The 142,053-nt window shown below is 39.4% G+C and overlaps 11 protein-coding genes across 27 annotated transcripts; 5 read left to right on the top strand and 6 right to left on the bottom strand.

Moving 5' to 3' along the window:
* The first annotated feature begins 1,920 nt into the window (after positions 1–1,920).
* Positions 1,921–7,298, top strand: LOC103707367 (uncharacterized). The gene is made up of 2 exons (XM_008791820.6): positions 1,921–2,351; positions 6,975–7,298. Exons 1-2 carry the CDS (start codon positions 2,034–2,036, stop codon positions 7,092–7,094), a joined length of 438 nt encoding a protein of 145 aa, XP_008790042.3. The 5' UTR covers positions 1,921–2,033; the 3' UTR covers positions 7,095–7,298.
* A 6,313-nt stretch (positions 7,299–13,611) lies between these two features.
* Positions 13,612–16,339, bottom strand: LOC103707369 (uncharacterized). The gene is made up of 3 exons (XM_008791821.5): positions 15,558–16,339; positions 14,982–15,329; positions 13,612–14,855 (listed from the first exon to the last, which is right to left on the bottom strand). Exons 1-3 carry the CDS (start codon positions 16,056–16,058, stop codon positions 14,241–14,243), a joined length of 1,464 nt encoding a protein of 487 aa, XP_008790043.2. The 5' UTR covers positions 16,059–16,339; the 3' UTR covers positions 13,612–14,240.
* An 18,362-nt stretch (positions 16,340–34,701) lies between these two features.
* LOC148703618 (uncharacterized) lies at positions 34,702–39,431 on the bottom strand. Its single transcript, XM_089924108.1, has 4 exons — positions 38,234–39,431; positions 37,727–37,960; positions 35,569–37,636; positions 34,702–34,772 (listed from the first exon to the last, which is right to left on the bottom strand). Exons 1-4 carry the CDS (start codon positions 39,104–39,106, stop codon positions 34,702–34,704), a joined length of 3,246 nt encoding a protein of 1,081 aa, XP_089780234.1. The 5' UTR covers positions 39,107–39,431.
* A 3,784-nt stretch (positions 39,432–43,215) lies between these two features.
* Positions 43,216–45,807, bottom strand: LOC149753109 (uncharacterized). The gene has a single exon (XM_089924107.1). It carries the CDS (start codon positions 45,712–45,714, stop codon positions 43,216–43,218), a length of 2,499 nt encoding a protein of 832 aa, XP_089780233.1. The 5' UTR covers positions 45,715–45,807.
* A 9,240-nt stretch (positions 45,808–55,047) lies between these two features.
* Positions 55,048–75,143, top strand: LOC103705263 (transducin family protein / WD-40 repeat family protein). 4 transcript variants are annotated; one of them, XM_008788914.5, is made up of 9 exons: positions 55,048–55,500; positions 56,907–56,973; positions 64,305–64,561; positions 67,398–68,898; positions 69,093–69,539; positions 69,618–69,812; positions 70,689–70,745; positions 74,536–74,598; positions 74,702–75,143. In XM_008788914.5, exons 1-9 carry the CDS (start codon positions 55,469–55,471, stop codon positions 74,783–74,785), a joined length of 2,703 nt encoding a protein of 900 aa, XP_008787136.3. In that variant the 5' UTR covers positions 55,048–55,468; the 3' UTR covers positions 74,786–75,143. The 4 variants fall into 4 exon arrangements, with proteins under 4 accessions (XP_008787136.3, XP_088557180.1, XP_026659745.3 ...); XM_088701054.1 differs by having other exon boundaries at positions 55,242–55,500; positions 67,459–68,898; XM_026803944.3 differs by lacking the exon at positions 56,907–56,973 and having other exon boundaries at positions 55,284–55,500.
* Positions 75,144–78,145: 3,002 nt separating this feature from the next.
* Positions 78,146–79,067, top strand: LOC103705262 (peamaclein-like). Its single transcript, XM_008788913.4, has 2 exons — positions 78,146–78,309; positions 78,564–79,067. The coding sequence occupies exons 1-2, from the start codon at positions 78,222–78,224 to the stop codon at positions 78,752–78,754; spliced, it is 279 nt and encodes a 92-aa protein (XP_008787135.1). The 5' UTR covers positions 78,146–78,221; the 3' UTR covers positions 78,755–79,067.
* A 5,085-nt stretch (positions 79,068–84,152) lies between these two features.
* LOC103705329 (FRIGIDA-like protein 3) lies at positions 84,153–89,446 on the bottom strand. Of its 3 annotated transcripts, XM_088701050.2 has the most exons (5): positions 89,136–89,284; positions 86,242–86,672; positions 85,587–86,103; positions 85,198–85,364; positions 84,153–84,945 (listed from the first exon to the last, which is right to left on the bottom strand). In XM_088701050.2, the coding sequence occupies exons 2-5, from the start codon at positions 86,641–86,643 to the stop codon at positions 84,331–84,333; spliced, it is 1,701 nt and encodes a 566-aa protein (XP_088557176.1). In that variant the 5' UTR covers positions 86,644–86,672; positions 89,136–89,284; the 3' UTR covers positions 84,153–84,330. The 3 variants fall into 3 exon arrangements, with proteins under 3 accessions (XP_088557176.1, XP_038983412.2, XP_038983411.2); XM_039127484.3 differs by having other exon boundaries at positions 85,587–86,672; positions 89,136–89,446; XM_039127483.3 differs by having other exon boundaries at positions 84,153–84,942; positions 85,587–86,672; positions 89,136–89,431.
* A 4,461-nt stretch (positions 89,447–93,907) lies between these two features.
* On the bottom strand, positions 93,908–102,354 carry LOC103705260 (protein RBL-like). Of its 3 annotated transcripts, none has more exons than XM_088701051.1 (7): positions 101,939–102,302; positions 101,681–101,779; positions 95,221–96,311; positions 94,887–95,148; positions 94,556–94,758; positions 94,389–94,471; positions 93,908–94,270 (listed from the first exon to the last, which is right to left on the bottom strand). In XM_088701051.1, exons 1-6 carry the CDS (start codon positions 101,955–101,957, stop codon positions 94,421–94,423), a joined length of 1,725 nt encoding a protein of 574 aa, XP_088557177.1. In that variant the 5' UTR covers positions 101,958–102,302; the 3' UTR covers positions 93,908–94,270; positions 94,389–94,420. The 3 variants fall into 3 exon arrangements, with proteins under 3 accessions (XP_088557177.1, XP_088557178.1, XP_026659742.3); XM_088701052.1 differs by having other exon boundaries at positions 93,908–94,279; positions 101,939–102,296; XM_026803941.3 differs by lacking the exons at positions 93,908–94,270; positions 94,389–94,471 and having other exon boundaries at positions 94,504–94,758; positions 101,939–102,354.
* A 1,338-nt stretch (positions 102,355–103,692) lies between these two features.
* On the bottom strand, positions 103,693–109,016 carry LOC103705259 (metal transporter Nramp2). Its single transcript, XM_008788910.5, has 4 exons — positions 108,227–109,016; positions 107,135–107,271; positions 106,365–107,017; positions 103,693–104,341 (listed from the first exon to the last, which is right to left on the bottom strand). Exons 1-4 carry the CDS (start codon positions 108,781–108,783, stop codon positions 104,135–104,137), a joined length of 1,554 nt encoding a protein of 517 aa, XP_008787132.3. The 5' UTR covers positions 108,784–109,016; the 3' UTR covers positions 103,693–104,134.
* A 6,217-nt stretch (positions 109,017–115,233) lies between these two features.
* On the top strand, positions 115,234–129,807 carry LOC103705258 (signal peptide peptidase 1-like). Of its 10 annotated transcripts, none has more exons than XM_088701048.1 (14): positions 115,354–115,491; positions 115,592–115,746; positions 116,211–116,412; positions 116,952–117,067; positions 117,169–117,320; positions 117,438–117,523; positions 120,273–120,400; positions 121,437–121,487; positions 123,248–123,334; positions 123,443–123,512; positions 126,147–126,283; positions 126,396–126,473; positions 128,626–129,118; positions 129,297–129,807. In XM_088701048.1, exons 3-13 carry the CDS (start codon positions 116,373–116,375, stop codon positions 128,698–128,700), a joined length of 1,020 nt encoding a protein of 339 aa, XP_088557174.1. In that variant the 5' UTR covers positions 115,354–115,491; positions 115,592–115,746; positions 116,211–116,372; the 3' UTR covers positions 128,701–129,118; positions 129,297–129,807. The 10 variants fall into 10 exon arrangements, with proteins under 10 accessions (XP_038983414.2, XP_026659741.3, XP_088557173.1 ...); XM_039127489.2 differs by having other exon boundaries at positions 129,272–129,807; XM_088701049.1 differs by having other exon boundaries at positions 116,208–116,412.
* An 8,704-nt stretch (positions 129,808–138,511) lies between these two features.
* On the top strand, positions 138,512–141,190 carry LOC103705257 (cyclin-A3-1-like). Its single transcript, XM_008788908.6, has 8 exons — positions 138,512–139,245; positions 139,329–139,561; positions 139,658–139,733; positions 139,830–139,906; positions 140,130–140,163; positions 140,271–140,420; positions 140,506–140,640; positions 140,746–141,190. The coding sequence occupies exons 1-8, from the start codon at positions 138,892–138,894 to the stop codon at positions 140,815–140,817; spliced, it is 1,131 nt and encodes a 376-aa protein (XP_008787130.2). The 5' UTR covers positions 138,512–138,891; the 3' UTR covers positions 140,818–141,190.
* Positions 141,191–142,053: the final 863 nt, after the last annotated feature.

Genomic DNA, 142,053 nt, shown 5'->3' with positions numbered 1-142,053 from the left:
CTTTATCATGGATTTTAACAGCTTCCAATTTTAAATGAGTAAAAAAGTAGTTTTTTTTAATGTCCTCAAAATTTTTTCTTTTTTTTTAATGAAAGAAGAGATTTTTTTTTACTAACCAAAGGGTCCTAAGTAATTATAAACATGTACGAACTACTTGGATCTTGACTAGAGATGGGCATCGGGCCGCGCTGGGCCGGGCCCGGCCCAGGGGCCACTGGGCCACAGATCAAACGGGCCATGCCTGAACCGGCCTGTTACTAAACGGGTCGTACCTGGCACGGCCCACTTAACCTAAAGGCTAAGCCCGGCATGACCCTAGGCCCGTGGGGTGGCGGGCCATGCTGAGCCCGGCACGGGCCGTGCCTGGCATGAGACGGCTCGTCTATCCAAAAAAAATAACCGTTATGGGTGGCCCATAATGGCTATTTTTTTGGCCCATAACGGCTATTTATAGCTTTTTACCCATTTTGCTCCTCCCAACAGGCATAAAACGGCTAATTTGAGGGGTATTTTGGGGAAAAAAAGTGAAGTCCTATAAATACCCCTTTCCTCCCTCATTCTCACCACACCAAACCAACTCTTCCGGGCTGGCCCGCGGGCTGTGCCGTGCTTGGTCCATGAATCGTGCCAGCTCAGGCCCTTATGGGCCGTGCCGGACTCGGCCCGCGGGCTAAAAATCCTTAACCCAGCCCGACCTCCTTTTATGAGCCGTGCTTAGCACGGCCTGTTACTGTAGCAAGCGGGCCGTGCCTGGCACGACTCGGCACGAGGCACGGCCCGCTTCGTGCCAGGTCGTGCCGGGCCAGACCCAATGCCCACCTCTAGTCCCGACATGGGGCAGTAGTTTTGATGGGCCTCGTACATAACACTAAAGCTAGTGTAATTGGATGTTGGATCTTTGAAACCATAATCATGCATTAAAAGTAAGTATTGTTGTATTCACCAACCTCACAATGTGAAAGCTCCAGCTGACAAAATTGATAAAAGGGACAACAAAAGGGTCACGACTCACGACATACTTCAGAAGATGGGCCATCCTTACCGCCTCACCCTCACACGGCTGAGATGCGGTGAAGGAGAGCCCGACAAACCCCAAGCCAGCCCAAAAGAGCAGACGACATTGGAAGCCCACACGTGGGCCAGCCACAAGGCTCTGAGCCCAACCTTAATAGAATGGCTCATAGCCCAAACTTTAGCCCAACACGGCCACAGCCGTACTAGCGAGCAACCAAAACTAAAATTTTCCTGATCAAGCTTGCAATACTCTTCCGGACCAACCATGAGCACAGCCGCCGGAGAGGAGGGGTCCAAGACTATCACTGCATGCCGGACATACCAGTAACGCCTCTCGATGGGATCACTGGAAGCACATCAGCTCACTGCTTCTGGAGAAATTATTAGTTGGACCAGTTCGCCATAGACCGCTAATAAATTCATCTTAATACTTGTTGCTATTACACATAAAAAGAAAAATGATGAGGATAAAAGAATTATTATTGCACGTGTTGCTTTTCTGGTTGGACTGGTTCATGATAGACCTGTTTGAACTCGTAAATTTTTCTCAAGGAGGTATCACCATACTTAGTTTGATGTCTAAGATTGCAGCTCATCTTATAGATGAGGTGGAATGAGCCCCTCAACAAAATAATTGTTCAATACTTTTCTCATGCAATAAATAAACAAACAAATAAATAGATAATTGAATAAATAAATAAATATGTAAAAAAAAAGTCGCCGAGGCAGTCCAAAATCTAGCGATAATAACTCATGATTTCCTCTCCCTCCGCAGCTTCATGCACGATAATGGACGCACGTCAATCAAGACCGTCCAATTTCTTCGCTTCAATCGGCCAAAAAGTTTGCCTCATCGGACGGTCTATAATTATTTACGAGTTCATAATATGTTTAATAGGAGCAACGTCTGTATCCCTTATGATCGCGGCGGGGAGCATTTGAGGCGCCTCTTCCTTTCTCGGCCCCTCAAACACCAAACCCTCGATTCTCGCGCTCTCGTCGGCGGCGGAGCTCCGACCATGGCGGCCATAAGCTGCTTCTCCGCCTGCATCACCCGCGAGCCGGCGCCGGCCGTGCTCCCCCGCCCGGCTCTGCTGCCCTCCGGCGTGCTGCTGTCGAGGAGATGGCGGGCGGCGGTCGTGCTGCGCGCGGCGGCGGTCTCCAGGACCACGTCTGCGGAGGCAGAACCGGAGGCGGCGAAGAAGAGGCAGCCCAGGGGCATCACCAAGCCCCGGCCCGTCTCCCACGAGCTCCAGGTGCTGCTGGGCGTCAAGGAGATCCCTCGCACCCAAGCCCTCCAGCAGATATGGGCCTACATCAAAGAGAACAATCTCCAAGTACCTCTCTCTCTCCCTCTCCTACTTCCCTTCTCTCTTTTTAAGTTTGAATAATCTTTAATGGTGCAATCTGGTATTCAGAATTGGATAATATTTGCTTGCATATTACTTCTCGCGGATGCTTCTTATGCTTGTGTAGTTGACTGTTTGTTGCTGGATAATGGGTACAAGTGTTGGGAGAATGTAGTGAGAGGTTAAAGATTGAATTTTGAAGCAAAATTTGCTTTTGCTTGGGGTTTGGTTATTACATAAAACAAATTAAGGCCATTTGCTAGTGACACATGTGGTGCTGGTAATGTGCAAAATGTCATCAGGTTTTCTTGGAGAAATTTTATGCAAGTTAATTCCGGAGACAGCAGATTCGTAAATGTTTTCTGGCACTTCCTCTGTGCATACATTCAGTAAAATATTGTACTGTTGGCCTTAGAGTTCCTCCCCCGAGACATTTCCCAACAATGTTATCATTGTTGTAGCCCAAGTCTTTTCGCATAAACATGGGCCTCCAATGGAGAGTGAATTCAATTCAATAAGGCTCTACAGAGTCATTTAGCGGATTTTCATAGCCAGTTGTCAACCTGAACCAATCCTCTAAGTGAAATAGTTATCTGATATGCTTTGAGCCCCAGGCAAGCCAGCCATCGATTTAGAGGCTACTTGGTACCTAAAGGCCTTACTTTGGGTTATGTAGTTTGAATATATGGAGATCTAGTTATACTTATTCTTATTTGCTTGGACTCTTTTTGCTCAATGTTCTAGGGTTGCAGGCCTTTTGTATCATAAAATTGTCTTTAAGTTGTCAAGAATGCATTGGCCGTGCAGCATCAGAAAGGCTATTTTCACGTAATTCACTCATCTTTGTTTCTATTGGGTATGATGTTTTTCTTTTCTCTTTCATATAAAAATACAAGATATTGATATAATCATTCCGTTGTATTCTTTGCTCATCTTGTTTGGCACGTTTCTTCTAATTCAACTGTACTAAAACTACATTTGTATATTCTGGTAGTATTCTATTGAATTTTATGTCCTTGTTCCCCAGCAATTTTATGAATAATCCTAATTTAGTGCTAAACTTTTTTTAAGTCAATAAATTTAATTTTCCGTCTAATAATATATATGTGGTATATTATTTTGTTTATCAATAACAAGTTAATACTCAATGAATGTATAGAGATGTGAGCCCGATGAGTCTTGGCTGATATCTTCTCAAAGCTGCTTTTAAATTATTGTTACATGTTTTTGAAAATCTTAATGTACCGTTTATCCATGCCTTTCCTTCCTGATGCCCATTACACAAAGCAATCCCTCATAGAATCAAATGTTATCTTTAAATCAACTATGATAATTGGTTGCTCAATTTTTTATTAAGCCTAAGCACAAGAATAGATTCTGTTGTTAAACTTGTTAAACTCTAGGTTCTATCTAATAGTGAAGAAGCTTAAATTATTGTTGGGATGTAATAAATTATCAGGTGTCAAAACACATCATTCTTAAAAATTTAACAGTTCAAATTTGAAACAGATGGATTTTCGCTTTATTAGAGAGCTTAAAAATAATATGGTTTAGTGTTGATGCACTCCATAAATTGGATAGAGATTAGACAACCGTGGGTCATGATGGAGCATTAAGTACAAGATTTTTTGAGCAATAACTTTAAGAATCATAGGAACCCATAGAACATGATGAAGGACTTGAAAACCCATGTGTCCTAGTGAAGCAGCATTGCACTAATGTGGAAAGTCTTGGATGCCCATAGAACATGTAGATTTTAAGAGAGAATATTGGGGTAACACTTCATGTAAAGTGACTAGATTGAGTTGAGAGGTGCAGAAGAGCTTCCCTTTCTCGTGAGCTATTGGAATCTCCATGTCTACATGATCATCAGACTAGTCGGTACATTCTCAAGGTTTGCTCCTTCCACCTTGGTTTAACTATTGGCTAGTTACTAATGGTTCGCCGATTGTTGAAACAACTAAAGCATTCTTTGGCTAAAGGGTCTTAAAATGTTTTGGAAGCAAAGGAACAAGAATAGACAAGAGTGGTTCACCATACAAATTTATTGTTTTGATAGTCAAAAATCTCTATTTTTCCCCTTGGAGTAGACAAGAATGGATAAGAATGGAGCATGCTCAAAGATTGCATTTACCAATCCACTATGAAGGACTATAACATTTTATTTCCTTTCCAAATACAAGGATGCCTAGGGAAACACGATTGCATAAACATCTTAAGTGATATTCCTTTTTTAGGTTAAAACACATTTGCTTGGTACCAAAAAAAAAAAAAAAAGTAAAAAGTCAAGAATAGTGACCCATATGTGCCAGTTTTGGTTTTTTCGCCATGCTCTCACATAGATACATCATGACATGTGTGCCATGAGTGTGGCGTGCCAGCTACGCCACAAGGTTATAGTTCCCATGGATTGCCCTATGAAAAATAAGAAAGAAGTAAATTGAACCAACGGGGACATCCCAATCCCTATCTTGCCCAAGCAAAGGAAGGAAATTTACTTTTGGTTTTAAAGGTTGTTTGAAGAGATCACATTCGATGGTTCGAATCTTCATTTTGGAACTCCAATATTCAAATTTCATAAAACTGAATCTAGCCTCAAATTTGATCAATCTTGTTGTAGTCTCTTACTATATAAACACACAGGACATAGGCATACAGACACACACATATAGAGAGAGACTTGGCTACACTTAGTGGATCTCTACCTAGATCCGGTTAGGTCTAGATTGGATGATGGGGCTCCCATATTGATGATTCAAGCTGTTGGATGTGATTTAATGTCTCTAAATCACTTACGTACCAAAAATCTTATGATTTGGATACCTCTCGCCTATGCATCAAAAGTCAAAAAAAAAATCTACAGTGTAAATAACATTAAATTATATTTTAATCACTTGATGCATATGCTCGGGGTCTCCAAATCACATGATTTTTTTATATAAGCATTTTAGAAGTAATAGATCATATCTAACAGCTTGGATCATCAATGTCGAACCTCCATCATTCAATCTAGACCTGACAGAATCTAAGAAGAGATCCACTCATGTAGCCAAATTCAGCTCTCTCTCTCTCTCTCTCTATACATATACACACATATTTACATATACACACATATATAGATATGCACACATATTTACATATGCACACATACACATATACACACATGTATACATATATACACATATATATACATATATATAGTGTTTTTTTCTAGAAGCCATCTTAGGAGCGAGTCCAAAATCATTGAAATACAACATCTTTGTGAAACGTTATATCTTTACAAAAATCAGAAGAAAATCATCACTAGAGCACAGGTATAGCTTTCAGGCAGTTTTTTCCCCAAAAACCATTGGAATGCTATTAAGGAAAATGAGATATCAATTGTAAATCTCGTAGAGTTCTTTCCAAGAAGTCTAAGAAATTTGATATTTCTCTAAAAAGTAATGCTTTTTGAAAGATTGCTTGTCCATGTAGAGTATAGCTGACTTTAACTGTTTGATTTAGCAGATCTCCAAACTACAATTCTAATATGAATTATAATGTAGTTATAATTATATACCTTACAATTATGTGATAATTGTAATATAGTATAATGGAGTATCCAAGCCTATGTAATGCAATAATTATTTATCAAACATTTTTAGTTTCAAACTATAAATCTAACAAGACTATCTTATGTAATATGATTTTGATGAATTTTGATAATTAGGTAACAATTAGTTGTAACATTTTATTATATCTCCCCTCTTACATGTGCATTTTACACATGTACTTTTACTAGCATATGTACATATATACATTTATGGATATATTCATATACACATATATATAAATACGCATACATATAGAATCCATCCATTCTTCTAAATATTTTCCTTTTCATCTGCATTTATTAGCATTTTACCTAATGTTTTCAACATAAGCAAGGTAGCAACTTAACATTACTGACTGCCACACTAATGTCAGTACTTGTAAGATTCTTATAGATTATTCACGAGACAAGCTGATTTCATATAAGAGGAATCCATTGTTACCCCCCATCTCCCCTCCCCCGCCCCCCCCCCCCCCCCCCAAAAAAAAAAAAAAAAAAAACCCAACAAAAAAAAAAAAAACAAAAAAAAAAAAAAACAATTTTTAGAGGATCTTAAATGTTTCTTTTGTGGGTTGACTTGCCATATTTTGTCTTAATTCATTATCAGTGTTCTATTGATTGTCTCTGTCAGTGCTATAATATTTTTGTCCAAAAGGTATCAATTATCTCTCATTCAATATTAGTGTAAACTCAAAATATGCATGTATAATTATCCAAAAGCATAGCATGTTTATTTTGTAGAAATCGGAGGATCTGAATTCTCTTGCTTGTGTCTAACACTGAAACCAGTTGTTGCATCCAGATAAGATAGATTGTTTATATGAGTTATCATGCTATGTAAATTGCTTACTAACGTTCCTGTTACAGGCTCTGTAGCTTTGTTTTTCATATAGCATTTATTAATCTTTGTATGTCGTTCGTTCTAGATTACTATTTAGTTAATCTTTGTACTTCCATCAAATCCTATAATTCAGTGACATAGGTCATTGTGCATTTGTTTTTTGTGTTCTTTTTTACAGGATCCGGAGAACAAAAGGGTAATAGTTTGTGATGAGATGCTGAAAAAAATATTTGGAGGAAGAGATCGTGTTGGCTTCCTTGAAATCTCAGGATTGCTGAATCCTCACTTTTTGAAATGAAGAATCTTCTAAGGATTTGGTTTCTGTACATGAATAACTCCTGGTTTGTCACTATTAAAGCAGGATCCTCACTTTTTGAAATGAAAAATCTTCTGAGGATTTGGTTTCTGTACATGTACATGAATGACTCCTGGTTTCTCACTATTAAAGCAGGTGAAATACAACTATTGTCACACTGTGTAATCTAGTTTAGCGTATTTCTTACTCGTGGTTGGTAGTGGTTTAATATTTTGCCCTGTATCTGCTACAGACTCCAGATTTTGTGGTCCTGTCTACTTCTTTAACTGTTTGTTTCTCAGCATACCAATGCTATGAGTCGGCTGTGTATATGCGTGCAAGTGAACTTGATTACGTATCTATTCATGGATCCTCTGTGCTGAGCTCAGTCACTCGGGTACTCAGCTTTGTGAATTTTTCAGTCTTGGTCTCTTGGAAACTGAACTTCTTTTTAGTCTTTGCTGTCTGAGTTGCTTTTCTTCCAAGGATTCTTTTTTTCTGGCAGCACAGGCATTATGTTATTTCATAACCTTCTCGTTGTTGTAATGTGCAAAAGCAGATGTATATGTCGATGCTTCAAAACCAGACCATGTTTTATTCCTTTATTTTTTTTTTCATTTTTACAAAGTTGCTGATATCATTGTATTATCGAAGAATTATGGCTGTGAAGTCATTTTTAACCAACGGTAAGTTTCAGGCATGAGCTTGCTGAAATTCAGTGCAACAGGTAGTTCCTTGACAATGTCCACACAGGAGAGATCATTTTTTTTAAATTGCAATTAAGAATCCCAGCATTAAACAAGGGGAAAAAAGGAAAAAAAATGACAGGAGGCTACAACTTGATTCCGCTAGATGCACATGCAAATGACTTGTCAAAAGCTTCTTACTGAAATCATACTGTGGCAATCAGGCATTGATTGCTCTCCAATCTCTCTTCTGTAGAGTTATTGATAATGGTGTAACAGAATGGCTGGTTTCTTCAAACATTACTTCTTTTTTGTTTCTGTGCCCATTTGTTTACAACGCAAATGCATGAAGAAGGTCTCGACTATCGCTGGTTTTTGGAAACTCCTGCTAAGACCATGCCTGATAAATAAAAAACCTATAAAGAGCGGATTTGAAGTCATCTGATTTATCTATGCTGCTTGGTAATGTTGTTGCTCTTATAATGAAAAATGTAATTACTATTCCGAAAAAATCCTGTGTTTACAATAAGAGATGTGCTTTTCAGCCTATTGCTTCACTACAAAAATTTACACTAAACTTGCATAGGTGTATCTACCATATCTTGTTGATTGCATTCGATGCTTGCATATTCCATTACTGGTATTATAAATCATGATACAGCTTCTCCTTGCAGTTCACTCGATACAGATGCAAATCTTTTGTTTGTTAATATTAACTACCCCTTTCTAGATTTCTTCTTTCTTTCTGTGTCACACATCATTATGGAATACTCCTGTAAATGATCCAGGACTGTGAGCTTATAAGAATATAGTGCTCGAGTGAACTAATTAAATTTGACAGGATGGCCCTGGTCATATGTTATGGAAGTGAAACAAGGAGCCGGGCAGGGGGCTATAATTTGAAGGGGAATTTCATAAATTACCATTATGGTAGAGGCTTAATAGATAATATAAGATCAATCAAGATTCGAGGTTTTTTTTTTTTTTACCTCAACAGTGAAAAAGGGTAGATTGTGTTTTCAGCAAAGAAAAAAAAGAGAGGGTAGATTGTGTTATTGCACAAATGTTCATCAATGAAAAGGAATGATTTTGCTTGAAAAGGAATTATGATGATTATATTCTCATTTTCTTCAACTGAAAGAAAAGAGATGGAGTTCCCTCCTTTGGAGTGGATTGAGCAACAACGGAGCAGAATTAGGTCGGTCTTTATACCGTACGCTTGAATGATGCATTTACCTGCATCTCGTTACAGTAAATCTGGCACTGCCACAACCTTGTAGAGATCCAGGAATTGCCTCCTGTTAGGAATTTAACTCTTGGAACAATGAAGCGTTTTAGTAATTGCTTGTCCTCATAGAGCTATTGAATCTAATTATCTATTTTTTCCCTCTGTTCACTGAAGGATGAATTACCATACGGTCATAAAAGATAGAAACTTATATAGACTGTGTCCAGCACCTGATAACTACGCGCAGATATTGCAGACTAGGACTCTACCTTCCCTTTTCAGCAGAAGGCATTATGTATATGAGTGCAATTCTTTGTATTTAAGGACATCAAATTGTCTCAGCCAGAAAAAAGACATCAAATTTTCTCAGCCAAAAAAAAGACATCAAATTTTCTCAGCCAAAAAAAAAGACATCAAATTTACTCCAGCGAGAATATTTTGCTTGCTTGTACTAAAGCTTAAGCTTGTCCTCTTCTCACCAAAATAAAAAAGCAAAAAAAATTACCTTCTACCTTTCACTATCCCCTATGTGGAAAGTGAGTTATTTATTGTCAGCACTTAACTTTTGGAACAAGTGCATGATAAGGAAAATTTACTCCTGTTTCTACCCTTTCTGAGATGGAGAATTTGGCTGTCAGCACACTTGGCTACAGATAAGAATTTTTTAAATAAGCTGAGTGATTTGTTTTTCCACATTCATATACTAAGAAATACATGTGGAGGTTTACTTGCAAATGCTCCACCCATTTGCTTGCCTGACCTATATTATATCAAGTACACCCTTCTTATAATGCCAACATGATGAGAGAAAATGGGAGAAATTGGCAATGAGGAAGACTTATCGATCATCGGTTCATTTTCATAGCAAAAGTTGTAATTTATACGTAGTGGCACAATTATAACGATAGTGACTTCGATAATTCAGATATCCTCAACCGATGTGCGCCATTCATATTGCTAGGATAAGCTTGTGGGGTGAAGGACTAGAATTATGAATTTTTGAGCTCATCATTGATGATATTTATGTTGTCTTTGAGGCAGTCTTGTCTCCTAATCCTAATCTAGATCATGAAAACCCAATGATGGATAACTGTGTGATAACAAAGAACAAGTTCTGTAACTGGAAGGAGTTGTTTGTGGAGTACTAGAAGACATAATTGTGTTTCTGTTTCTGTTGGGGTGTCCCAGCATCATGAGAAACATTTCTGCATCATATCATGGGATTTGAGATGAGAGATGACAGAATTCAGTCATCTGTCTCCCGACCGGCTCTCTTTTCTTTCTGTCTCTCTTTTTTTCTTAAAAAAAAAGAAAAAATCTTCTTCTTTTTTTGTTCCACCCGAATGTTTAACTGAGTTCAATGAAACAAAACAGTGAATCCATTCCGGTAGTATCTTATGGGCTGGGGATGGAGAGCTGCCTTGAGAGCTCCGTAATATTCTGTTTTCTGATTTTATTGAATGTATTCGTATACGTATTGTATGAGTTACTTGCTTTAGCAACAAAAAAAAAAATAAAACAAAACAAAACAAAACAGTGACTTGTTTAGAGTAACTTCTTGTGATAGTGAAGTAACTGAATATGGGATTGTTCAATTTCTCGATTATTATATCTTGGGCATGTCCTTCGGGTAAATCCTGCATGAGATTAACCATGCAATTTTGACATTATATGACTAAGGTCTGATTTTTATAATTTGAATCTGCTATATAAGTTGACAAGCAGTCGTAAAAAGCGTGTCAAATTATGACAGATCCAAATTCGACTCTCATCAATAATAGGACTTTCTCTGTTGCCAATGAGGACTCATCAAGACAGTCTTATACGGAAGGATAAGACCGGATGGTTATGCTTACGGTCATGGTATCCTTCAAGTCGTCCTACAGATGATACTTTCTTTGCAACTGTACTTAATCTCTTTCAGGTCTTCTTTGTTGCCTCTGACATTATTAATGACTTTCTTTTATAAATAATTACTTGAGTTGGATCATTGAAGAAATGATCTTTAAGATGACCATCAGATATTGTTTGAGACTGCATTGCATGTTAAGACAACGGTGAGTATCTTTATCCAACTTATTGAGTTTGTTCATCAACATTTTCTATCCAAAAATTACATGAGTATAATCTATATCTTCGATCAATTTGTGGTTCATGCGGAGCCAGTTGTGATATTCTCCTAGTGCATTTGCTTAGCTCACTACTTACTGGTCAATAATCATCATTACGTGCAGTCTCCCCTGTAGAGTTTAGATTTGGAAAGAGCATGATATGTCCATGTAGACTATTTCATGTGGAGAACTCTCTGAGTTATGTTTGGACAGGGGTCTGGTGAGGTGTAAGTTATATTATGAAGCTGTGGCGGAGAATATGGCTAAGGGAGGACTCTTGTAAGGAATTGGAATATGGACCTGGTTTCATGATAGGAGATTGATCATATACAATTGATAATAAAATTCAGAAAGATATTCACAAGAGAAGTAATGTTATACCCTATTGTATTTTTAACTATAAAATTTCAAGACAAATTTTGCATGCATGTGAATAACTGTTTCCAAGAACTACTTTGAAAAGTTTTATGGTATTACAGTTGATATGCAATTGTTTTCAATTAATCGAGATAGGAGAAAGATACACTCACTACAAAGGTCTCTCAAGAACCACATCCAAAGAGAACAAAGTGCCAGACAACATTGGCCAGATGAAGCCCCCAGAGTACTCAAGCATGGTTTTATCCTAGTGCCAACCCCAGAGAGACTGGTTCAATCTTGTTGTTTTCGCTACATTAACTATATCAATATCAGATTCATTTAGGAAAGTCATACGAACTGCCTGTCGGTGCTTTCTGAATGCTTGAGCTAAGATTTTAACTTCATTATCTGACAATTTTTACTACCGGACAGGCTACATGAGGAAGCCACTTAAAGACTAAAGCCTAAAGGCTTAAAGTTCTAAATGCTAAGCTGCATAATAGTTGGTGGTTTATCTATTTTCTTCACATGCTTGGTTTCTCAAAGTTAAAGAGAAAGAAACCAAGTGCATGTGTTCATCAACTGAACCAAGGGCTGCTTCCTATGTGAAAAGTATGCCACTTCAGATAAAATTTGCCATAAACGAGGAATGTTTGGGAGGGAGGTAGCTTCATTGCCAAGGATATGTTGGAGATAAACATATTGAAAGAGGACTTCCTTAAGGGAACCTCATCTTTTGTGGGAGAGAGCAGTACAACCCCCTTTATGATCACAAGCTCATTGTGCTCCATTCCAGCTTGACAAATTGTGAAGGCCATTAAGTTTGCTAGTCCAGTCTAATGACAACGGAGAACTAACCAACGAATAAATGATTCGGGTTAGCTCAGGCTAGGTCAGATTTTGCGGTCCCGAGCCCGAGTCGATGCGACACTGTGGTGGGTCCATTTTCAGCATCAAGCTTATTAAAAAGCTGGGCATGGTTCAGGTGTAGTCCCTCCCTGCACTAGCCAATTTTAAGTCCTCATCTTTGGTCAAGGGACTGTTCATGTGAGCATGGCCAGAACTGCTGTTGGTCCAGGTCTTGGTTTTCATGCACCTCCAAACCAGAGCTGTCTGCCTAGCGAGAAATTAGAAGATGCAGTGGCTGTCAGCAATAAAACAAGCCTGCAGTTTGGAGGAATTAAAATGAGAGGCTAGCAATTAGATGAGACACTGTTCTTGGGTTGCTAGATGGATCGAGCAGCTTAGCACCCCAGTTCAAGTAAAGGACAAGGTGAGAGCTACCCCTCAACCAAAATTTACAGGAGTCTCACAGACCAAATAAAGAGCACTGGTCAAGCAGGTCCTCAATCAGTGAAACACAAAAGAATCAGTCACAGAACCCAATCTCCAAAGGAATTAGATCACTTGAGCCATTGCCCTCCATTCATTTGAGTTTTGCATCAGACCCCAAGTTGCAAATATACACTCAACTAGAGAAAAGGATGAGATGATACCCTCTGATACCACCTCCTTCAGGATGGTTGGAAGCTTTCGCAAAAGGGGACTTAAAACCATGGTGTTTATTTCTTTCATTAATGGCTCCTCCATTCCCCAAGGTAAACATCTCCCATCAAACAAATATATATTTCCCCCTTACAAGCACAGTATGGTAATCATGGAATTGACTTGGAGAGGCATCATGATGTGGAAGCTTCCCATTGCCTATAAACAAGTCGCCCCTCTAAGATAACAATGACTGTAAAAGCTGAGTGACAACATCACACTCATACAATATCTCAAATTAAAAAAAAAAAGAGAGAGAGAGAGACCCAGGCAATGAATGAGATGAGAAACCACATGGGGGCCTTCAAACCCCCCATGCCCTTTGGTGTCATGATTCTTTCACTCACCCTTCCCCAAGGCAATGCAGAGCCTTGGGCCCTTGGTCAATAAAGGTGAACCGAAGCCTGGACAGATGCCCACCACCCCCAATACATCCCCCTCCCCACCTGAAGATGAGCTGTGTACCTTCTTTCCCAGTAACCAACCATTGGATGCTGTCATGCAGCAAGAGAGAGGAAGAAAGATAAAGATGATCTCAGCATCCAAGAGGAAGAAAAGTTTGAATGTACAGTTCAACTAAGACTGTAAAGAGAGCAAGAGAGATAACATGTAAGCCTTCAATATCTGATGGAAGTTTGTTTTACATCGACTCCTCTCCCAATTAGGACTGACACATACATCCAGATACTAAAAGACACAAATTTGGTTACAGCTTAAGGCAGGGAGGAACGGGTAGCTACTTCCCAAAACTAGCTTCTCCTGCAACATGAACAAGAGTTTTGATAACAAAGAACAAACAAACACACATTACAACTTAATCTGAAAGGCCGTCGGAGCTGCGACGCGCCGGCCGGCCAGGCCAGTGAATTGCTGTCGCCGCCCGCAAGGCGAATTAGTACTAGCTCCAGATCACCAGCACAAACAAGATCCTTTGGGCATGGAAGGAAGAAATCCACTCCCCATCCCACAGGGAGGTGATACTTCTAACCAATCCATCTGCCAAGAATTCTGCATCCAGAGAATAAAGATTCACCCAGGCCCTGTGAGAAGTAAGACCTGTGAACAATTATGCTCCTATATACAGAGGACAGCCCCCATTTGGCGAAAACTCCAAATTATCTATCTCGAATCAGTGTCTACCAACCTACATTTCATGGTGAGTCAGTTAACTGGAATAACGTCTACTAGTATGAACAATGCAATACACTACTCCTAAGTATTAGACTTCGACCCTCCAAACGATCTTCTCGCCGGCATCCTGCGGCTTCTCCACCGCCGCCACCCTTGCCCGGTGGACCATGCTGGTCTTTGCCCTCTCGCCGCCGGGCAGCTCGCAGGTTTCGCTAATGGAGCCGCACCTTATATCGGCTGGAGGAATGAAGCAATCCGCGGAGAGGCCAGGGACATTGAAGGCCACCTCCTCGATGGTCCACGCCTCCTCCATCCTTGTCTTGGTGTGGCTCATGGCCATCTCGCCGAAGCGGAACAGGGTGACCACCGAACGGCCCGAGTGGGCTATCATGACGCCTTCAACCAGGCGGTAGTCATCGAGGAAGGAGTTGATGGTGGTCTCCCAGTAGACGGCATCGCCGCCGGCGTTGGATTGGATTCGGGTAAGGTGGGAGTCCTCCATGTGGAGGAGCAGCCCGGTTCGCTGGCTGAAGTAGCCGAAAAGGACATGTCTTATGATCTCGGCCGGGCCTTCGCTTCTAGCTTTCAGTGTCTGTGGATCAGCACAGAGCTTGAGAATGAAGCAATCCTCCCCGTTGACCTTCTTCTCTCCAATGCACCGGGCATTGGCAAACATGCTCGCCGTGGTCAACGGATCGAGTCCCTAATCGAACATTTAGCTCAGTTAGCTTCAGACAATGGAAAAGGTCGCGGCTTTGGCAAGGAATCCAGTAATTAAGAGGCAGTGTGGGGTGTTGGAGATTCGTTAATTTGTTGCCGTTTTCGATACCTGGAGGGCTCGGCGGAGGGGGCGGACGGGGCCTTTGGCGGCGTGGGCGCCGAGCCAGGGGGTGTGGCGCCACACGAGCTTGCCGTTGGAGCCGGCGTGGACCTTGCTGCCGCCGACGGCGAGCTCGACGTACCACATGTCGGGGGCCATCTGCCAGAGGACGAAGCCGCCGGACTCCACGGACCGCGACGAGCCGCGGTTCTTCATTACCTTGGTCGCCGTCTCGAACTCCGACGCCACCATCCTCACCTTCCCCATGGCGTACGCGTTACGGATGGAGCTCTGGAGCTTAAGGCCTCCCGACGCCGCCGTGTACTGCTGCAGTATGTACTGCGCCGACGAGGTCTCCTGCCGAGACGAAGCCAAAGAGTGAACCACGGAAGAGAAAAACAAAAAAAAACGCACCTGTCTTGGGTTTAACCTCGGAGAATGGAGAAAAATCCATGAATGCAAGGGTAGAATGCATCAAAATGTGATATTTTTTCCATAAAGTTCCGAATTTTATCCAAGAACGTGAAAATGTAGTGGAGAAAATGAGTGGGGAAGGCAAAAATGGAGGAGATTGGAGGAGCTCACAATGGGCGTGTCTTTGATGCTGAGGTGGGGGAGGGGGTCGGCGGAGCTGACGTGAACAGGGGCTAGCGGGGCGCCCATGACGCCCAGGAGGAGGCGGAGGTCGGAGCGGCGATGGTAGGAAGAGGAGGAGGCGCCTCCGCCTCCGGCGCCCGAGGAGACAGAGGGGGCGCGGGAAAGCTGGCCCCGGACCCAGTGGCCCCAACCACCCTCCCGCCGCGACTCCCCGCCAACGTCCGCGATGGCGTCCGGGTCGGGCCCCTCCACGAGCGGGGCTAGCGCCTCCCCGACGGGCCGGAAGCTGCCGGATCTCGCGATCAACGGCTCCGGGAGGTGCGCCAGCGAGTGGTGGCGCCCGTTCCCGGCCTTTCGCCGCCGTGGCAGCAGCAACCCCGCCATTGGCGACGGGCTCCTCGCCGGGCTCTTCGCCCGAGACCTCGCCGGCGAGAGGCCCCTCACCACCTCCTCCTTCAGCGATGCGAAGAACCCCTGCTTCTTCTCCATATCTCCGAAGCCTTCTCTCCAGAAAGAGAACAGAGCAAAATGGAACCGAGGGAGGAGAGAGAAAGAGAGCGAACTCCCTTAAGAGACAGGAGTATAAGAGCTCATGTAGAGAATTTCTTGAAAGGACTTTGATGCAATTTTCAAGGGCCGGGAGGGACTAAAATGTGATTTCTATTCCTTTTGAGGGGGTTGAGAGGGTAAGGAATGGAAGAAGGGAAGAAGAGAAAGAGGAGCACTGAGAGACCGACCGTCCACTGGCTACACGGAGTGTGCTCAGAGAGGAAGGGGAAGGTGGGAACAAGGAGAAACATAAAAGGGGGGGGGGGGGGACTGGGAGAAAATACCGTTTGTGAGAGGGATAGATGGGGATAGTATTATAATATTAAACAAGACCGGGTGATAAATATAAAAGGGTGGCGACAAATGCCCCCACGACAGAAACGACAAACGCCTGAATAGGGCTATTTTTTTTAATAAAAGGTAAAAGTTTAGATCCCGTCACCACAAGTTAGATTTACCCTTCCTTCACCGAGTCCGCTTCCGTGGGCTGCTGGACGGTGGAGAAGCTGACGCGGTTACGGGGCTCCTTTGGTGGTGAGGTTACGGGAGGTGGCAGTAACTACGATCCAGGTCCGGAGGCAGCTAATTTACCACGTGGCGCGAAGGGACTGGGTATCAGCATGCGCAGGTCCCCCAGTTAACGGCGCCGTTAAGAGAAGGTTCGTTCAGAACTTTGACCGGGGTTATGTGACGGAAAGGAGACGGCGGGAGTGCGCGCCGGACGTGGGACGTGACCGTTGGGGATTATATTCTCATCAATTAAATTATGATAATTAATTATAATTACCAAGGGAGGAACAAAGCGAAGAAAGTGTTGGGGTAGTGACCTAAACAAAGATAAATGTTGCATCAAGAACCACGAGATTTTGATCAGACGGATATAATCACCCGACCGTTACGAAACAAGATCCAAGGATTTCATGACAGGGATGCACAAAACTTCGTCGGCTAGCTATTTCTAGAAACACGGAGAAGGAGTGCTTCGAATATCTATCACGGCCGTCCAGTCACGATCCGTCGGCTGTTGCTAGGTAGGCATTCGATGAGGCGGACCACTCGAAAGTGAGCGAAGTGGGGTCCATCCGTGGACGGGCCTTGCCATCTTTTTCGGGCCGTTTATGCTCCCGGGGAAGCAACGTGACAGGACAGGGTGGGGAGGGATGATGAGAGCCGTCCGCACGGTGATCCCTGTCCTTCCGATTAAAGTGGGATCGGACGGTGGTCTCTCACCTACCCACAGTGGCATCTACCCATCTACTTCCTTTAATTTTTGTGGAGTCAGCTTTTCTGGACTTCGAGTCCATGGCCATGTAGGGAGACAAGTGCCTATGACATACCAATTTGGTCTCTCTCTCTAGCAACTAGGAGTGAAGATTATAGGGCTCGTTTGGTTCGCAGAAAAAAAAAGAGAAAAAAATATTGTCAACAAAAAAGTAATAAAATATGTATTGTTTGGTTGGAGTTTTTTTTAAAAAAAGAGACAGAAAAGTTGTATGCCCAAAGAAATATGATTTCTATATTTCATGAGACAATCTTTTCTATGAGAAACATAGAAAGTTACTTTTTCATGAACCGGAAATCACTTCATTTTTATTTTTTTCTAAAAAATTCTTCAACATTAAAGAGGTATTAAAGACCTAATTTTTATTAAGGGTATAATAGGAAGTGCACATAACTTTTTTTAGAAAAGTGAATGGTCAACCAAACATAAACATTCTAAAAAATTGCCAATTTTTCATTGTCAACTAAACATGCTAAAAGTACTTTTCCAGACATCTTCTTTCCAGAAATCTACTTCCCGGAAATCCTAAGAGAAAAAAATGCTTCCTGTGAACCAAATAAGCTTATAAAAAGTACATCAAAATGTATTGGAACAAATTTGGGTTATATTAAAATTAAAAATAAAGTTCTTAAAATTGTTATACAATTATTCATGTACGAAGAAGTGTGGAAGTTATAAAAATAATAAGATTAGCATAAGTAATACCTATAGACAAAATTCGCCATCTCAGTACTGGACTCCGTATCAGTGCCACACTAGCACAGTATTGGTACAGTACAATATAAATTTTTTTTGGCGTATACAGTATCGGTGCACTATCTATACCAGATGCCGATACGGCGTACCATGTCTATAGATGATGTATATAGTGTCATTATATGTTTCATAATTAATTAAGATTTCTTGAAATTATTTGAAAGATTTATGGATGATCAAAGAGTTTTAAAAAGGGTGTGATCAGAGAACTCTTGATTTATTTGAGTATGTAGAATGGTTTGAAGCATCATTCAGCCGACAGAGTAATTTTAGAATTCTTCGATAATATGAAAAACATAGCTATCATGAGATTCGAGTAGATAGCTTTTGAGAACAAACAATTGATATATTTTTGATTAATTGATAGTTCCTATTTCATGTTAGAAGTTACATAAAGGTATTTCAGCTCACGTGCTTCTCCAAATCGCAGCAATTACTGCATTAATATATATATAAAAAAAAAACGGAGCAAGTTCTTGCTAGGGGTTAGGTGGCTAAGCTAAGCCTTCACATTAACTCTTATTGAATGTTAATTTTAAGTCACAACTTTGCGTGGTCTTTTACATTTGGCTGTGTAAAAGTTGATGCATCACATCCAGGGACTATGAAAAAAAGTAACATAGGAGCAAGTTCTTGCTGTGGGGTAGGCAACTAAGCTAAAAATTTCCATTAACTCTTATGGAATGTTACTTTAAAGTCACAACTTTGTGCTTTTTTTTATATATCTAGATGCGTAACAGTTGATATATCACATCCAATGAAGTTAGGTGTGCATCATTGTAAGGAGGTCCAAGGAGCAGAAAAAGTAGCTGAAATGCTATTAAGCTCATTTAGATAAGCAAGGTGCAATAGTTGCAGCCACATGTTTTCAACATAGTCTTATTGTTAAATGATAAAAGAAACCCTAACATGAAAAGCCATGTCAAATATATACAGCGCAATTATATTTGTGCTGCTATTCTATTTTCACCTTTGTCTACATTCACTCAAGAAAAATCAGGTAATGGAAAACTATGTTCTATCAACTTGTTCATGTAATAGGCTTATAGGCTTGGTCTGTATCAAACAATCTATCAGTATCCTTACCTTTTTATATCAATGATATCTTGAAATCATTTGTTTCAAACTGTCTTTTTCTATCTGTCTTGGAGTATAATGTAAGGAGACTATAATCATAAATCTCCACTAAAATTAAAATCTCACTAAGCAAAATTATTCATCCTTTAATTTTCTTAGGTGTTGACATTTTCAGTAACCGCGGAGGTCGACTCCATGTAAATCCTATATTTTTCCTTGGAGTCAAAGTTTGGACTTCAATTCCAGTATTACATATTGATGTGAAGATCATAGCCTATCCACTGATGATCACCACTCAGTTTATTTGGGATGTAGCAGTCAAGATCGATACCAAGCATAATAGGGTTAGTGATATTGGTTGGGCTCTATCTAGCGCTCATAAATTGACTGATGATGAGAAAGAGATGATCTATAACTTTTCCTAAAAAATAAATAAATAAATAAATAAATATATATATATATATATATATATATATATATATATATATATATATATATATATATATATATATATATATATTATTTTCTCTTAAAAGAGAATGGTTATCTAACTGCAAAATCTTGAAGGCATGGAAAAGGGACACCCTTTGGTGGGACATTGGCACTGGACCTCACCAAATGGAGCCCCAAGTGTGAAAGAGGGTGTGGAAGTGGGTGTTCGAGGGAACGAGAGTGGGTCCTCAAATGTACGAGAGTGTGAAACGGGTAGCACGAGGGTGGACGGGCAGGGAGGAAATCTAATGGGTCGGGAGCAGTTGAAATTTATTGTTAGATTCTTACTATATTCGTGGATGATTTAATGGCCTTCCATGAATAAGGGTGACCCCATGTTTGGGTAAATGAGACCTTTTTAATGGTCCCCAAAAGCAATAGGTTATGGGGATCGCTTAGTAGGAGAAAAAGAATCTTGCATGTGGTGATCCACAAATATATTAAAATTTTGATTAGATAGCTTCTTTTTTTTATAATCAAAAAAAAAAAAAAACTGGGACCATATGGTTAGCCAATAATTCAGTTTTCATGCTATGATCCATTTTCTATATGCTTGTGATTTTTTTTTTTATTTATGACATATTGCAAGATGCGTTATTAGGAACACAGATGATTGAAATATTGGTTTTTTTCTCAAAATCGACTAAATGTAAGTCATATGTGAAGCCATCATAGATTTGGTATAAATGGAATCACATGGAAGATGAGAAATAAATAGGTCATGAGCAAAAGCATGCCTTCCAAGAAAATGGTATGTATGTGTATGTGTGAGTTTCGAATTAATGATGCCATTATCTAGAAAGGAGAGGTGCCAATAAGCTAGACTTGGCTTCATTACAAAAAGACTGCATAATATCTGAATACTAATTTTTCTAACTCCAGCACATTATATGTCAAAATATGTATTTCAAGTTTAATTGTAGATATAAAAGTGCATGCTAAAAAATTATTCGATTGATTTGGCACTTTTTTTGGGACTAACAAGGAGCAGGATGTTGCAGAGAGAATGCATATGAAAAGCCAACTTGGTTGAGTCAAAACCGCATGATTTTTTGAGTTAGTAACCATTTTAAAGTGTAACAATTAATGCAAGATGTGGTTCACAAAGTTTGCCCGGTAGGGAGTTAATAACCCACAAACTGGGCTTGCACGCACGGTTTGCATGGGATCGGTTAAGAGAGAGATTTTATAAATCGGTTTTCTAAGATTGGAATCGAAATCGAACTGACCTAATATGAAAATCAGTTCAAATTGGTCCAAAAAGATAGCTCGATTCGGCTCAATTTATTGGTTGCATATGAGGGCCCCCATGGCTGATGATGGTGGAAGTGGATAAGAAAAGAAAACATCAAAAAAAATATATTTTAGAAGTCAAAAAATTATCTATAACCGAATACAAAGTAACCAAGTAGATAAAAGCTAAGAATTATTAGGATTTCAAAAGACCAAAGGGATTAGGATATTATCTTGAGGGGGACAACTCCAACAAGGAATCAACGGCTAGGAACAATTTGAGGTGTGCGGAGGCAATAATGCCGTGGACAACATCAATATTGAATCGTAGGATCTCATTTCTAGCACCGAAGTTAGCAACCTAGAGATCCAAAAGATGAGAAAGAGAACGGATTAAAGCCAAGAAAAGAGAAGGGGAGAAAAGCAAGAGGCTTTGGGTTAGAGGAGGTGAAGAATTCACCTCGAGAGGAGGGGAGCAACTCTTCTTGATGGTGTGGGTCTAGGGAGAAGGGTTTTGAAACACGCTATCATAGATCTATGCATGGCAGTAGTGGCAGTGGTGGCGATGGTGGAAAGGGGGCCGAGCAGCGAGAACGCCGAAAAAAGTGAGGATAAGGCGAGAGCACGAAGGGCGGCTAGGGTTAAAAACTTAAGTGAACATTTTTTTATATCAGGGTCAGATAGTCCATATATGGCTATTGATGATTAATCAGAGGTATGAAAAACTTAAAATGCTAGTTCCATTTAGTCCTATATCAACTATTTAGATGATGCTTTCTCTCTTTAAAAGAAACAATTTTGATGGGTTTTATTTTCTTGCTTGGAGGCAAAAATTGGGGCATTTGATATTTAGGTGTCTTGATGTACTAGGTTTGGGTGAGACTACTGCTCCGAGCTAGCTTGCCCATTCCAAGTTGGATAGTATATATATGAGTCAGTTTGATTTAAGTTAGGTTTGTTTTTAACTTAAATTGAAATCAGATCGATTTTTTTGATTTCAAAAAAATCTCAAACCAAAATCAGACAGAATGCAGAAAAATTAGATCTAAACTAAACTGAAATAATCAGTTCAGGTCAATTTGTTGGTTTGCTCAATTTTCTTACATACCCTATTTGGTAATTTTTCTTTTTTAAAAAAAAATAGAAATAAGGAATCTAATCTAAAAGAACTTGTTTAGTTATTCTAGCTCTTTTTTTAATAATTTTTATTATTTCTGAAAAAATGGAAAGAAAAAATAGAAATAAAGAATCTAATCTAAAAGAACTTGTTTAGTTATTCTAGCTCTTTTTTTTAATAATTTTTATTATTTCTGAAAAAAATGGAAGTAAAAAAATCACTTTCTTTTTCTAAAAAAGTGGATCTTCACCCCTTTGTCATCCCTTTTATTTTATTTTTGTTAAAGCGGGTATTTCATACATTACGAGTACAACACCCAATATAATCAGCAAACAACAAGTCACAAAGTGTCTTAGGTAACTCCCCTCTTCAGCCCACAGGGTGCATCTTGAGTGGCTGGCCACATATACTGCCGCCTAGTCTGCTATCCTATTGACCTCTCGGCACACATGCTTAGTCTGAAAGACCACTCCATCGCTCATCATTGCCCAAATATCTCGAAGCAAGGAGTGTACCCCCTTTACCCAACCTTTCCATGATCTCTACCCAACCTCCTCATGTTTGCATCAAGGACCCATCCCTGGAGTAAGAGAGCCTCTCCAGCATCACCATCATCGAGCACATCAGCCTCTCAAACCTAGTCGACGGCTAAATCGAGTCCGCCACCGACCTCATCTACCAGACCTATCTTTTCTATCTCCCTTGCTCCACCTCCTCTTATACCCTGACAAGCTCCTGCCAATGGCAACGATGATATTGCCTTCGATGAGATCTCCATCACCAATATAGCCAAGTGGCTCCACTCATTGTTAATATAAAAAAACAAACATAGTTTTTACTAACAAAATTTTAAAAAAATGAAAATAAAATTTCTGATCAATAATGCCAAACAAGCCTAAAGCTTTAGATATGCGCATGCCTGTAGACCAGTCACAGGCAATAAAGTTTTGTCTCCATCCTGATGGTTCTTCCACATTATTTTGTTCCATGAGATCTCGTCAACCTGCCACGAGTTGGACTCTAACTATGCATGGACTAAAGATATAAAGTGCTATACGATATCAAGCTTATTAACCAATCCTTCTTCTTCTTCGTGCATCCCCTAAGATTTCAACCGAACATAAGACTTTTGAGGCTGGACAAGGTAGAGGCTTTTCAGGTTGGAGAAGTACCCTCTTTGTACTACAAATTAGCTGGCTAGCCAACTCCATTGCCTTGATGTTCTTTAGTGCCAAGCAGTGACCCATGACAAATCTGTACGTTGATCTCAAGCAATTGGATCTATCTTATGAGACAGACTCTGAATCAAATAATGCTCGTACATCTTAAAATGTTGATTCTAGCTAGCAGCATCTCTCTTTCTTAATTTCCTAGAAGCCAAATGAGAGTCATAATAATAATAATAACAATCAATGGATTGCGTGCAAACATCAAAAGTAACAGTGGTGACATGTTCATGAATTTTTTGCTTATACATATACCCCTTGTAATGTATATTTAAATATTTGCTCGAAAGATAAGATGATGGTGCACATTTGCTTCTTTCAATAACCTAAGATTACATATCTATCCTTCTTCTTATGTTTATATTTTACTTCAATAGGTTTAATTTTGGTTTGGTTAGTTTCCAAATAACTTAGAAAGATTTTTGGGTGTATATTGTAAAATTTGTGCCAACTATTAATGCATACTTTTCATTTTCTAAAGAGGTGAATAGATAATTAAGCACCTTTAGGAGAATGTCTGTCAAAATCCTTGAATTGATAAAATGATAAATTATTCATACCTATATTTTTCTTCTTTACTTTCTTTTTCAGGATTTATGTCTATTTGGGCTTCTTTTAATCTGTGTGTGTGTGTGTGTGTGTGTGGTTAGGGAGGAGGAGGGGATGCAGTTCATTTGGCAACCAGCCAAATTCAAATTGTTGAGTTATGACACAATCAAACATGAAGGGAAAACCAAATTATACTATAATTATCACTCATTTATTGTTCAAACATTTTAATTGAATAAAAGACTTGATATGGTTCCTTTGCTTTTTGTTTGAATACTATCATTTAACCATTAAGGATATATAGATATATCTGTGCGTGCGTGCACAAGAAAATCATGTACGTGTAAAGGACTTAGCCTTTACGTCCTAAGGGACATGCAAGCTTTTGGAGCGGAAAATATGTGCTTGTTGAAAGATGAACAACTAAACAAACACCTTTTGAAGTGTTATATATAAATATCTATATTTTTTTGAATAAAAAAGATAGGGAGGAAACCCGCCATACATCCAGCTAATAAACAATATATACACACAAAAAAATGAAAAAAAGAATAAGAAAATAGGATCCAAATACAAGAGTCTTCTTATAGAAATTTAAGGTGCATAAAACGCTAATTACCTCATCATCTACTCAAGATAAACATGAAGCAAGACTTCCTTCAGATCTAATTAAAACTATCCTACTCTTTTTGCGCCTTATGATTTCCCAAGAGTTCCATCGAGTAATTGTTGAGCCCCAAATTTGATTTGTAGACCTTGCCTTGTCTAAAAATATTTCGGACTTCCATTTTCTCGGATCCCTGCGGGTCTAATTTTCATAGGAATCTATCACATACCTCTACATTTTATTCATCGATGTTGAAGAAAAAAAACATACCTCTCGTTCAAGGTTATTCATTTTTTTGATGGGATAGTTTAAAGTATTTCATGTTAGATTTGGAAAGCTTGTAATCTAGAGATTCTAATTATAATACATGGCATGCCACATATGATAAATTATATATCATTGAGAGAAGAAAAGTTGGGAAGGAATTATTCAAAAGAAGTAGTTCTCATGCTGTCATGAACTTGACCTCATAAGCTCAGAAGGGTTGACACAGTGACACAGAGTTTAATCTAGAGTTACAAATTGAGGAAAGGAGGAATATAAAGTATGGGAAGTTTTAGGCAGCATGTGAACATGTTAGCCTGGTGGGGATATCAAAGGCTCTACTTTGACTTTCATTTTTTTTTTTTTAATTTTTTGGTCATGAATGCGTGGAAACCAATTAGATTTCGACATGTTGGCATGGTTTAGGGAATCATTGTTGGTGGACAGCAAGGGAGAACATATCATTGTTCTCATAATAAAATTCTAGGTTGGTTGTGTCTTTAAATTAATCTATAGTCTTAAGCTGGTGTCTCTATTAGCTTATGTGTTTCTCTATAAACTATTTCCACCACATGTTTCTCAAGAATTAAGGTCAAACCACGTTAGCTAGCACATAATTAAGATAGAATCTTGGAGGGTGTAGACTCTTATGCTTGGAGTTGGTAAATATTTGACAAAATGTAAAAGTTAGTCAACACCTATAGAACTATTTAATTTGCAATGGAATAATGCCATATCCACATATCTAATGGCATTAGATACTATTATCCTGTGTTTGGTTGGAGTCATGAAAGGGAGGACGGATGTGGTTGGAATGATGAATGGCCTCCATCCACCGTCAGGTCCAAAAAATTTTAGGAAGGATGGATGAAAAGGAGGGATTATCTGTCCCACTAATTTGCATCGTCCCAAATTGGAATGATGCAAAAAAAGATAGATGGAGTATATAAGCGATTGGTTTCTACATCGACAAAATTACTCATTATTATTTTTTTTGACAAAATTTTAATACTTTTTCATTTTTTTCATTCATTCATTAATATATATACACACACACACACACACTATTAACCCTATGCCAGGAAACTTGCATAATTTTTATAATTATGAGTAAATAATTAGAATTGTCTTCTTCTATTTTTCTATTTATATGCACTATTTTTTTAGTTAACTATATATATAAAAGTATTTAAATATTTAATTTAAATTAAAAGCTAATTAGTTATTTATATAATTGATATATATAAATAAACTAATTCATATATAATTAATTTATAAATTGTTTATTAAATTAATATTTTTATAATTTTTTATATAATTATAAATTATAAATATTATAAAATTATATATTACCTTACTTCTTTAGTATAAATAAGTGTTATAAATTGATAATAATAATAATTTTTTATTAAAAGTTAGTTTAGTAAAAATATATCATATAAATATCATCTACTAGCTATTTTTGTTCTTTCTATACCAAATAGAGGAGGGAATCATTTCTATCCATTCTTTCATATTTCACCAAACACATGGAAGGATGGATAAAAAATCCATCCATCCTCTCCCTCATCCATCCTTCCTCTAATTTATTCTTCATACCAAATAGTTATATAATTTTGGATCCACACTTTGACCACCAAATAGTTATATAATTTTCTTACTGATCGGTAATAAGCAAAGATTTCATGACATCACCTTAGAAATATAACATTAACTTGAAAGTATTATCAGCTATTATACTGAATTATATCAGAGATACTTCCGAATAAACAATATGAAATGCAGTTTTTTTTCTTTCTTTTTGAGAGAGAGAGAGAGAGAGAGAGAGAAGGTAGCTCCCCCATATTATAATTTATCTAAGTCCACCATTCATAATTTGAATCTAGAGCCTTTCCTTGTTAGAGAGAGTGCCTATAAATCTAAAAAAATAAAAGAATTAATGAATTGTTCAAGTGGTTGTTCCCTCTTTTTCTTTTCTTAAAGTTAGCCAAGGCCTAACCGGATTTTATTCAGAAAATGGTCTCAACTTGTTGTCCTCCTTGGATTACATATACGTACTACCAATTGACCCTTATATCCATAGAAATCTGAACATCTGCAATTATGCTAGTGTTAATAAAACACTGATTGACCTGTGAAGTTACTTTTTTATTAAGAATTATAACTTTGCAAAAAAAAAGGAGAGTATTATTTTTAAAAAAATAGCATCTGCATTTCTCCCTCGTTAAGGGAGGTCGAGCAGCCTCCAAGCGTTGATTGCGGGTATGGCTTGTCCTTGTCTTGTGACTCTTTTGCCATCATGGGAGATTACATTTGACAAAAGAAAAAATAATAATTAAACTTGTAGTTGAAAGGTATATATAGTGAAAAATGCTTCTGGTACCTATACAGTAGAACAGTGATCGATTTTGGTAACTCTACAGTAAACACGTCATGCCTAACACTAAAAAGTTATGAATTGTACCAATCCGTTCTTGCCACCTGGCAATATAATTGTTTATATACATTATACGTATAGATCGCACGACTGTAGATGCACAAAAGATTATTGATACATGTACAAGAGGAGATACCAATAAAAAAATTGAACTAGGACACTGAGAGGCTCATAGCTTTATTTATTGATGTATAAATATGGTTCTACGAAAAATAGGGATGTATGTATCTCAATTGGGTTGTATAGCAAATTTTACATTGTTTATTGGCTAATATAATAAAAGGTTTTAATATCTTCAACTCAGACCATGCCTATATGCATTCTATTTTTGAAAAATAAAAATACATACTCTAATACTACCTATATGCTTTTGAAAAATAATGAGGGTCCAATACCCAACTTGACTGGACCAAGGTATATTAGTGCTATACGAGATGCACCAAATTATGTAGAAAATTATGTTATTGGCACTCATAATAATTATATGATTACGCAAAGAATTGCTTGGAAAATTTAATCGAAGTCATGAAACATGTAAAGAGCCATAATATTTGTGAAGTATTTGATAATCACAATCATAGTATCGATTCTTAAAAATTACCTTATATTGAATATTATTCCTGAAATTAAATAGGTTAAAGATTTCTGTTGCTGGAAATTGGACCCGGGGGCCGCCGTGAAGCCGGGGAAGGAGGAGCTCCGCTGCTGTAGGAGGCGGGCGGCGGTGCGCCGGCTGGCTGCGTCCTCCGCCGCGGGGGGTGTGCAAGTCCTGCAAGGAAAACCGGTGGCCGGGCTCCCCGGCGCCGGCCCTCCGATGCCTAAGTCAGAGGGGGCAAGTATGTGGAGAGAGCGGGGAAGAGAGTATATGGAGAAGACAGCAAGAACATATGGATAAGATAAAGAAGACGAAGAGGATGATGTCCTCAATTGTGTCTGTGCTTCCCGGAGGGTTCAGTCCCGGGGATCTGTTTCCGTTTTTTCTCCCCCTCCCCTGGTTCTCCCAGGTTCCCTTTTATAGGAGGGGATTACGTTACCTGGGAGGTAACCGGGGGATTTGTCCCTGTCTGTAATAATTGGGCACGATTTGGCCCATTTATGGCGTAGTGGAAAACGGGGCCGAATCAGACCGGAACCAGGGAGTTGTCACGGTCGATCGGACCTGTTGGAGTGGTTGAACCGCCGGCCGTAGCGGGCCTGGGGTCTGTGGATGGTGAGTGCATTTATTACCGAATGAACCGGCGGTCAGGTAGAGCCATGCGCTCTGATGGTTCAGTGATCCAGAGATCGTCTTGGGCCGTGTTCATTAAATGCCTGAGTGCATCGGAGACTTGAGGGAGTCTCATGCATTAATGGCAGGTCGTGCCGGATGCCTGCTGAGATCTTATGCCTTGATGGCTTGGAGATAGTGGCAGGTCGCTAGCCGTAGGAGTTGTCAAGTCCCTTGGACTTTAGGCGGAGGTTGAACATTTGGTTAAGGCATCGGCTCGGCAAGGGTGCCGAGCCGAGCTGGTCGCCCCATGGGGCGCCCTGTGGCGGGGCTGCTTCGAGTACTCCTGGTCGGCGCCCTTTAGGCGAGCACCTTCTAGCAGAGCGCCTCGGCGCTGTCTTTGGTCGGCACTTTCTTAACCGAGCAGCTTATTTTGGTTGGGCACCTCTTGGCGCGCACTCTGGTCGGCGCCTTCTAGTCGAGCGCCTTCCTGGTCGGCATCCTTTGGCCGAGCAGCTTTCTGGTCGGCGATCTTTGGCCGAGCAGCTCTCCGTTCGGCACTCTTTGGCCGAGCAACTTTCCGGCTGGTGCTCTTCGGCCGAGCGCCTCCGTGAATGTGTGACCGGAGGGTTCTTCCCCCAACACTACCCCCCGACTTCCGAGCTCCAGTTGGCCATCAGCTGGAGCGCGGGAAGTAGCTTTAATTGGGTCATTACGAATTCCGAAAATTTTGATTTACTGCGCGTTTTAAGTTATCGAACGCTTCGAGGTGCCTTCAATAGGCGGCGTCTCTTTCTTTCCCGAAGGGGCCTCATTATTGGGACACCTTTTGCGAAGCGTCCTCGCGTCGTGGGCTCATGATGGGGCCGCACGATCTTCGATTGCGGACGCCTTTCCGCACGATCCGATGGGGCGCTTCGACGTTCGAAGCGCTAGCCCTAATTAAATACGTCGTTCTGTCTTTTAGGCCGACACGTGTTATCATCTAACCAAGATGCAGCGCTTTCTTTGCTGATCCGGACCGTTGGGGAGGTCTATATAAACTCTCCCCCGGTCCCCTGTTCTCTCTCTATTGCTTTCTGCTTCCAGCTTCCTATTCTCCCAGCCTTCCTCAGACCGAAGTCCCTTTTCTCCGGCATCTTTCCCAGGTCCCCCTTCTTTTTGATTTCCCTTTCTTGCAATGGGTTCTTTGCCTAGTGAGGTAGTGTCCACCATGAGTGTCCTGGAGGTCGAGATGGCCGAAGAGTGGTTTTTCCCTCTTCATGGGTTCCGTTTGGAACCCGCCAGGCGAAGGGATCGGGTAACCGATCCTCCGGTAGGCCGGATCGGAGTGCACTCGGAGTCACTCTGGGCCGGCCTCCGATTTCCTCTCCACAGCTTTGTGAATGAGTTGCTGGCGGTATGCCAGTTGGTTCCGGCGCAACTCACTCCAAACGCCTGGAGGACAGTGATGGGTTTCCTGTCACTGTGTTTACTGCAGGGGATTCCTACCTCTGTCAACGTCTTCCGGCGACTTTTTATTTTTAAGTCGAACCCGGGAGACGGGGAGTGGCTCTACATCGCCCTCCGGGTGGGTCGGCCACTTTTTCATGGTGCCCCCTCATCCATTCATGGTTGGAAGGAGAAATTCTTCTTCCTGGGCTCTGAACGGTCCTGGAGGTTTGACCCCAGGTGGAGGCCGGCCCAGCTTAAATCTGTCAACAGGCTCCCCCAGCTTTCTCCGCGTGAGCAGGAGATCTTCGATACCATCCGCAGCCTTGGGGACGGGATTTTGCTGAACGGCCTCATTAGCGAGGACGCCCTGGTGAACGTGGGCTTGAGCTCGGCACGTCCTCAGGGTAAGGATAGTTACAGCAACTTCTTATTTCCTTATTGTTCTAATGTTCTAATTTTGCTTATCTTTGCAGACATCGCAAAAATGGTGACCAAGAGCGAAGTCCTCTACGCCCGCTTTCAGAAGAGGGCAGCTGAGCTCTCGGGGGAGCCTGCGGAGCCGAGGAAGAAGCAGAAGGTCTCGGCAACCTCGACTCCCTCGGCGGCAGTGGTGGCCGAGGCGGGTCCTTCCCGCCCTGCGCATCCCGAGGCGGGGCCTTCTCGCCCCGCGAACTCCGAGGCGGGGCCTTCTCAGCCCGCGCGCCCTGAGGCTGATCGGAGAGAGGGCGCGGGCTCCGGGGGCTCGAGCTCCAGAGCCCCGATGGCGCCCCCATGCCCGGCGCCTTTGACGCAGGTCCCTGGTCGGCAGGACGCTCCAGTTGCCGACCAGGGGAGAAGTTCAGCGGGTTCCGTGCTTGCACGCCCCGCTAGAGTTGCGCGGCGGTTGGATCGGCCGCTCGCCCGACCCCAGCCCCTTAGCTCCCAGCCGGGGAGCAGTCAAGGAGCCTCGGGGTCGGCTCCACCTAGGCCAGATGGCGCTGGCCTCCCGGGCCCTTTGAGCTCGGAAGAACGGGTGCCCTTCGCACCCACCTGGTCGGTGTTCGAGGGTGATTCGGCCCTCGAAAACCCGCGAGTGGCGCGCGAAGTTTTTCGGCTCGCGCTGCTCCCGGCCGACCGGGCCATGATTCAGTCCATGAGCTACAACGCTTTCATGGACGCCACGCGCTGCAACTCCGTCCGGGTAAGTAAAATTTTTCGCCTATGTAATTTGTATAGTTTTTCTACTAGCGGCGCCTTATGTTTTCCTTTTCGTCTCTTTTACAGTATTTGCATGAGACGGAGATGCTGATGCACCTGGTTCAAGAATACCGGGAGAAAGCCCGGAGGTGCCAGCGCAGCTATGAGGAGGCCCAGAAAAGGTACATGGCCGCCGAGGCGAAGTACCAGGCCTCCGAGGAGAAGTACCAGGCCTCTGAGGCCGAACAACGGGTGCTCCAAGAGAAGGTCGGAGCATCCGATGAAAAGATTCGAGCTCTGACCGCCGAGCTCGATGAAGAGAAGGGCGCGCACGCATTGGCAAGGTCCGAGCTGCGCGCCGCAGAGGCTCGATTGGCCAAGGCCGAACAGGCGTTGGCCTCCCGCGAGCAGGAGGTGGGAGATGCCCGCCTCCGACATTCAGAGCTCGAGCAGGAGCTGAGGGGCCTCGAGCGGAGAGCCGCTTACCACGAGGCCCGGGAGATAGAGGCCCGGGAGAACGCCCAAAACGCAGTGAAGCTCTTCCGTGAGTCGGAAGAGTTTCACGAACTCATGGCTGAGGAGGGCGTGAATGGGCTGATCCAAGGCTTCCGGGATTTCCGCAATCAGTTGCGGCGGCTTCTCCCGGATTTTGATGTTAACCTGCTCCAGCCGGGAGCAGGGAGGGCGGAGGCAGAAGCAGAAACCCCGGGGGCCGAGGCGGCCGTAGCTGTCCCCGAAGTGACCGAGGTTGCCCCCGAGGTCGCCCTCGAGGCTACTCCTATTGCTGCCGAGGCCATCGAAGAGGTCCCGGCAGCCGAGCCAACCACTCCTAGTACTGCCGAGGCCGAGGTGGTCGAGCTTGAGCCTCCGATGTAATTTTTGTTATTTCTTGTAAAATCAGGATGGCTTCCCATACTTGTAAGGGCCAAACCCGGATTTTGTACTTAGCCTACGGGCCTTTTTGAAATGAATATACATTTCTTTTTTGAAAACTCTGTCGTAGCCTAAGTTTTTCTGCTCGGATCCGTTTTAGGTTCCGAGGATATGGGCTCTAGGGCCTCAGCTTTTTCCGCCACAGGGTTTTGAGTTAGAGTTTGGCTTGCCGAGCTCCATTGCTCGGTTCTTCGACTAATGGTATAGCAACGCTTGTGCTTATACCAAGGATTTGGGCTCGAAACGTTTTTCCGAGCCTAGTCCAGAATTCGACCAAGCCCTAGGGCGGTCGTTAGGACTTAGGACTTCTTAATGCGGCGAATTTCGAATCCGAGCCTCGGGTTGCCGGGGCGAACCGGATTCTTCTCTTACAAATGGACTGCATACTCGTCAGCTCGTGACGGGGATTCACCGGACTTATAACAATGTGTCGGTGTCATGAGCACTTCTTCGCCGAGGCGATCGAAGACGCTCCTCTGTTCGGTGTCCGTTCTTTGAGGACACCGGCAGAGAAATCCAATAATAGATAATGTAAAGACGTTAAATAAATAGGTACCTTGTACCGTGTGCGTCCTGGCGCCGAGGCGACTGAAGACGCTTCTCTGCTCGGACCCCGTTCTTTGAGGACGTCGACAGAGAAATCCAATAATAGGTAATGTAATGTAAAGACATTAAATAAATAGGTACCTTGTACCGTGTGCGTCCTGACGCCGAGGCGACTGAAGGCGCTTCTCTGCTCGGACCCCGTTCTTGGAGGGCGTCGACAGAGAAATCCAATAATAGGTAACGTAAAGACATTAAATAAATAGGTACCTTGTACCGTGTGCGTCCTGGCGCCGAGGCGACTGAAGACGCTTCTCTGCTCGGACCCCGTTCTTTGAGGACGTCGACAGAGAAATCCAATAATAGGTAATGTAATGTAAAGACATTAAATAAATAGGTACCTTGTACCGTGTGCGTCCTGGCGCCGAGGCGACTGAAGACGCTTCTCTGCTCGGACTCCGTTCTTGGAGGGCGTCGACAGAGAAATCCAATAATGAAGAGTGGGCCGGACTTATTGGCTGAAGCCGATGGAGCACGAGCCGAGCTCGTCCGGTCAGAGAGGGCCGCTAACTCATCTTGATGTCTCGAGCATCCCTATAGTTGGGGCATCCCGACGTCTCGGGGCATCCTGACCGTGGTCAAGGTAGGAGCACGAGCCGAGCTCGTCCGGTCAGAGAGGACCGCTAACTCATAGCCGATGGAGCACGAGCCGAGCTCGTCCGGTCAGAGAGGACCGCTAACTCATATTTGGGGAGCACGAGCCGAGCTCGATGGTGGAAGCCGATGGAGCACGAGCCGAGCTCGTCCGGTCAGAGAGGACCGCTAACTCATCTTCCGACGTCTCGGGCATCCCTATAGATCGGGGTATCCCGTTGCGGCGGAGCATCCCAATATATTGGGGCATCCTGACGTCTCAGGGTAGGAGCACGAGCCGAGCTCGTCCGGTCAGAGAGGACCGCTAACTCATAGCCGATGGAGCACGAGCCGAGCTCGTCCGGTCAGAGAGGACCGCTAACTCATTGCCGATGTCTCGGGCTATACCGACGAATCGGGGCATCCCGTTGTGGCAGGGCATCCTGATCGTGGTCAGGGTAGGAAAAATAAACCTGACAATCATGAGATAATCAGGAAAAATTGGTGAGCTCAAAATGAGTATGCGGACCGTAAGTTTATCATAAAATGGAATTCATAAAATGAGATTCAATAATTGAATAATGGGGAACCCCTTAGGGTTCTACTGATGGTACACGCGGAGGTTTTCAGAGCTCCAGCTCCGCGGAATGGGCGTCCCGTCTGGGGACTCCAGCTGGTAAGTTCCGGGCCGGCGAACGCGCGTGACTCGGTACGGTCTTTCCCAATTGGGAGCCAGCTTTCCTTGCTCAGCAGGTCGGGAGGCTTCAGCTCTTCTGAGGACAAGGTCTCCTGGTCTGAAAGATTTGATTTTGACCTTGGCGTTGTAGTACTGAGCTGTCTTTTGCTGATACCTCGCCATACGAACTCGGGCGGCCTCCCTTGTCTCCTCGATCAAATCAAGGTTACTTCTGAGCTGCGAAGAGTTGGAGCTGGCATCATGACGCTCGACTCTTGGAGAGGGAAGCCCAATCTCGAGTGGGATGACGGCCTCCGTTCCATATGTTAAGTTGAAGGGAGTCTCGCCGGTGGGGACACGGAGCGTAGTCCGGTAAGCCCACAGGACATTATATAGGTCTTCGACCCATTGTCCTTTGGATTTGTCGAGCCTGGCTTTAAGACCCTGCAAAATGGTACGATTTGTTACCTCGGTTTCTCCGTTCGTCTGAGGGTGCGCGACCGAGGTGAAGCGGTGGTCAATGCCAAGCTCGGAGCAGAACTCTCTGAAGTGGATGTTGTCGAACTGGCGACCGTTGTCAGAAATAAGGATGCGGGGAAGTCCGAATCTGCAAATAATGGATTTCCAGACAAAATCCCGCATCTTCTGCTCGGTGATCCGGGCAAGGGGCTCGGCTTCTACCCACTTGGTGAAGTAGTCGATGGAGACGACCAGAAATTTTCTTTGCCCGGTGGCCAGTGAAAATGGCCCTAGGATGTCGATTCCCCACTGGGCAAAAGGCCAAGGGGAACTGATAGAAGTTAAGGGAGCCGAGGGCCGGCGCTGAACATTGGCATTCCTTTGGCACCGATCACATCTTTGGACAAAGTCCATGGCATTCTTCCGGAGTGTCGGCCAATAATATCCTTGGCGCAAAATTTTGTGGGCCAGCGCTCGCCCTCCTAGATGGTTTCCACAGATCCCTTTGTGGACTTCACGCAGGGCATAATCCGCCTCTGTTGGGCGGAGGCATCTGAGGAGTGGAGAAGTGAAAGATCTTCGATAGAGCTTTCCCTCGTATAGTATGTACCGGGTGGCGAGGCGCTTGACTCGGCGAGCCTCTCGTTCATCAGTGGGGAGGACTTCGTCTTGTAGATAGCTGATGAGTTCGTCCATCCAGCTTGGCTCGAACTCAGTGCAGAAGGTCTGCTCGGGCTCGTCTGTACTGGGCTTTTGAAGATATTCCAGTACTGCCCCCTTGGGAAGCTCGCTCATACGAGAGGACGCCAGCTTCGACAGCTGGTCGGCCCTGAGATTCTCCGACCTGGCAACATGTTGGATGTGAAAAGAGTCCAAGGTCGAGGCGAGATCCCGTACTTTCTGAAGATACTTCTGCATGGTCGGGTCTCTGGCTTCGAAGTCGCCCATAATTTGGTTGACGACGAGCTGAGAATCACTGAAGGCCCTCAAGTCCTTCACTCCTAGCTCCTTAGCTAGCTTGAGCCCGGCAACGAGCGCTTCGTACTCCGCCATATTATTAGAGGCAGGGAACTCCAGGCGCAAGGCTTGCTCGGCGACCACCCCTTCTGGGCTGGTGAGAATGAGCCCTGCTCCGCTACCCCCCGAGTTTGAAGAGCCGTCGACATGCAGAGTCCACGTCAAACTCGGGGGCCGTTCCATGGGTGGCTCTGGCTCGGGTTCGACCTCGTCCGGTATGGTGCACTCGGCTATAAAGTCCGCGAGTGCTTGTGCTTTGATTGCCGGTCTGGGTCGGTACTCGATGTCAAATTCCCCGAGCTCAATGGCCCATTTTGTGATCCGGCCCGCACGGTCTGATCTCTGCAGGATCTGCTTGACCGGCTGGTCGGTCAACACAGCCACTGCGTGGGCTTGGAAGTAGGGTCGGAGCCTCCGAGCCGAGATGACCAGAGCATAGGCGGTCTTCTCGATCTTGGCGTATCGGGTCTCGGCGTCCCTCAAGACCCGGCTGGTGTAATACACTGGCTTTTGAAGTTTGCCCTCCTCTCGGACCAAGACCGAGCTTACCGCAACGGGGGAGACAGCTAGATATAAGTAGAGGATCTCACCCTGTTGCGGCTTTGTGAGCAGGGGAGGGGAAGCCAGGAGATGTTTGAGCTCTTCAAAAGATTGCTGGCACTCGTCCGACCACAAAAAGTTCTTCGGCTTCTTGAGGGCCGCGAAAAATGGAAGGCAGCGCTCAGCCGAGCGGGAGATGAACCTCCCGAGAGCTGCAACTCGGCCTGTGAGCCGTTGTACCTCCTTGACCGTCCTAGGAGGCGTCATCTTTTGAAGGGCTCGGATCTTCTCTGGATTGGCCTCGATTCCTCGCTGTGTAATAATGAAGCCAAGGAATTTGCCGGAGGTGACTCCGAATGCACATTTAGCTGGATTGAGCTTCATCTGGTACTTTCGGAGCGTGGAGAATGCTTCATTGAGGTCGGCTATATGGTTTTGTGCCACCTTGCTTTTCACTAGCATGTCATCCACGTAAACCTCCATGTTCCGGCCTATTTGATCTTTGAAGATCCGGCTGACCAGCCTCTGATAAGTTGCCCCGGCATTTTTTAAGCCGAATGGCATCACCTTGTAGCAGTAGGTTCCCCCATCGGTGATGAAGGCTGTCTTCTCCTCATCTTCTGGCGCCATGCGGATCTGGTTGTATCCGGAGAAGGCGTCCATGAATGCTAGTAGCTCGTGACCCGAAGTGGAGTCCACGAACTGGTCAATGCTGGGAAGTGGAAAACTGTCCTTCGGACAGGCTTTATTCAGATCGGTGTAGTCCACGCACATACGCCACTTTCCGTTGGCCTTCTTGACGAGGACCACATTGGCGAGCCACTCCGGGTAAGCTATCTCCCGGATGAATCCAGCTTCAAGGAGTTTGCTGACCTCCTCGGCTGCTGCTTGCTGTCGTTCAGGGGCGGCGCCTCGTTTCTTCTGCCGCACGGGCTTGCTGGTTGGCTTTACTTGGAGCCGGTGGACCATGATCTCTGGATCTATCCCCGGCATGTCTGCAGGCGACCATGCGAAAACATCTATGTTGTCTCGCAGGAAGTTGACGAGCCGACCCCTCTCATGCTCGTCAAGGCCGGAGCCGACCTGCACGGTTAGCTCAGGAGAGTTCTCACGTAGAGGAACCTGAATTAATAACTCACCGGGCTCTACCCGCTCTTTCTGAGGGTCGACCCGTGCCTCCAGAACCTCGGTTGAGGGCTGGTCGGTCGCTGGGGCAGGCACTTCGGCGGGTCGCTTTGCCTCGTGGGTCGCCAGGTAGCATCGCCTTGCCACCATTTGATCTCCTCGAACTTCGCCGACCCCCCGGCTGGTGGGGAATCGCATGAGCAGATGGTGAGTGGAGACTACCGCTCGGAGGGCGTTGAGGCCTGGCCTCCCGAGGATGGCATTGTAGACCGAGGGAAGGCGTATCACGAGGAAGCTCATCCCCACGGTACTTTCACGAGGGGCGAGCCCGGCCGTGACCAGAAGGTCGATCTCGCCCTCTACTGGGACTGAATCCCCAGTAAATCCAACCAACGGAGCATTCATCCTCCGTAGCTGTTCTTTGGTCATCCCCATTTTACAATATGCACCAAAGTACAGAACATTCACCGAGCTTCCATTATCAACTAAGATGCGCTTTACATCAAATCTATTTATGATCATGGAGATGACCACGGCATCATCATGGGGAGTTTCAACTCCCTCTAAGTCATTGTCTGAAAAGGAGATGACTTCAGAAGCGCGCGGGCGCTTTGATGAGGTTTCTCCCTCCGAAGCTTCTCCAGCCGAGGCCCCTCGGATAGTGTTGATGACGCCGGCAATGGGCCTGTTGGCATTCGAACCTTCAGGCTGTGCTGCTCCTTCGGCGGGCTGCTTTTCTTCACGCCGACCTTGCACAAACCGATCGAGCACCCCTCGACGGATGAGTGCTTCGATCTCATTTCGGAGCTGGTAACATTCCTCGGTATCATGACCTTTGTCCCGGTGGAAACGGCAATACTTCCGGTTATCGCGCCGGGTTCGGGTATCAGGCTTCGGAGGTGGGAGCCGGATGCGATCTCGACTCTCGATCTCCATGAGGATTTCGGCCCGAGGGGTGTTGAGGGGAGTGTATTTTTCATACCTCCCTTCGGGTGCACGGGCCTGCAGTGGGAACCTCGGGCGGAGTGGTGACCTCTGCTGTGGCGGTCCCCTCAGTCGGGGTGGACTCTTCGGGCGGGGCGGATTCTTGGCTTGTCGCGGAGATGGGCTTCTGGGCTGGCCGCACTCCTCGCGGCGCCTCTTCTTGGGGTTCTGCTCGGTCCCACCCCGCCTGACGGCCACGGCTTCCTCAGCCTTGGCATATTTCCGGGCCCGAGCAAACATTTCTGTAAGGTCCGCTGGGAAATTCTTCTCAATCGAGAAGAGGAATCTGTAGGACCGGGCTCCAGTCTTCAGCGCCGACATGGCGATTGATTGGTCAAGCTCTCGGACTTCCCATGTTGCGGCGGTGAACCGGTCCAGATATTCCTTGAAGGACTCTCCCTCCTTTTGTTTGATGTCGAGGAGGGAGTCGGATGTCCGCCGCTGGGGCTGGCTAGCGGCGAAGTTGCCAGCAAACTGTCTGCCGAGCTGCTCAAAGGAGGAGACAGTACTCGGCTTCAGCCCGGTGAACCAAAGCCGGGCTGGTCCTCGGAGTGTCGCCGGGAAAGCCTTGCACATCATGGCTTCCGAGGCTCCTTGTAGGGCCATTAAGACCCGGTAACTCTCCAGGTGGTCAAGGGGATTAGCCTTGCCGTTGTAAGGCTCCACCTGGGGCATCTTGAACCGGAGGGGAACCGGTTCATCTTCAATCTCCTGGGAGAAGGGCGACTTCGTATTGAACTCGAAGTCGCCGTTACGTCCTGTTTTTCTCCCGTGGAGTGCCTGGATTTGGCGCTCCAGCTTCTCGACCTTCTTGTCGAGTTCATCATTCTGGAGGATCGCTACAGCGGTTCCTCCGGGTGCAGGTTGCCCTGGAACCGACTCAGCTTCTGAAGGTTGTGGCCAGCCTCCGTGTCCTCTGACTGGGTGCTCTCTCCAGAGGGAGGCCTGGACTTGAGAGTCCTGACCTCGAAGAGGAAGCCCGCTTGTAGGGGGCTCCGGTTGAACTGGAGCCGGGGGAGGCGGTGCTGCTGGAATGCCCCTGGGTTGCAAGCTTTGGACGGCGGTAGCCAACGCCTGCACTTGCTGCACCAGGGCATCAAATTGTTCCGGTTGAACTTGAGGTGCTGGCTCAACCGGGGGTGGTGAGTTCCGAACGGAACATTCTGGGCTTGGTGGAGGACGTCGAGAGGCGTTGGAAGCCCCTTTGCTTCTTAGCTTCATGGCAGCGAACTCGGGCCCTTCCTCTAGCGCCAACTGTTGCTGGAAATTGGACCCGGGGGCCGCCGTGAAGCCGGGGAAGGAGGAGCTCCGCTGCTGTAGGAGGCGGGCGGCGGTGCGCCGGCTGGCTGCGTCCTCCGCCGCGGGGGGTGTGCAAGTCCTGCAAGGAAAACCGGTGGCCGGGCTCCCCGGCGCCGGCCCTCCGATGCCTAAGTCAGAGGGGGCAAGTATGTGGAGAGAGCGGGGAAGAGAGTATATGGAGAAGACAGCAAGAACATATGGATAAGATAAAGAAGACGAAGAGGATGATGTCCTCAATTGTGTCTGTGCTTCCCGGAGGGTTCAGTCCCGGGGATCTGTTTCCGTTTTTTCTCCCCCTCCCCTGGTTCTCCCAGGTTCCCTTTTATAGGAGGGGATTACGTTACCTGGGAGGTAACCGGGGGATTTGTCCCTGTCTGTAATAATTGGGTACGATTTGGCCCATTTATGGCGTAGTGGAAAACGGGGCCGAATCAGACCGGAACCAGGGAGTTGTCACGGTCGATCGGACCTGTTGGAGTGGTTGAACCGCCGGCCGTAGCGGGCCTGGGGTCTGTGGATGGTGAGTGCATTTATTACCGAATGAACCGGCGGTCAGGTAGAGCCATGCGCTCTGATGGTTCAGTGATCCGGAGATCGTCTTGGGCCGTGTTCATTAAATGCCTGAGTGCATCGGAGACTTGAGGGAGTCTCATGCATTAATGGCAGGTCGTGCCGGATGCCTGCTGAGATCTTATGCCTTGATGGCTTGGAGATAGTAGCAGGTCGCTAGCCATAGGAGTTGTCAAGTTCCTTGGACTTTAGGCGGAGGTTGAACATTTGGTTAAGGCATCGGCTCGGCAAGGGTGCCGAGCCGAGCTGGTCGCCCCATGGGGCACCCTGTGGCGGGGCTGCTTCGAGTACTCCTGGTCGGCGCCCTTTAGGCGAGTACCTTCTAGCAGAGCGCCTCGGCGCTGTCTTTGGTCGGCACTTTCTTAACCGAGCAGCTTATTTTGGTTGGGCACCTCTTGGCGCGCACTCTGGTCGGCGCCTTCTAGTCGAGCGCCTTCCTGGTCGGCATCCTTTGGCCGAGCAGCTTTCTGGTCGGCGATCTTTGGCCGAGCAGCTCTCCGTTCGGCACTCTTTGGCCGAGCAACTTTCCGGCTGGCGCTCTTCGGCCGAGCGCCTCCGTGAATGTGTGACCGGAGGGTTCTTCCCCCAACAATTTCAACCTTAATCAATTTTCCTGAAATTACAATAGGTTAGCTTAAAACACCATACTCTTTTAAACCAATGGGCTACCCAATTCTTAGCCTTTACTTTTTTTTTCGTGCTCTCACTCAAGTACACATCTTGATGTGCAATGGGAATGGTTGGAGAAATTACAAAGTAAACAGAGAGAAAGAAGAATGCAGAATCTAACATGGTTTGGTCTACGGCCTACATCCACGAGCGGGGTCGATCAAAGAAAGCTCCAATACCAGTACCCAAGAAAGTATAAAGAGGAGAAAACCTTAACATAAAAATCCTCGGTTGCACAAACAATCAAGGACCCCTTAATGCAGAGATGTAATGGTTAAAGCCTATATGTCCATGGATACCTCTAAAAACACGACACCGCAACAAATCTAATAGACGAATTGATATGCTTGGATCAATAGGAGAAGCTCATTTGGTTGCATTGGTGTAGCAACTAAGAACTAGCATTATGTACATGAAGATGGTTGTTTGATTAATTTGTCATCACACCATTTATATGATCAAGCAATTTTCTTGTGTATTACTGGCGCCCCAGAGCATTTTCCTTATGCATGTTACATGGTAATTGGAGCCATAGGAATGCAACATCTCCATTTATACTACGCTAACATGAGTTTGCATCAATATAACCAAAGCATGCATCACCCATGGTGAAATTCCCATGAAGGCCCAAGGACCACCCATAGGCCGTCACATCCAATTCCTTTTTCATAAATCTAATAAATATAGAACAATGAAAGGGACCGAGCACAAAAATTTATATCATCCGTGAATGTCCTATTTCTAAGATTACGAATCCAAGAGATCTATGTCGCGTGTCAAGTCGGATGTCAAACTAGATCCCGGGTACCACTCCCTTCTGGGGTAATGCCATCCAAGGGCCAGGATCCCATCATCCAATCATTGAATGGTCCATGATTAAGCGGGGCCCCATCTAGGGAGTTCGTTCGTACGTTCTTGAAATCATTTGCCGTAGGAGATCTCCGGTCGAGGTGGGCCCGGTCGGGTTTAATGGCTGGTCCGGGTCGGTCCAGTTGCCACGACCTCCACGGCAGGTTGGCTGGGAGTACCATAAAGGCTCGAAAAAACCAACGATGTGTGCGGTCTACTGGAACCATGTCCGGCTCAATGCCGTATGTGAACCGCTTGTTAAGCAAAAGTGATAGGTTCCAAAATAAAAGAATAGAGATGGATCCAATTATAGAAAAATTGATTTGATTGAATATCGAGGAGCAAAAGAATTCAATCTGAAATATCATCAAAAAGTAGATCGTTTTTTTTTATTCTTGAAAAAGTGTATATCTTATCAGAATCTTCGTTCATAACTGTCTGAAGCAATAGTATCATTAGAATAGATACATAACTCACTTTAAATACAAGCCAGATAGGTGGATTAGTTCAAGTGGAGAGAAAAAAAATTTTGAACTGATTTTTTTTTCAAGAGATATTTATTTTTTTGGAGAAAAAGATAAGATATTCAAGCACAACGGTATTTTGATACCACTAGAGGCGAAAAAAAATCTATAAAATAAAAAAAAAATTGAAAAATTGTGTATGATGGAATGAGTATTAAGAAGGCCATTTGTATCATACTGGGAGGCAACATATACTGCTAATCATACATGAATTATTTTAAATTTTTGATTCATATATATGAATTGTTTTTTTAGAGTATTAATAAATTTTGGCTTTATCTTTTCCAAAAAAAAAAATAACTACACTATTATTGTCGACTATGGAGTAACATTTCATTAATTCAAAGAACGGTAGGATTGTCCAAACTGCAAACGCTCAAATCCAAATAGCAACTCGGGTCAGATACCATCACTTTTTCCGAGCACCTTTCCTTTCACACCTAAACATTGAGTTGGTGAGAAATAAAGGGCAAAGAAGGTGACTGAAGGCCTGGATCAACATAGCTTTGCTCCAATGAGGCACATCCATCTCCCCTCTCAAGGCTGGGGAGCAAATTACGCTTGGCTATTACTATCTGCACCCTTTGAGCTTCTCCTATCCTCTTTGAGTCTTGGCACCCTTTCATCTGAACTCTATCTACACTGGCAGCAAAGCAAAAGAGAAAATGGAAAAGCAAAAGTGCACTAAAAAAAGAGAGAAGCAAAATAGGAAAGCGAAAGAAAAGCCTATGGAGAGAATGGCACTGGTGATAGAGACCCAAGCTTGCATGCGCTTGGTTGAACATCGATGCTTTTATGGCATGGAGGTGGTGGAGAAGAATTTGATGCCTGTGAGATGTCTCCAGTTGGCTACTGCTACAACAAAGAAGGGTCATCATGGACAATTTGTACTTTGCCCTCGTTAAGATTCATTGCCGAGTCTTAATCTTATTAGGGTTTTTATTAGTTGGTGAATAATTCTAATAATTTTAGGATTCAGGTTCATGTTAAGTTGGATTGAAGTTTGTTTTTTAGTTGAAGTAGAACATTGATATTTTTATTTTTTGATAGGAGATTAGTGAGGTGAGGCATTTTGGCGAGCCACGAGGTTTCTTGGAGTCAAACTTATTATTTTGATCTTTATTTTTTTTGGAATAATTTTTTCTCTTCTAGACTTTTTTTTAATCACTATTGCCGATTGATTTAATTGATGCTCGTTCTAGATTTTGCTATCTATTAGACTGATGAACACCAGAATGAGCATGCTTAGCCGGAAGTTGGTTGATTAAAGCAAGTGCTTTTCGTATGGAGCAACCAGGGGCGGCCCAATGCATTTGGAGGCCTAAGGCGAACTTTCTAAGAGAGGCCTTTTTTTTTAAATAATAATAATAATAATAATAATAATAATAAATTTTAATAAGTGCAAAATACTTTAAAAATTTATTTAAAAATAATCCGTCTAGCTTTTTGAGATGCAAAATTGCTAATCAAACTTTTGTACTCAAGATTCATTAAAATACTATTTTCAATCGATAATATAGCTAATCCATTTAATCTTTCTTGTGACATAGTTGACCGCAAATAAGATTTTATCAACTTTAATTTTGAAAAACTTCTTTCAGCAGAAGCAACTGTTACAGGTATTGTTAACAATATTCTGTAAGCAATGCATGCATTTGGAAAAGAATCTATTTTTTTAATAAAACTTAAAGTATCAATAGGGGTACAAGTTTCTATTTGTAAAATTTCTTTTAAAACGTTTAACTCTGAAAATAGATCAAGACCATCAATATCAGAATATTCACCATGCTTTAAATAGTTTTCAAGATTAAGACAACACCTTTTCAAATTCTCTTCATTCAAAGATTTTAACTTTCTAAAATTAAACAAAAAACCAAAAAAATCTTCATATATGGTGAATTGTTCAAACCTACTTTGAATTGAAGAAATAGCTTGATCTACTACATATAAAAAGTAATCAATTCTAAAAGATTCTTCAGCTGATCTTATTGTCTCATCATCAGTATTTTCATCAAATTGTTTTTTTCTACGGATCACACGTTTTTCACGAAATGTAGGTTCTATTTCCATTTCATTTGCAATTTCTTTAGATGAATTCAAAGCATTCATAAATCCATTTTCTCTATAACTTTTTAAATAAGAAAGAAGACCTTTTAATTGATATATAGCAACATCAATATGCATGTCTTCAGATTGTAAATTCTTACTAACTGAGTTAACAGCAAACAATATATCGTACCAAATATTCATGCCTAATAAGAATTCAAAATTTTCAATCTCATATGTAGCTAAACATATGGCTTCACTCTTTATTTTAGGATCTTCACTAGTTTCCGCTAATTGAATTAAGGCATCTCTTATTTTAGGAGCTTGATGTTTAATTGCTTTGACACTTTCAATACGACTTTCCCAACGTGTTTGTGATAAAGGTTTAAGAGTTAATGTAGATACATTATCTTGTAAAATTTTCCATCGTTTTGTAGAAGAAGAAAATAAGGTATAAATTCGTTGTATTACTCCAAAAAAAGATATAGCCTTAGGACATGAGTTAGCAGTATCACATAATACTAAATTCAAGTTATGACATCCACATGGTGTGTAAAATGCTCTAGGATTTATATCTAATAATCTTTTTTGTACACCTTGATGTTTTCCTTTCATATTAGATCCATTGTCATACCCTTGTCCTCTTATATCATTAACCTCAAGTTTATGTTTTTCTATTATATTTATAAGTTCATTAAAAAGGCCCTTTCCAGAGGTATCATCTACTTCTAAAAATTCTAAAAAATATTCTTCTACTTTTACTGGACTTGTTGAAGTATCTACACATCTTAAAACTAGGGTCATTTGTTCCTGATGGCTTGCATCAGGAGTGCAATCAAGTATTACAGAAAAGTATTTTGCTTCTTTAATCTTTTTAATTATTATAGCTTTAATTTCAGACGCTAATATTTGAATCAATTCATTTTGAATATTATGACCTAAATAATGATTGTGAATTTCACCATGTTGAATGCGTCGAACATGTTCTTGCATTACTGAATCAAATTCTGCAATCGTTTCAATAAAACTTAGAAAATTTCCGTTATTGCTTTGATAGATCTTTTCATTCTTTCCTCGAAATGCTAAATTATTTTTTGCAAGATTTTTTACAACAGCAATAATTCTCAATAAAACTTTTTTCCAATGATCCTTCTCTTGGTTTATTTGTTCTTGGAGACTTTTATCAATTGTCTTATTTTTTATCAATCTCACTTCTATATCAATCCACCTATTCATGCTAATGATATGCTCATTAGTTGTTTCATGACTTTTAAGCTTGATACCTAGATTTTTCCAATCCCTACTTCCTTCATTGACTAATTGACTCGTGCTAGACTTTGAATCAAATAATTTACAACAAAAACAATATACCCTATCCAAATCCTTTGAATACACTAACCATCTTCTATCATATTTTTCGCCATTAGGTAACTTACGAATGTAATGTATAGTAGAAAAGTGTCTATTATTTTCATCCCTAGGAAAATGAAGATCATAATCTCTAATTGGACCTCTTTCTACTAATAGATCTCTCAACTTTGTATCAATATTTTTCCATTGACCAGGATCATATATATTTATAGAAATAGAACTAGTTTCATTAAACTCTACACTATCCTTATTTATCCTATCTTCATCTAATTTCTTATTGTGTTCTTCACTAGATATTGTTTGGTTGTCAATCTCATTTTGTTTCGTTCTTTTTATATCATCTTCTAACTCTATTTCGTTTTGAGTTGAACTTGATGTAGTGTTTTGTTTATTTGTGACAATAAATCTATCTAAAGCACCTTTTTGAGATTGAATGAGTTTTTCGATTTTTCTTTTCTTTTTGAGTTTTTCATACCCACATTCAAATTTTCTATTAGACATTTGAATCCAAAAATAATATTATCAAACCAAACAATTAAGACAATCACTACAAACAAATCAAAATAGAATAGAGTTGAAAATGATAAAACCCGAAATGCCAATAGAAGCGGTGCCGGACTCGACGACGAACTCAAATCCCAACAAGCGGTGCCGAACTCAATTTTAATGGAGACCCTAGACATGAAAAACTATTATCAATTTTTAAGAATAGACATAAAATATATTTTCAAGAATCCGACAATAAAATTTTTGATAGCATTGAATGATTGAAATATAAATAGTAAAGTGGAAATGGGTGCAAAATGGAGCTATGTAAGACTGTAACAGAGAGTATATCATGACATTAAGTTTAAGAATGTTAATTGTAGTTTTTACATCATTAATTGTAACACTAAAAATAGGTTATCTCTTCATTCACCATAAAATGAAATAAATAATTTCTATAATTCTATTCTCTCTTCCTCCTGGCTCCTGCACAACTATCAGAAACAGGGAAAAAATGAAAAAAGTAGACCTTGGCCTATCAGATTAACCATTGAGTGAGTTCTTTTTGATAGGTGGTAGGGAGATCGCTGCCCATGATTCCTTGTGGTAGTTTAAGGCCTCAGAAGGAGTTTTTAAAATAATATCTTATTTAATCTAACAATTAGTGTGTTTTTTTTTTCAAAAGAAAATTCTGACTACAATTTATTGTCTGCAATGGTTATGACTGCAAATAAACAACTTAGATAAATCAATTATCAAACAATGTTGGCAATACACATGCTTGTGCAAGGAGGCAAAAAATTCACATCAGTCAAGTTTCAGTTCATTGAAACAAATGAACATAGGAAGATCGAAGCATGTGAATATTTATCTAAGATGGAAAAGATAGACGCATAGAGTTTAATGGTTTTCTTACAGAATGTAATAATAATATTACACAGTAAACAGTTATAAAATAGGTGGAAAGAAACAGTTGAAAACCCTCCATCCTGAGGTTCCATTGTTGCGAAGAAAAGGCCATTTTGGCTTTAGATATCATGCAAATCGCGGCAATAGATTAAAAAGATAGTTTCTGAAACAGTGAAACCCATTCTACTTCCATCTTCAAAGCTAGAATTGCAAGTCTCACCGCGGAAACAGGGGAAGGAGAACTCACCGCGGAAACAGGGGAAGGAGCTGGAGAAGCCAGAGAGGACCGAGGACGGACTGCGGAGGCGGAGCCGCGGAGGGCCGAGAACGAGAAGGAGACCTGGAGAAGAGACGCCGGCGTCAAGTCTCAACTCTCAAGAACCGAGTTATCGAGATTCGAGATTCGAGGAACGGGGTTACGGGAAGCCGGGAAGGAAGAGGAAGAAGACGGTGGCTACGGGCTAACATTTAAGAAGTAAGAAGACTGAAGACGGTGGCGTGCCGGTGCCACTGTGCCAGGCGGATGGTTGGATGGAGAAGACGGGCTAGTTGGCTACGGCATGCTAGGGCTTGGGCAGCTGGAGAAGAAATGTCTTGTCCCGTACCCGTTGCCGTTGGCCTGGATGCCGGTTGCGGACCGTTGGTCGCTGCCCGCTGGTCGCTGGAGCCTGGAGGAGGAGGCGAGGAGCTCTCCCGGAGGCGGAGGCCGGAGGCCTTCCTTTGGTCCGAGGCCCTAGGCGACCGCCTCGATCGCCTAGGGCTCGGGCCGGCACTGGGAGCAACTAGAAGAGCTGCAGCAGCCTGTAGGCAATAGGAATAGAAAGTATGAAATAGTTGGAGTCGTTATTGTACCATATTGTAACATAAGAAGATTTTTTTATGTGTAATTAGTTCTCCACCCTTCGAAAGACCATGGTATAATAAAAAGTCTCTGTTGACCATAACTTTTCTTCTGTATGTGATAAGCGATGTCATGAGGTCTTTTACAGTAACTAAATATTAGAGAAGAATCCAGCTAATGTAATTGTTAACCTGGAAGAATACATTCTGGCACCTTACTTTTCGAGAAAAAATTCCGATCTCTTTATTTGTCAGGTGCATTTGATCTCTTGAATTTGATTAGCATCTGATATCTTAATGACCTATTTATATAAGCCGGTTCCTAGTTTGTTAATAGGCATGTAATCATGAACGCACACATATTTATATAGTTGTCACCTGCACTCATACTTTTAATCCGAAATTTCGAATGGCTAAAATATAAATTTGTTACACGCTGCATGGTGCGTCCTGTACGTCTTCAATGCAACCCCTAGAACCTATCTCGTCTGATGGATGGCGGAACTTCGGTTTTTGATATTTTAGTACCTAGGGCGGAGCTGAGAGCAACCTAGGTCGGTATCACCTATGCAAAATAGGTCTTGAGAACGGACTTTACTGCTATTGAAAGTGACTAAGTGGCGATTATTTGGTAGATTTGGAAACAAGCAGAAATAATAATCATTTTCAGCTCTCGTCTAACATTTTGTGGAGCTCGAGAGAGTGTGCATACCTACTGGCCAGATATATTTATAGAGAAGCTAATAAAGAGGCGGACTGGATTGTTTCTTATGTTGCACAACACTCTAGTGAAGTTTTATAGATCATTGTATTATGATCCGGTCTATGAAATTTTATTTCTTAATTTTGCTGAGTGTATTTATGCATGGCCGGTCGGTCTTTTAAAAATAATATATATATATCTTAAGCCTATCGTAGAACTCTTACCGTACAACAATGAATGCGCGGATTTCTACGTGCAGCAAAATGTATGCAATGGGCTTCATAGAATTCCGGGCAAAGGATTTGCGGTTCGTTTCATGTAATTAAGCGAGATTCTGTGCAAGCCAACTTGCAGCCTCGGGAAACTTGGCTCAAACCTGGACGGCACGTACAAATAGAAGTACATATCCCTAGCTAAATCTTTGGATCTCCCATGATAGTCTGAAAGATTACAAATGAAAGAAGGACAAGCTACTCGAGAGAAAGAACTAAAGTCTCTATTTTCAAATAATAAATAAATTAATTGTGGTGTTATTAACTTTTTAATAAAACAATATCATTCTGTTGATATTCTTGTGGATTGACTTGATAACGTTACTAATATGCTGAACTGTGCAATTTTCGTATCCTATCTTGATTCCAAGCCTTCTGATATTCTTCTAGAAATTCTTGGATGTAGCACAGAAAACATAAAATATGTAAGCTTTATTGAGACTCATGCGACAGCCAAAGATTTTTTTAAATTATTTTTTTTTCAGAATAACCATTAATTTATTTGAAAGAATTGATGTGAAAATTACTAAAGTCAAAGAGCTTGGATGCAAAAGAAAATATAGGGTATTGATAAATATTGAAAAGTTACTTATCAACTAGTTTAACATATGAAGGGAAATATGATCGGTATATTCAAGTTGATTAATTGTTGATTTGAAGAAAATCTTTCACTCTTTCATTTATAAATAACAAAACCAACATAGAGATATCAGAACATACAGTCAATTTTTTTTTTCTTTTTAATATATTGCATATGCCTGATTATAACATCTATTTACTTCAAAACTAATCCGAACAATATTTCATTAGAGAGAAATAAGAACCATAAATTAAGAAAGTTTATGAGGTGCCACTACGCGGCTGACCTATCCTGATCAACCTTGGCCGGCTGGAGGGGTATAGAGTTTGCAATCTGTTTGCTTTAGGTCAGCGGGCGTAGAACGAGGACCTCATCCAGCAGGTTTTTGGAGAGCAGCTGGCTGAGCGGGTCCTATCCCTGTCGATTACTATTGCAAAGGTTGCGGATAGGAAGGTTTGGAGCGTGACTGGAAGGTCAGAAGTGAAGGCCCGGGATTTACTTCGAGGGGTCAGGAGGACTACGGCTCGACAAATTGATGGAGACTGGATCTGGAGGCTTCGCATCCACCCATGAGTTGCCTTGTTTGTCTAGAAAGTGACATGGGGGTGCCTGCCTACCAGAGGCATGCTGGCTCGGTGAGGGGTGAGCATTTCACTAGAGTGCATGGTCTACCTGGAGGTGGAGGAGGTTATTTTTCATGTCCTCAACGGATGCCCGCAAGCCGCTCAAATTTGGGGTGCGCCTCGAGCCCCCCGACCCTCGGCAGGGGTGGGCGTCGATCAAAGCCTTCTTGCACCTCTTGGAGATCTCCTCATAAAGGCCCAACTATGAGGAAATAGGGATTGAGACTGCCTACCTAGTTTATCACTGTTGGCTAGATAGGAATGCCCGAGTCTTCAAGGACAGCAAAGCGCATCCAACAAAGCTCTTTTTCATGTGACAGAGGTCATTCGCACCACGATGTCGTCGTCTCTTGGGACGGCCAGAAAAATGTGGGGCTCTCTTTCTGCTCCTGCAACCTCCAAAGTTGTGCTGGTCTTCTGGAAGCCCCCACCTTCTGGCTTCTCAAGATGAACTTCGACAGTAGTGTGGGCAAGGATGGGAGCACGGGAAGTATGAGATTCATCATCAAAGATCATGATACCAGACTGATAGCAGCTGGGGGTCGGAGGACTTTCGACACATCTATAGTCAGTGCCAAGCTCAGGCTGCATGGGAGGGCATCACCTATGCGAGGCATATGTTGGGTGCGGACCACATCCTCCTCGAGGGTGACTCAACCATGGTGATCGAGTGGATCCGAGGTTGGGGACGCGATGCTGGTTCCGAGCCGCTGCTCCACAATATCCGTAGGCTCTTAGATAAGTGTAGTCTCTATTGGGCCACACATATCTACAGGAGGCACATAACATTGCTAATTGGGTGGCCTCCTTTGCGGCTCACCATTCTGGAGGTTTCATTTGAGAAGACCTCGTATATGTGCCCTATCCTTTGTATCATTTTTTTTTTCTGATTTTGTTAACTGCACCCACATTCGTCGCGTATGAGCCGTCGTTGTACAAAAAAAAAGTGGCCATGTGAAACATCTCGTAGATGGTTGGCTTCGCTAATATTCGAGCCTGAGGCAATCATCAGCTGGTCTTATTGTGCATCATCTATTTTATAATAAAGTTATATAATTAAATACTTTCTTTGGGATAAAAAAGAAAAATATCTTATTTTTTATTAAGAAAAAACCTATGACTCAATGCTTTATTTTACATATTTGATGCTTTTCTATTTTTCACATCACGCTTATCAATTTTTCCAAAGTAACCTGAAGGGGGTAGAATGCTTGTTTGTCCCATAACTGAACCCTACAAATTATTTTGAGTCCATAATTTTTAATGATTTTAGTGATTAATAAAACATTTTAACAGTTCTGAATTCTTGTCTTTCATTTATCAAAACACTGTAAAATGCTAACTCTAAAAAATTATTTCTGCGTCGGGTGCTAGGAATGCTGGAGACACTTCGCGCATAACAAAAATGTGGAGTAGGCATCAAAAAATATATATAGGACGTACTTCTCATTTTACTATTTTTTTAATACCCATCTTGAAGTCGAAACCTAAAGCCAAAGACTTCTTTTACTAATGATGTTGTTAATCTCATAATTAAAAAAATACGACATTCTCTTTCTTTTTTATTTTCATAATATATTTTTTATCAGTACACACTACATGACCAGATGAGACATACTAAAAATATTAATCATCTAGCAAATCAATACATACCTCTGGATAAATTGATATACAGTTTTCAGGACATGGTGTTCATCAATATACAGTAAACAACTACGTGATACATACTTAGTAAATTAGACAAAGTCAGAAAATTGTGTACTGTGTATTGGTATTAATAAACACCATATTCTGAAAACTATGTATCGATTTATTTTGAGATGTGCACTAGCTTATTAGATGACTAATTTGCTTGATATGTTTTACCTGCTATGTAGCATGTACAGATAAAAAAATATGTTCCAAAAATTATGTATCAAATTATCTGGAGGTATATATATTGGACCACTGCTAATTGTGTATCAAAGAGGCTTCAGTATGTATCAGAAAGTCGATAAATATATGTCACCTAGCTATGTTGTATGTACTGATAGCTAAGATATTAAAAAACTATGTATCAATTTATTTGGAGATATGTATTGGATTATTAGGTGACTAATTTACTAAGTATGTATTATTTGGTCGTGTACTATATACTGATGAATATCATATTATCGAAATTATGTAATAATATATTTAAAGATATGCATTAATTTGATAGATGTTTAATTTATTTATATATATTATTGATTATATAATATGTATCCATAAAATGTATGTTTAGAAAATAAGGATGAAAAATGATGCCATGAATTTTTTCCGCCTCATATGAATTTTTTTGTTCCTTCCAATGGGTAAAGGTCTCGAGATTTCCCTACGACAACTCCAACCATCCATATCTTGGGTGATGTCATGAGATCCACCTCCTAGCCATTCCACTCGCTCTCTTTCTTCTGCCATCTCCTTAAGATGTTCAGCAGGTACATCCAAACCAGAAGAAGCACCAGCTTTTTATTTCCGTGTACCAGCGAGAACTCCAGACCGTCTGATCAGTGGTCCTTCGACGTGACGTTCTCTGATCCGATCTCCTTGATAACAAAAAGGGAAAAAGCTTCTTTATTAGACCTATCCTGTGAACTAGAAAAGAGACTCGCGATTAAAAATAACCTCTTATGGTCCATTTATCGCGATGTTATGGGAGACACGTGGGATTGTTGGGTCAGGGTTCCTAGTTGAGTGCGGTTTCCCCGGCCTTAAAAATAAAAGACAGCGTGTGATGACATAGGAAGCGTGACCTTGGAACTCGGGATGTCCTAGCTCCTGCGTCTGAGTCCCGGCTCGGTCTCTAACTCGCATCCCAAGGACGAGTCAAAGTCAGGGTTTTCCTCTTCTTCCCCGTCTCCCAAGACAAGCGGTGGGTCCCATATCTGCGTCTATTTTTTTTCCCCCCGCATTCCATGGTGAGTTACGGCAAGGTTAATCCAAGCCTGAACAATTTTGGGCCAAGAGTATAGTGCCATAGTAAGCCCATCTACTAGGCCCATTATTTACCTTTGTATAGCCAGTGAGATTTTTTTTTGTAGGTTAAAATATGCTTGTGTATTTATGGAAGGATAAGCAACCCTTTTTGAGAGAATGGAAGCAGGTATTGGTGTAACTGCAAGGAATCATAGAGGTAATCTTATTATTACAACGATTGAATTAGGTGAATCGTATTGAAGTTCGGCCAGTGTGACAAAATATTTTGTTTGGCCTTAGCATAGATCTCTGAAATGTGGGTCTAGAGGGAGATTCATTAACATTTATTCATGGCTTGCAGAACCAAGAACCAAACTACTCATGCAGGGATATCATGGATGATGCTAAGATTTTCAGCTAAAGCTTGTAATAAGCATAGCTTTACACAAGTGCCAAGATATGGAGATCTTGTGGCGCACTTTAGGAATAACAATTCGATTTTTTTTTCTCTCGGGAACAAAAATTCGATGGTTTCGAGTCAAAGTAGTATGGATTGATGATCCTCTCGAGTTACTTCATATAAATTTTGTAACCATATTACCTAATGATATTTCTTATCAAAAATAAGAATATAGCAGCTTTATATTTAGCTAACGCCTCTAGTTATATATGCATGCACCGCACCCATTTACCGAGAAAGAAAAAACGGATGCGCACAACTATTGTATCAATAGAGATAAATTTCTATAAAAATTTTAGTATCTTAATCGATTTAGTCTTTTGGTAGTTGTACGATATATAGTCAAATATGTGATATTTAATTTTTTGGAGTTTAAAAGTTTTTGGGAGAGAGAAACCTTTATGCTATTCCATATTTGTGAGGACCCGTGCAGGCGTGTGTTTAGTTCCACATCGGTTATTCGCTGGGTAGATCTTAGGTACTTATATAGGATCAAGGAACCCAAATAATACCTTCCGGCTAGTCATTTTGGGTGAGGTCCTGGGTTGTTACAAATGGTATCAGAGCGGACCCGACCCATAACCTATGTGGATTAGGGGACACTGCAGCACGGATCCATTGGGGCTGACCACGGACCAATCATGGTGTTTGTGATTATATTTGAATGGATTTAAACCCTTAGCCTGACGAGGACGTCAGGATTTGAACGGGAGGAGTATGTGAGGACCTGTGCAGGCGTGTGTTTAGTCCCACATCGGTTATTCGCTGGGTAGATCTTAGGTACTTATACAGGATTAAGGAACCCAAATATATAATACCTTCCGGCTAGTCATTTTGGGTGAGGTCCTGGATTGTTACAATATTATTCATCGTGATCATTGTAGTGTGAGAACACTAGGTTGTGATAGAGGGACTCACAAGAATTTCTTTTGCACATTTTCTATAGTGATTCTTGGAACTGCTACAGTTGACGAATCACAATTGCAATGAAATATATGGCCTGTTGAAAAATGGGCTGGACTTAGCCGTTGGGTCTATAAGCTAAATTAGGACATGAACATATAATTTAGACATGAATTGGGATGAGATTTTAAACCTTGTTTATGTGTACTATATTGTTGCATAACTTTATAAGAGGGGCTGGACTTATGCTTGCTGGCCGTCCTCTTGTAAATTAGCTTGGAGCCTCAAGTTAGAGTTCTCAGCTTCCCCTCAAAAAAGATTTTGAGTTCTGAACTTGTACAAACTCATTTCATATCTAGTTTGGATCCCCTCAAGTTTGGTCCTCAGCAGAATTACAGGATGGCCGTGATGCATCGGGCCATATACATATATAATATAGGCCTCGATGTCATTTGGCAATACATGGATGACCATGAATGCAGAATTTGATCGTCAAGTTTGATCTCCAAATTTGAGAGGATTCGCTCGTTCGTTATAATGTGCTGAATAGGATTGAGCAATGTGCTTATCCATGCTCATTTTGTAGATTATGATCATGGGCTAAAATCAGGTTTGAATCCAATCTAATGCAGTCTTGCCCACTAACATCCTTTACTCCTCAAACAAAAAGAGAAAATATTAAAAAGCAATAGGTCGGTCAACATTCAAGTCTGATCCAAATCTAGCCTTAATAATTACTACTAAATTCAGTTCTATTAATTTTTTAAGATACATTTTTCAGCCTGGCCTAACCTAAACTACTATGAGTTTGTTACTCGATATATTTCATTCATCGGACTTTACTACCTAAAACTTGATCTTGAGACACACATCATAGGCACAACATCTACTATATCTTTTTGCCAAGTTCGAAGACTAATCACACTTTTGTGCCTCAAACTTGAGCTTAGGTCTTGCTTAACTACTTTAGAATAAATGCCATTAAGCATCGGCTAATCATGCAAAAGGCTTCATTCATCAATTGTAACAAGATAAGAATTGTACATTATAGGCACAACCACTACCCCTAGTCATTGTCTTAGATAGTGCTTATTGCTAAGGGTATCGATCTAATGTTTTGAGGGGGAAAAAAAGAGAGAATATACTGGGTCTTCAAGGTTGTTTCAAGAAATGGCACCAAACCCTAGCCCAGTCTAACTAATTCGGTTGCACCATGCCATGCGGTATGATAAGCGGCTCAGCCAAATCGATGAGTTGGTCGGGTAGGTCCGGTCACTCCAATGATGACCTAAAATTCGGCAGACCCGCTTCGGCCGTTGTTCTCCGATTAGCGAACAGTTCACGTCGAGCTCTCGGTACTATTAGAATTTAGAATGCAAGAAAAACGCCTAACGAGATGCTTTCCTCTCTGCTTTTTATCCCAAGAACTGCGAAACTCGCGAAGGCACTCGTCGCTGTTCGCCATCCATTTACCTCTCCGGCCTCCCCATTTCTTCTCGCCGACATCTCTTCTTAGGGGAGAGGAGAGGTGGGAAATCGGCCATGGCCTCCGATGTCTCCCAGTTGGCAGCCAGGTAGCTCATGAGTCTCTTATCTTATTCATCCCTACTCTTTTTTTATTTTTTGGCATTGGGTTTCGATAGATATTTTGCTTCTGTTGTTTGTTTGAATTTCTCGAGATATTCACTGTGGAAAATAAATCGTGTAATTTGTTTAAGATTTGTCGATTCCATTGTTTCTTTTGGAAGAATTAATTGTTTCAGAGGATAGGGTATGGTTTTGTTAAACAATGATGAAAAAGTGTGATTTTTGGATAAGTCTTGATGGGATGATTTCCCCGCAAGGAATTGTTGAGAGAGATTAGTTTTTGATGAAGCAATGTGGTAAATTGGAAGATAACAAATGGGGAAGAATTCATAAATGATGAAAAGACGTCTTGTGAGTGCAGACAGAAATTCTGCTGCATTTGTTGATGCATTTCTTGCGAGTCTGTAGACATTGCTTTCATGCTCGGTTTCTTCACAAGCTTAGCAATCATGTACATGCCTGGGCCACAAAGAAAGGTGAATGCGACAAGAGACAGATTGAAAGGATTAATTGAGGATTCATGAGGGAGCAAACTCACTTAAGGGCCATTCTTTGGGGAGCATGAAACTTACCCGGGAATGTGTGAACTTTCCCATGATATTTTACCCCCAAGAACGCCCTAAGTGAAATCAAAGACAGAGTTGTTTAATATGGGTCGTGTTGAACGTTTTTGTACTTAGAGAATGTGTTGGATTAATAGGATAATGGAAAATTCCCACACGAAAATGGCTGGAATTTCACAGGAGACTTATATTGCTGCCGCAAAACTCTATATTTCTAAAGTAGATTTCTACAATGGAATGGATTGTAGTTGTATCAATTTTTGGAATAAGTTTGGGGGGCATTTGGATGTCTTGCCATGGCATTCAAGGATAGCATGCACGGCCTTGCCAGTGCCTTGTTGTTGGCAGCTTATTTAGTTGTTCAGTTGCATAAATGCGCTAATATACTATTTCAGAATGTTACACCTTGTTTTAAAATATTTTTGTGCACAAGACAGCCCTCACACAGGTTGTATGTTGATGTTGATGATTAATTTTGTGTTTTTAATGTGTTCTCTTTGACGAGCTGTTGCCAAGAATTCTGCTCTTCCATAATAGGATGTTAACTCCTTCTGAAAAACTAATGATGAAAGATATATCTAGCTCTAGGTTTTGTGAACTAATTTTATGCCCAGATATATCTAAACCTTTTTCAAGTGCTTAAAGTTTGGAATATACAAGTAAATTACATTAATTTAGTATGGACTTCGCTTAGCAAGTTTCACAACTTCGCTAGTTATGATAATATAACTTTTATGTAATTTATATATTTGCTGTAAACCATTTTCTTATCAATCTTATGCTGATTTTGATAAGCTTCAGATTAGTTAACTCTCCATGTTGTTCTTTAGGTACCTTAATGCTTGTAGGAAGCGGGAGGTTCTACCTAATTCTTCTATTTTATCGAGTTTCTTGAAAGTAATTTTCTCATCATACAGAACCTTATTTATCTCCATTTCTTTTGGTTGAATACTTTGATCATCATGACTGTTTGCTTTATATCATAAAGTTCTACTTTATTCTATTTATTGAGGTTCTTGAACGTAATAACCATCGCATCCTATATCTTCATATCTTTTGTTTGAAATTCTCCTAGCATTTTATCCTATCTCCATTTAATCATAAAGTCATTTTTACGAGTTTAAGACACAAAAAAAATGACATGATATATAGCAGTGGTACTTTAAAATGCAACACTTTTCATTATATCTTGGCTTATTATTTAATTTTGGTGTGGTGCCATAAATTATGTAGTTTGGTGATTTCAAGAACTAGAGGTGCATATGAAAACCTTGGGAAAAAAGTATAAGAATGAGAAGCTGCTGGTGCACTGACTGTGCTGTTCTGTGGGAGAAACCAAAAAGGAGGAAGCTGACAACTTATATGGATACATTGTGCACCAAAAGCTGAGCTGGTCATATGCTGAAAACCAGAGGATAAATGTTATCTGGTTTTGTATCTTTCTATTGATCCGTAAACTCTGATATAACATGACTTGACCTCTAGGCTGACTCCATATGTATGGAATAGTGTTGCTGAGTAAGGTTCATTGGGGTGACATCTTCTTCTTCCTCTTCATTTTCCCCCCTGCGGCTAGCAGATAGTAAGTATAGGGAACTACAATCACCTATTCTTATGACTCCTAAATATGATAGGTGAAAGAAAGGGAATAATAACTGCAAGGGGCTTTTTACTTCATTATTGATGTTCTTTGAGTCACGAGTGGCATTATCTTCTGAAAAAGTTAATCCACCATTGTCCCAACATTGCCCCCCCCCCCCCCCCCCCCCCACCCCCCACCCCCGAAAAAAAAAAGGTTCTGTTTCCAATCTCTGAAGATTTTGGATGATCATAAGTTGTTTCTGTATTAGAAAAAGCTCTTTTCTTCGTGATATTCTGTTTCTTGAGTGGCATCTAAAATATCTTTTGTTAAAAATGAACTCACGGATTAGTTTCCCAAGAGGAAGCTCTTATCTTTGCTGTTTTTTATCTTTGAATATTTTGCATGATCTTAAATTGTTTCAACATTAATCTAAGTGTCGAATATTTTCTTCTGTAAATAAGCTATTTTCTGTTTTTGTGGATCTGAATTTGCACGTTGTGCACTGGAACCCTGCGTTTTGTTTTAATTTTAATTGAGATAGCTTATGATGGATGCCATGAAGGTTCAGACATGTAAGTTCTGAGTGATGCCTTCAGTCATTGAGTCTCTTCACATGCTGAGCTAAGTTGAGTGCAAGTTTTTGCTGCAAGATTGAAAAGAAATAACTTTCAACTTGGAGAAGTTACAATAATGTAAAAAAACTAATCATGTGATTGTTATATTAATGTTTCATGGAATTTCTAATCCTTCTGCGTCCCATTTTGGTTGGGGGAAAATAATTGTTGATGGAGAAGGAGATTCTACTAGCGATGCAACTTAGCAAGAGGTGAGGTGTATATTCCTTCTTGCACTTCAGTTCATTAGCTTGAACTAGGAGTTCTATATGTATTAGGAGTTAGCCTTTAGAAAGTCTACTGTGAGGGCTCTCATTGACATGTTTCTTTGGTTCTCCATAAACCAAAAGCGAAGCTTTGTCCACATTAAACTAAAGTTGGCTACATGTGCAATTTAAAACAAAATGTTTCACCAAAGGATTCATAGTGACTTTTCAAAAAGCTGTGACTAGATGCTAATCCACTACTAATCTAGAGCTATCGAAAAGGAAAGACAAGAACACAGTGAATAAATAGCAGTAAAACCAATGGCAATCACAATTATAGTAGATGGATCCATGGAAATAATAGTGACAAATGTAGAAAATAATCGAGACATCAAACATATGTACTGAACATAAACACCACTTGCACTAACTTTGCTTGGTACTGTCCTATCTTCGTTATCCTATTTTATCTATTTTATCATGAAGATTCCGGAACCCCACTACTTGGAATTGAATTGGACTTCCTGCTTCATCTTGTATATCTATGAAAGAGTAAGTCGGTATTTAAATTTGGCCACAATAGATCGTTTTGGACTAGCTCCACCCTTGCCCTACGAGCACATCCACATTTCCTATTTCTTACTTGTGCCTCCTATGTAATTTGTTGTATATAAGCAAGCATCCTTGTCTTGAAATCCAAAATCTTATTATTTATTTTTGCCTCTAATACTTGGTATTGTGCGAGTCCATCTCAACATCATCATACCTGCTGCATCATTGTTTGCATATATGCACTTTTCTTTGTTTCTTAACCATAGTTGTCAAATGGCTCAGGTGGCCCTAATAGATTTTGCCTAAGTGGCTGCCTAGGTGCTTATGTGACTCATTTCATGGAGAGGAACTGAATTATTCTTTGATTCAATTATTTCATCTATGTTATTAGAGTTTTGTATTATTTTTATTAATTGACATTTTGGCACACCTTAAGGCATACATGGTGAATGTAAACAATTAAAATCACTTTAAAGATACATTATAGTTTATATGGCTTATGCCAAACGATTGAGTAAAACTAACAGAAGTATGACATGTATCACCTACTTAAGCTCAAGTGGTAGAGATTGTTCTCCCCTACTGATCAACCTTGCTGGAAGCTAGGTTTGGTCTAGGGTTTTGATTAATTCACATCTCATGGTCCCTCGTTTAAAATTAAAGTTTTGGTATATTAATTATTTACTTGTTTGGTGGTCAATTTGATACATCCCACTCCCTTATTAGCATCCACGTCATTTTTGTAAACAAAATAGTTTTATAATCATAATTATCTACCCTTCCTATATATACTCCCTTATTAGTTTTATATTCCCTTATGTATGTGTCATAGTCATAATCATAATTATCTAGCCTTTTCCCGACTATTTGTGGTCATCTTTATGTAGCTTCATTCACCAAGTATTTCTATCTAGGGCCACCTGTGATGTTACTCTTAAGTTTTTTCATATCTTTTCTCACAATCTCCATCCATATTAATTTAGGCCTTCCTATTCTTTGTTTACAACGTCAGCACAAACTAAAGTACCTCTCTTTATAGGAGTCTCCAGAGATTTTCATTATTTATGTTCATGCTATCAATTCACTTTTCCTTCGTTTGTGCAACTTTTACAACTCCTCTAATATCTTCATTTCTTAATCTATCCTTCCTAGTCTATATGCATGTAAGTACAGTATGTAAATGTACAGACACATGTGTCTATGTATTTATATATATGAACATATGTATATAAGAATGTTGTGCATATATATTCATATTCATGCATTTATGTCTACACATGCATACCAGTTGACATGCAAAAATAGATTTATGTATATGCATATACATATACAGGTTCAATTTTTATATATGTATCTATGCATAAGGTCTTGGAGAGTCTTGCCTCGGTGTTCTTGCTTTATCAACTACCCAGGTCACCACCTGTAATAATTGTATTTTCAATTCTATAGTTTAAGAGTTATTGTGGTCTTATAACCGGATTTTGGATGACCCACTATCATTGGAATTTTTTCAACACCAAACTATTTGTTATCATACTATACTTAATATCCACATATCTCTTTAATAGCCTCCACATAACATAAAATTAACAAACACCTTATTCTTTAGCAATAATTTATCAGTTTTTTTTCTACAATTAAAAGAAAGCCTTATGAAAGTTCCTCATAAACTCCTCAATTCTGCACACCAATTACCTCAGAATGAGATCATCTTGAATAATCGGTCTTACTAGTTTGGAACTAAATTAGTTCATTGATATGTTGTGTGAGGACTAAGAAACCCAAAAAATATCTTCCGGCTAGTCTTTTTGGGTGAGATCCTAGGTTGTGACAAAAATGGTATCAGAGCGAACTCGGCCCATAGCCTATGTGGACTAGGGGACACTGCAGTACGAGTTCATGGAAGCTGATCATGGTGCTTGTGATTAGATTTAAATGGATTTGAATCCTTAGCTTGACAAAAATGTCAGGGCTTAAACGGAGAGAATATATGAGGACCCGTGCGAGCATATGTTTAGTCTCATATCGGTTATTCGCTGAAGAGATCTTGAGTACTTATACATGACTAAGAAATGCAAAAAAATACCTTCAGGCTTGGGTGGAGTCCTGGGTTGTGACAAAAATGGTATCAGAGCGAACTCGATCCATAGCATATATAGATTAGGAAACACTACAACACGAGTTCATGGAGGCTGACCACGGGCCGATCGTGGTGCTTGTGATTAGATTTGAATGGATTTGAACTCTTAGCTCGATGAGGACGTCAGGGCTTGATCATGGTGAGTATGTGAGGATCCGTGCGGGCGTGTGTTTAGTCCCACATCGGTTATTTACCGAGGAGATCTTGGGTACTTATACAAGACTAAGGAACTCAAAAAAATACCTTTCAGCTAGCCTTTTTGGGTGAGGTCCTAGGTTATTACATGTTGATCATCTATTCCACAATTTTATGTTAGTTTGATCCCTCAATAATTTGTTTAATCTTCTATGTCACTTATGTTCTTTAAATCACAACCACTGTACTTCTCCAGTTATCATGCAGTTAACTATTGTATAATCTTTTTGAGAAAGTGATTAATCAAACCAATCCTTTTCTAACAATTTTTGCGCATATCATTTACTAATCTAGTTCATCCCAAAGCCTCATCCCCATCTTCTTTTCGAAAATGCTATTACATTTTACTGATAGTCCAATGATTTGCTGCAACACCTGCAAATTATCTAAATCAAGAATCTCTCATGGAAATCCCCCTTTTCTCAATGTAGGTAATTACAAACCTTTTCATGACTTTACTATTGCAAGTCTCTTCTATAGCTACCATCTCGCTTAAGATACACAAAAGGATCTAACTTTTACTTCTATGGTAGTAGCTTCACTACATACTAGGGGTGGCAATTGGCTCGGGTTGGGTTGGATAATTGGATGTAGGTTAGGTCAAATATTTGTCAACTTGAATGAACTTATTTATTAAACAGGTCAAAAATTCAGATTTGAACCTGACCTGCTTATTGAACCGATAACCAGATCCGATCGCATAACTCATTTACTAAATAGGCTGAGTCAGATTAAATGGATTAAACAGGTTAAGTGAGTTTTTAACATATTAAATGAATTTAAACAGGTTAAATAGGTTAAGCAGGTTAAGTTAAATAAGATAGAAATGAGCTAAGCAGGTTTTAAATGGGTTAAATGGGTCAGGTCATGACTTGACCTAATTATCAAATGGGTCAAAACAGATTAAATGGGTCAAACATCTAAACTTGAACTTGTCCCATTTAATAAATGGGTCTAGACAGGTTGACCCATTTATGACCCAAGCCTATTTAAAGTAGGTTGTTTGCGAGTCGGGTTGACGGGTCGAGTCATAAATTGCTACCCATACTACGTACACCAAAAGTGCTTTCAATCTTCTAGTACTCCAAGTCAATAGGCTTCTCACTCTGAAATATGGTAGATAATTAAGTGAACTACACAACTTAGCAAGTACCCAAACATGGTGAACAACATTGTACAAACCAAAATAGAACAATAGAAATGATAAGGATACATGCTTATAACTCAAATAGTTAATATCTATCTTATAGTACATATCCATAAGTACACTTTGTAACGTAACATTATTTTGAAGCATCAAAATGCTTTTAAACAACTGGTATCATCAGAACCCGTGCCTTTCGTGCAAAACTATGAAAAACACTCGTTGTAGTGTAACATCGAGATACACTTGAAAACACTTGAAATACATTGTGGTACACTTAAAAATATATTAGAATACACCAAAACTTTGTAACTCACGATCGTTTTAATTGGTTAGTGATCAACTATTACACTTGCCGATCAGGGGTTCATGGATCAATAGGCCCATTAGTTAAGGATTCACCGCATCATGTCTCCACTGAGAACACGAAGGCTAACAACTTAGCCACTGCTGGCCAATGTCACTGCATCATGCCTCTGTTGAGATCACGAAGACCAACAACTTTCCCTTTACTGGCCCGGGTCACCGTATGGTGTCTCAATTGAGAACATGAAGGCCAGCAACTTTCCTCCTGCTGGCTAGGGTCACTTGTCACAATATTATTGACTAGAAGTTTTCATTTCAATTTGTAACAAATGAAAGTTTACACTTTCAGGCGATATAATGATTAACGAACTCCTTTGAATGACTACAGTCAAAAGAATCCCCTTTGATATATTAACATGAATTGAAATCATGAGGACTTAATGCTGATAAATTTGGATCTCCGATAGTCGTTCAAGGCACACATTTTTTTCAAAATTCACTTTCCAAGACCAGAAACTTCTGAAAACTTTGATCATTTTCATATAAGAAGGATATATAACATATAGTAGTATTCTTGTAGCCAAGCACAATGTTGAACTAGAATCAATAAGCAAAACAAGGATTGTAGACGATTTATAAACAGTGAAGAGTACAAAACATAATCTGGTCCATATAAGTTTCACAAATTAAGATTCACTGTTTATGGACCAGATTCTGTAATTTATAAGATAATGATGCCTTACAAATTATTGTGAAACTTCATTTATGGCCATTTGATGCCTTACAATAAGATAATGAACGATCAGAAAGGAATTATCTCTATCTACCTTTCCTGGCTACATCATCCAGGATTATGCATATATGCAGGGGCATCAGTGCGATAGCATAACTTAGCGACCTCTATCTGTGAATTCTGAAACTGTAGTAGATTTTTTCTTCTGTACAAGCAAATAGCGTATAAGACTTCTATGGAACAAGTGCTTCTTCACTTTAATTTTGGAATAATATTCACTGCAATGCCCATCATACAGTGGCATTCTTGTTGGAAGCTAGCTAAGATTTATGTTAAATTCATGATTTCCTCTCACAGAATGCTTCTATCTGCAAATCACTGCACTGCTTCTAGCCAGATATACCATTCTGAATCTTGCGACTAGTTTGCAGAAGTATTATATTGCTCATTACAAACTTTTAACTTATTTTTTTCTTTACTGTACATGTAGAGTTGTGAATTCTCTGAGACTTGAAAGACTTAACTTTTAATAAGTGCTGATATATGAAATTCTCATATTTGATTTCTGGAAAGGAATTGAATACATAAGTTATTTTTTTAAAAATTTGACTCTATGAAGTTACAAGTACTAATTGTCATCTAAAAGAGATCCAGACTTTAAATATACTTTAGCAACGTATTGTGATTAAATCTTCTTCTACCTTTTATGCTTGCTAGCATTTGAAATATAGTTTCTGATACTACTGTGCTACTCAGGTTAAGCATCAGAAGTCACGTGCAGAAGAATGCTGTTTGAAAATCATCATAGACCAGTTAAAGAGCTCTGATTTTCCTCCGCTTATAGATGTTTTATCTATGTCCAATTTATCTGAGATTGATGCAGTTGATGTATGGCAGAAGTCATCTTATATCTTGTTAGATGGAGAATATGTTCTGTCTTTGCTTCGTGCAGTCAACCAGAAGCTTCGGATGATTGATCTCGTTGATTCGTCATCCTGGAAAGATGTTTTGCAGTATGTTTCACTATACTTCTTAAAATTTTCTTTGGTTTTAATCTTTCTGTTCAATTCTCAAACTATATTTAACTATGCCAATTCATTAACTCCATCCTTACCTGGTCTGCTAATTTGATTGCTGGAAAGAACTAAACTCCTTGTCTTTTTTCTATCCTTCTCCTAAGAATATTAGACATGAATTTAAACCTTCTATATCTTACTTTTTGATACACATGATGGTTTTTTCTTGTAAAAGAATTGAGGACAAGGAAGTAATCTGCCAAGCAAAAATTACCATGTTTAATTTAATGAGATGCATGTGACCTGGTCACCAAGGAAGCCTGAAGACAAATAAAGGTGCTGCCAGTGCCATGGCACAGGGAATTGAAGAGCTGGTTCGAACTGCAAGTTTTATTATAGATGCTATGTTGCAATTAGATTTGTTACCTCTGCTGTTTAAAAGTTGAGAGAATTTTAGCTTTAGCACATCATAATGCCCAACCTCCTTATAGTAGTTTCAGTGAACAAGGTTATATTGCGATGCGTTCAAGAAACACAAGATGGTGCAAAAGGTATTCTTATATATGCTGAGGTGGAAAAACTAGTGATTGGAAATACAGTTATAAACATTGAGGAAGGAGTTCTGAAATGGTTACAATAAACTGATAATTAAATAATATATATGACTTAGGGGTGTAAGAGATGAGGGAAAAAAGTATTACTCTTATTACTTTGTATTCTATTGCACTCATCTCTGGCTGCATACAGTTGATTATGGGGCTTTTGTAATGCACCATAAAAAAGAAAATTTAAAGTTGCACCCTATGTTTGGCTATATAATTCAGATTTTCTTGCACATAAGCTGAAGTGTCGTACAAGAACACTGAAAGCTTGGACTAAAAAGAAGTGTTGCTGCAGAAAAGGTTGTCAGGTAAGCCAGCTGACTCTCTACAATGGATAGAGTACTGGAGGGATGGAGTTCATCAGATCTTGCATTTTCATGGAGAAAGTTGTAATTTTAACCTGATTTAGCTAGGATGAACATGGTAGGTGGGCTGCTTGACCGATGTTTGATGCACCTTGGTTGGTTAAGAAAAACTGTGCTTGCGTATGTCAGTACATGCAGCTTCCCTAGCATATTCATCTCCTACTGATTTCAAATGGTGCAGCAGCCAAGTGCATCCTTCTTGATCAAGCAATTGTCAGCTGTATGCTAGGTGCCTAGGAAGCTAGAATAAATGAACTAAATAAATCAAGGAATAATATCCTTGAGTTTGAATCATTTTCCCAAGGATTTCAAGTGCCATTGTTACGGGCATGCAATGTACTGATGATTAAGTAGCAATGGATGCAAGCTGACCATGACACACCAATTTAAGAAGGTCATGCAAATAAAGAATTATCATCTTATCTGCCGAAAAAATGAGTTGCAAGATTTAAAAAATTCGGTCCGGCTCGGCCTGCCTTGCTCTTGAGTGTTCTGAAGATTTAAAAAATTCTTCTTTTGTTTGGCTTCTGTTTGCATGGCAGAGTCGAGTTTTGCTGGTTAAAATTATTCCATAAATCCTCTATCACAACTAGAAGAAATTGTCTAATTGTCTCAAATCGCCAAGCCAGGGATTGGTTCCTTTTGAGGATTTTTGTTGGATTGGTTGCTAATTTTGAAATTTTATTTATAGAGACGCTTATAGTGGTTTGGACTTTATACAAATTGTTAAGAATTAAGATAGTTTATGAGTTCTTAGTTCTTAGTCAAGTGCTGTTGGGAGAATTTGGTCTTGCAATATAACGAAATTGTCTTGATTGATCATGGCAAAAATAACCTGGGAAATGTTTGATGTTGGTGTGCTATAATTGTAGATATACTACTAATTCATGTATCATATTAACAAACGATGTGATATTGTCATGGCCTACTATATGAAGCTATAATATGTTTAGTAACTTTTTCTTTAAATTGATGGTTTAATACTGAGATCTTATTCGACAAGTGCGAGTATTGAAGATAATTCCGCCCACATTATCAAAGAAAATAAATAATTCTGGTTATGAAAGTGATTTTCGCCTTATAAATATTTCTTCTAAATTTCATAGTATTATTATTTTGCAGGCTACTTCTTATCTACTTATCGATGATTTTTCAGTATCACGCGTTTTTACTGTGATGTAGTCTAGTAGTCACCATATTCCTTCAGATGAATTGGAACTAAAATGCAAATTTAGCAGAAATCACAGATTGTAGGCTTACTGTTCATTGCTAATACACTAAATTCATCATAAGAGAGCATCATGGTTTTGCTGATTTGATTTTGCAGTTGTTGAAATTGGACAGAATTTGATCTGATTTTTGTCATTAAATTATGCGTTTGTCAACTACTGGTCACAATTGCTGCCAAACTACTGATGCCAATAGATAATAGATCAGTATTCTATAGCTTCACTCAATATCTAACATGTGCTTAGGATTCTCATTACAGTTCTACAACTTGCTCCTAGCTTCTTCTATGTTTTAAATTTATTGTATATATGTCTCTGAGTTCTTTGTGGTATATTATCTAAACTTCCAGGATTATTTTGGTGATATGAAGAAATACCTTGTCTCTCATTCTTTTTCCCTTCCAAACTCAGTTGCATGTTTTTAATGCCAGATTTTTATCTTTTATTTTTTTATTATATATTTTTTCCATTACATGCTTTAGTTACTTTGATTTTTGTTCTGCTGGATACCATCAGAATTTGCTATTCTATTTCAGCTCTTCTTGATCACATATCAAGTTAAATGTAGTTCTGGTTGTGTTAAAAATTTTGTAATTCTGACATAATTATGGTCCTTATGTAATTCCTCTATTCCCAGTGATATTTACCAAAAAGGGATAACATGCCAGATTTTAAACTTGCGCTTCTCTCCTATTCAGAAGCTCAACATGACCGGGAAATTCATGCAGCTGCACACTCTTAAACTGGACTTCAGTGTTCATCTGACCAGTTTCCATGCAAGTTGCTTTAGTTGCATGCCAAAGCTAATGCGGCTCTCTATGTGTGACACAAGAGTTACCAATCTTTGGATGACAAGTGCTGCACTATCAAAACTACATTCCTTGGTGGAACTTCGTTTCCAGAGTTGTTTGTGTTGCTATGATACTGGGCCATGTTCTGGCAAGAGAGTGACTTCATATGCTTATGAGAAAATCGGATCTTCTTCACATCATTGTTACTCTTACCCTGAATCACTCTCTGTGACCAATGAGAACTTTCGATTGCAAAATATGCAAGAATCTAGCATCGATAGAAGTCCCAGCACTCTATATTCTGATGATGACTCCTTTACAAATCATGAATTGCATCAAAGCACATCTGAGGAATCATCAGCTGAAAGCGACCTAGATATTTCAAGTGATACACAAAGCATTGATAACTGGACAGACATATCCCAGGATTCTGATCATGAGTTGGATGGACGGACCAATTCAGAAATTTCAGTAAACACATCAGACCTTACCATATCATCTAGTGGTCATTCTTCTGTACCATCAACCATCAGGCTTTTTGAGGAAGTCATATATTCTAGTACAAGAATGAAAAATGACATTTGCAACACAAATATGTTTGAAGGTCTGAAAAATAATAGTTTAATTGTCCATACAAGTACAGATGAAATTTACAGTCAACTTAACCATAGGAATCGATTCTCTGCTGACACAATATTTATTGAAGATGAAGAAGGGTGTTCAAGTAGAGAGTCAAACTTAGAAAATACTACAGAGACTTTGGACTTGGCTCCAGAAAATCATCCTTCACATCATTCTTCACCAATTTGTTTTGAGAAATATTACAGAGAATATATGTTATATTCACTTCCACAATTAAAAGTTTTAGATAATTTTCCTGTCAAAAATGTCGAGAAGGAGAAAGCAAAAGCAATATTTAAGAAATACTATGAGTATGTACCATACAACAGACAACCAAAAGAGAGTGTTGTCAGTATTTTGCAAAGGCGTGAAGTGGGGTCCAATGCTTTTTATCAGAAATATTCTCAAATAAAGCAGCCATATTGTCGAGAAAGTCATCATTCCTTCTCCAGGTCGCTTTCTGCTGCTAAAGTAAGTTCTGCTTTACAGCCCCATCTGCATCCAATTTCCAAGTTCAGAAGTGGGTCAAAGGAAGAAACTAGGAGTTTCTGTCCACGGCAATTTGAATATCATCCTAGTAACCCTAGTCTTATGGTCTTTGGTACATTGGATGGGGAGCTTGTTGTTATGAATCATGAAAGTGAGAAACTTGTTGGCTATCTCCCTTCAGCTGGAGCACTTAATAGCATTTTAGGGCTTTGCTGGCTTAAGAACTGTCCATCCAAGGTATGTGACTACTGCAGAAAGCATTAGCTGCTGCCTCTATTCAAGTTTTAGATAAATGTTTTTTTTAAAATCCCTAATTGTGTGCATCTATTTTATCAGCATTAAAAATGTTGGCATTCTTGCATTATCCAAATTTGTTTCTGGAGTTCATATATCTTCCTGATTATAACTTTTGTTTTTATTTCTTATGGAAGCTCATTGCTGGCTCCGACAATGGTTCTTTGCAAATGTACGATGTTTGTCAAATGCGATCAACGGTTACTGACCAATATTGCAGCATGAATGCTTCTGTGCACACATTTGATGATTTTGAGCAGTTGACATCTGTTCATGTAAATTCAACTGATGAATATTTTGTTGCAAGTGGATTCTCAAAGAATGTAGCTTTGTATGACATAGGCAGTGGAAGGCGCCTGCAAATTTTTCAAGATCTTCACGGGGAGCATATTAATGTTGTTAAGTTTGCACACCATTCCCCTACTCTCTTTGCTACTGCATCCTTTGATCATGATATCAAGATGTGGGACTTAAGGCAAGGACCCTCAAGGCCCTGTTTTTCAGCTTCTAGCTCAAAAGGAAATGTGATGGTGTGTTTTTCTCCTGATGATCACTATCTGCTTGCCTCGGCCATTGACAATGAGGTACTCTTCTAACTAACAGGGAGTCACAATATGCATTCAAACATTTTCTGATGTTATCTTAATGAGCATATGTTGCAGGTTAAGCAGCTATTAGCTGCGGATGGAAGGCTTCACATGTCATTCAGTATTTCTTCCACTGGAAGTTCTCAAAATTATACTCGATCATACTACATGAATGGAAGGGACTACATTATCTCTGGAAGCTGTGAAGAGGATGTTGTCCGAATTTGCTGTGCTCAAACTGGAAGGCGGCTAAGAGATGTTTCTCTGGAGGTGATTTAGATCTACAACTTTTTTGCAACTGCCATCTGTATAGCAATTTCAATTCATTTAATGAATTTCAATGCAAAATTGGACATCCAAATGAAAATTAATGATACATGTGATTATGAAATTAAATGGTCTTAAAAAATTATTAACTCAAATTAAAGCATATGCTGCCTGAGCATATGAATGATTCAAATTAAAGCAGAAAACTGTGAAACTGTGCTTTAGTTGTCTTAAGTTGATAACTTGATATAATTCACAATGTCCATATGGAATCTGAATATTTAGTTCAGGTGGCAAATTACTGTTGCTCTGATCATAATAATGTTAATTGTTCTACTAATGTATCCAAGTGGACCATTAAATGTAATAGTTATTATATTTATGTGGTGTGTTGCAATGCTAAACTTATATTTTCAGCTTTGCTACATAGTTAGTCTGAAAAGAATATGATTTGAACAGCAAACTTAATAATATGGATTGGTGGGTTAGACCTTGTGAAGCAGAGGGGACAATTGCTTGGTGAAATGGTAAAAGGGGCTGACAAGCGCAATGGCACGGATATGGGGTTTGTGCAAAAAACAAAGCTAAAGGTTAGGTCTGTCCCCAGTTCGCCTCTCCCAGGACCCTAGGTTGCAAGGACAATAACTGGATAGTAACTTTTTTTTTGTTACCTTGTGAAACAGCACAAAGATTATCTATATGTTTCTGGTAGCAGTGAAAATAAAATCACCTCTGACTTCTTATTGTTAGCGATTACAATTTACTGAAATATAAAAACCTAATTCTCTATGTGAAAGAAAAGTGAGTCCATGAAACATTGATGTTATGTTTATTTACAGTCTATGTCCATTAATGGAATTGTGGCTTTTTTCCTTGCAGGGTAGAGGTTCAAGAAATTCTATGTTTGTACAATCTTTGAGGGGTGACCCATTCCGGGTGAGAATTTTAATATGGTGCATGTCCTTGATCTTATGCTATTGGTTTTGCATATCTTGACTGCTTTAGTTTCTTCTATCGAGATCTCTGGTCTGTTTGTTGTCATATCTTTGGATTTTCTACCTTTTGAACATCTTGAACATCTAGAACCTGCTTATTTTAAGAACTGAGCAGCAAACCAATTGCGGATGAAGATTAGTGTCATCAAGTTGCGAGATCATATACATTATGTTGATTCAAACGGGGAAAGATTTATGGACATTCTTAAAATTTGCTGACTGCTGGAATTTGTTAAATCATCAGAGAATAACTTGATATCATTTTTATCACATTAACAAGAAATATGATTCATGTGCTCTTATCCAATTCTTGACTAAAATTTTGCATATTTCGCATTAGAAAGTAGAGATTATGTTGTTTTGCATCTGTACTATTTTGTGAGCAAATCGGCCTTTTCCTATCTTCTTGCATTAGAAACTATGATTGTATGTTATAGTTGCACTAGTTATTTTGGTGCATTGACTCATGCACTTTGTAAATTCTGCTTGTGAGTAGGTGGGTACCTATGTGCTTGCATATTTATGCTGATTTGTTTTTTGTATACGGATGGGTGAGCACGTGTATTGTTGTACAAAAATATAACAATCTTCTATGGCTTACACTCCAGAGGCATTTTAAGGTTAGATTGTTGTGATACATTTTTGTCGTTTACTGATCGAGATCACTGGTATTCTCTTTGGTGTTCCCCATCACTCCTTGCCGAATCCTTTCTTCTGTTTTTATGTTGTCATCTTTGTCATCGTGGTTGCTCTCCTTATATGCTGCTCTGTTTTCTTTGTAATATAAAAAAGATTCTTTTTGAATTGCATAATTCTTCTTCATGCATCTGATGCTGAGCTGCTTCTAATTATCCACACCACTCTAGCTGGTTGCTGGATCATCCTATTAAAGTGAATGCTATCCATTTCGTGCTTATACTTTCAAAGACAGGTGCCCCAACAATTTGACTTGCAAACTGGGATAGGGCAAATATGATCATATTTATGGACAAGAATAGCTGCCAATAGGAACTTGATTTACAAATTGTGGGAGAGTATGCATGCTTTGTATCCTGGACAGACGTACTGCAGATGCATGTGCATTTTATGGATAACTAAGATCATACAGTTCTTGCAAAAAGGAAACTTACAGCCACTGGCCTGCCTAAGCCCATTATCTTTTATTTAGTCTATTTATTTTACTTTTCCTAGGTTTTTATAGGATTAGGTCTTATTTTTGACTTAACCATCTTAGCCTATAAATATACAAGCTCTATGGTCTAGAGATTTGAGCAGTTTGTTCAGTGATATTGCCTGCGGGCTTTTGGAAGTTTCAATCCCTTTGAAGTGATCGAAAGTTCTTCATTCTTTTTGCTTGAAGTACTGTTGATAGGGACAGGGGTTCCGATCATTAAGTGCTGGTTATTGTACTTATCAATAATTAGTGCTTGGGATTTTTACACCAATGAACTTATATTTGTTTGTGGGCGCACACACATCTTACCTGCTGATACATTGTGCATGTTCTACCCACCCAAGTTATTGTGCGAGACCGCTTCACAGAATTACACTCTTCATTCTTTTTCCATTGAAGAAATGCAACCATCATGCATCTTATTTTTCATCTTTGTGAACTTAAACACGCCATCTTTGCTTCTAAACTTAAATTCTATCCAAATGCTTGCCTGAGGTGTTGTGTAGCTTTATTGTACTGCATCATCTTTACTGCTCTTTCTCGAAGTCCGTAAGGTTCTCTCACTGTAAGAAATAATACAACAAACAAAGTAAATAAAGGGGTTGATGAGTTGATCTTTCCCCATTAAGGTGATCGGTCTGTCATCACTTATTTCTCTCAAGTCAACCTTTTTCATGCCATATTCTCAGGCAAGTTGCAAATTCATATGGTCAGCTTTCCATGATAATTACTTCATTTGGTTATTTTCTCCCCTTGATTGGATGGAGGTACTTTTCACTTTTGGAAAAAAAAAAGAAGTCCACCAGTGAAATGCCTACAAAAATACATTGATTCATCAGCCACGAGGTGTTCTTAGTCTGATAAAACTTAGGCTTTAAAGAGTTGCTAATCAAGCTATTGATATATGGATATTGTTGTTAAGGCAATCATTACCAACTAGCTGCATCTAATGGTTTAGGTTCTCCTCAAGCATTGTTTGCTCTGACAATCTGATCCAGGGTCCTATCTTATCACTCAGTTCCCCCCGTAGTTTCGAGTTTGGTTCTTTAGTTCCAAATCTGAGGTGTTGTCATTATCATCACTCAGTTCCTAGCACATGATCAGTCATTTTGATTAATTTCCCATCATTTCATTTTTTTGTGACTCCTGTTACCATCATAATGTTTATTGTTCCTTCATGTAAACAGTACTTTTAGAATTATTTGTCCTTCCAATTTTTAAGAAGACCAGCACAAAATTTTCATTTCTGCCTACTGCATTGATCCATTTATTTGGACAAGAACCATTTATAGCTGTAGTGACGTGAAGACAAGAGTTTTGGAGAATTATAATGACCTAATGAATGCATTTATTGGATACAAAGGTACAATGAAGTTACAACAGCACATAGCCCCTGATGTTATTACACTTAAATGTGTTTACTGTGCATATAAATAATCAAAATGACTACCTATGACTATACAACTATATAGTCTGTAATTTAACTCCTAAAAGATGGTAGGTTATTGGCGAACTGGCACTGGTGTGTGGTAGTCTGGGCCTTCATGGAGAAGTTTGCAAGCCGCTAGATATGCAGGAGCAAGAGTGTTTTGATGAGTATTGTGTTGGTCATCAAACACAAATTTCTTCGCATGAAAACAAAGGGTTGCTATCTAGTTTCAATGCAGTTTTGACAATATTTAGATGACGTGATTCTCAACAACATGCTTAGGTCAGATAAGCCGGCAAACTCGAGCAACCCTGCTGAAATGTCTGTGATACTCTGCAGTAGGCTGGTAGTGTGTGAGAGAGTATCCTACTTATTGCTCTTTGAAGGGGTATGGAGCCCCGACGAAAGCACTTAAGCCAGTAATAGAATCTCTAACCTAACCTGAGCTCCCACCAGAATGAGGTGTGAAAAAACCAAAATGTTGCATAATATATAGGACATCAGCATATCGAGTGGAATGAGCAGCACTACCCAATTTTCTTATCAAATGAACCATTTGCAGAAGCCTTTGTGCAAGATTGTGAAGTGCACAAGACCATCCTCCTAAACACAGTACCAATTAGGACCACTGAAGGGACTCTTCTGTCTTGGAAGAAGCTTCATATGAGGTTCTACAGATGCATGACTAGTGTCCAGATTGAAGCTATGACACGCATCCTCAAGTAGAGATGATAATAAGCATATAAATTCAACAATATTAACAAGTCATGATTTGTATTTCAAAGAGATGATGATAGTCGATTTATTGGGCAAAGTTCTGTACTCAAGTCCCAACTTATCACTGTTAGGGGGACTCCTGAAGACTGAAATGGTGTAGGGCTTGTTAGAAGTGCTTGAGTGACAGATTTTCCATAATCTGACTGCGCAGCCTTGAGGCATTTTGCTCACTTGGGCATGTACTTGCCTCCTTGCAACTTCATCAAATACTAAGATAGCAAACTAAACTGCATGCGGTGTCACCTTACTACAGTGAAAGAACTTTTCCCCCCTTTTTCTTGTTGTTGCTGGCCCTAATGCATGTTCCATAGATTCATGTTATACCATATAAACTTATGCCGTTTGATGCAGGCTTTTCATATGAGCATCCTGGCAGCGTATTGGCACCCATTTGCTAAGTCTGAGATTGTTAAGGTAGCTTTCTTTATTCATGTATCCTGGTGTCCGAAGTTTTACTGTTGCATCTGTTTTATGAGCTTGTTTATATAATTACCTATATTTGGGAATTCTTCTTCAGGTGAATTTATTGCAGTCTGATGAAGGTACTGAAGAGCACTCCCGTGCTTGTGGCAGGCAGGCTTCATCCAGTATGGGAGGTTAATAACCATGGCCCTTGTTTTATAAAAATGACAGATCTATGCCTTTATGGCATGCCTATGAATTCTAACTAGCTGGTATTCCCTAAATATGGATATTCAATTGGAATTTTCTTCATTTTATTAATTTATTTTTCTTTTTTTTGAGGGGTGGGGAGAGTGAGGCTTGCTGTTCAGTGCTTTATAGTAGTTATATGTTGCTTTATGAATAGCAGTCTCTCTGGACTGGGACAATCAACTCATGATGTCGCGGATGAGGCTGTTCAAATATCATTACTAGCAGTGGATAATTTTCTATGTTCTAAAATGAACCATGGATGATTTTTGTATTCGAATTTATGAAGTAAAATACCTTTTTTCGAACCCCTTCTACTATGAAATATAGTTGATTTTTATATTCAGATTTATGAAGTACAATACCTGATATCAAACCTCTTCTGTTGTTCATCTTGTCTAAGATTCTTCTTCTTTTTTTTTAATTTTCGGTCGGTAGAGGAATCTTGGAAAGCTGCTATGTTGCAGAACCACATTAAGGTTTCCTGTCGATCTACCGGCCCTGCTGGATTCAACCTAAGTTACTATATCTTACCGAAGGCTGTCGAGACTAGGACTTTATCACCACTAGCTTTGAATCTACCTTGATTCATACTTGACCTGACCCATCATCATATCTGGAGTATGAGATGCATACATGTACTTCCGGATGCATGATACACCAAGGTGCAGCATATCCTCAGCACTGAAATGCAGTGCATGTAAACTGTGCATTGCAAGAGGCAAAGTCCTACCATGCATTGCACGAACCCTGTGGCTTGCATATACTGGTCAGGATAAACACAGGACTGCATGGAAGTCTTGACCTGCAGAAGGAATGAAGCTCTCTCTAAACAGTCGCAGTTCCTCCGTCTCCAGCCTCTCCAAAAAAAAATGAGACACGAACAAATTAAATCCAAGAGCTTTCGGCAGCAAGGAATGGTAGAAGTCCAGAAGCTCCATACAATTACAAATGCTATATATCACTGATTTGTAGAGACATAAAAACACAACAACAACTAGCAGTGCCAAACGAATCTAGATTTTCTTTGGTTTCATAGTTATGAATTGTGATCGGAGGCTACCATTCTCTGTGATGTAAGTTTCCAGTGGCCTGCACTTGGAACGAGGCCTTAAATTATTATTTCATGTGCACTCACGTTGGCGTGCACCAGTTTGGTCTTCCAGGGTCCAGTCCTGGTCTTGCAACAAGACCCTCTGCATCCAATAAATATTAACTTCTTTGTTTGTTCGTTGCATGTTTCTGCGCGAGGCCAGGCTGGGAAAGCCGAAGGCAAGTGGCTACCCTTCTGGCTTCAATGTCCTTGCCATGGTTGTCTGGTCCTTTGTTCAGAAAAGAGTATATTATATATTAACATATCCACAGCCTAGGCACATGGAGACTTGCTTAACTACGAGAATATTATAAGAGTTTTACATGCAAACTTGAATTAATGATGCCTTGTTGAATTTATAATTCTTTTGGTATTACTCGATGGGCATCTTAAGCTACAAGTTTATGGCTTTCATTGCTTGGTAGGTGTTGAATTGGATGAGGCTTATGCTATAGCTGATTATACTTAGACGGCCGCAATCTAAATCTTGTTAAATTTTGTGTGCAAATTCAAATATACTGATAACTCAAAAAGAACTGCTGTAAGCTCGCAAAATATTGCATCTCTATCTGAAGAGTTTTTTTTTTAAGTTCTAGCTCTCTATACTTAGCTTAACCTTCCAATGGAGAGTTAAATACATCACACTAGATGATATAGAGTATAGTTATTTGAGATTCAATTCGGTATAGAAGTTTCAATTTGCCTTGTCTTCATAATGCTGAAAATTATACTTATTAAGTCTTAAGTTAATAATGCTATAATTTATATTTGTTAAATTTGCTTATATGTTTACATGCTCAATTGGCTCAATAGCTTGCTAAATTGTTATTTCTTTTAATTTTAGAAAAAGTTACAGCGGTGCTTTTTCAACTTTTCAAAAAATCTATATATATCTTAAAATTTTTATTTTTTTCAATTAGACTTCAATATCTGATTTTTCGCTCCAAGGCGCTCCAACCATCCATCCAAGCTCCAACACCATTAACGACATATATGAAATGACTAGATTATTTTAAAAAATTTACCATGGAAAAAAATCAAATTTGAGGAGTTAGATGATTGCCACGTGATCTCCTTCCCTTCTCACCAAAAAACTAACCCCTCTTCTAATCCAGACGAGAAGGGTCTTAATGAAATATTATGTTTGGACTCATATCACGTGACAATTATGTGTTTATGGATAATCTATTCTCGATTAATTTCAATCAATTGATTTACCAAAAAAACAAAAATAACGAACCCAAGCATCTGGACTAGAGCGGGCAAAAGAATAACATACTCAAAAATTGAGAATTGGTCATTAACCAGATTTTGAGATCACAATCATCTCTCTCTCTCTCTCTCTCTCTCTCTCTCTCTCTCTCTCTCTCTGCTTACGTGTATTGCATAAACAAATAAAGGAAGAGAACCTATGTCGGCAGCTCTTTACTCTTCACGAAGTATGAAGTCTCGCATTCACGACGAGTCACTAATATCCAATGACTAATGACAACTGGTTTTCCCGTGTCATGTACCTTTCTCAAGACTAAACAATCAATATAAAAATGATCCCATTTTTTTAATCTTGCACCGTAACGTTCCAGCGACATGAATGCTTCCGCCCGCTTCCTTGAAGCTAAACAAAAGATGGGGTCAGGAGAGGGGCAAAAACATTACACAAGAACCAAGCAAAGAGCAAAAGCTTACTCTCCTTCGGCCTCATCTGGATTAATTCTTCCCCAAGTCTCATTCTCTAAGCAGAGCCAAGAGGAGGTTTACTTCAGGTTGGCAGTCACCTGAGCTACAGTTCTCATGCCGAAGTGCACCTCCTTTTGTTCATAAAATACAAACACCCTGTACTAACGCCGATCTTTTAGGCCTGGCGCGCAGGGACTCGCATTCCAGTGCACCGACTCCATCGCTTGTAGGAGACTCGCATAAGACCTCCCCAAGTTCCCCACCACACGAACGGAAACTCCGAGGCTGCTTCCCTTCTGGCTTTTCCTAGTCCAAGAACGAGAGACGTCGAGAGCAATTAATATAGGCCAAAATGGAGCTATCTAGAACGAGACAAGTGGTTCTCGGAGCTTGCTTGGGCTGCAGTGCGTTTCTCCTTGCTTTCAAGCTTTTCCTCACCATCCTCTTAGATGCCAGCCCATAGGCCACTGCACCAAGTCCCACCTGCCACTCCCTTTGGCTCCTATAAATACCCACCCTTTCCCTCACCAAAACACAAGTCAAGTTCTGGTAGCTACAGACAATCTCATCTCCAAACATCTCCCAGTTCGCCCTTCTTTTTAAGTCTTGTAGAAAGATGAAGGTCCTCACTGCTGCATTGGCCCTTTTGCTGCTCATTCTATCATCCTCTTATCTCCAAGCTGTGCATGCCATGGCCGGCTCAGGTAACAATATCAGAACTCCTAGTGCCAAGCTCACAAAAAAAAAAAAAAAAAAACTCCCTTCACCTTATAAACCTTTCAATCTTTGGCAAGAGTCACTGCATTTGGATAGGTGGGTGCCACCCCACCAGCAAGTCATGCTTCTTTCCAAAATGAGAGTTTGTTCTTCATAAACTATTTTGTTGTAGCATTTTTTTGGGTCTGGTTTTGATGTTTGATTGGGTTGATGGGGTGGTTTGGTTTTGTTTTTGTGGCAGCTTTTTGCGACTCCAAGTGCAAAGTGAGGTGTGCCAAGGCCGGGGTGATGGACCGCTGCCTCCACTACTGCGGGGTGTGCTGCGAGGAGTGCAAGTGCGTGCCCTCTGGGACTTATGGAAACAAGGATGAGTGCCCCTGCTACAGAGACAAGGTCACCAAAAATGACAAGAAGAAGCCCAAGTGTCCTTGAGTCTTAATGAGCTTAAATGCTACTTAGTAGAATCCTATTGGCAAACTTATAATCATAAATTGGTGGTCCGGGTCCTGTAATGTTATTGGTAATAAAGTATGGTAGCAGTATGCAAATCGCTTTAGAAGAGAGTATGTTGGGTTTCATTGAAATAAATAATGGAAAGTAAAGAGAGAGCCAACATGATATGCGACCAAGGGAAGTGTGGAGCTCTCTCTTCCTATGTGTTTTGCTCCATGGTACGTTTCCTTCTTGGAATGGTGTTGTGGAGATCATCTTGTTAATTGTATGGCCAATTGGATTCTTATATATAGACCAGATCTCTCTCTCTCTCTCTCTCTCTCTCTCTCTCCCTCTCCCTCTCTCCCTCTAAAAAGATGGTGAGAATACCAACAAAATTCTCCCAATCTTCTTCACCTAAATTACTTCATTTTATTTCTTTAGATCACTATATTTAAATTAGTCAATTTAGCATTATGAAGTACTGGAATGATAAAGCTTAGTGGAGAGTGAACGGTGCCATTTGGTGTAGTGACGATAGAAGAGACAAATGGCAAACATACGTTATGTATGAATTATTTTGTCCACAAGTCGAATGTAAATATTATATTACACAAAAAGCATCTATAAAATCAAAACTGTAAGAAAAATATGAAATGATACTAAAAGAAAAAAAAAAAAAGCTAATATCAAAATCAATGGATGACTATTTGAACATATTAGAGGTTACGTCTTTGATAATAACTATTGGTCAGGATGAGATAGAATTTCCTATGCAGATCGTATGTGGCATATAAGTAACTAAATATCTAAGGCATGCTAAACCCATACGAGATTGACCTCGTCGTTTAGGTCACTGGTTAGACCGAGTTTGCATTAAAATATTAAAAATAAAAAATTATTAAAATAAAAATATATAATATATTAATAAAACTTTACATTAAATACCATTATTACTCTTTAATTATAGCACAAATAAAATAATTATGCGTTATATATTTTCAAGATCTCGTAAGAAAAATCATATATAAGTGTAGGAACCCATAGGAGTTATTGATATTTTAAATATTTTTAACAATAAAGTTTTGAAAAAATCGATATTTATATAAAATCAAAATTTATTCTAATTTTATTTTTGAATTAATTTAATATGTTATTATTAATATTTGATTATAATAGATAAACTTATTTACTATTATTCTATTACAATTTTTATTTTTATCTATAATTTTGTTATATTTATTATTATTATTATATTACTATAAATATAACTATATGCGTATATATTTAGAATTGAATTAATTTAATTAAATTATAAATATTTTCATATTGAATGAATATTTCATACTGAATAAATAATTTGAACCAATATTGAAATATTAACAAATTTTTTCCTCAATTTGAATTCATATGTACAACTCCTATGATAACAGTTGTTGAAAGAAAAATCAAAGACTTTTGGGCTTTTCTCGTGGATAGGTTATATTAATATAGAATAAAACAAAGTATATTTATTTTTTCTTTTCTATCAAAGAAAAAAGCAATTATTTTTATAAAAATAACGAACAAAATATAAAATACCCTATATAATATACATCAACTTGTTATCTAGTTATCTGAAATTATATGAATAAGGAAAGTAAACTATTAATGTAAAGTGCTAAGTATGGTTGAGTAGTTCTTCGGTTGTAGAATGCCTGCCGCAAGCTCTTCATATTTTTGGAAAAACTAGAGGAGGCTGGAAAGCATGCTGCTAAGCTCGTAGAACCAGCAGGTTATATAAAAGGTATTTTGCATGTATACCCCTAAAAATGTGATCTTTCATATTCACTTCTTGAAAATCACTAATTTGGCATTTATACTTCTCAAATCTCAAGTCACCATATTTTAGCAGTGTTCTCTCTCTGATTATATTTTCAGCTAACGTTGTTCACAGTTATCCATTTTTAATATAAAATGACACTAGTTTTCATTAATACATTAAAAAAAATTAATATTAGATTTGCATTAGAAAGAGTTATTGTTGCATAATTTTATATTTAAAACAATTATTTCAACCATAAGCCAACAATCTAACGGAAAGGATATTATTGTGAAAACAGGATAAATTCAAGAGTATATATATACAAATAATGATTTTCAAATAGTAAATGTGCAAACTATATATTTGTAGGGTAAGAGCATGCTAAACCCTTTTATGTGAACGTAAGCTGAAAAGTGGACCATCGCCATATGAAAATTGGAATCAAACTCCTGAGCTCTCATCTAAGAGATGAGAGGTAATACTGGCCCAGCTAACACTCAGTAGTGACACAAGCTCATCATAACAGCTGAGAAAAAGTTTGCTCACCTCAAGCCCTAAATCCATTGTAAAACATCCTATTATACGTTAGATTCCCATATCCATTATTATACTTTCTCAGTTACACTTTTTTAACAAAACTATCAAAAAAAAATGTTTTGTATCACCAGCCTGGTTCTTGGTCTTCACTACTGCATGGTTTTCCAACTCAGACGCACCCCTTTACAATGAGTCACTGTCTTCGTATCCGTGGGTGAGCTTGTATTCCAAATAGGCCGAGGGTCAAACTCCTTCGACCAGCAACAAACTTCAGTATAATCACACGAGCCATTCAAGTTGACAATATTGTTCGTAAAGAATCAATACAATATTTGCTTCATTCAATAGCTATAATTTATAATGGTTGGAGTCAAAGTTCATCGTCTCGGTACCGGACTCTATACCGGTGCCAAACTAGCACAGCATCGATACAGTACATAGTACGAAATTTTTTTTGGCATATTGAACCGATACAGTATAGTATACTCTGTACCGTTTGATTCGAACCGACGCAGCCACAGCATCCGCCGGCTTGTATGTTCCTGGCCCTCTGAATTTATGTCTCCAGAAGTACCATAGAAGATAGATATTACGAGACTTTAAGTAATCAATGTAATGGCGTCAATTTTATAAATATCCTCCGTCTCAACAATTCGCAAAACAAAGCTATACACAGATGATGGATGGAATTTCAAATGAACCAAGAAGGAAGAGGATATCTAGAAATTAAGTGAAGTTGGTTTCTATGAAAAAGGTCAGGGAGAAAAAGATACACTAATCTCATTCCCCATCTTCCACTAGATCTTTCAACAAATATACCCCAATGTCATTCCATATCTTCTACTATATCTTTCATCATAGAGTCCATGACTACAAGGCTATGGACGTGGACGTGATGTTATACATGGGCGTACAAGGATGGCTACACAAGGAAATTGTATGACTAAATTAAGCACCTTTTTGAAATGCTGATCTTTGTGCTTTGGTTGGCCAACTTAGCTCATTTGTGAAGGATAGTGTATTGAGAGCCTCTAATATCTTTATAGGCACTTTGAAGTAAGAGTATCGGTCGATGAGAGATAGGTATATTTAATTTGTTGTTAATGTTGGGCAAAGTGGATGTATTTGTTACCCCATGCCGCATATTAAGCAAGAAATGTGAAACAAATAAACTATGAATCTTTGTTAATACTGCAAAGTTGTATTCTTCTTTGCATCCAATTACTTAGTTCAAGATCCATTCAGAACTTGTTCTTTCTCTTAGGGAAGAAGGAGAGATTCCATCGACTATAATTGCCCTTGTGATTTTGTATAAAACATTTTTGATTTTCTCCTTCTCATGCAAAGGAGCTTGAATTATATTAAGAGCATATTTGAATATCGGAAGATCATGACAGCCTAATAAAATTCTCTGATAAAGATTTCTTTTCTGACAACATGTTTAGGACTGCATGGTAGAAAGAGATCAAGGCTACTGAATTTGGCAACTGATTCTTATTTTTCAAGGATAAGTAATACTTCTCTAAGGTGGTTTATCTTACCCCTGGCAAATTGGGATTTGGTACCTATCCAGCTAGTTCAATCACCATCAAATTCTTTGTTTCCATCATGATTTCAAAAGATCCTATTAGATTGATGAGATGCTTGTCATATTCATATAAGGTCTAACAAAACAAAAATAGATAATGGTGTATTTCTCTTTTCTTTTCTTTTCTTTTCTTTTTTTCTTTTGAAAGAAGGGAGGAGTAAACCCGAGTCACTTCATTAGTGAAATGAAGTTATATCCGAGTAGTGTAGGCCTCAATGAGTGTTTCTGGTCTGAGGTAGAACAGAGAAAAGGCAACATAAAGGAGCAAGCACTTTTACAAGATTATAGAGGGATTCTAGAACTTTATCCTTAACCTAGTGATTCCAAGAATGGACAAGAGCCGAAACTTTTCTCAGAACCATTGATGGACTAGCTGATTCTTCCAAAAAATTCTTCTATTTCTTTCCTTCCAGACCTCCCAAGACATAGCTGCTATGAGGGTGTGAAGGGCTAGGTGAAGATGATTTGAAGAACAACTTTGAAAAATCGAATACTGTAAAATCTCCTGAGTTTTCTCTAAATAAATGCAGCGAAGGGGCAAAGTAGCAGGATGTGGTCTAATGAATCTGGACCAGCTTTGTATAGCGGGCAGCAAAAAGACATGGACCTAGCTTTTTCAATTTCGAAGCTCTCCATTGCTGAGTTTGTTTTTGAGTGCCAGCTACATAAAAACTTTGAAAAGGGCCAGGTATTAGGTTCCTCTATAATTTTCTTACAAGTTTTCTACAAAAATTAGATGATTCATGACCATTCTCTATCTATGCTACAATTTAAGTGCAGTGTAGAATATAAATCCATATGACTTAAAGAGCATTATTATATAAAATTATTGATATCTTTAATATTTTATTTTTAATTTTATATATATATATATATATATATATATATATATATATATATATATATATATTAATGTAAATCCAGTCCAACTAACTGATCTAACAATTGAACTGGACCCAGATCCTTGGCTAGCTCGATCTCAGGTTCGGATTTAATAACTTCACCGTATCCTTATGTAAAAGCATGCATCTTGGATAGCAATTCTGTTCCCATCCATTACAATTATGCTATATACATTTATCCTCAACCTTAAGCTATATTCAATATTTAATATATATCCTGAGGTGGCGTTTGGTAACCCAAATGAAACCACTACGATAATTTTAGATCACTGACAATCCTTATCCTAGAATAATCTGATCCTAGATGATCTAAGATCCCCTTCACCACCTAGCCAGATCCTGAGCAGCTGGATGAACAGCTTTAGAGCCTACCTGGGATGCCTGGTAAAACTGGGCATTGCATCACATAAAAGAAGAAGTGAGTTTCCGATTCCAGCAATTCAGCTGGCATTCCATCAACCCTTACCAGAGTGAAAAATTCTGTGGCTGTAGATCTCACTAAAACCACGGTTGGTGGAGACAGTCCTGCAGAGAGCGCAATCTGAATGTTCATACAGATCAAAACTCTAAACAAGATAAACTATGATAAATTTGTAACCATGGGTACAAAATACGGTAGAATGGATTCTAGGGTTAAAATGATAATAAGGTCTGAGTTACCCACTAGCCATAAGTCAAATACACCCTCCAATTCTCACATGCTCATGGAGCAGCTAAAAGCAACCTACAGTCATTCAAGCCCATATTACATATAAGATTGGTGAGATGGCTGCAAACCACTGCCTGGATACATATAAGATTGGTTAGATGGCTGCAAACCACTGCCTGTATAGCTTCCATAGTTGGATGAAGAAGATGGGACTCCAGTGCCCATATAATTGCCATAGCTGTTTGGAGCAGCTCCAGTGCCTGTAAAGCTCCCATAACTTGATGCAGCATTATAAGGTGCAGGAGGGACTCTCTCGTCTGGGTAATGATATGGCCTCTGGGCATTCACTGGCTGACCATAGGAAGCATACGATGGTGGCTCATAAGTGGGAGGTGCATTGTAAGGGTACCTCTCAGGGTACCTTTCTGCAGCACCAGCATACAGTCCCCTCTCATCAAAAGCTGTAGGAGGGAGTTGCCTAGTTTCAGCAGCAAAAGCAGGCCTGCGAGGAGCATATTCTCCAGTGGCTCGAGGCTTTTTCGGTTGGAGCTTGGCAGCTTCCCCCATTCGTTTCTTATCATATTTAGCTTTCTCAAGCTGAGCAACCCGTTTCTGGAGAGGCTCAACAGGGTACTCTTCTTGTAGCTTGTAGTCTTTAATGCACCTGATGACTGCCCTTAGTGCACCAAGCTCCTGAGCATTGGGATCCTTCTGTGGCAAGTATTATTTTGAAAGAACTGGGTAAGTGTATCGATCAGAATGTGAGATTGACAATAAAAGAAGACACTATACACCAGAAGTAAATAATATTGCATAATGGGGGCAGGCAGATGGGTTCCAATTCTGCCACCAAAGACAAACATATAGTGGCACTTCAAGACTTCAAACATTTGTCCCTGAAGTTTTCTGGGAAAAAATAGTACATATTCACATATATTACACAAAAATATCAGATATACTAACCTGCACATTGCCAGTGCTTGTGCCCCCATTTTTTTTCGCATTTTTCAAGTCCTCTAAGTATGCCTTCAATAAAGGCACAGGCGGAAAGCTCTCAGTAAGCTGGAAAACATGTGCAAAATGAACAGCATCAATCTGTCTCCCTCTGTTAATCAAATCTTCAACCACATCTGCAACGAAGACAACGCTCTCAGAATCAACATACCAAGTAAATATAGAGCATTTCACTAGCTAATGTCCTAATTTCAATTTGTGACATTTTGTAGTTCACCTTCGATTGCTCTAAACAGGTATCCTTAGATCTCCTCTATGCCCGTACCTAGTGGGCACCCTAAAGAAAGAAATGGTCATGAGTCATTGGAACCCTTATGGTCAGTTTGTAGGATACCAACCTGGCATTTTTTGTGTTAATCCAAGAGAGCGGCAGAGCTGAGGTGCCTGCCGGCGACGAGAGACAGCAATGACGAGCTTGCAAAGTTCGTCTTCATCAAACCCTGGCGCAATGTTAAATGTTGCAAGAAGCTGTAGGAATGCTTGTGCTTCCAATGAATATCCATTAGAAGCATCTATGTCCACACCAGCCAACTTGGGCTTCCATTCATCAGCAATTGCCTTGGCCTGCTGCTTAATTTCAGAGCTAACAGGGTGATCAACACCTGGCTCAGTGATCCCCAAGAGAGGGGCGGCAGATTCCATCAATACAAGACAGCTTCTGCGCAGGCCCTGTAGGGCACTGTCCTCATTCCCTTGTAAATTAGATTGGTCCGGAGGGTACAATCCCTCCAATGAATCCAGCACCAATTGGGCTGGCTCAGGTGCATATTTTAATGCAAGAGAAAGTTCCTCACGTAGGGTGGCAAGGCTTTTCCAATTTTCTGAAATAAATTTCAGAAGGCCTTTTGCATCCATCTGTTCACAAAGTTGCTTCAATTGAGGACGGGGCTTAATCTCAACAGCCACAGCTTCAGCTAAATCACCTGATCCATTATCAGGATTTTTCTCCGCTGACGCAGGAGTTGCATTAGGATCATTGAGAGAAGTGCTTACCTTTTTAATTTTGCTTTCCCTGATATCAACTGGCTCAGGAGATGCCACCTTGTATTTCTTGCGTGCCTCTGCTATGGCAGAAACAGCAATATCTCTCAGTTCCTGAAGACGATCCAATGAAGATTGTTCTTTTGCAGCAACAGAAGCCTCTCTTTCTGCAATTAATGCATGAGTCTCAGATTGCTTTTCCTCAAACATCCTCTGTTTCTCTGCTACTTCATCAAACTTATTCTTTAATGACCTCTCCAGGTTGTGGACATGTTCTTCAATGTCGTCCCACTGGATCTTGTTTTGCAAAGACGACTCTCTCTGGGATTCCAGTTCCTCCAATGCTTTTCCAAGAAGTTCCAGCATAGATGTTGCCGATTCAATACCCAGAGTAACCTTTTCAATATCTGCCATAGCTATTTTGCAGTTGTCTATTAAACAACCTGCAGCACAGGTCATCCATGGTAAGCAAAAGGAGAAAAAAAAAACTAGCGACTAACTACTGCAAAACCAATTATTTTCACAACAGCAGATTAAGATGAACTTAAAAAAAAGATGCAGGTGCATGAGAGGAGGTGAAAATACCTTATGCAGGATAATTAACTGCTAACAACCGCATAAAAACATAACATCATAGAAGTTACAATAGCTCTGGTTAAACATCATTTAACTTTACAAGAATCGAAGACAATGCCCAATAGATATTCTGTTTCTTTTTTAAAAGAATTTCTGGTTGAATAGCACTTGATATTCATGTTATGATTTTCTTCAAAGGAAGGGTTGGGTTTAGATAGAGAACGAGATATGCTTAAAAATCCCTAGTCAACCAACTCTACAGATGCATTAACAACTTTTCGAAACTACCACGTGCTAACTATTAGCTTTGCTTTCAAATAACCTCTAGTCTTTTGCAGACTTCTGAAATTTCTCATAACTCAGTGACCATAAGGCAAATTCCACCAGCCCTGAAGCCCGAAACTCGGGGTGTATCGAGACTATTGGAGTTGGAACACTAATCTCATGCTTATGAGAAGGAAAAAGTGTATCACAATTACTCCTCTATTTTGTTCAGATATAGAGCTTTAAAAATAACAAGAATCAACTAAATCAGCATACTGTATCACAATTACTTCTCTATTATGTTCAGAAGAAGAGCTGTAAAAATAACAAGAATCAACTAAATCAGCATTCCTCCTTCCTGAGTTCTAAACAAAATGGACAAACAAAGATCACCGACCATAACTCAAAGGAAAAGGAAAAATGCATAAGAGCTGGTTTTTATGTAACACAGGTTCTAAAAGTTAGAGTCACGTTTTCTTCTAAATCAGCTTTCAGGAAGGTTGAAATTTTGCAACAAAATGTAAAAGTAAATGCAACAGTCTTCAGTGAAATTTTAAGATATGCTGTAAAACTTCATTATGTCTCGATTTGAATAAATAAGATGTCTACTCTATGCAATTCCCAGATGTCAATGAATAAAGTAATAACTGCTGCAGGTGGGTTGAGCGCCCAGATTGCCCAATCTGGACTTGGCTCAGACTCCGTATGGATCCCAAACGTAGACCGATATATTAAATCACATTAGATAAGGCCCCTACAACTTTGGACTTGGTTCAATCTATTAAGAAAAAAGTAAACAGTTTAGCAGTCAGTTGTAATCCATAAATGTAGACCTAACTTAAACTGGCTCATTAGGTTAACCTGCCTAAATAAATATGTCCTTCCGCTTTCCACTAGCTTGACAATGGTGAGCCTTGGCGTAGCAGTACAGTTGCTCCGTCGTGATCTGAGCATCATGGGTTCGAAACACGAAAACAGCCTCTTCGTATGTGAGGGTAAGTTTGCGTACATCTAAACCTCCCAAACCCATAGCAGCTGGAGCTGAGCTGCCTTTTTTTCCACTTAACCCTCGCTTTAGACTAGGGGCAGCACAACCATCAAAGAGCTAGCAAATGCCCAGCCACTTTGCATCTCTAAAGCCGATTGGGAATGAGATGGATTTAGGTCAAGACCCTAGACGTAAAGCTAAAATTCATATAAATTTCAGTTTTGCCTGGATTTCAAATTAATCCATTGGACAAAAGCCCAACACAAAAACCTAAGACAATTAGATCTATTAAAATTTCTCTCTCTATCTATCTCTCTCTCTCTCCCCGTCCCACCCAAATCCATCCATCCATCCACCTTCCTCAATAAAAACACCATTCTTCCTCGGCTCCACAGAACACAACCAAAATTTTCGCCTAACATTGTAGAACGTATCAAACACAAAAATATTTCCTTAACTAGGTCTCACAATTTTTCAATTATAGACACAACACATGCATATTCAGAGACCTTTTTTTCATTTCTTCAATCGCAATGCCATATACCCAAACGCACTCTGAAAGTAGATAAATTAAAACAAACGGCAAGTCAATGTTACATTCAAGCAAAGAACTAAAAATTCACTTTCCATCGTACTGCAACGATTAAAAAATTAACACAATCAAAGAAATAGAAAATTCACTTTTCGGTGTTACTGCTATGATTAAAAATTATATTTAAGCAAATAAATACAAATGCGCATTTCCTGCTACTATTCTATTTAAAATATTCAAAAAACTCTAATTTAACAGGTGCCCATATCACAAGCAATCGGACGCCCAAAAAACCTCACGAGATGAAGCAAAAAGATTTTCATTAGGGCATCGAATCATCAGCTGAAAGGATAGAAGGAGAGCAAACTCTGATTCCTGTCCCAAATTTCATCAAAGAAAGATGGAACTGAGCTCACCAGAGCAACAAAAAAAAAAAAGTAAAATAGGGCATCTTGTTTGGATTAAACGTATGTTGATGCCTTCAGAGGAAACCTGATTTCAGAAAAGCGGATTGAAATCCAAGAGGAAAGAAGAGAAAACCCATACCTTCGGTGATGAAAGAAAGAGGCGAAATGGAGAAACCCTTGAAGGATCGGGGCGGCGAGAAGCCGGGGCTGGGGGCGGGATGGCGGGGGGGGGGGGGGGGGGGGGGGGGGGGGGGAGTGAAAACCCTAGAAAGAACCGCCTTCGGGAGCGGCGCAAAGGAGGCAGGGAGTCCCGGTCGCGAGGACGGATATGGTGTTCCCGCGGGCTCAACGCTGGAGATATCGAGTTCGTTTCTCATCCGACGGCTAGGAACAGCTTAACGGTGGGCGTAACCTTGGTTCGGGTTTGGGCTTGCCATAACCTACGAACATTCTAGTCTCTTTTCTCTCTCTCCCTCATATCTTCTCTCTCTCATCTCATATTTTTTTGTTTTCTTTTGGCTCCAACCCATATTTCTGTTTTTTTGTTTATTTTTATCTCATCTCCTGAGAGTACCTCTCTCCCATTTTTTAATAAAAATATATATCTTCATCTACTCAAAAGGAATTGTATACGATGGCACTTAAACAACCGCACACTCGAAGATGCCACCGAGTGTGCGGTTGGGTGGATCTAGAGAGCATCGGTGGCATAGTTGAGTGCCACCTCTTGCTTCGAGATATTCGAACTATGGTAGGTGGAAACATCATTTTTTAGGTCAAGCATATATATAGAGAGGCCAATGAAACTGCATATTGGGTAACCTCATATGTGGCTGACCACTATGAAGCTCTATGGGTTGGTGAGAAGAAGTTGCCTATAGCACTCCGTGACTTATTATCTTTTGATTTCTTTAGGTGTATTCATACTAGAAGTGTACATGTCATCTGTTGTAGCCAAAAAAAAAAAAAAATCTCCTTCTACATCTCATATATTGTTCGTTGATGACTGCTTATTGATAGTCAAGCCGACAACCAAAAACTATCTATGCCTAAAAATGATCATAGATTTTTATTTTGCATTATCAGGATAGGCTATCAATGAAGCTAAGCAACCTATCACTTGTAGTCCAGCCACGCCTTCATCTGTCAAATTACAAATCAGGCGTATCCTGCAAATACACTGAAGGGAGTGTGGCAATACTTGGAAGTGCCCTTATCATTCTAGCAGACTTCAATTATCTTTTGGAAAAGGTGGCAAATAGAATGCATGGATGGCAATGGAAGGCTCTATCCTCTTGCTCTAGCCAGTATTAGCATGCATCTACCCTTATATACTCTGTTTAGTGTAATAAGAGGTATTACTCGGTGCGATTGGACATGATTTTTAGATAGGAGAACTATAATGAGGAGGATGATAAACCCAATCATGATCTACTAAAAGGAAAGTAGCTTTATTGCTGAGTCTTCAATTTATGTTCCAAATACAGTTCTGAAAAAACATGGGAAAAGAGTTTAGAAATTTCTTGTGGGGTCATTCCTATGAAAAGAAAGGTCTGCACCTACAAACTTTCCAGCAAAACAACATCTCTTGCTGACCAAGCTTGCTGCAGAGGTAGTGTTACAAAGACAAATCATTATGGAGTCAGGTTGCATGCAAAGTATAAATTTAATGGAAATTGGGCAACCTACATCAGGCCACAGAAGTGCTCTCTAATTTGGCGCAAAATATCCTCAACAGCAACTTATGTTCAGCATAATTTTATTTGGTTATTATCCGATGGATCTCCAGTGAATGTTTTTAATGACCCATGGTGCTCTCCTATACCATTATATGCTTGGCTTCAACAGGTGTCCACAGGAGATCTTGGCCATTGAATTGCAGAGAGCCACCATCAGGTAACTCTTCATCATTCACATGGATCTGGAAGCTAGAAGTGCCCCTTAGAATCAAAACTCTCTGTTGGAAATGGTTGTGGCTTAGAATTCCATCCAAACAATTACTCTACGACTGGGGAATACTTCCTGCTGATAACAAGTTGCTCCATTACAGCTGATGAGGAATACCCTCTGTTTCTGGAATAGGATTTCAGCGAGCATAACTTCTTTTGGGCTTAGCCCCTTTCTTATGTACCCAAAAGAAAAATAAAAAAGAAATTGCAGAAGAAGAGGAAGAGAAATATCTGAGATTATATAGTGGGCAACCTTTTTTTTGTTGCATAAATTGTGAGCAGCAAATGTGTCAAATACTAGTTTAAACATTAAATATTGTTGAAAAAAGATTATAATATTAAATATATTCTTCCTAATGTCATCCTCAGGACTCTCTGTCATGTGTTTGTTCATTTCAATGATGTTAAAACCATTTCTATTTTTGGGTTTTCTCTATACCAAGGCCCATAGGCTAGAAGCTACACAATCTTCCTCAAATTCCCCTAACCTAAAAGTGGCAATCTGTCGAGTCTGGTTAGGTTCCGGTCAGGTCGGCCTCATATATCAAGATCCATAAGGTTTGACCCGAACCCGACCTGACCTACCAGCAAGTAGCTCATACTACATAATTTGCTTATATGTATGCATGTACATATATACGTACATATGTATGTATGTGTAAATATATATGTGCGTGTGCATGTATATGTATGCGCGCATGTATATATGTATGTATCCTCCCTTCTATGACTCAATGGGTTGAAGTGCCTTAGTTCGAACTCAAGTCGACCCACTGGCAAGTCGGGATGGGCTAACATGTACCAGGCTACAAACCTAATGCGCTGGTTCTGCATTAGATCGGACCAGGTAAATGGGTCGGGTCAGAAAGTACCATCCCTAGCCTAATCCTCCAAATTCTAATGAAAGCAAGATTTCAACACAAGTCAGATCTAACTATCACAGACTTTACCAACTTGATAATCTGGCGCATTCTCTATTTCAAGAAAAAGATATAAAAGAGGTGCACCTTTCAAATTTTAATATACAGTCACAAAATTGCAAATACAATAAAATATACTTGAAGGATGCGGATCACAATCATCTATACTATGTGTCGCATGTATTGTACATCCCAAAATCTTCAAAAACAAACCTTTTAAAGTTGGCGGAACTAAAACAAATATATGCTCTAATTAAAGATCAAAAAGATAATTTCAACATTGATAATTTTTCATGCAGGGGCAATAGAACCATTCAACAATCATTGTATGAAAAGCTAAAAAATATATGCTGTTAAAAGGTTATTACAAATTCCTCAGAGTCATTGATGTTGTCCGCGCCTTCATCTTCATTGCGGGATGGAGAAGAAGTCCAAACCCGTGACAAAATTAGATGATTGTGCAGTTGTGCCACCAATATTTGAATCGAAAAGAGGTGCAGCGATGATGGATCCTACCATCTTGAACTTCGAGGACTTTCATTACTAAGATACCACCTTCTCGGAGGAGTGGTAACTATACTACTACGCTAAAAACTGTCAAATATAAGATAAATTAAGGTATAAAAAAAATATAACTAAAAATAAAATAGAAATATTGGTCATTTGATTGGCAAAGGGTCTTGTCTTTGAGATACATTCTAATATTTATACAATTTATTATGAATTACCAGAAAGCTACTTGCTTCCCATATTGACACCTGTCATTACGTATCTTCCACTGTCTTTTGGCGGTTACAACATTCAGTTCTAGTAACTCATTCCGCCTTCCATTCAGCCTACACAAGTCACAAAATCTGATTGACCTCAAGTCATGTACTTAATTTTTTAGATAGGCTATCTTCACTCAGCCTGTACTCTATCTTGATCTCCACTTCAGACAATCCCTTGGCTCGATTTGGCCAATGCTCTTTTAAATACCATTCAGCCTGTTGAATGTTACGTGGCAATTTAATTAGTTAATCTTCGAATCATTTTTTTTAGTTCATTCTGCCTACCCACATAGCTTGCATCTAACGAACTTTTAGAGTTTATTATTATAGGTTAGGATGCGGTATAAACACATATTGTGACTATGGTTGTAATTAATATGTAAAAAATGTGAAATGAAAAGTTAACAATTAGCCTCTTATTGTTTAATTATTCTTACACTTAAATGTGGCGCAAAAAATCACATGTTATTTATTTATAATAAAAAATAAATTAATAAATCATAAATATTAGAAGGATCAAATCTTTGTATCTTGTGGTTAACAATCACAAGAAGAAAATGAAAACATGTGGATAGAAGAGGAATAGGAACAGATAAGGCGAGAAAACGTATGGGACACCAAAAATAGGATGGAGACGGTCGAATATACCTCATGCATGAACACATCAAGGAAGTGGTGTTATATATTAGGAGATTTGGCATCGTATAATAGATCTATTTTTATTTAATTATTTATGCATCTATCTTCATAAGCATAGGATGGAGACGATCGAATATACCTCGTGCATGAACACATCAAGGAAGTGGTGTTATATATTAGGAGATTTGGCATTGTATAATAGATCTATTTTTATTTAATTATTTATGCATCTATCTTCGTAAGCAAACATTAAAGATCTTTTCACCAGGAAGCCTTATAACAAGTTACATGCATGTCCAAGTAAAAATAAATTAGCTTTTATAAATTAATTGTTAGGTTATTCATTTGATGGCCTATCTAAATCATTATAATATGCTTAGTATTGGATAAGTGTAGATTCATATCAATGCTAGATGGTGTACAACCAATTTTATATAACTCTTGCATTGTACTTGAAAACAATAAGATATGAATTGAAAACAATTTAGAAACGAAGGGAGATCCACCCGTGCTATAATTATCCGAGTCCTGATTTTCGAAAATGTATTACTTAACAGAACATGGAATCTCTAGTTGCTAAGCAAAAGATATAACAATTAGGGTGAACCACAATTTGCAAATATAGCATAAATATTCTTTAATGCAAATCTCTTAAATTAGTTATAAATAATCCATAAAATTTATACCTAGCTCAAAAACTTTGACAATTCTAGATTGGTTCATTTATAAAGAATAACCTCTGAAAGCCAGGAATAATTTGAGATTTTTTTTTTCATCTGGAGAATATTGTAAGCAGCTGTGATTCTATTGCCCATAGCGCAGCATGGATGAATGCCTTGCCCTCTTTTTTGGTACAGAATGACTTGCCATCTAGTTATGTTATTCAGGTCCCTCGCTGCAGCTTTGGGGTGGTCCGGGTTTTGTGAGGCTGCAACGATGGACCTCAGTCCACTCCAGTGAAATTTCAGAATGCCTGATCGCTGGGCTTGGCTTTACCTGACCAAGCTTCCAAAAAAGAACATTAACTTGTAAAAAATTATATGAGACCAAACATAATATGACAAATATCCATGACTGTGAGCAGATTTTGTGTTGGTGGGAATCGATATTGGACCTTTAGAATTTTGTAAGCAAGTAGGGGTTTGCTCAGTGCAGCAAGAAAGAACTCCAATTTTGCTGTGAAATTTTCATCACTGACTGCAGCACACAAACAAGACAAACGCCAGAAATAAATATGGAATTGGAATCAATTAGAATTGTCTATAGATACTCATCAGTTACATCATCCTCGAGTACAAAGCCATTCGTGTCGAGCCCATCCCCATGTTTGTTTTTGGATTTAGACAACTTGGCTGATGGCTTGATTTTTGTTAAAGGTTTCCGGCCCTTCTCTGCCTGCAACTCCAACCCCTTGGCTGATGGCCTCCTCTTCCTCTTTAAGCCCGTGGTCCCCATCACCTCTTCTGCAGTAGAATTACCCACCACTGCAAAAGAACAAAACCCATTTAGACTGCTAGATTCTGAGAAAGATTTTAAATCAGGTCCAACCATGTTTCATTTCATGTACAAAGAAATTACAACACTTTTCCAACCTAAAGGTTAATCGCATTACCTTCTAGTGGACTTGAAGTAGGAAGCATAGCCTGACCATTCTGTGCTGCTTCAATTGAAAATGGGGAGCCAGAATGATTGCTATCCTCCAACTTCGATGAGCTTCCAAAGCATTTGTCTTGTTGTTCAGGAATGTCTGGTAAAGGGATTGCAGGCAAGAAACACAGCTCCTCCTGTGATGCTTCAGAATCACTAAAAGCTGAATCCTTCTCTATGGTCACAATGTCAACTTCCTCGTCTTGATTAATGTCCAATTCTTTCGCCTGCAAACAAGCATTTCAGATAAATTCGAACATGCAAGAAGAAAGGCACCCAGTTGGGAAAGTTATTGTTACCTTCTCTGATTCAGGCATCAAATCAAATTCATCTTCTCTTTCAACATATTCTTCATTCTCCTCGAGTTCTTTGAAGTCAGGAGCAAATGCACTCCAATTTTCTGTGTAGTCTTTGGCCCAAATATACACCAAGCCAGCAACAGAAACAGAGACGACCAAAGGACGAACAGGGTGCCAGGCAAGATCTATAAGAGCTTCTTTAGGTCCTTCTAGGATTTTAACAAGATACCCAGCCCTGTCCCATATGTATAATTTATGCTCTCCTTTGCTAGCAGAAGCACCAATAACCCACTCACCATCACCACTAAAACATGGCGCTTTCCATTGTATCTTTGTCACCGCATCCTGAAACTCCCGAAATAGAACCAGGCACTTAGAGCCAACTACTTTCAACTTCTCAATCCCTTGAAATTCATCATCAAGGCTGCGCATTGCTTCAAGTTCCTTTGCTGCACCTTTCCGAGGAACAAGGTTTTCATATACTCTGATGACTCGGTCATTTGAATTTGTGAGCAGATACTGCCCATTCCTACTAAAAACAATATCCTTGACTACGGAACCCCCAGAAATAGGAATTATTGCATGTACCCTGATGTTCTTTGAATCTACAATGAGTATCTCACCTTTGGAATTCCCCACATATATTAGATCCCCATACCTGTTAAAAGTTGCTGCAGTGGGAGTGAAGGGTGGAGAACCATCAGAAAATTTATTACGTGGATGTGGAGCAGTAGTGCCATTTCCTGCATCTGACACCGAAACTGGAAGAACAGTGGAGCTACCAGTGTTCAAATCAACAAGAATAGGTGCAGAAGAGAGCGGACAAGCTAGGCAGACTGATGGAGTACAGGACCCTGGATGGAGACGTGCATGAAGAGTAGTTTGCTGAAGAGTCACACGAGCAATCTTCTCCCCATTAACAACATTCCAAAGCGTTAATGACTTGTCAGTAGCAGAAGCTAGCATATGGTGACCATACTTGGACCAGCAAACACTTGTTATAGGGGCAATACAGTCTTTGTCCCGGAGCTCTTTAGCAACCCCCCTAGTCTCAAAATCCCATATGACACAACTCCCATCAGCACAGCCAGCTGAAAAATATAAAAACCTTTAGTTTCTAATCGGGAAGTAGCAAGAATTAAATAATAAACACAAGTAATTATTACAAAGAACTACATAACTTTTGATAGATAAGCAGGTAAGGTTCTGGACATTGAAATGAAAGAAAAAGGGATATGATACAAAATAAATATAAAGCACAAGATTATTTTGACATTGAAACAATTGATTATGGGCCCAATCTGGCTTACAAATTTACTGTTAGTTCGGCTAAACTAAAGGATAATCATTGTGGCATATTTGATAACCAACATGGGTGTATAAATATCTAAACATATGACATTCATAAAAAGATACAGCGTTACAATAGTGTCTCAATACTTAGGTACCTAAATGTCCAACTCAAACCAGCAAGGACTAGAATGTATTATAGAATTCTGAATTTTGAAGCGAAAAAATCAATCTATATGACAGCAGCTAATTGTAGTCACAATATGGCACTCGTGTGTGTGTGTGTGTGTGTGTGTGTGTGAGAGAGAGAGAGAGAGAGAGAAACTACTCCCATTTCCCCAATTTGTTTAGTTTTATTTTTTTCTAGTGTATAAGGTGGAGAGTTAGAGGTTACTTTCTAGAACTTGTGCATTTCACAGGGTGTCACAATGCTGTCTCTGGTGCTACAAGGGACACTGGACCTTATTTTATCATGGGACTCAAGACCAGGACAACTTTTAGGGCAAGGAGCAAAAATGCTGGATCAGATGAAGGTGATGAAATCAATTCACACATGCCTCTACCTAGCTGGGAGGTCATATCTAGGCATAAACACATGCAGACGCAGAAAGGGTCACTAAGATATGCACATAATCACACTCTCCATCCACAAGCATTTCAAATCATAACAAACACAAACCTGCATCCTATCTGTCACTCAAATTCAAATCCTCAAATAAGAAACATCAAGAAATCGTCCTCATAAAACATAATTATTCATTTGCTTAATTTACTTATGAAAAAAAAAAACCCTGGTTTAAGGATTTTATGTCCGATTATTCATGTTCTTCAAAATATTTTCACTTGTATTAATTCTAAAGGTTTGCAAATTTAAAAGTAGATGTATTAATAAAATTTGTTGTGAATACTCAAGTAGCATAAGTAGTTATTTAAGTTCTTAGACGCAAAGTCTTTCAGTTTTTAACCTCTTATACCTTAGAGACATAGCTCAATTTTTTGTTGACTAATCTATGATAATTGTTTGCCGACTAATCTATGATAATTGTTTGCTAAGGTTCTGAAAACTGATCGGAATATGAATTATGCAAGAAACTAGAACACTTAATATTACCTACACAGTATCCAGGAGACTAGATGGGCATCTAGGCGGTTTATAATAAGGAGAGAAAGGGGGGATGCAGAAGGTAAGGACAAGGAGAAGGCGAAGGAGGAGCGGCAGTAGAGATAGAGGAGGAAGGGGACAAGGAATAGGAGGGAGGAAGGCTTGGAGAATGACAAGAGGAAGAGGATGAGAGGAGAAGATTGGAGGCCAAAAAAAGTAATAAATAGAGTGCCACATTGCAATAAGCTGCTGTTGTACTCCACCACCATTTGATAAAGTTCATTGTTTGCCGTTCACGGCCAAAAGTCAGCTTCTGGTCCATAGTTCTCTCCTCAATGGTTCCTCCCTCTCGGTCTCTCGATATTTTATCCAAGGCTGGAAGATGAAGGATCACAGGCAAAGCAGCATTAAAAACGCACTTGACCTGCCCCGCCAAGACCAAATTATACTCCACTTTATCCACATTTTCCAGCTGAACCACATATATCAGCCCAGCTTTCATAATGTCTAGGCCACATATGCAGGTTGCTTGGGCCTATACGGGCATCTAAACTAGGGCTATCTACCCAGCTGCATAATGGGGCCAATGGAGCCACCTGGATGCTATGTGAAGGACAGCCAGGGCTACATACACCTATGCAGTCACATATGAGGCCACAAAAATTGCTTTTCGAACAGTGTTTGCTTTTCTTGGTAAAAGAAGCATCTTGATGTAAGCTAAAATATGGATGAAAATTAGTTTATGCATCTAATTCGAATAGTATCTTCTAGCGTTTTTTCCTTTTTTACTGTGCGGAGGATTAATCAGATTTTTTGTGCATTTGTGCTACAGATAGAAAACATGTAATTCTTGAGAAGGTTGTGCTTCACCTATTGTTCACAAGACTAATGATTGATGAAACTATCATGGAAGAAAAAAGATTAATTGAACTTCAAAAGAGTGTTGTGCATAAGAGCTTCCTTATTTTTCGTGGTAGCACACATGTAAATATTATTTTTAGATGTTTTCAAGCAGAGATTCCACTCTGCAAATTAGCATGATTCTAACATACACAGTTTCAGATGTAACTTTAGGCAACATAACTCCCATAAAGAAGAAAGTCAATTTTTCACATTAGAGCTTCTCCTCTTTTGAGGTCAAATGTGTTAGAAAAATTCAAAAATTCAAGTTGACTGGGTTGAAGGAATTCCTTCCTTCTCCCCAATCGGATCAACATTAAATAAACAGCATTCTCTTTATGAGGATATTGAATTTTATCGTTTTTCCTGAGAAATACATACATCTGAATGATAGACATTCCAGGAAACAAGTAATCATGACCAAACCATTAACCATAGGCATTCTCAAGAAACGGGCAAATATAATGAAGTCGGCACCATCAGACATCCCCTCCCACTCATTTGTGGTCAGTTTTGTGAATCCATATCTTTCAATTAATCCATTTAAAGTTTACCTTTAATATCACTACAAGATTTTCCAAATCCTTTCTTCAGCTTGGGTCCATGTTAATTTGGCCCTTCCCCTCTTTTGTAAATGCAACAAAAGCACATTTGTCCTTAATAAAGCCTCTTTACACATGCCTGGAACATTTTATTTGATTTTTCATTACTATGTCCAATGTTCAGCTTCTATGCCTCCTTCAACATAGCCATTTCACAGTGTCATTCCTAGTTCTACTGCAAATTCATCTCCATGTTCTCATCTCTTCCACTTTCATCTTGATTGCTTGAACCTATTTCATTGCCCAACTTTTGAATTCTGAACTATGTAATGATTTGTATGTTACTGCCATTTATTGAAATTTTCCTTTAAATCCCAAGCCATGTCCTGGTCACATAACACCTTAAAAGCACTTCTCCACTTCATGCACCAAACTCTAATTCTTTTAGATGTCTTCACTCATCCCTTGCATGGTAGATCTAACAAATTGGATCACACTATGGTATCTTTCAGCCACAAATTCTGATTCGAGCATCATTTTCCTTTCCTTTTTCACTGATGTAACATTCTGAGTTCTTAGCTTCTGTTCCAGTAGTTCCATAGGCCCTTATATTCGAAGACTTTTCTTCATAACTCCAGTTTATGATTCAACCATGTCGTCTTGTTCCTAGTTACACTATACCTTCTGTTTATAACATGGACCACTGTGCAACTTCATAAATATTCATTGCAACACCATTTGCAACTGGTTTAGTGCTATTGTTGGTGCAACACCATTGTGACTAGAAATTTAGATATCTCAGCACAATAACCTGGCACTTGTTGCTAGCTATGAATATGTCTTGAACAATATCAATATGTCACTCACATGCCTTTTTCCTTAGTGCCAACCAAATTATATCCTAGCATACTGCATCACATGTCTCCTGCAAGTGGATAAAGACCATATGCACACCCAATTTCTTTTATCTAAATATTCCATTAATTTCCATCGTAAAAAGATAACCACAAAAGGCAAATTTAATACCTCAAAAAGGATTTTTATGGACACTAATAGATCAATATGCTGAGATACTTTCACCAAGAGGTCCTGAATTTATCGATATATTCCTTCAATATATGACTCAGGTTTCTGAAATCTGCTCAATAGGACCATGATATCCCCACCATACTTCACATTTAATACCACATGAGATTTGAAAAGAGAGTGGATATGACCCACATGTATAAAGTTATCGATCTGCTTAATCGAAATGCTTAAAGCAGTGTAAACCACATATATAACACGATCAATCAAAATATTTCTATCCTGCATCTTAGCAATAGTGTGTGGTAAAAAGGGGAGATGCTTAAAAAATTCCAAAAGAAAATGAGCTCCAAAAACAAATCTCCGGCAAGAAAAATGCAATTTTTCTCTTAAATGTCTAACGGTAGCATTTGCACAAAAATATTAATATGCTACGTAATAAATATACAGATTCAATAGATGCCCAGCTTCATACTCTTTCAAGAAATTTATGTGATTTTCGGACTCAAGCAGCTATTACAAACTTGATGGCTTTCTCAAGTATCTCCTATAGTAAACTCTAAATAATTTGAGGAAGTGTTAGTACAGCTAACTATTAATGAAACCTATAAGGCATATGAACATTTGAATATATATGCACTGTCATTGTGCATAATTATCTTTAACTTACATATATTACTGGTATATATAAGTGAACAAGGAATAGATGATGTATCATATACCGATTTTTTCCATATCTCCTCGTAGATTTGAAGAATAAAAAATTCCAACACATATACCAAGCAAACATTACCAATCTTATTGCCATTCCTCAAGCAAACTTTATCTATATGGTTTGCATAAAACACAGATAATTCCCTATCATCACCCTCAAAGATGCAGCCAAAATCACAAGAAAATCAGCAAGTGCATACCAAGTTTTTAACATCACCCAGTGGAATAGATCCACAGGCAAGCAATATGATACTGATAAGCACATACTGCTGACGACCTAACAGTAAGCAGCAGAATCAAATGAAACCTAGATGCAAGACAATGCATTCTGACAATAAGGTAGGTTAAATGCTTCATCAAATAAAAACGTGAATTTGTTCTTATCTTTTTGCCCTCTTGATATGGCTGTCATGGAACCAGTAGTTGTACCAGTTGGGTTCGTTTATGAACATCAAATAAAGCCTCTGGAATTTTAACAAAAGAGATACTTTGTCGCTCCACAATTTTTTCTGATATAGATTTCCTACCAGCAACTAAGATACAGCTCTTCAGTTACTGCATTTAGCACCATTGTGCACAATTTATGTTGGAAATGATTTATGTTCGGCAGTTATGGACACTACAACCCAAGGTGTTGAGTTTATATTCTCATGCAAAGCAACAGAAATGATTCTTGGATTCGATTTAGTGCGCACTAAAAATATGTATCAAAAAAAAAAAAAAAAATCTTTTCTTCCAGGAATCACCCAGCATTGTCAATTTGATCCTCCAGAACTCAGGCCATCATGACAAAATTAATTCTTTCGGTCAATTTTCGACTCACAAGAGGAAGAAGATAACAGCCAGCAACTAACCAAGGAAAAGTGAGAACGAGATAGGCAGTTACCAGCAAGAAGAGTTCCTCTCCGATTGAAGGCGATACATTTCATGTTCCCATGCTGCAGATACTCCTCTATCACCTCCGGGAAATCCCCTTGCAACGGATCTTTACCCACCCAAATCCCCAAAACCCAAAGGAAGGAGAAAAAGGTTACTTCTTTTCCCAGATTCCTCCACATAAAACAGAAAAAAGTAGACACAAAGACGAAAGAAAGAAAATTTTCGCCTTGGAAAGAAATAGAAGCAAAAAGAGAAGAAGCCCTACCAATAATTGGGACGTTCATGGTTTTCGACCTCCGGAGCTCCTCTGAGCTCAAGAAACCAGCCCCAGTCGAAGGTTTTCTACCGCATTATAGCTCCAACCGGATCGAAAAACCGAGATAGAGAAAGAGTGATCTGAATCAAAACCAAGATCGAGAAATCTCCGGCGACGTCGGCCTTCGGCCGACTTTTCTCCGATCGCGCGAAGGAAAAGGATTCAAAATCTCTCGCAGAGAAGTGATTGTGACCGCGAGCTATTCCTTTCCCTCAAGATGAGCCGGACGAAAGCCTAATAGAAGCCCAATCCCAGACCCAGTCCGACTTTGTTTCGAACACCGGAATTAAAAACCCTAGCCTCCGCCAGTTTCGAACTCTCGAATGCCGGAATCTGAGTTAAAAAAGACAACCCTGGCTTCGGCCGCCTAAGATTAGATTAGCACTTAATAATCCTTCTCGGCGCCCACGTCCTGGGAGGCTAAAAAGGTTTTAGCATATGGAGAGAGACCAATATCATCCATTAGAGGGACAGCGTTCTACTTAATTGGATAGCCAAACTTTGGCCTCGCACAAATCTTTGAGCCATAAAAAAAAAACACTACGATCGGTCCGTGGTCAGTCCTAATGAATCCATACTGCAGTATCTCCTAATCCACATAAGTTATCAGCCAAATTCAAAATCTAACTAAAAAAGATTAACAAAAAAATATTTTTTAAGTTGGCTGATTCTGTATAAGTATTCAAGATCTATACAGCAAATAACTGATGTAGCACTAAACACACGCCTGCACGGATTCTCATATAGTAGAATAAATTGGTTCTAAATTGATTAGTTTTTGCTGCAGCTAGAAATAGAGCAAGAAGAATGAATGCCACTTACAACCTCTCTTTCTATTTTCTTGCCGCTATGATAGTGTTTGGTACACTCAGATTAACCTTATAGTTATCAGTCGATGCCGAGGAAGGCCTCGGAGATATGGCAGACTAGTCATAGGAGGCAAACTCAACATTGATGACATATTGATGGATCCTGAGGCAAGAGGTTTAATTTCACTTGTTGATGCATCCACAAGGCTTCTATGATTGACTGGAGGATGGAGGTGCATTCCTTGATCAGATAAGTAAGTATATCCTCTTGACATATTGAAAGCCACATAAAAAGAAAACAAAGAAAGAAAAGGGGAAGAATTCAAGTTGATTCAAATGTGTTGGAGCCGGTCCAGATAAACAGGAAAGGACCTGATCTACTCGTGGACAGAGTCCTTGCAGTGCTTAGTGTGGCTCAGTTTGTTTACCAAGAGAAGAAAAAGAGGTTGCAGATGGACTTTCAAGAACACCATGCCCAGAGAGAGCATGGAGCATGAAAATATCTCCCTTGGGCCCAATTTCGGTGGTCTTCTTCCTGAAGTCCCTCGATAGCAAAGGTCAGCTTAGCTTCAAGACCTTGTCATCCGCTCATGTTTGCTACTAGCTTTCTTGTTTTCGCTTATATTCATTTCATCATCTCAAGGAAATGAATTGATGGGGCTCCAGGGAAGAAGTATGACTCCCTCAGCTAGAAAGTTCATCAGCTCATGCAGCGAGACTGGAAATGAAACGACGGTGCAAGGCCATAACATAAAGTTACAAGCACAACAGCTTGCGAAAAAAACCAGAGACCGGGCCAAGCAACCAAACAAAAACAACCGTTAACCATAATTGAAGACAGAGCAGCTAAATAGAAGCTTAGACGAAACAAAAGTTTTCAATGAGAAAAAGAAATGCGAACATAATAATACTAACATTCCATTATGCTGCCATTCTAATTTTAATGTATCATACATACATCAGACAGTTTACTTCCTACTCGATCTGACATCATTTTTCCTCATCAGATATGAACATTAGCAGCAGGTGAACAGTTACTTTTCTATGGAGTCCAACTGGAGAGGAATTGCTAAAGACAACCTTCCAATGGAGGTAGGCAATGTACAGCCCAGAAGCCTTGTTAGAATGCAATATCCATAAACTTGACAGCAGCATGTTTCTTCAAGCAGAGGGGCATACGGTAGGCTTGCTTGTATACAACAGAGATGTGATGATAAAAGTGCAAGATGGTAATTTATTGGCAAAACAAGAAAAAACCCCTTCTAAATCATACAACTTTACCATAAGCTCATCTCCTACTGTTTGCTTGTGAAGACAGAGCGAAACCATTTTTTGATCAGTTGCTGGAGCTTGAGAAATTCTTCTGCCGAGAAAACAAAGCACAACTGCGCAAGATGAGATAAATGACAAATGCCACATACACCACCAAAGCAGCTCCAACAGAAGACTCAAGAAATGGCCCCCTAATTTCAGCAGAGAAGAAATCCACCAAAAGGTAACCATTGATAATTATCAGAAACGCGACGACAATCCAGGATACCACCTAGAGGGAGCGAGGGAAAACAGAAAAATATATGAGAACATTCGATAGAAATAATAATGATGATATTAGTGCTCATGAGGTTTGACCCCATAATGCAACGCACGTATACCAAACAAGAAACAACAACAACTCATAACTTACGAAATCTGAAGGATTTGTTTTGTTAAAACTGTGCCTTTCTATTATTTTGTTCTTTTGCAAATTTCTAATATAGCATGAGAAATATGTAGGTGGTAGTACATATTAAATAGCAATCCAAGCCATTTATTTATATTGAAATCACTTCAAGACTGAAGAAAGTGGCATGCAATATGACTGCTCATAACTATAACCATAACCAACAAAACTTACTTTAATAATTTGGAAGTAGCTTTGTAAATATTTCTCAGCAATTCACTCATACAAAAAGCAATGGCGTCCATCCATGTTATTATTGTCTTTCCTTACTCTTTCCTAACCCTTTATATCCAAGCCTCTAATTACTGAGCAAGCACTCCTCATATCCACATGGCACATGCGCATCAAAGTTCACCATTGGTGCAAATACTGCACTTGCCATAATGTAGCATTTCTCACAGTTCATCAAGACTTCTGCCACATATCCATGTCAGAATGATGATCTTTATAAATTGTAATAAACTTTGATTATTATTTAAAAGATGTCACTTGAATATAGTTATAATGTTTGTTTATGTCGTACTACCATATTATGGAAATAAGAACATCTACCTAACCATTTGATTGCTATAGCTAGTCAAAACATAATCTTTCATAGTATATCTCTGGAAAAATATGTTCAGAATCTGCATTAACTAATATGTCTGGTCCTTCCAAAATTTCAAATCTAGATTTCCACTCCTTTCAAACCATTAAAAAGAAGGAAAACACATCAATTTGGATATAGGCTACACAGATCAAATTGGTTCATCATTGGTCATAATCCAACATCTAATCCCTCAACATACATCTACTATCTTCATATCACCAACTATCTTAACAATTCTTCCAGGTCCTCATGACCACCCTTTTTTTCCTTTCAGCGATTTGGCCTATACAGAAGACCCTCTATGGACCAATTGCACATTCCGTACCATCTGAAACACTTTTTTTGCCTCATTTGATCCTCTATTATGTCATTCCTGACTTTCATCTATACTTATCTCTAAATTTCTAGATCTAGCCATCGCAATTCTACTCATGTGCCCTGAATAAATGGATCTTCACGACACCTTAGACCCTACAGAACACCACACAAGATAAAACAGATGCCACATTCTAGCTTTAAAGGACTTGTAACAGAGTCAAAAAAAAAAAACAAAAACATTTTTAAGCATACACCTACCTCCATCATATGAGCATCAACTAAATGTAAGTACAGATCTCATTTCTGGACCACAAGGTACCAGAAAACCAGCTTGGAGAAATTAAGAAATTATGCAACATAAAATCAATAAAGTGAAGGCAAATGACAAACGGATCATGTTAGGGAAGATGTGGATTTGTAATTGAAGAGTTATCCTCTAGTCAAGCATGTTTGTATGTCAACCACTCCGAGATGTCAGTGCTTGCAATACATCTTTTCAGACTGTTTCATGACTACTATGAGACAGTTCTGCATGGTGTGGAAAGACAAAGAACAGCAATCTAGCTTTTAGTATTCAAATTAGTAAAAACTGACTGGAATTGTGCATACATGCTAATAAGATCTGCAAGTTTTTCTATTGAAGCTTAAAACTAAAAGAACCCATGGAGAATGATAGAAATCCTGCTCTCTCCCCCCCTCTCTCTCTCTCTGAGGGCAGGTGAGGGAGAGAGAAAGAGTAAATACACGTGTGTACATACATTGTGTGTGTGAGAAAGAGGCAGAGAGCGGATATCTAATCAGGCTCATTGTATTAAGGATTCTGCGCAGATGAATACGAAATTTAGAAACAATGCAGAAACAGTAATGCAAAAAGGCAACAAACATGCAGCTGCAAAGGTCACAATAGGGGTTCAGGTATTAACTAGTAATTTGACATACTTTGGTAATAGGACCAATCCTGAAAGCTCCCATAACTTGTTCCTTTGAGACCAAAGTAAGGAGTGGAATGAGTGCAAATGGTATTTGAACAGACTGAAGCACATTGAGTGACTCATTCAGAGTATCCATAGTAGAATCCTCGGTATCAAAAAATAAAGCAACTATGATGGTTGGCACAATTGCAAAGCTTCTAGTAATCAACGACCGAACCCATTTCTTCAATCGAAGATTGAGAAAGCCTCCCATGATAAATTGTCCAGCATAAGTGCCAGTGATTGTGCTGCTCTGCCCGGATGCTAACAGACCAATTCCCCATATATAAAGAATAGGAAACAGCATGGTCCCATATTTCTCTTGCAAGAACTCCCCAGCATTCTCAAGGCCTATAGTGCTGGCTACTTGAGTACCATAAAATCCTTTTGCAAAAACAGTAGTAACACAGATATTGATGAAGAAGGAAAGAGCAAGAGCAACGGATGATTCTATGGTATAATAATTCATTGCTTCTTGAACACGAGACTTCTTGTTGGTATCAATCTTTCTTGACTGTACCAGAGCAGAATGCAAGAACACATTGTGGGGCATAATGATACAACCGACAACCCCCACAGCCTGCTTTATGGTTTTCGAACTTAGTTTTGGGACTGTAACACCTGAGAAAATAAACTGAAATCAGTCCTACCTGTGCGAGAGCCTAAAAGGAGAGGTGTGCAAGCAAAAGGGCAAGAATAAATGAAAAATGGCTTCTGATGTTGAAAAAAAGTAAGTACCAATTAGAAGCTCCTTTCCACTGGGCTTGGTTTCACCGAACATTATAGCGAAGGAAATAGCCATTGTTGCAACAAGAACCCCAAAGAAAGCTTCTAATTTTCTCACACCATAGTTCTCGAGGAACAGAAATATGAAGCTGCCAACAAGATGGAAGATGTCAAGTATCATTTCATACTAAAACACAACTAGTCTATAGGATGCTTCAGAAAAAATGATAGAATTCCTTCCAGAATGTTGTAGATAATCAAATATAATTCCAACCTCATACCATTGAAAGATTACGGTTCAAACTTCGAAGCAATATAACACTAAATAAGGGGGGGGGGGGGGGGGGGGGGGGGGGGGGGGAACAGAGAGAAAATCTTGCTTTCTATTAGGTAGCTAATCTAAAACTTATAATAGTTTCAAGTTTCAACTAGTAGAAGAGTTCTCCTTTAAGCAAGCATATGAACCCCAAAATCTAAAAATTATTTTAATAGTTCTCTTTTTTTATGAGGATTCAATATATACCTTGACGGTTTGACCCCGTTGTTTAGTTTCACAAATAACAAGTGCCAACCTACCTAACCCTTACCTAAATATGTTTTCCTATTGTTCCAAACCAAGATTCGAGGTCATCAGCAAAGAAAACTTGACCTAAGAACCTCATTAACTACGTTTTCAGGAGTCTGTAAGTAATCAAATAAAAAAATAAAATAAAATTCGTCCAAAATCCAGATTAGCTAAATCCATTGAGATGAAACTGAAAGCAACCAAAGAAAATTATATGTTCGAAGCCTCACAAGTAACAAACCCCAATTCAGGGACAAAAAAATCAGGATAAAAGCTAAAAAACAAAATAGCAGACACCTTAGATAGGATAAAGGAACCAGTAACCACCCAAAGGGAAGTAAAGAAGCAGTAAAATTGAAAAAGTTTCCAACTTTTTAACGAACGAAAGATGGAAGATGATTTCCCCATCAAAAATCAGTCGATGACGGAAGAACAAAACAAGAAACAAGGATTAATTATTCTTAAAAAAGAGATAGTTTCGCTATATAACCCCCAAAGCTCCAAATTTTCTAAGGAGAGCTACGAGACCGGGGATATACCAGTCCAGAGCGGTGATGATAACCCCGCCCCAGAGAGGGATCGACCCGCCGCTGAGTATCTTGATGGCGATTGCGCTCCCAATGACCTCCTGGATGTCGGCCCCGATGAGGGCGAGCTCGGCCATTAACCAGAGCGCCACCCGCGCCCACGCCGGGTACTCCTCCCGGCACAGTTCCGCCAGGTGCCGCCCCGTCGCCACCCCAAGCCGGGCCGAGAGCAGCTGGATCAGTAGCCCCATCACCGTCGCCCAGAGAAGCAACCACAGCAGGGAGTACCCCGCGATCGCCCCGGACTGGAGGTCGCCCTCCAGGTTCCCGGGATCCAGGAACGCAATGCACATGAGGAACCCGGGGCCGGTGAAGCGCCAGAGCTTCCGCCATGAGAAGGGGGGCACGGAGCCGGCCGCCTCCGCCGCGGCATACTCGTCCTCGTCAGAGATCGAGATCGCGACCTTCTCGTCGGAGTCGTAGGCTCTCTCCTCATCGGATTCCTCGGAGTCCAGTGGTGGGGACGAGACAAGAAGCCTCGCCTCCGCTTCCTTTCGCGCAGAAGCCATGGGCGAGCTCCCCCGGAGAGAAGAGGAGTGATACGGACGAAAAGAAGCTCCTTTTTCCCTTAATCCGCGGAGCGATGGATACCAGAGACGATGGACGAGGGGTTTTTACACTATATCTTTACCGACGGTCGTTCGACTCCACCCGGCGGCCAACAACAATTGAAGGTGGGGCCTACCTCGTATATACACGTGGAGTGTCAGATAATGTGCCTGGGAATGCTGTCTGCTGTCCGTTGAAGAACGGCTCATCTAAGAAGCAGATAAGATCCTGCTCGTTGCGTACCAACTCGCGCCACGTTGACGAGTGCCGTACCGTAACCCGTGTTAATCTCACTTCCGGTAAGATTACATCCATAGACTATTCAGACGTGGAGGACATAGTTACACTGAAAATGAAGAGTTTGGGTATTATACGTTTATCGGAGAGTGAGGGGAACGGCAGAGTGCGTGGGAGACGTTGACGTGGGTGGTCTAAAGCGTGGCGGGAGAGCACCGGGAGGGTGGGAAGCCGAGGATAGCGTGTGGTGGGCCCACCGGAGGTGAGGTCACCGCGGTCCATTTCGTGCCTCCCCCGTGGTCCCACGAGTCGTGAGTGGGCTTGCCTCGCTCCGAGACGCCACATCAGTCTAAGGAAATTGATAAATAGACTTGCCAATTCTGCTGTGCGCACTCCTCATTAATAAACTATTTCAGCACGCGGAGTGAAAGAAATGAGGAAAAGGAAGAGTGTTTTAAAATATCGGTGAGTATTGTAGCACCATAAATTATTGCATAAATATATTGTCAATGTTGACATCATGTCGTCATTGGCATAACTAACGATGATAACCAAGTTGCAAGATTTTTTTACTATTATTTTTTTGATGTGAACCAAGTTTCAGGACTTTTCCACATTAATTGGTTTTGTCTCAAAGGAAAAACTTATTGCTTAAATGATAATTGGATTCTAGAAGTACATGATGTTGGCAATTGGCAATTGAGGATAGATGGGAATCCAACTCAAATATTTTGAGACTAGGCTTGATGATTATGATTTAAATTGCATGGCATCACCATATGCATCAAATTGGATAGATGATATAATTAAATATATAAATTATATTGTTTATCATGATTAATGATAAAATAGTATTTTATAATATCTTATGGCATGATAGTTCTATCTATGTACCTATCAAGTAAATTTAGGTTATGCTATTAGCTTTGGGGTTCACTTCTAATTATACTTTAGAAAAAAATTTATGATGCTTGGAAATTGATGTATATTACAATTCAATTGTAAAGTTTATCTTATACAAGGGAAAGCTGAATAGTATATTCCTTTTTCATTTTTATTCTCTTTCATATTTGTACTTTCTTCATCACAATATGTTCTTATTTAGTGTAAACATCCATAGAATGCAAACAAGAAGGTCTTTAGAAAATATTTCAAATAAGAATAGGCCAAATTAGCCAATCACATCATGCTAAAAGATAAAACGTAAGCAGGTGTAATGCCATAAGTCAAAATTGTCATTTACTGAGAAAAATATGAGTGAGGACATTAGTTTGCTTGCTTGTTGCTGGATGTTGATGCATGGATACATAAGAGTTGTCACTTGGAAATACAAGTGCCACATTGAAACTGGCCAGTTGTTTAAGAATTTAATGAAATTAAGATTTGTTCTTATAGTGAAACTCAAAAAATTATGAAAAGAACTTTATCTCAAAAAAAAATAATGAAAAGAACAGGACAAAAAATTAGATGATAGGAAGTCAATGGGAAATGATAAGGGTTATTCAAAAGCGACAACAATTCAATTACGCAACTTCACTAAATATGTTGTATTATATTCAAAATCCAAATGATCATGCAAACCTTGGCAGCTGGGATTTAGCCTTTTTTTTTTTTTAGAACACACAAGAAATATGAATCCAAAATAAAAAGGATAAAATGAAAAGATTTTCTTTTTTTTCCCAAAGAGATTCCAAGTTCATAATTCATTATTCACAAGAGAACCTGATTTGCCAAGAGTACAATAAAAGAATTCATCTTAAGTTAGTAACAAAAAAGTACTTTGATAACTGATGACCATCTCCCTAATATATTTTTTTAATTTTGCTGAACTAATAAATATTGATTCATGATCATGTTTATACACATTCAACTTTATCAAATGATTCGTATAGTTGATTTTCAAATGGGTGAAAAAGTGAAATATTTTAGGATCTCTTCTCAATCTTTCCCATGATCCATTCTAACTAAACAACTGAATTATCTCTTCCTGGTTTTGTGAAGTTATCCCACTCAAATATTTATAGGCCCAATGGCTAAGTCAGTACACAATTGTACAAGTAGAATTCTAGTTGGACTACGGACTCTCTGTCTTAAAATATTTCTAGAATCCCATCCAAGATACATTCCTACCAATTCATAAGATGACATATGGACAAGGCAGTGCTGCTGTAGGTTAATGAAGAACAAAAGAAGATACCCCAAAAGCTAAAAAGCCAAGGAAAAAAGGAAAGGGGGCATGGTTCTTCAACAATACAAAAGATGAAGATGTATGACATTCTTCATGGTTTTCATTGCGTCTATATACCCTTGTATCTAACATGGGCTTTTCTTGAAATAATGTGAGAGGCTAGATGGATGGTTATGATTATTTTACGTAACAGTCCTTTATTTAATTTGTAGTTGAATTAAGTGTTTTCTGAAAGTTGGTCCAAGATGCATGCATCTTCTTTCTCCAAAGTGGCTGAGGCAGATGGCAACCCTTATTTTTGACTAGAGGACCCAAACCTATTTTATATCAAATTCTCTAATCAAATACATAAACCTATTCTAATTATTCTGGGCATTCTCACGGTTTGTAGTGAGATATCGGTACACCAAAAAAAAAAAAAACATAAAAGAACTAGCACAATAGGGCAAAAAACAACCAAGGGTCAAGAAGAAGATATAGATGCATCAGAAAATATGCTGGAATACTAAAGTACCACATGAATGACTTCCATGGTGCTATAATAGCCAAGTATGATCATGTGGTGGCACTTGATTCATAGATGCTCGAGGAACTTGATTTTTTTGTAGTGTTAAGATGCGTTCAAAAATTCATGAAAAATTACATCGAAAAAAATTCAGGATGAAATTGTTCCATCACGCCTATGGTTGAACGGTCTTTGAATCATATAAATAGGTTAGACAAGAAGCTACGGTTATTTTTTTCTTATTTCTTTATTTTAGAAATATTTGTTAGGAAGTTAGAATTGTTATTGAAGTAAGAAAACATTTTCTTTGTTAGGCTCATTATCTTCTTGATATTGATTTTCTCTTACAAGAAATATAAAAACCTAAGAATTCTCCACTAATTATAAATACCCTATATGTACTTCCTTTTTTGCTACGTAGCGATTAGAATTAATGTTTCTAAAGTTCGCTCTTCTTTTCCTTGTGTGATTCTGAACAACCCAAAACAAAACCAATATGGTGTTGATAAAGAAGTGGGAAGCCCGGTTGATGATTAGTGCAACTCTGGTCAAATCAAGAGATTCGGTTAGTGAAACTTATTAGTTATTCTAGCTGAGTTTTTTTTTCTCTCTTGCAGACTAATTCCAGTTTAGCTCTAGCTTCTTCATTTTCTTACTTTGACTTAGTTTTCTTGTTGTTTTTTTCTTATTTTTTTGTTTCATAATTAACACTAATTTTTTACAAGAATGTTTTATTTTTTCAGGATTAGAGGTTCACAATTGAAACTTGGTGGTTTACCTTGTATATGATATACAGTTTTATTCTAACTTCTCTTGAATCTATAGCCTCTGACCATTTGCCCTCCCGGCATAGCCACAGTGTGTGCCCTCCATTGCTCTCCACATTGTGCCAATAGTTAGTAGTGCGTCATAATTAATAATAAATATTCAAATAAATTCCATAATTTATTAATAATAGGCATTAAATGATAGAGATATCCATTATTTATTACTTGCAACATTCACTAACTAATATAACATCTAAAAGTTTGGTGTTTTTTGCTGGCTAGTGTTCATTCTAAAGGTAATAAATAATTTTTAATTTGATCAAATGTTATTGTGGTAAATAATAACGACATGTTCTCATAATTGATAATTGTTTCTTGTAATAAAAAATAAAAACCATTATAAATATAATATTTTTAATCAAAATAATATGTTATTGTTCTATTCCCTTTTTATCTATAACAGAAATGGTAATGGCTGTGTGTCATAGATTTGACTTCACAATAATATACAATTTTTAATTGAAAATACAAACATGGGAAATACAAATGACATGAGAGTAAGTTTTTGATAGTCGAGAAAGAAAGGAGAGAGAATTGAATCCTTTAAACTATAGAAGGAAAAAAGCAAGAAATGAAGGAAATTCTACTATGCTCTAGCAATCTAAAAGTTGTTATTTTGGTGATGCAATATGCTACTTAAGTTTGTAAATTTATGCGATTTTAAAATCATACCCATTTAATCGAAGGTCGCTTTCTTCATATATAAGGTTGTGTACCTATTCAATAAAATTGTCATATATTTAGCCATAAAACAACTTTAAATGCTTGACCGAAACTGTAGATCCAACTCAACTTGATCTGAACCTAGACCTGTGAATTTTGGATTGGGTTTGGTACATGCTTGACTCTGATCCAACAAGAATGGTCCATTAGGTCTAAATATTTTTCATGGATCCGACCCGACTTATCATTTAAAGAATTGGGTTTGGATCGCACCAACTAACATGTCATGTATTTAATATTCTAAGAAAAATTACTTATCTAATTAAATCACTAATGTGATTCGGGTATCTAATCAACAAAGAATTTGACAAAAAAATTCATAATCCAAGGGCATGCCACTAGAATTTTCTTTTAACAAAAAACAGTGTGGTAAAATAAAACTACATAGAAAAGTTGAAGAAGAAGAGAAAGAGAGAAACCAATAATGAAATGAAGACTAACAAAAGCAAACCAACCAAGAACATATCATTTTCACAACCTATAAGAAGGCTTTTGTAGATGGCCCAATCGATCTCCCTTAGCTTTGGACCAAACTGTATTTGGAGATCCTGCAGCTCTAGTGTTTGAAGGAGGTTGACATAGCATAAGAGTGAAGTTGAGCTATTGATTCCACAACTCCTTGCCTATATTGAATGTCATACGAGGCCAACCAACCACTACCTTTCCTTTGGAGCTCCCAGGATCTTCGTGACCTAGTGGAATCAATTCCATATGAAGGCAAGTCCAATGCAAAGGCTTGTTAACAAGGAAAAAGATATTAGAATCAATATCCCCTTAATGGCACCACTAAGGGAATGGACCAAGCTCTATCGAGACCATGCCTCAAAACTTGATTGAGTGACAAAATAGTATAGTAGGAGCCTGAAAGCATCAATAATTCGGGCGTTAAGATTCATTAGACTCTCTATGAACCCTTCTCCCTTCTTCCATATCTTGCTCTTCTTCTCTCAATATTCTCTTGCTCATTTTACTTATGAAAGTGGTAAATATGGACATATAGAACTTCAAGGCAAATTTTGTGCAGAAAAATTGCTCTCGTCTAAACACATATCGTAGTTGACACTCAATGATCCGAGATTTAAATTACATGTCCTATTTTGTACCTCGCAAAAAGTTGGCAAGATATGCCAAACACAAGCCACTACAACTAAGACTAGGCATATACACCTTACTAGCGAACAAGGGTTGTATCTTTCGTATGAAAGAAGGATTCACTTTTCTTTGCATTAATCCACCGCTAGGTCGTACAATAGTCGCTTTGAGATCTATACATGTGGATGAATAAGGTTCAGAATACTTTGAGATCTATGCAGGTGCGATTCAACGATCCAAGTTGCGAAAGAAGATCAATCGTTCTTTTTTGCATAAAAGATACAACATGGCCTTCTTACTAGCTTGCAGTTGGGATTCATTTCACTCAAACACAACCAAAGAAGAGTTGTGCGTGTTTTTTAAGTAATGCGCGTAAGACACCAGCAACAATCAAATGCAACCATTATCATGTATTCATGTGTCAGACTCTATCGTGCAGAGTATCTTCAATATTGAAGAAATAATAATTAGATATTTCTTTTTTTCATCTTGGTATGCACCACTCCATATTCACAAGTAAAAATAGCTCTTTAAATGTTGTAGTGTGAAAAGTAGACCTTGTCCACCCAAGGAGCAAAACAAATGCCAAAAAGGTAGTAACACCAGGCAATTTACCCTTCCCATTAACCAATTCTTGTCATCCTTAAGAAATTACTAAATTATCTTTAAGATACAATGATGGAAATTGAGTTTTCTAAAAAATGACACCCAGTGTGAAATTTTTGAGCAGGAAACAAGCTTGCTAAGATTCTCCAGGCTCCAAAAGAAATGGGCTACCTTCAACTGGGCTAGGAGACGGCCCAGCCCGGTTTAAACGATGGGCCGTTCTAACCCGTACGAGGCGTCGCTTGCGCTCCTTCCCGGCATCTTCTCCCGTTCTCCGTGAAGGCGAGAGCGGGCGACCAGCCATAGCAGCACGTGTGAGACCGCGTAGGGGCCAAACGGCAGTCGCACGTGCGAATTCTCCAGCGCTAGTAAGAAGAGGGGGCGAGGCGTGAAAGAGAAACCGATCTAGGGTTTCTTGGAGGTTCAATCCAACTGATCTCCATCCCGGATCCGGGGGCTTCCGACCTTCCTAGGTTTCAGGTCCGAAAAGGTACGATCCGAATCTTCGTGGATTTGCTCCTCCTTAAATATTTCTTCCCTCAAATTCTTTTCGATTCGATTTACTCTGCGACATCCGTTGCCGGCGCTAGGGACTCAGTTTCTTGGGCTTTGGAGGGAGAGAATTGGGATTAGAGTTAGGTTAGGATTTGGTTCACTGACGTGTGTCAGTCGCTGGTCTTGTTTCTGTTTCCCTGGTTGTCGATGGAGATCGGAGGCGTTCCGATGTGATTTGCGGATCGGACTGGTAAGAGTTTTGAATTGAATGGATGATATAATTGGAGTCCCTCTTCATCCCCTCATGGATTTTCCCCCATTTTCTGATGCTTTTGAAGGCTGCTATCTATTCTTTGCAGTCGTAATGATTTGAAAAGGTTTGAAAAGGTTATTTCTGCTTGATCTTTGGAAGCAAACCAAAATTACATTCTTCTTCTTTAGTTTCTCATCATGAAGCGCTTCCTTCTCTCAATAAATAAGAAGAGTTTTTCCCCCGGAAAAAAAAGAAAAAAAGCAAAGGATCTTGATATTCCTGTATACGAGGTTGTTCTTTTCTCTGTGAAGGAATTTTCTGGGACGTGATTTCCATTGCATTGTGACACGATTCACTTGTTCCCCTTTCTTTTCCCTCTGAATTTTCTGAATTTAATGGGATGTTCGTTTTGGTCTATTCATCTTTATATGATTGTTGATACTGCTACATGCTTCCAGCAGGATTTAAACTGGGAGGACATATATTCCTGATCCATCTCTGAATTGTTCAAGGCAGTTTGAGAACTTTGTCCGTCTCAACTTCTTCATAGAGATCCAATTTTGCTCTCGCTTCATTCGTTGCTTGCAAATTCCTTCTGTTGCTGTGCAGCCTGAGTTGCTGATATGAAGACTCATGAACGTGCTGCAAATCTTGCGCTTCTAGGTATGTTTTATTTGTCCTATCTAAAAAGATTTTCGCTTGCATATTAGAAGGGAATTGCAAACTAAATAATGTAAATATGTTGAAGTGCTCTCTTACAATGAAAAATGAGAAAGCAGGGTTGTGGTAGTCGTTTCTGTCAATAAATCAATCCTCATTCCACAAAATAAAAATTTCTTGCAGCTAGGTACATGATTCTTATATATAGTTATAAATATATTTTGTTGACAAGAATAATTTGTTACGGAGAGCTAGCATGGTTGTTTTTCTTGTTGCTTAGCTGGTCTTTTAATGTTCACAAGCAAAACATATTGTTTTATGGAATACTTCTTTCATTGTATTTTATATAGTTTGTCAAGCAGTGGCTGTGTGCTATATGGCTTTGGTTTGTTGTTTGTTCTGCTGCTATTTTATTATTTATTTATCTATTTATACTTTTGAGAACATTATGAAATTAGTTTGCGGCATAAATGGTCTTGTTTCCTTGTATGGATAATTTTTTTTTGAGAGACAGTCTGTGACTCAGATTCACTATTTTGTAGGTCTAACCTTTGCACCACTTGTCCTGAAGGTAGATCCCAATTTGAATGTAATTTTGACAGCATGCCTAACTGTTTATGTGGGTTGCTTTCGGTCGGTCAAACCAACACCACCATCAGTAAGTGCTGTTAATTTTGTGCAATTGCAATATGTTATTTCTTGGTAGACCAGCATAGAGTCATTTTGGTTTCTTCTGAGAATTGAATGTATTTCATGCAGGAAACAATGTCAAACGAACATGCCATGCGCTTTCCTCTTGTTGGGAGTGCAATGCTCCTATCATTGTTTTTACTTTTCAAATTCTTCTCAAAAGATTTGGTGAACGCTATTCTTACATGTTACTTTTTTGTCCTTGGGATCATCGCTCTTTCGTATGTATTATCCTCCATGTTACTTGAAATGAAGTTTTCGATTTTATGTAAATTATGATAACTAATGCCAAAAACAGTTGTTGTAGCATCTAATCTGTTGCTGATACATATGTGCAGGGCAACATTGTTACCTTCAATTAAACGTTTTCTTCCAAAACATTGGAATGAAGACCTCATCATTTGGCGTGCTCCATACTTTCGCTGTACGTGTGCTATCCTTTACGATGATCTGTTTTATATATTTTTTATCACAAAATATTAGATATGCTATTTGTGTTCCAAATGTCTCACGTTTCCTAAATTCTTATCCATAGTCTTCTCAGATACCTGCTTATTTTTTAATTTTTGTCAACTTTTTATATCCGTTATTCTTCACTTTCTTAGTCGCATCTCATGCTATCTTATAGATGGTTTTTGTTAATAAAAAATCTTCTGCCTGATATTTATCTGCACTTTGTTTTCATATTAGATTGTATTATGCACCTTTCCACTCCTATGTGTGTGTGTGCTTGTGTGCTGTGTGTGGTTGGTTTCTGATTGAGAGTGATTCTGATCAGCTAAGCAACATAATTATTTTGGGTAGACTGCTTTTGAGATACTTGTACTGCCAATAACAGGTCTTAAATTTTGTATCTTCCAAATAATAGCTTTCAGCAAAAGATCTATGTACAGAAGATCTAATTATACATACGTGCATACGTACGTACATACATTTTCACACAGATATATACATTATACATTATATATATTTGTATATACGTATAAGCACAATTATGTGTGTATGCATATTTTGTGTTTATATAAAGATCAAATGAAGTGTCACATATATATTTTTGTTTTCAAAAAAAGTCAAGGGGCACCATTAATTTATGCATGATTTAAGAAATATTTTCAATTGGTTAAGGTAGAAGATGACATTGGTCCATGAAAGAAGCACATCTTATAGACACAAATGATCCATTAAAATGTGAAAAAAAGATGCCTCTTAGGATGGGAATTTTAGTTATGATGGTAAGCTTCAGTATATTGGTTCTTATGGTTCACAGGAATGATGGCATCAGATTTTGAAGGAATATGTGATTTGGTCTAAAACAGTACATGCTGTACTGGTATAGTTTTTCTCCTTTCCTCCATGAAGATGCATTGGTAAAGCATATTTTGCCACTTAATAACAAAAATATATCTGTGGGATGAGGTGTTCATAGAGCTGCCTTCTCAATATTCCATGAGGCTACAACCTATTTTGACATTGGTATTGGAGATAGGAAGCTGAAGGGTTTCTTTGTCATGCCCTTCTATGATCTTTTTAGAAGTGGATTACACTCTGATGTCTACAAGCTGGTTTGGATTTTGGAACACTTGTGTCCGACGGAAAATTTAGGTATCTGCATGGTTTTTTTCCTCTAACATTACAATCTATCATAACATGGTAAATATGTGGAAAATAGGTGAAGAAAACTCGCGAGCTCTGTGGTAGGTGATTGAGAAGATTTTCACCTTCTATTTCTTTTGACTTGTCTTTGAGCATTTTGAAGTTTTTTTATCATGATTTATGATCCATACTCTTAATTCATGCACTATTATCCCTTACCAACCTTGAGGTGGTGGGATTGGATTATCTGTTAATTGTCAGACCAATTAGGGTTTTTTTTTTTTTGGGGGGGGGGGGGGGGGTTGGTTTGGTTTGGTGTTGTGGACCCATCTATTTCTTAAATGTCTCTTTTGGCTCCATATCCTACCACCTTGGAATGGGGAAGAAATTTGTACTTGCATATAATGATTGAATTGTAGTCTGCTGGTTGATCTAAGTTATCGATATTTTATGCTTTAGGAAAATCAATTCTGTTTTAATAGCTGGCTTTTGTATAAAAAGGGATATTTGTAGTGATGTATAATCATCGATGTGTGGCTTTTTAATTGATCAAAATTATTAAGATCTGCTGCTTTTTGAAAATCAATTCTGTTTTAATAATTGGTTATGTATAACAAAAAATACCATAACGATTCAGGACCTCATCCAAAAAGGCTAGCCGAAAGGTTTTTTTTTTGTGGTTTCTTGGCTTTGTCCAAATACTCATGATCTTCCGATGCATAATTGAAGTGGGACCCTTCTTTGTTTAAGCCCGAGTGCCCTCGCTAGGTTAATGATCTAATTCCAAATTCAATCGCAAATACCATAATCAGTCTGTAGTCAGCTCCAAAAAGTCTGTGCTGCAATGTCCCCTAGTTTATATGGGTCATAGGTTGGGTCAACTTTGATACTATTTGTGACGATCCAGGATCTCATCCCAAAAGACTAGCCAAAAGTAGGGCTCCTTGGCCTTGTATGAGTACCCAAGATATCCCCGGCATATAATGATATGGGACTTAACACATGCCAACTTAGGTCCTCATAGGGACATTGCTAGAAAATTTTTGAGAGCTTTTTATGTGCTTAAATTCCTGGAGAACCGACAGAAGTGCAGGAAGTTATATCCATTTTTGGTACTCAGGACAGAACTTACTATCTTGCAGTGATTGAGATCATATGACTGAACTGGGATGGGTTGGGGATTTTTTTCTTTTTAATTTAAGAAACCTTCTTGTTCCATAATTTTTTGTTTCTCATTCATACAGGTGGGTCTAATTGGATAGAAAATTCAGATCTCTCTTTTTTTTAAAAGCCTGGGCGGTCTTGTATCAGTTTTTTCTTTCAAGTTTCTATGGTATTAGTTGTTTACATAAACTATATGGTATCTCTATAATTGTGTACACTCGAGAATGTTTTTATTGCACCAAGTTCGTGTAAAATATGGTGACAGTTTAAGATGTATAAAAATTTTAAAGAATCTGATAGACTGATGTTTCGCCCCTGCTGTTAATCATCAGGATTGATCTGTTTAGGTGTTTTTCCTTCTCTGGGTCATTTTGATTTGCAATGATGTTTAGGCTTTAATATTCCTTTTGACGCAGCTGCTTCACTGGAGTTCACCAGGTCTCAGATTGTTGCCTCAATTCCAGGAACCTTTTTCTGTGTGTGGTATGCTTTGCAGAAGCATTGGCTCGCTAACAATATTTTGGGGATTGCATTCTGCATTCAGGTTAGCCTTAGCTTTCAAATGATGACATTTTGATAGCTTTGGTTTGTTCTGCTGTTTTTTGTTCAATCTTTTGCATCATCTTATGGAACTGGTAGTTATTGTGTTCATCCATTGTTTCATTCCCAATGTTTACTTTGAAATTTTATGCATACTTTATTGCAGAATGTTGAGCCTTAACCTTCCCCTGCACTGTAAATTTTAAAGATGTAGATTTCATTATGCATCTTGTCTAGAGTAGAAAATTTGTTGCTATGTTTTCTTCCATAATTTTGTGCTGTTGTATACTGATAGGTTTTTGAATCATCAATATTACATTTCTGTAAGTTGAAGTATTATGGACGTTTGTTCGTGTCATATATATACTTTCCCAGTTGATATCTTGAAGGCCTCACCGACTTTGAACCTTCAGTTTTAGCTAAAACTAAGTTTAATTTTTTGCCAACTAAATGAATTCTAAGTTAGCTGATTGTGGGACCCCATACAGACACATCGAACACCAATGGCCGGAACATGCTTATAGATGACTAAGATGTGTCTTAGTGAAACAGAAAAAAACAAAGATGACTAGTACTCTGTGCATATGGTTTTGCGAGATTGATTGTTTGGGATTATTGTGTCATCAATTTAAGGATCAGGTCTTGGGACTTCTAGTTTCCTTTCCTTTAATTTTCATGTCCACTGTTGCTTGCAAGTGGAACTTTTGGCATGAAAACATTGACTTGCATTTTATCTATGTTCAGTATGGTGTCAAGCTAATATCTATGTTCAGAAAGTATGTGGCTCATCAGCTATTACTTTCTAAACAGTGTGGTAGTTACAGAGGTTTCGGCATATTATAGCCATCAGGATTATTTCAAACCTTCCATCATGATTTTTCTTATCTGTTACAAGATGTTATGATTTATTTGCATTTTATCTCAAACTTTATGGATTCATTTCTTTTGAAGGGTTTCCAACTGTCTAAAAATGTCATGCATTTACTTTAAACTTGTTGCATCATTAAGATTCGCATAACAAACCATTTTATATCTTGTAGGGAATTGAAATGCTATCATTGGGCTCATTTAAAACTGGTGCCATTCTATTGGTAAGAGTTAATGAAGCTTTTGTTGAAGAATATACATTCATCACTATATACCTGAAATGCTTATGACCACCTTAGCTTGTTGTTAATGCAGTTATCTTGTAATGCTAGTGTATTGATATTCACTTGCTTTTTCATATGCATACCTCTGTATTATTATTTTGTATTTTTGATCTAGAGTAACTATTAAATCAATTCTCAAGTATTACCTTCTACCTTTCAGGTTACATGCATACATATATAATCTAATGGACATACCTTACAAATTATGATTGGCATTTAATCACTGATACAAGGATATAATATATTTTTAGATCGATAAATAAAATCTAGGTGCATCTTTATGAAGGTTAACTTATAAAATCTTTAACTAAAGTATCTAGTTTATGTGGTTTGTAATGTGATTGAAAGTTTAATACTTGGATGACTCTGTGAGAGGTATTGGAAAAGGCGAATTGGTTGGAACTGATTAGCATTTTGACTTAATAAACTAGAATTGGAATATCTGCATTTGTGATGTAATGTATGACAAGTGTTCAGGGATGTCAACAGGTTGGGTCAGCCCTTGGGACCCTCAAACTTGGCTCTGCTCAACAGTAGTACCTCCAGTTTAGCTACCTAATGGTCTAGATATGACATTTAGCATTAACTTTTGTTTGTTGGAGCATTATGGATCCTGTAAAAATTGCGTCATCCCTTCACCTAAGCTGGTGGACTATAATCTATTTATATATTCTGTAAAAAAATTATTATGGGTATAAAGAGGTTTGTTCATATTATCTGAATGACCCTAGTAGCTGGGACACAGGTTTATTTGTTACAATTTGGGCTATTTCAATCTGAGTACCACTTGGCAGGCCTGGCTGGTTTGACTAAATATGGAGTAATTTGTGCCAATCTTTCTTCTATCATCTCATTTCTCTAGAATATTTCAAGTAATATTAACTGGGTTAGATCATTTAATGCATGTTTACAGCAAAACAAGGATTGATACTCTGCATATCCCATATTGGTAATCTGTGGTGGTGGCCATCTTCACCCCTTTTTCAGAATATTTGCTGTCATTTCAATTATCTTGAATGTGCAGAAACTATAGGGGTCATTTCTTTTCTAATGTGTAGTTATTATGAGGCTATTTGGCTCTAAATAAGAATAAATGGTGGAAAATTAACATTAATTTGCCCTAGGCAAGCATGATTGAGTTTGTTGGTTTTGTTTGATGGTCGTATTTAGCTTCTGCAATATTACTCTGCTCAGTATTTTTTTTGCAGTCACGATCGGCTCTGTACTTAGTTGCATCGAGATTTTGTATTAGTCTATATTATGTTCATGGTATGCTGAACCGGTCTGTATCGGCCGGTTCAGTCCGTACCGAACCTAACCGATCCGGTTCCGGCCCCAAAGGTGGCCGGAACCGAGCGGTACAAGCCCGGTACCGGTCCATGCGTACTACGCACTTCGCGGAATTTTTTCCACGAGCCCGCTGCCGGTTCGGTACCGGTTTAAATTGGTCTGAACCGGAACCGTACTAGTCCGGTAGGCGACCGGACTTTCTAGTTTATGTGTAGAGGACATCACTTTCTAGTTTCTATTGATGTGGCATGTTGATTGATCTTTGGATACTACTCACGACTCAGTCTTCTCTTTCCTTTTGTCAATTGTTTTCAACATTCTCTTATGAAGTGGATATCATTTTTTATTCTTTAATGGCTATTTATGAGATGTTTCTTTAATTTGTAATCCCTTGTGCTCTCCAATGGTAGGCTGGACTGTTTGTGTATGATATCTTCTGGGTGTTCTTTACTCCTGTGATGGTTAGTGTTGCTAAGTCTTTTGATGCTCCCATAAAGGTCAGTTCTTCTACTAATTTGATTGCACCATTTTAAGTTATTTACTGCTGATGTGCTTATACGGTTGCTTTAAGATGAATCTTCTGATGTTGGTTCATTCAAAATTAGCTTCTATTCCCAACTTCTGATTTGGCACGGCCTTTTTCCATGCTTGGCCTTGGGGATATTGTGATTCCTGGTAAGAAGTTTTATTCTAAGACATTGGGCTTTTTTTTCTTTTCTTAATACTTTATTGTTGGTATCTCACCAACATGACATAGTCTTCTTGTTTCTCGGTTTTATCTATTGATGCTGTCCTTAAAGGACTTATGCTGTCAAGGTGATTAGTTAAAATAATTCAGGTAATAGGAGGAAGCAGGAGAAAGGATTAACTTGGAAGCCACCTGGAAATCGAAACTTAGAGTGTATCTAGTAAAATAATTAATTGAATTATGTTCAGACTCTTCAGTTGGTATGGCCTCAGTTCAATATATAGGCCAGGCTTGTTCAACCCTAAGAAACATAATTAATATGGATCCTTGATTTTAATCAGGATATTCTAAGCTTTTAAAAAGCAAAGCGACCTAACTCCATTATAACCCTGATAAGGAGCAGGCTTCTTCTAACAGTATACATCTTAGTATTAGACAACGAAACCTTGAAAGTTGAAACTGCCTGATTGTAAGTAGATAACAATTGTTGCAGGATCAACTTGATTCATGAGTTGTGATATCACCTGATAAGCTGACCGTAGCCCAAATGTTACCTTGATTGGTCACATTTGATCGATGAGCTTCATGTCAACTAGGGTCTGTTGTGCTGGTACCGAGGCCCGTACCAGTTGCCCGGCAATATGATATGGTATGGTACTGCACCATTCCATTCCGGGCCATATCGACAAAGCTAGAGCCAACAAGGAAGGGGTAGAGGGAGAAAGAGAGAGGGAGAGAGGGCTTTCAAGCCCTCATCCTCCACAAGCAAGGGGCCACACGAAACAGGGGCTCCATCCCTAATTTTTTTTTTCCAAATTTCTTAAGTGAAATCAGTTCGTTGCCTGCAGAGGATGAGGGCTCAAAAGTCCTCTCTCAGCCCCTCTCTCTCTCCCCCTTCCTCTCTCCCCCTCTCTTTCCCTCCCCCCCCCCCCCCTCTCTCTCTCTCTCTCTCTCCCCCCCCCCCCCCTCCCTTGCCAGATTTTTCAAACCGAGGGGTGAAACTGTGCCGGTATGTCCTTGGTATGGTTCGGTATGCCCCGAACCACCTGTTCGGCGCAGTATGGCATTCCTTGCTGTCAACCATTTATATTAAACTATTCTTAAGAAATTAGCGCATTTGGCAGCCAAGATTGGGGAAAGTAATAGTGGCTGAATTCTGTTTTGAAGGTTTAGAAAAGAAGATACCTGAACAACCTGTATGGAAGGGGTGAGTAAAGGGTTTGGAAAGGCTTTGCTTCAAAAGCACAATGTGCTATGATAGTAATTAATGACAGAAGCTTTCATATAGCAAATTCCGAAAGATCTGGTGAGGCTTGTTGATTTTGTCATAAGTTGCTACATCCTTGGAAGAAGGATCATTGAATTATTAGCCTAGCTAATTCCTCAACTGCACCATCCGTTTTTTGTCGTGTACCACTGAATTGTCAGCAACAGAAGATGTCCTTCCCACCGATTGTGGTCTTTTCCTTCAGCATCTATGGTTTTATCTGATTAGGGCAAATTGGAAGGTTGTACTCAAGTATATACTTGGCAATCAAGGACTTTATTTCAATCGAGCCCTTTGCCTTCAGAACAAGTCCTCGTAGTGTATTGAACTTTATCAGAGATATACATGTGGAAACAACCTCAACAAGCTTTGTTCCATCAACTTGCTGCCAATTCTTGCATTTTTTTCTTATTTAAGGCATCTCTTCCAATAAAGTTCTTCCAATTCACTTCTCACTAGTTTCATTCAAATATTTAGTCTCCCTCCCATTTCTTGAAATAGTAGGATGCATCGCCAGAATGTTAAGAAACTCTTAAACATGCAGAGATGTTGCATCTTAGGATATGTAAAAACAAGAGTATAGCTTATTGTTTCATGGAACAACTATAGGGAATTAGGGAATATCAAAAACCCCACATCTTTCCTTACTGGACTGTGTGAGGATGGTGTGGTTGGGAACTGGTATCTGATTTTTTTTTCACTTGTTTAATACAGTTGAACTTTTTTAATTTTTATTTTATATTATACTGTCATCAGCTGGATTTTGTAAAGCGAATTCCACCATTCTGACACCACTGTTTTGCTTTTAGTATCTTGACCGTGTGAAAATTAGCACTGAGAATTTCGGTGTTGTTCTAGAGATAGATTCTCTCCTACTTTTCTTCTTTGTTCGTGTCTTGTTGTCATCTAGAAATCTTTTGTTATGCTAACAAGTTGAAGGCTTTCCAAAGACACCAATGAGCATCCTAGGGACTAGGAAGCTGAGAGTGATTAGTGATAAGACTATGAAAATAAATGGAATTACTGTTTCTGGTGTGGTATTATTTTGCAGGTAAACTAGTTTTGATTCACTGTCAAGTTTCCTAGTATTTGTGTTAACCAGCTAACCTTAGTTGTGGACTGGAGAAACCATTTGTAGCCCTTGTATAGCTTAAAACTTTAATGTAAAGTTATTCATGTTTTATTTTTAATTGTTCTGATTGTTTTGGCAAATGGATTAAAGAGCGGCTAGCTTTTTTTAACGATTTTTTTGAATGTCATCTCACATCTTAAGCTGTTTCTTTTTTGCAAGTTACTTTTCTCGTTAGTTGAATATTTTATTCATAAATTTATTATTATTCTTTTTCATCTTCAGGGATTTTTGTAGCATTGGCATTGCGCTTTGATGTATCAAGAGGAAAACAAATTCGCTATTTTAATAGTGCATTTTTTGGATACACACTTGGTTTGGTCCTTACTATTGTTGTGATGAACTGGTTTCAAGCTGCACAGGTAAACTTCTCGAATTGTATTTGTCAATATCTTTGCCTATGTTTTTTTCCCTTATCGTTTTCGGGCTCAATATTCAACATTTGCTGTTCCTTGTTGCCTCCATCATTTGCAGCCTGCTCTTCTATACATAGTTCCTGGTGTTGTTGGATCTGTGGCTGTCCACTGCCTGTGGAATGGGGAAGCAAAACCGGTTTGTTCTTTATCTTGTTTCTTATAAGACTCTCTCTCTCTCTCTCCCCCCCCCCCCCCCCCCTCTCCCTCCCCCTCCTCCACCCCCCTTCCACGGTTAACTGTGTTACTAAAAGTTTTTCAACTCCTTTGAATAGAAAATGGAATAGGGGCATTAATATTTGGAATTGTGAAACGGAATAAAGGTGGGAGAAATGGAGTGTAGGCTCGCTTAAATTAGCTTGTAGATTTGCTTAATTTTGTTTCTCTTACTATATAAATTTACATGCAGCACCACAAAAAGTTTATATTTAGATAGGAAAGTAGGTTTGGTTGATAGTTTATTTGCTTTTAGATGAATCTATTTATGAGCTCATCTTTTGAAGATGTATAAATGAAGAAGGTTGTTAATATTTTGATCAAGGTTTGCGGTCTCGGTACCGGATCCCATATCGGTGTCACACTAGCACAGTGTGGTATGGTATGGTATGGAGTTTTTTTGGTGTACCGAATGTCGGTACCCCATCTATATCGGATACCGGTACCGAACTAGTCCGGTACAGTATGCCCTGTACTGTCCAGTTCGGGCCGGTACAACATATCATGATTTTGAGGGTTTGGCACCGCCATCTATCTCCACTTCTATCTCAGTTTTGTCAATCCTGCAAGCCCAGAGCTGCAAGTGTACCTTTTGTTCAGTGAGCCATCTTATGTAAGTTCCATGCATGTGTCACCAGATAACCTGATTGGTAGTTATAGTTTAAATTTCTTCTTGGTTTCTAGACTTCTTAATGGTTAGACCTTCTCTAGACAGAATATTCAGCAATCAGCAAAAACTTTTTAATTCAAGCCTGCATATCGATAAACTGCTATCTCTGTCAACTTGGCTGTGAGGCTCAGATTGGAAAGAAAATCAAAGCTATATCATGAATTTTTTAAGTAGTTGAAAATCCAAGTTACTAGCACTCATTACTATCTGAGTTTGATTACTTTTTGTCTGCAAGGTACCCAAGTGAAAACTGATTAAAAGGGAGGAAAATAATGCACACTACTGTGAAAAAGTTGTTTTATCCTTTTTTTTCCCCCACTTTTATGGACTCATATCTCATTCCCTAAATTGTTTTGTGATTTATTTGTACAATCACTTAATGTGGCCCTCAAACATCGTTGATGGAGCTACTACTAGTAGCAGTGGATCAAATTCTTTGCTCGAGATTGACAAATTAAATGGATGCCCCGCTTTTTGTTTGTTAGAGCACTTTGCAAAGGGTTTGCACCCATGAAAACATCGTAAAATATTTTTTTCTTAGCTTTTTAGCTTCCGATCACTGAGTTAATCTTGTAAATCATGGGGTGACAAATTATGACCTTTATTATATAACTACAATATAACAATCAAGGTTTGGCTTTATCAATCCTTATTTGCTATTCATTTCTGTTAAGGGCTACCTTCAATCTTGTTGCAATCTTTCCAAGTTCTTTCTTTTAAATTTTGTTTGCTTAACCTTAGGTCTGACACTAATAAATTGATGATGATTCTTCAATCTTTGCATATTATCATTATTATTTTAAACTCTTAGGTCTTACTCTCCTCTTTCTAAAAGAAATATTCAAGGTTCTAGCTAAAGAGCCTCCTTAGATTTTCAGATTTGATTATAGATGCCTGTACCAGGTCAATCAGCTCTCTGTAACCCTACCCTTAGTCAAGGTTACCCTATAGCATCTGAAACATACCCATGCCCCCCTATATCGTTCTTAACTTTACTGCCTACTAATCTTAACATTTCCGCATTCCAATTTGTGTTCTTGGATAGTATGACGTTTCTGTGAAAAAGTCAATGCACCTAAGCACATACCTTATTTGAGTATATGTTCTAAAATCTTGGCAAACTGTCTTTGTGGTCATAAATAATGAAAGCAAAAGATGCAAGTTAACTATTATATATTGATAAGAAAACCTTAATCTATGAAAAAAACGAAGGAAAGGGAACGCCCTCAAGTAAATTTGGATAGCATCTATGTAATGAGCAGAGAAACAAACTTCTTAATTTGCTGTTGCATATTCTGTTATCTGCTGGGAATTTAGCAGGTCATCTAGTGAAATGTTTTTTCACATCCAACATTATTTTTGACTTTGGGAATGAGCTAATCTCAAGTTTTTTATATTTTTACAGCTTCTAGAGTATGATGAATCAAAGACAGCATCAGCCAGCAGTTCTTCAGAAGATGGAGATGCTAAAGCCAAATAGAAATAGGAATAGTGGCCAATGGATTGGAGTGCAGAACCTTTCTGATATATGACAGATGCCATTACTAACTCTTACAGAACTGATGGTTGGAAGAATTGCTCCCAATTGCTTTTGGAATCACAAAGTTTTATAAAATACAATAAATCTTTTATAGATTATGAATCCGGTGCCTCACTTTAGACATTTATCAATTTCTTTTCCCTTTATCTTTGGATGCTGTTTTCTTCCAAGTCTATTTCTGCTGCCATTTTCCATTTTGTTTCCAGGAAGTCTGAGCTTGGCACATCATTTTGTATTGAAAGCTATCAGAGCTGGTAGGGGAGGCTTTTCAGTTTCCGCCACGCGACTCAATTATTTGGTTCTGGGACATATGTCGATAGACCATCCTTGCTAGACTCTAATACTATTTATCAAAAAGGTGATGATTAGATAGTAGATTTAAGCAGAATTTACGTGAAGGCAAAAGCAGTCGACATGCAGCATGTGCGGCACACCCCGCTCTCTCTTGGAGTGGGATGATGCCTGTTTTATGATGTATTTATTTTGATATATTTGCATTTGTTTCAAACAGCTTTGCCGGTTTGGATGACTTGCAGGGGTACACAGGCGAACCTGTGAATGATTCAAGGCCAACCTATGATCCTATCATGTACTCATACAGTATGAGTTTCCATGGTTCTGAGTAATTAAGTCTGTTCGGATGTCTTCTGAAGGCACAGTAAGATCTCAGGTCCATCAGCTAACGGCAATGAAGTGCATGACACAGCAGGCATGTGCTAAACTCTAAATTCTGATGAAGTGCGATACCTATACGGATCTATTAGCTTGGTTAGCTGCCACTTTCATCATCTTTCAAATGCAATATGTTTGCAAAATGGTTACAACAATTATCACCATTTTCATCCATTTAGCCTCTTTGCAGCTGGCCGCATGATGCATGAGTCATTTACTTGATGCTGATGTTCAGGTGTCTGTTTTTTTTTTTTTAATAAAAAAGAAGGGAGGGAAAAAGAGCTGGTTTGAATGTGGGCTATGATATCTGTGGCTGTTGCCTTAAAACTTCTACGGCTGCTGAATTTTGGAATACAAGATTTTCATCATTGCTTACGTCTCCTGGTTATCGCTTCCTAAACCAAACATTAATCTGGGAAGAGGCATAAACAAAGAATGGTTATGCTTGTCAAACTTGCTTACGGCAACAAGTACAACTATTTCAAGAGGGAGCTGTCATAAATTATTCTTTTAACTATTCCTTCGTCGGGTGCAGAGTTGTCATAAATTATTCTTTTCAAACCAACATAACTATTCGAGGCCTATTATTCCTTCGATGGCAAGCTCTGCCTATTAGTCTTAAGTCTTTATCAGATAATGATGGAAAGAAACAGGAATTTTCTCGCTAGTTCGGCGTAAGACCGGGTTCGTAAAGTGTGGCCGCAGAAGGCCGTTGATTTCGACCAAGCAGCAGCAATTTTCGAAGGCCGGACGCTGTCAACCTGCGTCTCATTCAAACGTGCCGTGCATGCAAACCGTGACTGACTTGCGGCAGCTTGATTGCGGTCAAGGAAGCTTCTCGTGAACATTTGCGCAGTGCCACGGTCCATGTCCGGCGCAATGCCCTTATCCTTCTGGAAGAATATCAGGAGAAAAGGGACCACTGTTGGACTTTCTGGCTCCCACCCTGAAGGCCCTCCTGGGCCCGGTCCACTTGACCGGCCCAAGCTCGGCCCGAGGCATCCTTCTCCTCTCCCTCCGGCGATTTCGACCGGGATGGAGAGTCCTAGGGTTGCAGAAACCCTAGGGGCTCTTCTATAAGAGCGAGCCTCCCACCACCGTCAAGTACCACGACCCTCTCTCTCTCTCTTCTCCCTTCAAAGTCACGGCATCACATCACTGTGCTCACCGAAAAATGGGGCTACTAGACGTCGCCGAAGTTGAGGTAATGCCCTAGAATTCTTCCTTTTTCCTTCTTCTTTTTTCCACGACTCAACATCGCAGCCGCTGGTTGTCTAATCGGCCGAAAATTGATTGAAATAAGGAACCATTGTTTCTACCTCTATTTGTTTCCTCTTTTCGTTTTCTTCCGGCCGCCTCCGCTGCCGGTGTTCATTACCGAACCTTTGCCCTCATTCCGAGTTCCCCCCAGCAAATGCCGAACCCTTAACCATCGGTGAGTGGGCCAAGATCCGAGGACAATAGAGCCAAAAATTTTTTGTTCGGCCTTGTTTTGGGTTGAATTCCACCGACCGGCCGCTGTCGTCGGCCGCCCTCTACCGCCCGCCACTGCCGCTTGCGGGACCATTATGATCACTACCACTAGCCGCCTCCTCCTTCCTCTATTTTGCCCAGAAGAAAGAAAGAAGAAAAGAAGAAGGGAGAAGAAAAGAAAAAGAGGAGGAGAGAGAGAACCATCCATCTCTTACTCTCTTATTTCATCTCTCTTCTTTTTGTCTCTCCCTATAAGATCTATGGAATTCAGTATTGGGTCTTATCGGCCTGATATGCAAACTTGAGTTTGTAAAGTGTGGCCGCAGAAGGCCGTTGATTTAGTATAAATAGTTTATAATATTTGCCTCGGAACAGATTTCTTCTGTCATGTCAAGGTTTTGAATCCCGTGTACTAAAGAGCCAATGAACCTATTGAATCCTGTTCGCATCATGAGTAATTCAAAGTAGGCGATGAAGGTTTTGTTCAAATTGAGAAGGGGATGATACCTCAAAAGCTAGGATGCGATTTGAGAGCCGCCCATTGCATTCTATAACGAAAACTTATCAATGATGTGTGGAACCACACGTTTTGCTTAATATTTGTAGTTTTTATAGAAAATTTTGTCGAACAGAATGATGGTTGTTGGAATAATTCGATCTCTTGATCATCTTATATCCCGTTGAGATAATTCAAATATTTTGATCCCTACTGAAAATTATTCAGTATCCACATCAACCAACCAAGATCAACTGATAGCTTTGAAAGTTTTGATGATGGTGCCTACTGACAGTTTCTTAGTCAAATAAAAAGTAATGAAACAGCATCACAACAATTCACCAGACAATTTCTTCTTCTTTATTCATTTGCAGGTGTTTGGAGATTACAGAGAAGAGGGGAGAGAATGAAGATTGAAGAAAAATACAAACTTCATAGAAATAAAAATTTGAAAAGATTAACAAGTATAGCTTGTATAAATAAACAATGTTCTCATGAGGCACATGCAGAATAGAAAATCTCAAACAGATGGGATGAAAGCAGCAAACTTATTTGCTGATGTGATCAATAGAGAGACAAGCAAGTCCATTGAAAGTAAACGGACCATAACCATCCATCAAATGCTCTTTTCTGATAAACTATGTGCATGAGTGCATCGCCAATGTTAAGATGTAGTTGTGTTAAGTTCAAGCAGAAGTACACAGGCAACAACCTCAAATAAAGAATTTTTCTACATATTTAGTTCCTATCTTAGGGGGAAAAAACCTTAGTGCACTTTCAAAAGAAAAAGAAACATCCTTGTTGCAGTGTGTTCTTCATTTTTTTCCTTTCCTTTTTTTTCGAGGAGATTGTTTGTAGTGTGTTCTAATAGCCATGCAATGAAGATATGTACCGAAAACTTACATATCAAACTCAAGCATTCATCGTTGATAAGATTCTAGCAGAATTTAGAGTTGTTGAGTGTATCTTAAATTTCTTGATCTGCCCCATCTTATGATTCCGTTCGGCAAATTTGAAGAGAAAAAGGAGAAACAAAAAACATTGGGCAATACTTGTGCGGTTTGCGGTGGTCACCAAGGATTTGGGTGCCGACCCGCCATCTGATTTTGATATATATCTTGTTTATTTCTTCGTTAAGAAAGTATAGGAGACAGAATGTGGGAGTGTTATTGAGAGGCAGCATTATTTTTGCACTCCATCATTTCGATCATAGTAAGAATTTCTTCTCTGTCCTTGCCCATGGATGTAGGCTTGTGGCTGAATCATGTAAATCTATGCGTATCGTGTTTTTGTTCTCTCAATCTTCTCAAATCTCTTTGTTCTTTGGTTTATCTAAATCCGTCACAACGATAGAAATGCAACAAAATCACTAGTTACTAATGACAGCAGCAGATGCTTCAACACCATACTCTCTCTCTATTTAAAAAAAAAACAGTTTTTGAGAAAAGCGAAATATGGTATCAATACTCACCATTACCCTGTCATCAGCCATTTCGATTAAAGGACCTCATATAGACAACTGAGATCACAAAATCCAACCATTTTGCTCTGGCTGGAATCTCTTTCTCCCCAGAGTAATGTCTGTAATCCGTCTAGAGGAAGAAAGGGGGAAGGAGTTGTGTGCTCAAAAACCAAGGGAAGGAGTTCTGCCTACTTGTTTAGTATTCATTTACCACTCAAGCAAGCCTTTAAGAACAAGCAGAAATATGTTTGATCTAAGCAGCAGGTCTGAGAGATTAGAAACAAGGCAATCCAACGTGTAATTTTGTCCATATTATGGTAAGTCAAACTGTTTTTCCTTGGCATTTGGTCAGCGAAATTCCAAAAGTTCCATAATCTGCACAGACTAGCATCATTTATATGGTAATGACTATGATAAGGAATCAGTGGCATTATCATCTAATGAACCTTGACAGATCCGAAGATGGTAACCGTTGCTTCAAAAGAAACCCCTATGCTGGATCATGAAGTTCTTCAAGCAATAAAAATTTTGACCTTCCTGACTTTGAATTTTCTGTGGAATACTGGTCCTGACCTGCAAAAGATCGAAAACAAAATGTCGTAAATACTTCCATGTCACTTGGAGACTCCAGAGCTAAACAAAAAGTTATCAGTTCCCTCAAAAAGTTTTCAGCAGTTCCCCAGAGCTAATTTCTTAGTAAATGCACATGACAAGCGACTGCAATGCTTAAAGCTTTAATCAGTTTCCTTTTGAGCATAAAAACCCTAAATATGGCTGACTATGTTGTAAAGTTTGAGAGCAATTAAAGATAAATTCCTATAGGACTTTTTCTGCAAAACATATAGAAAAAAAAAAACTAAGAATAAGATAGAAGATTGAGAGCTATGCAAGTAACCTTCTTATGATTTCCATTGATTTGGTCCATTAGGCACAAGCTTAGATGCTGGTCCTCCTTTTCGCCTTTAGGAAACAAATTTAGATGCCTGAAAGAAAAACAGAAGAAAGCATGTCGATGAAAAACATAAAGCATACATAGTAAAAAAGCAATAGAACAAAATAAGATCAAGTTTATTCAGTAAACAGTCAGTGAAATATAGAATTTGGGAACCACAGGCCAAAAACTACAGTGTAAACAAATCAATTACATCAACTAATCTAGTGAAACAAATTAAAAAATAAGAGAGCAGCAGGAAAGTGAGAAGCCGGCATAGTCAATCTGATAAATACGTTCAACTATTAAGATTCTCTGCCCAGGGTTACTTATGAGACAGCTCTTCAATTAGGTGATCCAATTTTCCTCTGAAAGACAGGATTGATGCATTAAAAAGATCTTTGTTTATTCTTTCTCATTAGAACATTTCCCCCCTTTTTTCTACTCTAGTATGGGTTACCACTGTAATAACTCATGACCTCACTAAAAAAGACTAGCCAGAACTTAGCCCTGTATAAGTATCCAAGATCTTTTCGGCGAATAATCGATGTAAAACTAAACACATGCCCGCGCACGGGTCGTCACATACTTTCCTCAGTCAAACCTTGACGTCCTCGTCATGCCAAATGTTCAAATATAATCACAAGCACTATCTTAGAATTGAAAAAATCGACGTCCAAAGCTAGCATCTATACGAACACAGACCCCGCCAGCGGATAAAAAGTTGGAATATGAAACAAAAATCTTTATCGATTACGAACACATACCCTATCATGGGTATAAAGTTACCATAGCACGAATATCTGTGAGTAATGTTTTGAACTATGATATAGCTAACTGACAAAAGAATGATTTATATTATTTACAAAATGAACTTGGAACTATGTTTATGAAATATGAATAGTTTATGCATGCATGATTGGCTTTATGACTTATTTTAATATATTATACTATGAAATACTTTATTTATAATATCTGTTATTTTTCTTAAATGATGCATTGATATGAAAAAACGTATGCTTGATCTAGTAAGTAGAGTAAGATTTACTTACTAAGCCATGCCATTCATATGTCTCTATTTTTATTTTTCTTCATGTATCTCTATTTTTATTTTTATTTTTCCAGACGAATAGAGTTGATAGGAATGAAGAATGGTCTAGGCTTGGAGTTCGTGCTAGCAAGCTTGACAGTTTTGTAGAAAAATTTTAGTATTTTAAATTATCTATGAATTTGTAGTTAATGATTTTTCAAATATTGAGGATTATGAATTTGGTTTTTATGTTTGTATTTAGATGCTTTGAACTAGTATTGGTTGCATTTAATGGATAATGAAATTGAACTTTTATTATTTGAAATGAATTTGAAGTTAAATGAAATGTTTAGCTTTGTGTTATTTGGGTTGTATCCCTCGGTAGCACGACCATATCATACTCTGAATCTGGAGCATGACAAGTACAATAGTTGTATCTGACAGGACTAATGAACTAACTCGCATTCATTCTTTGCGTTGTTCTTCTTTCTCTTATTTATGCAAGAAATAAATTAATTACCATACAATTTGAATAGAGTTAAAAAGGATATACCTAGAGTACCACAAAGAATGATGAGCAAGAGAAATTTAAAATTGGTAGAAGGTGTGATGGCCTAGTCAATCCACTTGATTAGTCCGGCCTGAATGCTAAACCCATGCATGCGTCGCACACGATGAGCAGCAATAGACTCCCAGTAGGAGTATGTTTTCCCATCCGAAGCCTGCGACTCCTAATAGAAATAGGAGACCTAAGGCCACTAGGATCCTAGGTCACCTCTATAAATAGGACCCCCGCCCCTCTATGACCCTCCACCAGCGATCATCGCGCCTCCTCCTCTCTTCTTTCTCCCGCTTTTTCTCACTTTCTTTCTCTTTCTTCCTTCAGGCTCATCATTCCCTAGCATTGTTCTCATTGAAAATCAAGGCCGCAGAATGCCGCCAAAAATAAGGTTTAGCAGATTCGCCTAGTGAAATTTGAAGGTCTAAGGTGAAAAAGGTAAATAAGACCTTATATTCCTTATTAATTTTTGAACTTATAAATAACCCCAGTACTCCTTATTAGTTTTTAAATTTTTACTTATTTTTTGATATTATGACAATATGAAAATAATAATAAATGTTGATGATATCATGTTTTCTTAAAATTAAGAATCGAGCATATGATATTATAAAACTCATGATGTATCATGAAAGAATGGTTCGATGAATATTTTAATATTAAGGTTTGTTTATAAAATATATTGATGAAATTTATATTTTTGTTATGAAAGGAATACTTGCATAATTGTTTCATTATTGTTGATTTATTTATGGATTATGACCCTATATATATATATGATTTAAGAAAATATTTTTTTAGAATGTATAACTTAAGAAAATATGATTTAAGAAATATGGCAAAACATTCTCAGATAGCTATGTATGAGTATGACCCCTAAAAGTGGGATAGATCGACATTCGGAGCTAATTTCATATGATCTTGCTAGTATGTAATAGTAGTTAGCATACAACTCTACTAGCAAGTAATAGTATTTAGCATACAATCCTACAAGCACGTAATAATAGTTGGCATACGACTCTGTCAGTGGATAATAGTACTAGGTATACGGCCCTACTAGCGGATAATAGTAGTTAGCATATGACTTTGCCAGCAGATAATATTAGTTGGTATTTTGACGATTACCACTCTATCATAGGTATAATAGTGACCTTAACATTTAGTCTGAGAGAATTATTAAAAAATATAATGTGCCAAAATAATAGAGGATTTATGACTTTATAAAGTTGCCATAGTTTATGATTTTATTTATGGATTGGAAGCTATATTTATGTAATTTGCATGATTTATGTACATGCAAGAGCATGATTGATTTATGGTTATACTTTTATTATGAAATATCTATTTTTTTTAATGGTAGTTATCTTTTCTATATGATTTAGTATGAATTTATGCTTGACTAGTAAAATAGTGTAAGGTTTACTTATTGTAGCTCAAATCTCTATTTATTTTTCTCTTTTCAGACGAATAGGATCATTAGGAATGAATGATGGTTTAGGCTTGGAGTTTGTGATAGCAAGTATAGTGATTATGTAGAAAAAATCTAGTATTTTATATGACTATAAATTAATAGTTAACGATTTTTCAAATTTTAAGGTTATGAATTTTGGAATTTAAATTTGGATTTAGTCGCTCCGAACCCATACTTATTTATTTATTTAATAGATGATAAAATTAGACCCTTTTATCATATTTTGTTCAGGATAGATGTGGAAGTTAAATATAATAGTTGGCTACATGTCATCATGGGCTATACTCTTCGGTAGCATGGTTATGTTATGCCCCGAATTTGAAGCGTGATAGAAACTCACTATGATTGGTTAAAGACTTAAAGGTCTGTTTAATAACCTTGCAAGGATTAGCGCTTGCAATGCGTGCCTTCTACCTCAGCCTTATTCTCTCACTTACCTAAAGCTACAAATGGGTCGGGTTAACTCATGACCGGACCCCGCTTAGACCCAACCCGACCCATCTTGGAGGACCGTGGGGCCGGGGCAGGTCCTAAAATTGGACCTATTTCATTTTTCGGGTCGGGTCTGGGTTTTCTAAATTCAGATCCGGCCTGATCCATTTGAAATTTGGATAATTTTAGGTTTTCAATCCTACAACTCGCTCTGATCCGATCCAACTCAAATCTGCAAAATTATTTAGGCCTGCAGGGCGCAAGGGTGCAAACCAAACAAGTCAGATGGAAGCCTAGAACTGGGTGCTTAATGCTTGAACCAAAGCTCCGGTCCAGACCCGCTCCTTTTGCCCCAAAAATCATCCAACGAATGTGCCGTGGGAGGTTACAATATTCCGCAAGGAACAACATTGCGCGTAGTACATCCATGGAGATGCCAAGACGTGGGAGGAGGAGGTGCCCACGGGAAGGGCTTACAATAAGAAAGGTTGGACTAGCACTTGGGACATTGATCCAATGCTTTGAGTGGAAGAGAGTTGGCAAAGAAGAGGTGGACATGGATGAAGACTCCGAATTGACCTTGCCCAAGGTCGTGACGTTGGGGGCCATGTACTCTCCACGCCAGGCTATGATCAACGTTCTCGCAGGACTTTAAATCACTAGGATATCATTTATCTATTTTGATTTCTAAATCTTTAGGAAATAAAGCTAGATTTTTGTAAATTGTACATCAAGCCGCATGTACTTTGCTTATGGTGGGAAAAATTAGATATTCAGTATATAAAAAGAAGCACAGATCTAGATCCGACCCGGACCCAAATTTTTTTGTTGGGTTCGGTTACATATGGATCTGACCTAAATGACCCGTTGGGTCAAAGTTTATAACGGTGGACCTAATCCAACCCAACTCAATATTCTATTGGGTTGGGTCTGGATCCAAAATTAGAATTCGAATAAAAAACTGAATTGGATCGGAGTCACTTATGACTCGACCCAACCCATTTGCACCCTTACCCTGCCTAGCGGATGCCGTGGCAGCTATAGCAGGGATGGGCTACATGGATCATAAAATTATGCTTTTGGCTAGATTTTTGAACTACACTGTCCATATTTACCAAAAAAAAGAAAAGTACGCTGTTCATGGCTTTTGGCTCACGCATGACACATCTGGCGTTATTAACCCTGCACCGGAGACGTCCCAAATTTTTCCCTGTCGGCCCGCCCGCCTGACCCGTTTGGATTTCGGATTTCGGTTGCTTTTCGGTCCGGAGGGGAAAAATTCCAAAGCAAAACCCAAATCCTTTCCTTTCAAACTTTCAAACGCTCAATCGAATCAAAACCTTCCCCCCAAAAATCCCACACAAACCAAACTGGAAAAATCCTCCATGGCGAAACCCCAAACCTTCGATGAATCCCGCTTCCAAATTTCCCTTCGAAATCCAAAGCCAATGGCGCCCTCCTAGCCCTCCCTCTAAATCCCCAACCCCTCTTCCCTTCTCCTCGAAGCCACTCCCATCTCTCTCCCTCTGCTCCTCTCTCCCTCTCCTCTTCCTCTAACTTTAACCCTAACACTAGAGGAGCAGCGGAGGTACCAGGACGGTGGCCATGGAGGACAAGGAGAACAGCGTCCGCCTCACCCGCGCGGCGGCGGCGAGGAAGAGAGGCGCCTCTGCAGCAGCTCCCGCCTCCCAGTCTCTCCCACACGGCCAGCCCCCGGCCAAGAGGAGGAAGCGCAAGGCCCTGGGCGAGCTCAAAAACATCTCCAACGCCGCCTCTGGTCTCGAAACCCCTCCTCCTTCCAAGCCCAGAACCAGGTCTCGGGCCAAGAAGCAGGCAGAGGCTCGAAAGGTTCCTCTTTTGGATGCCTCCGCTTCCGAAGAGGTCCGTTTCGAGGCCGAGGACCCGCAAATGTGCGCCTTTTATGCTCCGGATATCTACCAGTACCTCCGCTCCATGGAGGTAAAGGATTTGGATTGCAGATTCTTGAGATTCTGGTTGTTTTCATTTGGTTTGAGCAGGGGTTTTTACTTGTTTTATTTTAGGTGGAGTCGAAGAGGAGGCCGCTGGTTAATTTCATTGAAACGGTCCAGAAGGATGTAACTGCCAACATGAGAGGGATTCTGGTGGATTGGTTGGTCGAGGTGGCGGAGGAGTACAAGCTTTTCTCGGACACTCTTTATCTCACAGTATCATACATTGATCGATTTCTCTCGTACAATGCTCTGAGTAGGCAGAAATTACAGCTTCTTGGTGTTTCTTGCATGCTTATTGCCTCGTAAGCGTTGGTTTTCTTCGTCCTAATTTTGTCTCCAATCGATTCTTTTCTGCTGTTTGAATGATTCATTGATGTGGGTTTTCTTTTTGGATGCAGGAAATATGAAGAGATCAGTCCTCCCCATGTGGAAGATTTTTGTTACATTACCGATAACACTTACACCAAACAAGAAGTAATTTTTCCTCTCTATTGGCTTTCCCTTATTTTGCTTTTGTTGCTAATGTTGAGATCTTGCGAGTGACTTTGCTCAATCTGTATCTGGGTGTAGGTGGTGAAGATGGAGAGTGACATACTGAAATTTCTCAACTTTGAGATGGGCAATCCCACCATAAAAACCTTTCTTAGGTATGTTCTTAAGCTACAAATCTTACCTTTTGTTTTCAGTATAACTCTTGAAAAGTCTTGTTTTATAATGGCAATGAGCACATGCATATTAAAAAACATGATTTTGGATCCATTGTCTTGTCCTGAAGTTTTATCTGGACTTTGGATTTAAGAATGGTATAGAATGGCTTTTTTGTGGCATCTCATATTGAGCTAATTTGAGTTATAATTTCATTCTCTGCAGGAGATTCACAAAGGCTGGGCAAGGAGATGGCAATGTAAGCTAGTCCAATGTCTATTCAAACACTAATTTAGAACATTTAATCATGTGCTATCATTTTCTTCTAGATTGGATACTGATGAATGATTCTGGAACATTTTCCAGTATCCAAATCTCCAACTGGAGTTCTTGAGCAATTACCTCGCTGAGTTAAGTTTGGTCGACTATGGCTGTGTTCGGTTCTTGCCATCAGTTATTGCTGCTTCTGCTGTCTTTATTGCAAGATTCACCATTGATCCAAAGGCTCATCCTTGGGTAAGTGTATCACTCAATTATTGTATTGTTCACTTAAGTGAGTTAGTTATATTTGGTGTTGATTATTGGTCTTCTATTTTTCCAGAGCCTATCACTGCAACAACAGACAGGTTATAAACCTGCCGAGCTCAAAGATTGTGTCTGTGCAATTCATGATTTGCAGTTGAACAGGAAATGGTCCTCTTTGACAGCAATAAGGGAGAAATACAAGCAGCACAGGGTAAGGTTTTACACTTCCATGTGGCTTATTTTCCCTGTCTATTTCTTCTTGTAGTCTTGCAATGCATTTTAATTTTGCTGAATCCTATTTGCTTTTCTGGAGCAGTTCAAATGTGCATCGATGTTGCTTTCTCCCTCAGAAATACCTGCATCATATCTTGAAGACCTGAAAGAATAGTTTTTGCAATTATTTTGGTGGCAACTCATGCAAAATGGCAGTTGATGGCATTTAGCTGGCTCTTCTCAGATAGGATTTGGAAAAAGGAAAGAAAAAAACCACCATGTATAATACCTCTGTCATATGAGATCGCTGACTTTTTTTGCCTGCGTTGGGAGGAAGAATGGATAAGACTTGTTGCTGAAGTGGCATTAAAATCTGTTTTGGTTGGATGAGGGGATCCAGTGTTTGCTGACAGATTAGACGAGTTGCTAGAATATCTTAGTCTTTTATTGTTGTTCTGATATACAGTTCTCTATAGCCAATGGGAAAAGCAGACTATGTATGTTAATTGTACATGTAGAGGTTTTGGGAAGTAAAGACAATTCACATATACTCTGGATAATTCCTGGTACAGATTGTGGACCTAATTTAGGTGCGGAGTGATTCCTAGCTGCAAGCTTACAATCATTTAGATAACTTATTACAAATACAGGAACAAGATCTAGAAGTCTAACCATACAGTTCTAGATCATGTTATTAGAACTACATCAAAAAAAGATCATGTTAAGAGAAGACCTCCAGTTCGTCTCATTTAAAATTGTTTTGTTTTCAAAGGGTTGCGAGAAGGGCATTCTTACTGAAAGAGTGCTAATCTGCAGACAAGTATGATATGGAACTTGTGTGTGAGGATGTTCTTTTGCATTCTCAAGATTTGCAGATTGGTTTGAGGGTGCCAACTGGCTTAGTTGGTAAAGTCATTGAATGTTGGATCATTGGATGCTGGTGGCTTATGTTTAAATTCTGCCCTCAACTTCATTTCAGCTTGGCTTCCTTCCTAGTTCTTTTACAAAAGAAGGATTAGTAACTTGGTTCTTGGATAATGACTGAAAAATTGATGCCTTGTTTACAGCTAGATTATTGTTTATCTGCATTGCTGAAGGCAAGCATGCATATGGTAATGTAGGTTCAGTTAGGGGAAAAGAAAGTTGCAGTGTATCTCTCCTATCCTTTGGAGAAGTTAATATTAAGACATAGTAATGCTAGGGGCTCTCTAATGTGCATTCTTGCTGTGGTATGATGGGATTGGAGTAACTTGTGGGATTTGTTGCTATACATGGGAGTAGATTCATAATGGAATTGGTAAATCATCATTTGTTGGCTTGAACTTTTCTTGTGCGTATAGCCGGCACCCGAAGCATATATCATTAAGATCTTCAAAAATTTGATATGGTAATTACTAGTTTAATATTTTGG

This window comes from Phoenix dactylifera, chromosome 7 (genome assembly GCF_051530095.1).
Source record: "Phoenix dactylifera cultivar Ajwa chromosome 7, Ajwa_hap1_PhDact_Kaust_v1.1, whole genome shotgun sequence".
NCBI lineage: Eukaryota > Viridiplantae > Streptophyta > Magnoliopsida > Arecales > Arecaceae > Phoenix > Phoenix dactylifera.
The sequence above is the reverse complement of the archived record's forward strand: the minus strand, read 5'-3'. Positions and strand labels throughout refer to the sequence as shown.

Coding starts and splice junctions, on each gene's coding strand:
- LOC148703618 (XM_089924108.1), bottom strand. CDS start 39,106: ATGAAGCTAAGAAGCAAAGGGGCTTCCAACGCCTCTCGACGTCCTCCA. Junction 37,637..37,726: donor ACCGGGACAAAGGTCATGAT/ACCGAGGAATGT, acceptor CGGCGTGAAGAA/AAGCAGCCCGCCGAAGGAGC. Junction 34,773..35,568: donor GATCCTGCAGAGATCAGACC/GTGCGGGCCGGA, acceptor TCCACTCCTCAG/ATGCCTCCGCCCAACAGAGG.
- LOC103705260 (XM_088701051.1), bottom strand. Junction 95,149..95,220: donor TGATGCCTGAATCAGAGAAG/GTAACAATAACT, acceptor GCTTGTTTGCAG/GCGAAAGAATTGGACATTAA. Junction 94,759..94,886: donor TACTTCAAGTCCACTAGAAG/GTAATGCGATTA, acceptor GTTCTTTTGCAG/TGGTGGGTAATTCTACTGCA.
- LOC103705262 (XM_008788913.4), top strand. CDS start 78,222: ATGAAGGTCCTCACTGCTGCATTGGCCCTTTTGCTGCTCATTCTATCA. Junction 78,310..78,563: donor GCATGCCATGGCCGGCTCAG/GTAACAATATCA, acceptor TTTTTGTGGCAG/CTTTTTGCGACTCCAAGTGC.
- LOC103707369 (XM_008791821.5), bottom strand. CDS start 16,058: ATGGAGAAGAAGCAGGGGTTCTTCGCATCGCTGAAGGAGGAGGTGGTG. Junction 15,330..15,557: donor GCATCAAAGACACGCCCATT/GTGAGCTCCTCC, acceptor TCGTCTCGGCAG/GAGACCTCGTCGGCGCAGTA. Junction 14,856..14,981: donor CCCTCCGCCGAGCCCTCCAG/GTATCGAAAACG, acceptor ATGTTCGATTAG/GGACTCGATCCGTTGACCAC.
- LOC149753109 (XM_089924107.1), bottom strand. CDS start 45,714: ATGTCTAATAGAAAATTTGAATGTGGGTATGAAAAACTCAAAAAGAAA.
- LOC103705257 (XM_008788908.6), top strand. CDS start 138,892: ATGGAGGACAAGGAGAACAGCGTCCGCCTCACCCGCGCGGCGGCGGCG. Junction 139,246..139,328: donor AGTACCTCCGCTCCATGGAG/GTAAAGGATTTG, acceptor GTTTTATTTTAG/GTGGAGTCGAAGAGGAGGCC. Junction 139,907..140,129: donor ACCATAAAAACCTTTCTTAG/GTATGTTCTTAA, acceptor CATTCTCTGCAG/GAGATTCACAAAGGCTGGGC.
- LOC103707367 (XM_008791820.6), top strand. CDS start 2,034: ATGGCGGCCATAAGCTGCTTCTCCGCCTGCATCACCCGCGAGCCGGCG. Junction 2,352..6,974: donor TCAAAGAGAACAATCTCCAA/GTACCTCTCTCT, acceptor TCTTTTTTACAG/GATCCGGAGAACAAAAGGGT.
- LOC103705329 (XM_039127484.3), bottom strand. CDS start 89,373: ATGAGAAACGAACTCGATATCTCCAGCGTTGAGCCCGCGGGAACACCA. Junction 86,673..89,135: donor TCTTTCTTTCATCACCGAAG/GTATGGGTTTTC, acceptor CCTGTGCTGCAG/GTTGTTTAATAGACAACTGC. Junction 85,365..85,586: donor ATTAACACAAAAAATGCCAG/GTTGGTATCCTA, acceptor TCTTCGTTGCAG/ATGTGGTTGAAGATTTGATT.
- LOC103705263 (XM_026803944.3), top strand. CDS start 55,300: ATGCAAGAAAAACGCCTAACGAGATGCTTTCCTCTCTGCTTTTTATCC. Junction 55,501..64,304: donor GTCTCCCAGTTGGCAGCCAG/GTAGCTCATGAG, acceptor TGTGCTACTCAG/GTTAAGCATCAGAAGTCACG. Junction 69,540..69,617: donor CCTCGGCCATTGACAATGAG/GTACTCTTCTAA, acceptor CATATGTTGCAG/GTTAAGCAGCTATTAGCTGC.
- LOC103705258 (XM_039127486.2), top strand. CDS start 116,373: ATGAAGACTCATGAACGTGCTGCAAATCTTGCGCTTCTAG. Junction 123,513..126,146: donor TGGGGATATTGTGATTCCTG/GTAAGAAGTTTT, acceptor TTTCATCTTCAG/GGATTTTTGTAGCATTGGCA. Junction 126,474..128,625: donor GGAATGGGGAAGCAAAACCG/GTTTGTTCTTTA, acceptor ATATTTTTACAG/CTTCTAGAGTATGATGAATC.
- LOC103705259 (XM_008788910.5), bottom strand. CDS start 108,783: ATGGCTTCTGCGCGAAAGGAAGCGGAGGCGAGGCTTCTTGTCTCGTCC. Junction 107,272..108,226: donor ATCATCACCGCTCTGGACTG/GTATATCCCCGG, acceptor TCTTGTTGGCAG/CTTCATATTTCTGTTCCTCG. Junction 107,018..107,134: donor TGGAAAGGAGCTTCTAATTG/GTACTTACTTTT, acceptor TTATTTTCTCAG/GTGTTACAGTCCCAAAACTA.